The 144,179-nt window shown below is 42.4% G+C and overlaps 1 protein-coding gene across 2 annotated transcripts; it reads left to right on the top strand.

Moving 5' to 3' along the window:
- Nucleotides 1–74,241: 74,241 nt before the first annotated feature.
- Nucleotides 74,242–124,315, top strand: Pja2 (praja ring finger ubiquitin ligase 2). 2 transcript variants are annotated; one of them, XM_051190881.1, is made up of 10 exons: nucleotides 74,243–74,410; nucleotides 96,394–96,515; nucleotides 97,599–97,799; nucleotides 99,086–100,139; nucleotides 109,340–109,525; nucleotides 114,031–114,216; nucleotides 117,233–117,344; nucleotides 118,017–118,131; nucleotides 118,476–118,597; nucleotides 122,149–124,315. In XM_051190881.1, the coding sequence occupies exons 2-10, from the start codon at nucleotides 96,485–96,487 to the stop codon at nucleotides 122,272–122,274; spliced, it is 2,133 nt and encodes a 710-aa protein (XP_051046838.1). In that variant the 5' UTR covers nucleotides 74,243–74,410; nucleotides 96,394–96,484; the 3' UTR covers nucleotides 122,275–124,315. The 2 variants fall into 2 exon arrangements, with proteins under 2 accessions (XP_051046839.1, XP_051046838.1); XM_051190882.1 differs by lacking the exon at nucleotides 109,340–109,525 and having other exon boundaries at nucleotides 74,242–74,410.
- The last annotated feature ends 19,864 nt before the right edge of the window (nucleotides 124,316–144,179 follow it).

Here is a 144,179-nt window from a genome sequence, read left to right as displayed (position 1 = left end):
TGGCCACTAGGCGGACTGACCATCCAAGCAGGCTGTCAGTGGTGGGTAGCATGGGGACTGTAGAGGGAGCTCAGAGGAGTTACCTACCACCCAGGGATTAACAAGCCTTAATTAACAGAAGCAGCAGGACTTGATGGGTCCCTAAGCAGGGCCACTGGAGAAGCCTGGATGTGAGAGAGACCAAAGCAAAGCGAAGAGATAAAGCAGGTGGGATGGCGTGGGTTTCTGTCTTTTTACAAGAGAGAACTCTCAGAAGGAAAAAAATGTCAGGAAAATAAAGACCATTCCCCCCATCCAGAGTACACAGTTTTCCTGACAGTAGGATTCTATGACAGCATTACACAGAAAATAATTGCATATAATTGAGTTAGCTTTGAGTTAAGAATCAGGGAATTTGGGGGAGGGGATTAAATCCAAGGTGTGCGTTGCCTGTGTGTGTGTGTGTGTGCGCGCGCGCGCGCGCGCGCGCGTGCCTGCACCTGCACCTGCACCTGCGCGCGCCTCCCTGTCTGAGTACTGTGAGTACTGAGCAAGCATCATGTGACCTGAAGCTACTGGGCTGACTTGCTGGGAGACACATCAAGCAACACATTAGGTAGTTGCATAGATCCGGGCTACTCAGAACACTCCTCAGGGGGAAACCTCAGACGTCAGGAACCCCGAGCAGGACGATTACCGGTGTCCGCTACCCTTCCTTCTGTTCGCACAGGCTTAGAACATGCAGACCTCTGTAGAGGATTCACCTGGGCCTCTACCTTGAAGTACTGGGCCACCTGTGGGAGGAGGAGGGACTGGGGGTGTAGGCCCTGTGGGGCAGGCATCTACTGGTATAAGAACTGAAGGATAAAAGTTACTATAAAATTATTAACGCATTGTTGTGAAAAATGTCTCTATAGGGTCGTGCGTTTGAACATTTGGTCCCTGGCTGGTGCCACTGTTTGGGGAAGTGACGGAACCTTGGAGGCTTAGCCTTGTTGGAGAAAGTGCATCGCTGGGGGAGGTTTTGAGGTTTCACAGCCCGGCCTTACCTCCTCTTCTCTCTTGCTTCTTTCTGTGCACAGATAAAATGCACTCATGCTATGTCTTGGCTGCCACGCCCACCTCACCCTCTAAACCATGCCTTGGGCTATGGTGGGCCACAGGAACTATAAGTCAAAGTAGCCGCCTTCCCTATAAGTTGCCTTTGGTTGGGGCATTCTATCACAACAACGGAAGAGTAGCTAGTGTGCACGATTGTTCAACTAGTGTTGACTCATGTGTCACCGGTTTCATAAGCGTTGGTCATGAGCTGTCTGTCTGGTGCTTAGTTCTAGACATTAACCTGTTCACCAAGGCAACATCAGGTGCACGGACTTTTGGTTATACAATCCATACAAACATGTTTGTGCTACAAACTAGCCTCAGGTTTAAACTACTGGCTCAAAATTCTACCTTTAGTTTGGAGACCTGAGAATTCTTAAATGAAAATATTAAAAACATCACTGTGATTTTTAGATTAAAGAAAACATGAAAGCCTCTCTTATCACTGGCAACCCCCTTTTCTGCTTCTAGTTATCACTAGGAAAATGTGTCTTGCTAAGCTGCATGTACCAGCCTGCAGCTCATCAAAACTTCCTGTTGTTGTTGAGTGGAGGGATGGGTTAAAAAGAGGAGCCATCTTTTAAAATATTCGTGTGACGCTATATTTAAAAATATTCGTGTGACGCTATATTTCATCTTTTAAGAGCCATGCCCAAATTTTAATTAGGTCGTTTATTTCCTTGGTGCTTACTTTCTTTAGCCTGCCCTGCTAAGTTATCACCCAGCATGGTAGACCTCACTTCCAAGACCGGCTGAGCAATGCAAACTGAACCCTATGGGGAGAGAAGAGGGAGAAATCTCAAGCTGGGCGGGAAGGGATGGGAAGCTGGAGGGGTGGTAATTAGAGGAGTTAGGGAGCGTGAATATGCTTGGAAATTAATTTGGAATTCTCAAAGAATCAATAAAACAGTGTTGAAAGAAAAGAGAAGCCAGCTGAGAAATAAATCCAATCTTGGGACTTTGAGAAGTAGACCTGCAGATGGCTTTCCTTTGGACACCTATCCTTTCTTGTTCAGTCCTAAATAGTGAGGAAACCTACCAAACTAGGACTCATGGTAGGAGGCTAAAACCCAGCTACTCATGAAGAGAAATTAGTCAGCGTAAAGAAGCCACGAGGAAGAGGGTACTGTGATGGAATCCATCAACCATATTTATTAGATGAGTTTTAAAGGCTGTGATCTTTAAAATAAAAGATTGCATTTTATTATAGCAACTGGAAATGCCATCGACTTCACAAGTATTTAACTGCTTCTGGTCTCTGTGTTTCAGAATAGCTTTTACTTTCATTAAAAAGTAAAATTTTAAATCATTCTGGGCTGTATTTCCCCCCCCCCAAAAAAAACCATATTTCCACTGTTTGAGAAAGCATAAGGAAAAGAGGGAAGGCTGGCCCTTGCAGATTACACCACTGAGGATTTACTAGGGTAAGTGGCCACTGTCCCCAATCTGCAAGTGTTTCAGACCGAAGTACAAAAACCATGAAGAAAGCTGGTTGTTGCTATTTTGAAATTTAATCATTCATATGGAGTGACCGAAACGTGCACAATATTAGTTTACAGAGAAAGAGAGAAGGAAACCAGATGGAGAGCAGCAGCAACACACCTACTTAGCGTGTGAACAGAACAGAGGTAAGGTCAGTCCAGCAGGCGGGGTCAGGTCCAGGATTCCACTGAAAGATAGGAAGTAAGACTACGCTAGATTTGGTTTGTTTCCTCCCCCACCCCACAGGTTTTAATTCAGAGTTCTGTTTTTACCTCAACCCTCAAATGGACTCTTTAGCTTTTTGTCAATGGAAGCTTTTAGTTTTAAATCACAGATAACAACTGTACATATCCACAAGGTCTTATATCCACATGCATACAGCACCGGCTTATCAGATCAGGATTGGCATAGGTAAATTGTGTGTGTATTTATCCTTTATGTCAGGAGCATCCTAAACGTTTTCTGCTAGCTATTTTGAAATATTCAGTTTAATCAGTTGCTGTCAGATTGCTTCTATACTGTAACCCTTGTGCTGTCTGGACTTACATACTCCATCAAATCAAGCCAAGAAACTCTGATGGGGGAGGGGAGGGAGAATCTCTGCCTCCCATCGGCATCAGGGTGTGGAAGTATTTTTTGTCTTGGCTAGTTCTAAGTCACTTTATAAACCATTCACCGGGTGGAATGTATGGGAGAAGAAGTGAACTCCTGCCTGAATTTGCTGCTATTTATTTACAATTGCAGCATCTAGATTTATTCATCTTGCAGTTGCTGCCCGGGCTTTCTGCCATCCCTGTGGAAGCCCAGCCTTGGGTAAATCGCATCTTAGAGTCAGTCAGCTTGCATTGTTAAAACAGTGGTACATACCTAGCTTTATCTCTCCCTTGAGCTTATCACACCTGCTTTACTGTGTATGAAAATTTGGCTCTGCGGGGGGACGCCACGACAATTTGAGCTGCTGCTGGAAAGGAAAATCTGTAAAGGAGATAAGATCGCTGGGAAGATGTGTGTTGATTTGCTTTGAGGGATGTGTCTAATCCCTCCATGCATGGGCTTAATTGGATTCGAAAGTTGGCTCTCGCTAAAAAGCATAGCTAAGGAAAACTTTGGGATGTGGCATATGCTCTTGTTTCTGTTGCTAATAGATAACAGAAACGAAATGGCCCTATTATAGGTTGTCAAATTGTTTATGAATGTATTTCATTTATTATGGCACAGATGTCAAAGGCCACAAAATAGTCAACACCAGCAATGCTTCCGCAAACTTCTTAAGGACACTGGCATCATGAAGGATGATGTGATTGTGTGACTAGGAATGGGCCCCCATATGTGTTTAAATTCCTGTCCTATAGGGACTGGCACTATTAGGAGGTGTTGCCTTGTTGGAGTAGGTATGGCCTTATTGGAGGAAGTGTGTCACTGTGGATCAGGCTTTGGGGTCTCATATGCTCAAGCTACACCCAATGTGGTTCTCAGTCTCCTTCTGCTGCCTTTGGATGAAGATGTAGACCTCTCAGCTTCATCTCCAGCACCATGTCTGCCTGTACATTGCTGTGCCCTGCTGTGATGATAATGGACCAAACCTCTGAAACTGTAAGCTGCCCCAGTTAAATGTTTTCCTTTATAAGAGTTGTCATGGTTGTGGAACCCTAACTAAGAACTAGAAAACCTACTCAACCAATGTATAAGCCTCCATTTCCCAACTGTAACATGAAACTAACATCTGTCCTACAATTTTCAGGGACAGTGTGAAGTCCAAATGAAGCACAGCTTATTTGTACCCATATCTTTAGAGGTCTTTGAATTATTTAAGCATTGATGAAGAAAGGCTTCAAATTCCCTGTCCATGACTTTTGGATATTTTTTATCAAGGTTATTTCCACCCCCACCTAGATTCTCTGCGTATCTTAAGGTAGAATATGCAGTCTTTGCATTTGTGGAAAACCCTGAGAATACCTTCCTTAGTGTGTTGATAGCAACTGAGCTGCCTGCACATGTCTGATTGTGTGGTTTCCAGAATCATGCACTTTGATATTAATATTGTCATTTTAAGCCTTTGCTTGTATACTTATTCCAGGTGAAGAAAATAGCTCTTAGCTCTTTGACCACTGTTTTTGGGGTTTTGTGTGTGTGTGTGTGTGTGTGTTTTGTTTTTGTTTTGAATTATCTTTTTTTATTTTTAAAGCATGGCAAACATAAATTCCAATATCTGTTTTAACATGTGAAGTGTGCTTAGATGGAGAGCAAGTCTATACAAGGAGTAAGGAGAAGCTAAGGGATTCTGAGACAAGGTCTTTAAAATACGATGCTCTTGGTAGTCTAATGCTTGGTTCTTCTGGTTAAAACACATGTACGCTACTACTCATGACCATAACCGTGTAGAGCATATAGTAGAAACATTGCCATATTTGTCCCACTCCAGTACAAAGGTGAAACATGTTGCTTACAAGAACTGCTACAATATGTGTTAGGGATTAGGGATCCATGAAGCTGTAAACAGAAGGACCACATCTGGGTTTCCTTGGATTAGCTTATAAGAAGAGAACATATCTCTGCCTCACAGAAAGGACTCAGGACCTGGAGGTTGTAGGAAAGTAGAAAGGATGACTCTGGGATTCTTCCCTGGGGAAACTGCTTCACCTTCCCAACCCAGAGGACAGAAGAAGAACCCAAATAATTGACTGTGATAGCAACTAAACAGATAGCAAAGTCTGATGCAGAGAATTAGAGAGAGTTGGGAGCTCCCTTCCCACTCCTGGGCCACCCATGGGTTTGCAGAGGAATCAACAATAGGAATCAAAAATAGTGGATAAACTTAGAAATAAACTTAGCAATGAAAATGGGCAAAGGACATGAACAGAGACTTCGTAAGCCACACACAGATACTCCCACACACAAAGTAAATGGCTTCTAAGCACATGAAAACATGCCATAAGACTAAACCCTGAATGGCTCACCAGACAGAGGAGAGCAAACAAAAGTCAGCTGGTGAAGGCTGAAGTCTGCAAGTTTTGAAGTCTCCTTGGGACCCTATGCCAAAATTTAAAATGAACAACATCTGGATACATAGTGCATACATATCTCAAGTGCTTTTCTTACAGATCTCATCATTCTAATGTGCGTGATTATACCCATAATGGTATTTGTTATAGCTCCGAGTGCTTTTTGTAAGTGCAAAAGGCTGCAGGTAGGCTAAATGCCTGACAGGGTAGCGTGCTTAAAGAAACTGAAGTTTATACAGCACATTATGTAGTCACTAAATAAGTCTTTGCACACAGACGGCTGTGGCAAAGTACCTTCAGCTGGAGGTTTAGGCAGGGCTCAACAAATACGTACTTATTGAAGTTTAGAGGCTGGCGTCAACTTTAGCTTGCAGGATGGGGGGGGGGTTCTGATGGAAACCCTCATCTTGGCTTGTGGATGGCTGGTACGAGACTTTATCCATAACGTGGAGAAAGGAACATGTGTTGTCTCTTCATTAGCTAGGCCTATCATGAGCTGGGTGTGGCGGTACACACCTTGAACTCTAGCCTCATCTCTGACCACATCCTACTAGTCTCAACTGTGCTCTAGACCCAGGCTTTCCATTTTTGGTTATCTGTCTCTTCCACTTTGTTGCCCAGTTCTATTCGGGCAGAGACCCTGCTGCTTGCTGATATAGTCTTAGGATTTCCAGCACCAACACCAGTCCCCATTACTTTAGTGTAGTGATGGCTGTTGACTACGTGGATGAGCGAATGCTCTCATTCTGTTCCCCTTAGATTAGAAACAGCTTAACAGATACAAACGACTTAGAGTAAAAATCTACAGCAACAGATTTGTCTTCTACTTAATTCCCTTTCCTCTCATATTTCCTAGGGGTTTTCTTGAATAAAAGCAAGTCAAAACGTGCTGACGATGCTGCTTTCCTTTGAATAAGTATGATACGTAAGACAGAGATGCAAAGATGAAGATGCTTAGCAGTCTATATGGTTTTTACAGCAGTGGGATTTGTGCCCTTTAAAAATATGTAGAACAAGATGAAACAAATGTTTTCAGTAGACGTTCAGGTGCTCTCTTCTAAAAATAACACACTCAACCACAAATCAATGTGTAAAGCCATATGGCTAATGAGGACCAGCCAGGAAACTCCTATAATTCACAGTGATGAGTATGGTAATGAGCTCCCATTATAAACCGAACGGCTTCATGACACACTGTGTCTATTACAGATAATAGTGATTTGATTATTCCATGTTTTTCAAAGCTCCAGAGTTAATTTACTGGGAAAATATTAGAAAACCTGACTGATGGATGAGTTATCATACACGAAAAATCACTAGACGGTGGCCCAAATTTTATTAACAAGTTCTGCTTAACTATCAGATGCCACTAGAAATAAAAAATATTCAAACCCAAACGAAGACTCAGATCTTTTGAAACATAAAAGATGTCCTGTTTCTGTAGTTGAAACATGTTTTTCCTCTAGCTCTTTGGTGCCTTTGCTTTTCAAATAGCACTCAAGGAAAGGTCATGTCCTGTTGAATAGGATGCTTTGGAGACATCTCTGCTATACAAAAATGCCAGGGATTGAAGTTTATTTTTAGTATCAAAAGCAAATATTTATTTTTTGTCCTTATAGTCTACCTGTCTCAGACATATTGCCTGAAAAGGTGCTCCCAGCCGCCTATCATAATGTGGGGAGGAAGAAAGCACGTTTGCCAACCACCAAGTGTGGCTTCGTAGAGTCACTCTACTGTTAAGGGTGTGTCACTCATTTATTCCAGGGGGATGGGATTCTCTGAACTGAGGAGGGGCCAAGTGAGGCAAGTGAGCGTTCCCCTGCCCTTCATCACCTCTACTGGGCCGAATCTAAGCCACTGTAGTATTTATATTTATTTTTCATTTGTTTTATTTTATATTTGAGACAGGGTTTCTCTGTGTAGCCCTGGGCTATCCTAGAACTCACTATGTTGACCAGGCTGGCCTTGAACAAAGATATCTGCACACCTCTGCCTCCTAAGCGCTGTGATTAAAGGTGGGATTTTCTATATTTTTAAATTATCTTAATAAACTGCCCATTGCTTTGGGGAATTCTTAGGCAATCTCTCTCTCCCTCTCTCTCTTTCTCTCTCTCTCTCTCTCTCTCTCTCTCTCTCTCTCTCTCTCTCACACACACACACACACACACACACACACACACCCTCCCTCCCTCTCTCTTCCTCCCTTGTTTTTGAGAAACAGTCTTACGTGGTCCAGGCTGGCCTTAAACTTGCTTTGAAGCAGAAACTACCTTTGAACTTATGATTCTCATGCCTCTACCTTCCAAGTTTTTCTCCTGAAATGTACTAAGATTATAAATTTATAAAATTTCCAAACAGAACTCAGATGTCTTTGATGCATGGATGTGGGTCATTTGGGTATATGCCTAAGAGTGGAATTGCCAGGTCCTATGGTAGACTGATTCCCATTTTCCTGAGGAACCGCCATACTGATCTCCAAAATGGCTGTACTAGTTTGCACTCCCACCAGCAGTGGAGGAGTATTCCCCTTTCTCCACATCCTCTCCAGCATAAGTTGTCATTGGTGTTTCTGATTTTAGCCATTCTGACAGGAGTAAGATGGTATCTCAGAGTTGTTTTGATTTGCATTTCCCTGATGGCTAAGGATGTTGAGCACTTTCTTAAGTGTCTTTCAGCCATTTTAGATTCCTCAATTGAGAATTCTTTCTTCAGTTTTGTACCCCACTTTTTAATCGGATTATTTGGTGTTTTGTTGACTAGTTTCTTGAGTTCTTTGTATATTTTCGAGATCAGCCCTCTGTCAGATGTGTGGTTGGTGAAAATCTTTTCCCAGTCTGTGGGCTGCATTTGGTCTTGTCGACTGTGTCCTTTGCCTTACAGAAGCTTCAGTTTGAGGAGAATCCATTTATTAGTTGTCGATCTCATAACTAGAGTTATGTTCAGGAAGTGATCTCCTATACCAATTTGTTCAAGGGTACTTCCCACTTTCTCTTCTAAGAGGTTCAATGTGGCTGGATTTATGTTGTGGTCTTTGATTCATTTGCACTTAAGTTTTGTGCATGGTGATAGACATGGTCTATCTGCAGCCTCTGATCCACATCCATGCAACAAGAACATCTGTTCAACTATGTTCATAGCAGCATTATTTGTAATACCAAGAACCTGGAAGCAACCTAGATGTCCCTCAACTGAAGAATGAATAAAGAAGATGTGGCACATTTACACAATGGAATACTACTCTGCAGAAAAAACAAAAGCAATGGAATCTTGAAATTCACAGACAAGTGGATGGCACTTGAAGAAACCATCCTGAATGAGGTAACCCAGTCACAAAAAGAGGAACATGGTATGTACTCACTCATATATGGATTTTAGACATAGAGCAAAGGATCACCAGCCTACAATTCACACTGCCAGAGAAGCTAGGAAACAAGGAGGATTCTAAGAGATTCATATAAGATCCCTCACAGAAGGGGAAAGGAACAAGATCTCCTGAGCATATTGAGGGGGGGCACAGGAAATGGAGAGGAGTTAGGAGAAAGAGAAGGGGAGGAGAGGAGAACATGTGGGACCGGGAAGATATAGTCGGGGAACGAATAGATGAGAGGTTTGAAGAGGAAGCTGACTCTAGAGAAATGTCCAGAGACCTACAAGGATGACCCCCAACTAACAATCTGAGCAACAGTGGAGAGGCTGCCTTAGATGCCCTTCCCTGATAATGAGATTGATGACTACCTTATGTGCCATCATAGAGCCCTCATCTAGTAGCTGATGGAAACAGAAGCAGACACCCACAGCTAAACACTGAACTGAACTCCTGGAATCCAGTTACAGAGAGGGAGGAGTGATAAGAAAAGGGGTCAAGACCAGGTTGCAGAAACCCACAGAGACAGCTGACCTGAACAAGGGGGAGCTCATGGACCCCCAGACTGATAGCTGGGAAACCAGGTTTGGACCGACCCAGACCCCCTGAACGTGGGTCTCAGTTAGAAGGTCCTGGGCAGTCTAAGGGACCTCTGACAGTGGAACCAGTATGTATCCCTGGTGCACAAAAGGACTTTGGGAGCACATTCCCCATGGAGGGATACTCCCTTAGCCTAGAGGCAGGAGGGAGGGCCTAGCCCCCACTCCAAATGACTTGGCAGATTTTGATGATTCCTCTTGGAAGACATTACCCTCCCTGTGGAGTGGGAGGGGATGGGATGGGAGGGGGTTTGAGGGGTCTGGGGGAAGGGAGAGGGAACTGGGACCAATATGTAAAATAAGAAAAATTAGTAAATATATAAAAAATAGAAAAGAAAAACAGAACCCAGTAATACTTACAGGAAATTAGAGGTTCATTTTCTGAAGTGTTTGAAACAAACTATCTGGTCCAAGAGAAAAGAGGTAAAGTTGAAAGTGTGGAACTATGCTGAAAACTGGCAAGGGAAGGGAACTTAGCTCTTTTCCTAGTCGCCTGTACACTGCTAGCAGGCCTTTGCTATTCAGGAATGACGTCTCTGGAAAGACGGAATGAGTCAAGAGTGATATTCTAAAGATGCCTACCTACATCAGGACTTTCTTAAGTAAATATCCCAACCTGACCTAGAGTTAACAACCCACACACCTGTTCATGATCTCAGTGGCCTGTGAGCAACAAAATAAAATGTGAGCAGACATTCGAGAAGACAGGAGTATATGCATAAAAGTATATGCATAAAGAGCTATGCCATATAAAATACAACAGGACAAGCTTGAGTTGTTAGACAGTTGAAGCTAGCATAGAATTTGAAGGATAAAGACCCCAAAAATAGATTCAAAGCAACCTGAAGGAAACAAGTACCAAAGATGGAAAAGAAGGCCTAAAGGTAGAAGACACATAACCATCAGCATCTTCAGAGAGCTAAGAGAAAACCACACATTCCAAAACAAGAACAGGATGCCACTCAGGCAAAAAAAAAAAAAAAAAAAAAAACCTTTACAAATGAAAAGCCCTGTAAATAAAAACCACAGAGAGATACAGAATATTGGAAAAGGGGAAATTTAGTAGTGACTTAACATGCTTACAAAAGTTAAAACAAAAATAAAATTAACTCTAAGGACAAATAAAATATTGCACAAGAAAAAGTACTGGCCATATGTCACTGCATGTCTTCATTATTAGCAGAGTTCAGTCGTCATAGTAATTATTGCTATGGAATATCATTCAGTCAAAATTACAGCACAGCTCCACTAGAGGACCCATGGATTAGGAAAGGAGACGGAGGAGAAGATAACAAGGTCTGCGTGGGCTCACCTTCCAAATTCAGAAGGCAGGGGGAGCATTGCAGACAACAGAGAAGGAAAACCAAAGTGATGAGTGAGCTGGCCACGTCTCCTAGTGGGCAGGGGGAAGTCTGCAAGGCCTCAGCCCTACACATAGATCTACAGGCAACCAAGGGATGCTGAGAGCCAGAGAAATAGTCTCCCCAGGGAAGAGCACACCAACTGCTTATCCAATAGCAAATGGTCAGCCCTGGAAACATACATAAAATTAAACATTATAAAGACCGAGCAGGTAGTACTTAGGGCACGCATGCACAGGCATATGCATGCATGTAACTGCACTTAATGAAAAAAGAAGAAGCCATGGATTTGAGTGAGAGCATAGAGCGTATACGGGAGGGTTAGAAAGGCTGAACAACAACGACAAAGGTCTTAAATTCTCCATGGATTGTTCTTCTTTGTGTCAAGTTTCATTGTTCTACAAAATTCTACTACAGAAATTCAGTCGTCTTAACATAATTGTCAGAGAGAGAGAAACCTTTCTGGTTGTTTTGCGATGTGAATTCTGTAATAAATCATATCCGCGGAATACAAAGAAGTAGATAAAAGTTGCTACTTGGAATCATGAAGCTAAACGACAACATAATCAGATAAAAGCATCGAGAAGACTATTGCCAGGGAGGTCTGTGATAAAAGTTGGGCATCTGCCGGGACAGAAATGTCACAAGGTAACCCAGTATTTGCTGATACAAAGGTGTCTAAAAGTGTTTCGTGGCAAAGCTTGTAAAGCACTGTAGTATTTACACGTGTGGACGCACTGTAATAAAAGCAAAATCCCATTGAAAAAGCGGAGGCAGAGATGGAGGTGACGATAAGCCACTAAACAGTCCAGACGGGAGGGGCTGGGGATGTCAGCGAAGCTGCTTGTGTCTCTGGGACTGATGGGTGAGCAGAAGAGGGGAGGCCAGGCCGACGCCCACATATGGAGCAGTATACAAAGCAGGGCTAGTCAGGAGCAGGATCCACGGGTCCTTGACCCCAGTGTGTCTCCTTTGTTAATCCTGAATGTCCTGGTTGAGTCTCCTGATCTACCCATTCCTTACTCATCTGTCATTCCCTGTGGTCCATAGCCATCATCTTCAATTTTTTTTCCATTTTTTTATTTAAATTAGAAACAATCTTATTTTACATATCAATCCCAGTTTCCTCTCTCTCCTTTCCTCCCCTGTCCCTTACCGATACCCCCCAACCCATCCCCCTTCTGCTCCCCAGGGAGGGTGAGGCCTTCCATGGGGGATGTTCAAAGTCTGTCCTGTCATTTGGAGCAGAGCCTAGGCCCTTCCCATGTGTCTAGGCTGAAAGAACATCCCTCTGTGTGGAGTGGATCCCAAAGTCCATTTGTACACTAGGGATAAATACTGACCCACTACCAGAGGCCCCATAGCCTGCCCAGTCCTCCCACGCTCATGGGGTCTGGGTCGGTCCTATGCTGGTTCCCAGCTATCAGTCTGGGGTCCACGAGCTCCCCCTTGTTCAGGTCAGCTGTTTCTGTGGGTTTCTCCAGCCTGGTCTTGACCCCTTTGCTCATCACTCCTCCCTCTCTGCAACTGGATTCCAGGATCAGCTCAGTGCTTATCTGTGGGTGTCTGCTTCTGCTTCCATCAGCTACTGGATGAAGGCTCTAGAATGGCATATAAGGTAGTCATCCCTCTCATTATCAGGGAAGGGCACTTAAGGTAGCTTCTCCACTATTGCTTAGATTGTTAGTTGGGGTCAGCCTTGTAGATCTCTGGACATTTCCCCAGTGCCAGAATTCTCTTTAAACCTATAATGGCTCCCTCTATTATGGCATCTCTTTTCTTGCTCTCCTCTATTCTTCCCCTGACTTAATCTTCCTGATCCCTCATGTCCTCCTCCCCCCTCCTCTCCCTTTCTCTTTCTCCTAACTCCCTCTCCCCTCCCTCCATGCTCCCAATTTGCTCAGGAGATCTTGCCCCTTTCCCCTTCTCCAGGGGGCCATGGTGTCTCTCTTAGGGTCCTCCTTGGGAAACTTCTTTGCTTTAATCGCTGTCCTAATTGGTGTTCTATTGCTGTGAAGAAACATGGTGACCAAGGCAACTCTTAAAACAAAGCATTTAATTGGAGGCTTGCTTACAGCTTCAGAGCGTGAGCCCATCACCATGGGAGAAGCAGACAGGCAAGGCATTGGAGCAGAAGCCAAGAGCTTTACATCCTGATCCCCAGGCAGCAGGAGGCTATGGGACACTAGGCCTGACATGAGCTACTGAAACCTCCAAGTCGATCCCCAGTGATCTCTCTTCCAACAAGGCTCCACCTGCTAATCCTCCAATGGAGTTCTACCAATTGGAGATGGACCAAGCATTTAAATGTGGGAGCCTATAGGGGTCATTCTTATTCAAAACACCACAATAACCTTCAAAAGTCAACATTCAGGGACTCAAAAGGTGTCTCGGCATGTGAGAGCACTTGCTGCTCTTCCAGAGGATCAGGGTTCAATTCCCAGCACTCACATCATGTAGTTTATAACCACCACCCATAACTCCAGCTCCAGGAGATTGCCCTCTTCTGGCCTATGTGGACACCCAATGCTATGTGTACATGTTTATACGCACACACACACACACACACACACACACACACACACTCCTCCTCCTCCTCATCATCATCATCATCATGAAGTCTTTAAATACAGAGTATGATATTAGGAAGGGACATGGGCATCCAGTTGGGAGTAGAGGAGAAACATGACATTGGTATGATTTGAAAAATGCAGTGTTATACATTTGTGTAATTCTCAAAGAAGAAATAGTTTTTAAATAGAATAATTAGATTTAACTTAAGAAGGCAGAAGGGGCCCTTGTTAGGAGAGGGGCGAAGAAGAGTGGAGGGATAGTTGGGTGTGAGTATGAGCCAGACGTATTTTACACAGATGGAATTATCGAGAGAAAAAAATAATGGTAAAGCCCAAACACTAAACATTCTTGACTGAATTACAAAATTACAAATTACAAAAACACACATTTATTATAAAAAAGACTGGAAATACAGACATGCATGGAGGATAGATGCTCATGTCAGCAAACAGGACTAATGAGAAGGTGGATACACATCCTCGTTTCAGAATCTGCTTACACACATACACTTTTTAAGTAACTCTGGAAATGTACTGCACATGTCTTACTGCCTAATTTTTAAATTGGCGTGTTATGAATATTTCCCTTTTAGTAAATAGTTATTCTCACTACCATTTTATTAACTTTATGGTAGTCAACCGATGTCTGATAATGTATTGCTGGGTACAGCTAATATTTTCCACACCGTGCTTTTATAAATGGCACCATGATGAGTAACCTTGTACACGTCCATTTATTTTCGGTGGATGTAATTCCTAGAAATAGAATTTCTGGAAGAGGATGTATATTTTTAAAAACTCTTGACACTTAGCTACCAAAATATGTCTCCAGTTGACACAGCCTGCCTCTCATACTCTTCTGAATGAACAAATAACAATTGTAGTATTTATGGTATTCAATATGGTGCATAGATTATTAATTAATATTAATTATACATGTGTGCATTATGAAATAATTAAATGGAGCTGATCAGCATATCTTTACCTCTCTCTGTGGTGAGAATGCTCAAAATCCACTTAGCCAATTTGAAATACAATATTGTTGACTATGATTATAGGATTTGAAAATAGTTAAACTCATATTTTTAAATATCCTCAAGAATGACAAATGCTCATTAAGTTTAGAAACAATTCAAATCCTATAGCCTATATAGTAAAAAACTCCAAGAGCTCAGGGACCACTTGCTTAAAATGTATTTTTCCTACTCACTCAAATGCATTTAATAGAATGTATTCATTAAGACCATCAGTCCATTTAGATGGTGGCCATTCAGGATAAATAGTAAACAAGAGCTCTGGAACATCGTCACAGACAATGAGGACATGGTCCACGAGGACAAGCGAAGGGTGTCTGGGACTTACCTGCTCCTTTTGTAACACCTTCAAGGTGATGGATATGTTTCCGGGCTACAGGTGTACTATTCACTCAGAGAAATCGCAAAGGCATAGATCATGCAGGTGTTGATAGAAGGACGTTCTGATTTTGTTTTGCACAACAGGGAAAAACTGAAGAGCAGAAGGTTCCTACTCATCTGAGAGTGAAATGGACCTCAGTGGAAAGCATTGGGGGTGGGGATAAACGTTGATTTTCTTATCATTTTCAATTGTCTGAGCAAAGGAGAGGGAGGGAAGAAAGAGGAAGAGGCGAGGAGGAGGAACCCGAGTGCCTTCTCGATGTCACTGAAGACACCACCTGCAGTCGAGGAATGCTGTTTGGAGCGGAGATGGCTGCTCATAGTGTCTGCACCAAGACCACATAAATTAGACTCCCAAGCTGCTCTTCCCCAAGCCAGGAAAGGGGCAGTTAGATTAGGATCCAGCTGATGGAGAAGGTCTGCTCCACTCAGCACCCTGACCCTAAGGTCTTCCCTACACTGTTCTGTTCAGTGCCCTATAGTTTCCCCTTGCCTGGCCTCTGCAGCTGAGGCCACTGTTAGTGTCCCACCTGAGGCCCCTTCCTTGGAATTACATAGTGACACATCTAATCCCTTCTGTCATAGTCACCCTGTTCCTTTATTCCAATATGGCTGCTCTCTAGAGCAAGCTTGTGAGAGCTCTGTTGGAAGACATGAAATCTGTCTTTGTTGAAATGGAGATGGAGTCTTGCTGTAGCCTTCTGCTCTGAGCCACAGCAGGTGCACCAGAGCTCAGTCTGAATCATACAAACGAGCCGAGATCCGCTTGAATGATGCCTCAGCATGGTACATAGCCATCTGTGGATGCTGCTGAGGTTTCTTGGTTAGTAAAATTTGGTTTTATAGTTAACATTGTGGAAGGGACAAAGTTTGTTTAGTATCTGTTAAAAAACAGAGCGGTAGGCACCCTTTAGCACATGGTTCATCTCAGGCACCAGCCTAGCATTTACTAGATAAACACAGCAGGAGGTGAACTAACGGTATCCACTTCCACAGAGGCAGAGACAGCTAAAAGATAGGCCATGTGCCCAGCTAATAAATGGCAAGGCCAAAACTATAACCTACGATTACTAATTATGAAATCTTTCCTAATATACGTTATCCATCTTTTATTTGCTAATTGTTACCTAGAGTTCTAGCTTTCATCCTGGCGTTGTAATTAAACAAACAAACAAACCCACTAGTGAAAATCTGTCTAGGGAAGGAAAGGGCCCTCATAATTTAGTTAGCACTTAAGACAGTTCCAGTCTTGTCTTGGTAATCCTTCAATTGACACCTCCTTCTCAAGGGACTTTTGACTGTGTCTAACTGATACTCAAAGCTAAGTAGGACACACTTTTTAATGACTTTTCCTACTTGAAATTTGACTTCCAGCCAGCTACCATATTGAGAGAGATCTAGTAATATAATTCAATATTATTACCACCTTAAAGATTCTGGTTGCATTTGAAACAACCGCGGGATTAAATTCTAATGATGAAATGTCGTCTGTGTTTTGCTGTGTTGTGTGTGCATTGCGTGTGTATGTACACCTGCACACGTGTGTGCGTGACGCAGGTTGAAGTCGGGTGTCCCCCTCTCCACCTCGGTTTCTGAGACAGTCTCTCCCTGAACCTGGAGCTCCTCTCTCCACCCCCAAGCACTGGGCCGGCAGGGGCACACCAACATACCCGGCTTGTTCCTAGTGCACTGGAGTGAAAACTCGGGTTTTCATGATTGTATGGCAGGCTTTGTACCCACTGAGCTGAGTCTACTTAATAAGAGATATTTCCAAAGTATTATCTCAGAAAGGAGGGCAATGTTTTCTAGTGTGAAATCTCACATAGTCTCAGTTTTAGAAACTGAGTGAGGAGTCATGTGACTGCCCATTTTTGCTAAGTGGACAGAGTACACTTGGAAAACAACCAAACTGACAATGACTCAATGCAAAACCAAGAAGTCTCCAGACCTATGGAGTTCTCAAGAAGCAAATCGTACGTAAAGAAGCATTGTGTTCCTAACTACAGGTCACACATTAGAGGAGCACAGAGTGTCATGTCAAGTGATGGCCCCAGGCGGCTGTGTTGGTCTGTGACTCCGTGATGCTTACTTTTTCTTGCTTCTCAACAGTCATCTGTCATATTCTTTCCTTTTACTCTTTATTTCCTATCACAGGAAATAAAAAACTGACTTTCACCATAATGACTGTGGAACAACACACTTCTTTTTTAAAGGCAGTTCTAGTTTAAGGTGATGAGATGTTTATAAAAGAGTTTTTAAGACAGTGAAGAGAGACCCCGGCAGTCTTCCGTTGGTTTCTCCCAGAGTCAGTATCTTACATAAGCAAAGCAATTATCTCTAGCCTAAGAAAATGCCTTTTGTAATAAAGCTACAGGCCCCCATTAATGGCCTTCTTAAAAACAGTTAGCATCCGATGAGGATTTCATATTACGTTAGTAGATTCTGATCTAACTTGGTGATTCAATCTCTAGTACTTTCTTTCTTTTGCTATTTTCATATCCCAGGGCTTGTGCAGGACACTGGTCAGTGGTTTTGTGGATGACGATACCGCTGCCTGGGTTTGCTTAGCATTTTCTCATGCTCAGTCTGTGATTATGCATTACTAACGAAGATACCCAGAAGTGATTTATTCCCCAATGCTGTATCAGATCAGGGTGCGTGGTATGGATATATCTTGTTCTTGGTGACACTACTTTTTGTAAAAGCTATCTGTCAATTTTCCTCCTCTGCAAACTTACTTCTCTTCCCTTGTAATTAATAAGTATCCTTTGATATTATATGAATGTTCTATTTCTCTTGAAATTCATCCACTCAGCTCAATTTCTGTCTTTTCTTTCTTTCTTTCTTCCTTTGGGAGGGGGATAGATTTTGTTTTTGTTTTTTGTTGTGTTTTGTTTTGTTTGAGATTGAGAGTCATGCAGCCCAGGCTAGGCTTGAACTTGTCATGAAGCTAAACATGGCATTGGCCTTCTGATCTTTTTGCCTCTACCTCCCCAGTATCATGATTACAAGCATGTTCACCATACCTGGCTTTATGTGGTTCTGGGGGTTGGACCTGGGTTTCAGGCATGCTAGGCAAGCACTCTACCCTGGCCAAGCATTTCCCAATAAAGAAAACCCAACACATTGATAGGAAAAAAAATCTATCAGTAACACCAAAGCCGGGAGTAAGTGGTGGTAGTTAAAATAAGCCAAAAGAGGAGACTGTTAGAATTGCCAACGGCAGGGTACGTCAAATCAAAACACCCTCAAAAGGGCACGATTTGACATTCATAGCAAGAAACCCTCTCCCTTCAGTAGCTTGAGTGCAGAGCTGAAATAGATGGGTAAGATCCAGAGAGGCAGACGGGACTCCAGACGGACCCACACTTATCAGAGCGACATTATCATTTGTATTTCTTAACTTATTTCTGTATCAGTGAGTTATATGGTTCACAGATGGCTTAGAATCATATTTTCAGTGTTCCTCGGATCAAGTACATAAAGAACTATATAGGCTTTGGGGTTTTTGAGTCATTAAATTTTGGCAGGCAACTGAATGCCAATTATTTTGATTGGTTTAATAATTTTCCCTAAACCTTGAATTATAAGGTAAAATCTGCATTCGATTTACACGGTAAGACATGCTATGCCTTTGGGAGTGTTCACATATTATTCTCCATAGCCACGGAGCCAATATATCCAGAAACACCAGCCTTTGGGGATTTGAGGCTCATTTTTGTTTATTGGGAGAAGAGCCCCTGTGTATCTCTCAATAAGCTCTTGCTATAAAACCCTTGAATGCATGGAGACCCTGTTGCCTCTGCCTTCTGACCACTGCCCTTGCCAGCATGTGCTACCATGCATGTTTCATGAACCCAGTATTTAGAGAATTTATTTAACTCTCCAAAAAAATGCCAACTGAACTGACAAGGTGGATATTTGAAAGAATACCACTGTTAAATGATCACTTGAAAAGTAGCCAATCTAAACAATCTAAAGTTAGTGCATGTCAAATGCCAAAATACTGTGTTAATAATAATAATAAGTATCGCAAACCAATTTGGGACACCAATAGTATCAACAGCTCCCACGCAACCAGTGTATTCAATGGGCTAGTCACTAAGTTGTGTGACATTTAGTTGCTGCAGCCATATGACGTAGCAGAGATTGTGGCAAGTCTAATGTTTTGCCCTACTTGCAAATTAACCAATTAGCCTTCATCTTTTATGGATGCTAGTAGAACACAAGAGAGTCTTGGGTCCAAGAGAAGGGACATTATTCTCACAGAAATAGAAATAACCAGAGAGCAAGTGGTTTCTTAAACTACTTCTCCAAGCTTCAGTTACCACAGTGAATCCAAGGAGAGATGCAATGTGCATACAAATGGTGGGTTACATTACAGGCAGGAGACTCTCTCAAATTCAGGAGAGCTGGGTCCTGTAAAATGGATAGTAAGCATCCTCCTTCTTCCCCATAGGGAGACACGTCACTGCCCTCCAAGACTACTTACCACACAGCGCAGAGGCAATCTGGCCTATGTTGTCCTGACACACAGGAAGGTGAGACATCCATGAAGAATGACCACCTGATGTAATCAGGTACTGGAATCGTTTCCCTCACAAATGGGGAACTTTAGGCTTGGAGAAAATTACTTAATTTAAGAAGACTTTCAGTGAAGCCATAGGCATTTGCTTTCCCATGGAAGGTTTTAGTATTCATTTTATTTCATTTATTACATGAAGCATGAGCCCTGTGAGGTAGAGGTTTCAACCTGTGGGTCACGATCCCCTCAGGGGTCGCGGTACCCACAGGGGCCGCTTCTCAAATGTCCTGCAGATCACGTGTTTACATTACAATTCATAACCGTGGCAAAATTAAAGTCATGGAGTATCAACAAAAATAATTTTGTGGGTGGGGGTTACCACAACATGAGGAACTCTACTAAAGGGTCTCAGTATTGGGAAGGTTGAGAGCCTCTGCTATAAGGTGTTGTGAGTGGAGTCACAAACTGTAAGAGGTTTGGGCATAAAGGGCATACACCCTAAGATACGCTTTGTAGCGGGTATCTTGAAAAATATGTTGTGGTTTCATCTCTGGGATATCAATCTAAAGTGTGACTATAAACCTCCTTCAATGGTTTCTCATCTACTACACCCAAGGGGGAGGCATGTTGCAGTAGGAAAAACATAATAAGCCTCTGATACGGGGTGGCGCCAAGTCATGATTCTGGGCTGTGCAGCTAACTTTTCTGGGGTGTTTCCCCATGTATGAGCTAGGGGGCCCCCTGCAGGCGAGCCCCCAGAACAGCACTCAGACACACAGCAAGCCTCCACAGGAGAAAAAGCAGTACTAAGCTGGAAGGTGATATTGCCTTAATGTATTTGGGAAATTCAAGAACAAAATCAGAAAGAAATTTTAGTGCCCCCCTCTACCCCCACATAAAAGTCTTCAGGCATTGAGGATGTGTCACGCTGAATTCAACCCTTTTCATTCAGATTAATTTTAAACAGGGAGCAAAAAGCGTTTCAAGCTGTCAAAGCATTAGCTGTTAGCATCAGAATGGATGTTGTTCTTGTAAAAGGTCTCCTAATCCTTCTCTTAATGACTTGTGGCAGGGGAGCATATGTGGTAGAGACGGGTGTCTGGTGGAGGTCAGCCACCTCCACGTGCCCTGATGGAAAGCCTTGTGACTGCACAGGGTCTGTGCTATGCTTGCAGATGGCTTCGTTGATTTTTTTCCAGTGAGTCATATAGGAAAGTGTGGAAGATGAAACTGTTTGTTACATTCACTTAAAAGTTACACCACAAGCTGGGCGTTGGTGGCGCACGCCTTTAATCCCAGCACTCGGGAGGCTGAGACAGAGGGATCTCTGTGAGTTCAAGGCCAGCCTGGTCTACAGAGTGAGTTCCAGGACAGGCTCCAAAGCTACACAGAGAAACCCTGTCTTGGAAAACAAAAACCAACAAACAAACAAAAGTTATACCACACACAGTCACTTGAGACAAAGCAAGAATTGCCTACTCGGCGGGCACACTTGGCGGGCAGGCACACTCGGCAAACAGATGTGTGACTGGCAGCTGTGGACCCCTGCATCCGATGGTGGGACATGTAAGCTTTAGCGACTTGCCCTCCTCACAGATGGCTGAACCAATTCTTGTCCACGGTTGCTTGATGCTGACTTGCTTCGAAAGTCTCTCAACTTTAACTAATAGTTGTGATTCAAGTTAACAATAACCAGAGAAGTACGGGAATGATGGGTGCACTCTGGTAATTCACTCCAAACCAAGCTTGTTAGCTGCATGAAGTACAACTGTGGCTCTGTGAATAATTCTCAAAAATGTTGAATTTAAAATGAGCACTGGGTAGGATAAACAGTAGTTGGATAATACTTAAACTCCACCATCTGGCATTCTAGTATTTTAATGTGTGCTGGATTTCTTTTATTAGGTGCCGATTTGTGATTCTTTCTGTGTAGATTTTTTTTTTTTTCCTGCAGAAGGAGCTGAGTAAAATAAAGTGGTGTAAGAGTTACGATTCAGGACCATTTTCTTTTATAGAAAAGTTCTTAAAGGGAGGCCCGGGCAGTGAGAACTCAGCCGCTTTCCCTAGGGGGCAACTAAAGAATTCCTGACCAAGTTTCTCCTAATTCAGAGCATTTATTTGTGAGAGTCCGTATGGTTGATGCATGTGAAAGGAAGGAGGGATGTAGGGAGGTCCCAGAGACAGGAAAGAAATAGAAATGGCAGCCAGTACACACGCATGGCCTTTAGGGGAAAAAAATGGGAAAGTAAATATAGAATTTTGGAGAAAAGGAAATGGTATTATAAAAGGATCATCATGCTTGTAAAAATAATAGTTAATGTTGGGGCTGGAGAGCGGGCTCTGAGGTTAAGATCCAGATTTGCTCTTCCAGAGGACCTGAGTTCAGTTCCCAGCACCACGGCTACCTATAGTTCCAGTTGCAGTGGTCTAAAGCCTATGGCCTCTGTGGGCACCTGTGCACACACACAAACCCACACACATTTATACATAGTTTCAAACGAAGTGTTGCGAGTGGACGCTGTTTTCTGAGAGTCTTACACCGAGCCAGCCACTCCTGTGATTCAACATGGCATTTGCATGAGAGATCCTTTCTTCCTGGACACCGAGGGGGCACGTGACAACGGTAATGAGGTATGCATAGCTCCCTGACAAAAATATTTCCACACGCCTTATCCCGTTAGGGTGACACAGCACGGTGGAGCAGCTCTTTCCAATTCTTCATCCCAACAACAAGGTCGGCTGCTGAACGACAGACCCTTGAGGTCCTTTCAAAATTTCAGCTCTAATTATTATATTTCAAATTATCACTAACCAAAGTGCAAGGATGCACTGCCTGTGATGTAAGAAAAGCCGAGATCTGCCCGGAAAGTGTCTTCTGACACTCGGTTACATCCCAGCTGCATGTGGAAATCTGATTCTGGCGCCAACTGAAAACACAGAACCTGTAATCCCTGTAAACTGGCAGCAGCACTGTCCCATTGCTGAACACAACACACAGCTCACCGAGTGAGCACGGAGAGGCCGAGCTGGTGTCTGCATAGGGCCCTCACGCCTGTGTTCTTGGTACAGGAAGGAACTCTGCAGCCCCCAAACCTCTGGTCTATACCCTGTCCCGCCCACAAGACACGCTTGTGCAACTGTACCACAAAGGTTGTGGGTGTAGCCAATCAGGATCTGACTTAACCTGAGGCCCACCCCACAAGATGAAACGCATATCCGACACTGCGAAGGCAACCGAGAACCTAGTCTGGGGACCTAGAATAAAACCAAATATCACTGTTCTTAATAATAATAACGTTTAAAGTAGCAATAAATGACTCCTAGTGACACTCTGCATGCTCATAGATCAGTGTCATGAGAGAAGCTTCCTGCTGTAGCAGATGTGGGCAAATACAGAGACCCATGCCAGACGTTATGCAGAGTGTGAGAGACCTTAGAACACTCAGCCCTAAATGGGATGCCTCCATCAAATTCCTCCCCCAGATCTTTGGGGATCGCAGAAGAGGAGGCAGAGAGTGTAAGGCCCGGGAATTCATGGAGGACCCCGAGAAAACCAGACAGGGGTTCCTGAATGAACACAAAAAGAACAGTTAAAGCTGTACAGAACATCTTTTAATCCATCACCTCATTTAATATTCAGAGACGCTGTCAAAATATTTTAACTCAAAAATGGAAAGCCGTTTTCCCAAGATTCTATTCACAATAGATGTGGAGTCCAGACTCCCCCTAAGGCCTCTAACCCATATGAAATCTGGGTTGCGTTAGAAGTTTTCTAGATCTTTTTCAGTTCTCTCTACCCTAATATCAAGGATGATTAGAAGAATCTGTTGTTTATGTATCAGTCATATTACACTGGCTAATAGTGTTTAGAGAAAATGATTTTAATAAATAGTTATTAAAGCACTTCACCATACATGATTTTTACAGGAAATTGTGCCAAATATAGTAGGGAGAGAGAAACATGAACCAAGAACTGTCTCCTCTCAACATGTATTTGCTATAGTTTGGGGCACATTCGCTGCCAAAGGACCCCTAGACACAGGATGCTCCGGGAGCTGAGACAGGAGGTAACCTTAAGCCTTAAACTGCAAGATGGGTTCAGAACACAGAACTTGGAACAGAGAACCAAGGTTTCATATGCCACCAGTTATTAGACTATCACCTTCCCACCAAAACCTAAATGACAGTGAGATTTTTCTGTGGGTGATAATGGCATTATGATCATCTGTTGTAATGTGGTCATAGCAACTATCCTAGGAAAGTAAAGTAGGCAACTCGTGCTCAACACTTGGAGGTTAATTAACATAAGTACACAAACCCATACTGTAAGCCCCTTGAGCCATATGAGTGGTCAGGCCCCTCCCCCTCAGACCTCCAACTGACAGGTTCCACCCATAGTAATATACTCTAACTGCACTAACTGCTGGACTCTACCCACCCACCCACCCACTCTACACAGAGTAAAAAGCCTAATCTCCAGACATGAAATCCAAGCAAAGTTCACCCTGGAAAGTTCCACCCCCTTCTCAAGAAACTCTATATAAGCCCTGCATCCTGTTCAGTTTGCTGCTGTTTCTCACCCAACCCCGCACCTGGATTTTTCCCCTCCCAATACATCTCTTATGTGAGGTTTGTTGTGTGGTGTGGCTTTGTGGTGTTCCTTGGCTCCTGGCTGCCAGGATATCTGCAATGCGTACATATAACATGCCCAAAATTCAGCTACCATTGCCAGCCTTGTCTGCAAAGTAGAATTTCTTTTTCTGCCTTGTTACATCTCCAACAAGATCTACTACCAAAGATCACCCAAACAGCCACTTCAATCTTTTTCTTTCCCTTGGTATTCAGAAGTATTAAAGGGATCCAGAACAAATAAGCAGCAGAAGAGCAGAATGGACAGACAGCAGAGTGCATTACCAAACCAAACCGACAAACAGAGATCCATAACTGCAGCTCTGCACCCTGTGATACCAGCCTAACAGCCAAAGAGCTTCCTGCTCACACAGTGCAGATCTTCCCCCATGAAACGAGGAAGACGTATGTCAGAGCAGGCCGTGGAATATATTGAAAACAGAATTCAACAGTGGATTGCTCCACGAGCGGACTCAATAAGTAATACATGAGCATCAAGTCTGATACTCTTTCCATTTAAATTTCAGCACTGCATCAAACATCATGCAACCGTCTAAGACATAGGACCGAAGCAAGGAGGAAATTATGATAATGTAGCTTGCAATATAACGTGATCTCAAATAACATCTTTCATATGAACCGGTACCTAAAGTGCTTTATGAAATAAAACAGCGTATGAAAGTGGACAGCATGTGGCATAAATAACATAAAACGGAGGAGCCACTGGGCTCCGTGTGGAGCAAATTAAAGCATTCCATCATACAGCCGGGTGCAGTGGGAAAGGATTCGCGGGGGATCACGTGGACAATCTTAGATGAGATACAACAGACTTGGGTACTGTCGAGAAAGCCGTGTGTATCCATGGGTTTACTTTTTAATGAAATAGTCACTATTTTCTTTTAGTAGAGTACTTGAGTGGGATATATGGGAAAACTGAATTTTTGGACTCTTTAGCTTGAGTACCGGAGTCAGCCACAGAGGATTGGGAGTTCTGTGCGAATAAGCACACACCTCTACCTCCAAATGGGCTGACTGCTAAAACTGACAAGCTGCCAGGTTGCAATATTGTCTTGGGATCACCGCGTAGTTTAGAGGCCTGGCGTTGCCACTGGCCTGGCCAACTCATGCCTTGGCCTTGTCGTTTAAGAGACACATGGCCCATGATGTGAGCAGGTCACGCCCCTGTGTGCTCATCTTTAGCATAAAAGTGATAGTAATGCCAGCCGAGGAGGTAATATACACAGCAAGAATTCATAGAAAACAGCACAAGGTCACTGGTATAGCCATTGGAAATGTTAGCTGCACTGCCTGAGGAAGCAGACACAGAGTCCCACCCCTCCCCCAAGAAGCTACCGGCTACTGAAAGCTGCTGGTGAAGGGAAAAGCAGTTTTGTCCATTGGACTTTCCCTGAGTGTATCAACCACACTCCTGGAGAGGCGGGGCCCCAAGAGCTGCTGGTAAACCCAAAGTGGACTCCAGAGGGGTTTCTAGGACTCTTTGTTTCATTTGCTTTGTTCTGACATTTTTTGTCTTATTAGTCATTTGCTTCTATGTTTCAGTTTGTGTTTTATGGGTTTTTATGTTTCTTGGGTTTTTTGTTCTGATTGATTGATTGATTGATTGATTGATTGATTGATTGATTGATTTGAAAGAAAGAGAAAAAGAACAAAGTTGAGTGGGCAGGGAGGTAGGGAAGATCTGGGAGGAATTGGACCAAAAAATACTGTATGAACATTTTATAAAATAAAGAAACATTATACCATTGTGAGGGGGAACTCCAGAACCACCTTAAGTCTGTCAAAAACCCATATCGTCCCTATAAAGACATCCAGTCTCACCTCAGAGCACTTGCCCATTCACACCCCTTCTACCTTGGGCAGTACAGAGGGATCTAGGACTTCAGTGGTAGACTTCTGACATACCATGGCTTTCCATCTGAAATCAAAAGTCTGAATCAACAGAAAATGGACACAACTTAGATGTTCTTAGAATCCAAAGTGAGCTTCTGTTGAGATTTCAGAAGGACAGATATATAACCTCTGTGACCCTTAACCTCATCTCTGTCCTGGATGACTTCCGTGAATGTTTCTTCCATGGAACCTATAGCGTCTACCATTTCTTCAGGATTGGTTATACAGATTGCTGGATACCCCCAAATTCAGACAACAAATGCTCATCGCTGCACCATTTCTGAGGGCCAACAATGCAAGCTTGATGGTTCTTTCTCGAGATTTCTCATGAGATCTCTGCAAAGTCAGGCTGCCCGTCAGGGCCTCTGGGACCATTTCCGTGAGCATTCATGTGGCGGTTGGCAGGAAATCTTTAGTTTTCCACTGTGCACATCACTTCATAGGACAAATCATGATCTACCAAGGAACTAAGGAACCGAGGGAACAAAACCTGACACAGTGTCTCCCCCTCTCAGTCTGTTTCCCCCCCCCTCTCTCTCTCTTCCCCCTTTCCTTTCTCCTCTCTCCTGCTGCTCCTGTCTCCAGAGGCCACCCCCTTTTCCCCTTTTCATGATCCCTTTCCCTAATTAAAAAAACAAAGATACCTCGTGACAGGAACTCTGCTTTTGAACCCTGTCACAAGGTATCTCACTAGGTATCTTTTTCTTTCTCTCCTCAAATCACACAGCATAAGCATCTCCTCAGTGAGTCACTCCCCTGTCCTCATTTGGGGAAACCCCCACCCGGAACCACCATCATCCCCGCCTGTCTTCCCTGAGCTGTATTTACCCTCCCTTTGTGTCTCTCCTTTCCTATCATTCACTCTTTAGAAAGTGAAAAAAGGACTCAATCCAAACCTGCCCCTGGAGGCGCATGAGGACCTGCCCCTTGCCCTGGGGGTAATGGAGGAAGTACTGACCCCATTTCCTCCGCCTTTCTTGATGTGCACTTCCCAGGGATGGAAATCCTGACTGTCTTATCCTATGCATGTGTTAGCACATCTCTCCTTTTAATGCAGAAAGCGAAGAGTTCCTTTTCAGAGTATACCTGGGTCCGGGAGGGTTCCCACCTTCTGCTAATGTCTGTGTTTCCTAACTTGTTTTGCTTGTCTCGTCAAAATGATTGCAGATACGTACGTGTGCACATATACCCCACCCCCATCTCCTCCCTCCAACATTCTTCCTCCCAGTCAACTGGTTGTCTTAGATTCTTAGACACAAAAGCAAGAAGGGTGTGAAGTTCTTTTCCAAGCTTTTTGTCGGTACACACATGATGAGCATTGTGGTGTATGTGCCATACTTTATTCTTCTGACTCTTGATACAAAACTGTTATTGAGATGACTCATGGCCTTCATAATTCACCGAAAGGATCTTTGTGTTTCACCCAGCATCAGGCCCCACCTCTGTGATTTAGTAGCTGTACTTCTTTGGACAATTAACTAACCTCCCTGGGAATCACTTCACCTCTAAGTACAGTTGACAGTATCTGCTCCATGCTGTCAAGAGCAATTAATGAGGACAGGACACAAAGTCTCAATACTGGCATACAGCAACTGTCCAATAAATTTTACATAAAAAAATAATAGCCTTCTTAAAATACAAATGTTTATGGTGGCAGAGCAATCTACCGGGTGAAAAAAAATAAAAGTTATTTTTGGGATATAGCCAGTCTGATATGTCATACAGTGTTTATTATTGTAATCACAATCTCTTCAAATTCCAACTTCAGCCATTCCAGCCTGACGCTTCTCTGTTGTCCCTGAGAGCAGAGATGTGTCTGGTTCTCACATCTTTCATCATGAACAGGCACGTGTCAGAGAATACTCCCTTGCTGGTGTTGCTGTTGAGGATAACCTCTGGCTACAGTCAACCCTGCATGCAGCATGAGGCAGGCATTCAGGACAGTTCCACGTAGGGGGAGTAAGTGGCTAAGAACCCAGTAAATGGTGTCAAGTTCTGCCAAGACCAAATGTGTTAACGAGGGAAGCCACCCATTCCAAGGTTCTGTCTGAATCCTCCAGTTGTTTGTGAAACCAAGGAGGCAGGAAGAATGAATTTTGCTGGTAACTGCAGCGGGGAGGAATTCTCTGTCTGGAAAGTTCTTTTCCTTTTGATTACCGAAGCTCTGAAAATGAACACACCATACTGTTTCACATGACATTTCCCCTTCCATGTCTGTAAACAGGATTGTTGCTGTCAAACCCACTGAGGTTAGGTTCTGTTTTGTTCTAAAGAGGAAGAGCTCTTATCGTATTGATTGGACTTCTTAATTCTAACTACAGAATACTTTCTGTAAATCTGAAGGGGAATGGAACCGATGAAGACTATTAGATGTTTTACAGACTATCTGGTAGGGCCAGGGCACAAACCTGAGCATCATCGCCGAGAATACCCAACCACCTCTGTAACAGAAACTCTGTGGATGTTAGTTTGTGGTATTAAAGCACCTGAAACTAGATGGCAGAAGCATTATCACCCTATCCATCAGGAAATGACTCTTTGAATACCTGGCTCATCAAAAGATTGACATGCTTAGGTGTATTGCCTCCTGATGTGGTCCCCCTAAACCTATCTCCCAAAGACAGTGTGGTTAGAGGAAGTGGAGTCTCATTCCTGCATCTTAATGTAGAAAGTCTGGGGATGCAAATTACCTGGTTTGCACTTTGGTAAGGAAGGGCATATAATTATAAGTATATGATCATCACAATGTAGGGAGCAGGTAGTTTGAGCAATGAACAGACATTATTGGGTCAGACAGACATCTTGACTGTTCAGTCCTGTCCCTGAGGAGAAGATGTCCTGCCTCCCATGCTTCTCAGCCTGCTGGTGACAGCCCTGACGCCACAGTGAAACATTCCTTATCTCAGCAGCATGCCTGTGGGGATGTTGAGACGATGGAACTAAAACTGACAAAGCGCGTGCGTGTGTTTGTGCACACAAGCATGTGTTATGTGTTAACCATCATGTAATGTCCTGATGTAGAACCTCACCTTTGACATAGGCAGTTATGTTACAATAGGAAAGGTAGTGTTTGCTTAAAGTTGCTTCTTAGCTTAGAAATTTCAACAACAACAAAAAAAAAAAAAAAAAACTAGAAAACATAATTATAAAATGTCTTGGGTGAGAAAATAACAATTTCATCACAATTATACATGCAATTCTAAGACAGAATACTAATTATCCACTATAACTGAACATATAACAAGATAGTCAATGTTTCCAAATAGTAATTACAGTCAAGTGGGGGGGGAAGCAGACCTTCCTGTCAGTGTTATCTTAGAAGCCTAATCAATCGTAGTTTCCACACTAAGAAGTATTAGATTTACCTTGCTAAACTTGACTGTAGGTCAAATGCCTCGTGAATGGAGAAAATGAACAAAGATATGTTGAGGTAGCTATAGGCAGGATTTACATGACTGCTGTAATTAACGCTGAGTTTCCTACAGAATCATCCATATGCCGGAGAGCTTTCTGATATCTTAACAGTAGATCTTCAAACAGCCTTTCGTTTTCTAAATGCAATATGTCTATCACAGAAAATTTAGAGACCATGATAAGCAAGTCAGTGTTGCTTCATTTGTATTCATTTGTTTAGGGATCTGTGACATAACACCACAGACTGAGTCTCTTACCAGTGGTCGTGGCTGTTCTTTCTTTCACAGTTGTAGAACCAGGAATCCCTCATCAAGGTGCCAGCCAGCCAGGACAGTGTGTGTGTGTGTGTGTGTGTGTGTGTGTGAGAGAGAGAGAGAGAGAGAGAGAGAGAGAGAGAGAGAGAGAGAGAGAGAAGGACATACAGAAAGAGTCCTCTCTAGTACTCTTCTTAAAAGCATTAAGCCCTCTGTAAAGACCCCGCTTTCATGACGACTTCTGCTAACCCTAGTCACCTACCTGCAGCCTCACTTCTGGATGCCATCGTACTGGGAGCTAGAACTTCAACCTATGAATGTGGGGTGCAGTCTTCAGCCTGTATCATGATCGTAAGAAAAACAATCCTAGGCAAGTGTTTTCCTTTTGCACAAAATCAAAACTAAATTGTGTAACTTATAACAATTTACAATTTGCTTTCTGGCCTTTATACTATTCTGAGACTTTTTCCTTAGTTGTGGTATTGCATTAAATAACTGGATATATTACAAGGATTTTTTAAATTAACCAAAAAGACTAACTAGGCCCAAAGTCTACACATTTTGATGAACAGCTATTCAGTTAGGATAGGCATTCTGAAGCAATGAAGCTTAACTTGAATTTGGGTGTAAGATGTTTTTTATTTCCAAGAGTTTTATAATAAGGTTAATAAAATGTTTAAACAAAGTGTTTAAAGATCTTCAAATATTCTGTAGATCAGTATTAATGGTGGCACAAAATTCTATAAATGTATGTTATATTAGGTTTCAGTTTGCTTATCAACAGAGAGACATTTACATTTTTGTTAATTTTTAAATATTTTAAATACTATTGTTGTCATTGCACTCCTATAGTTCCTTATGTAGTAGAATTTCTGGGGACACACATACATGAGAGAGAGAGGGAGGGAGAGAGAAAGAGTTTATTCCAAATATATTTGCAAGCATCACTACAGACTACCTATTATTGACATCTTTGTTCATAATTACACTGAAGGAAGGCATTATCATTTTAAAATGTTTGCCAAAACATGACACTATCCTTTCAGTTGACTTTTTAAAGTTCTATGGAGATGTTTAGTCAGCCTTTACCCTTAGAGTTTCTGTTGATCATTTGAAAGAGTTTCCCACCCAAAAGATGAAAAAGCTCCCCACATGTATTTTACATTTTAAAGGGAGCACGGATACATTTTAAAGGGCGCATGGAGAGATCTGAAGAGGTGGCTAAACGGTTAAGAGCATTTGCTGCTCTTGCAGAGGAAGCAGGCTCTGCATGCTAGCTCACAACCATGTGGGACTCCAGTTCCAGGAGATCCAGCACCCTCTTCTGGCCCCTGCAGGCACCAGGCATACATAGCGCACAGACATGCATGCAAGCAAGACACTTACAACATAAATATAAAACTTCTAATATTTATATTAATAATCCACCTTGAGCATATTTTAGACTTAATATTTCTTTCAAATTATTAAAAAAGATGTTCCAACATGGGTCCTTTTGAAATTGAGTTGAAATATATACAAGATGTCATGTCTTCCACAAAGAAATAGCTCTAGTAAGATATAAAATAGGCCTGAGTCCAAGGGTCCGTAGGCATACAACAGTCCTTCCGGTGTAGACTCGGAACCACATTATTGTAGAAGTCACATAGACTGGCTCAAGCCAGTTGCTAATAACCTTGGCTTTTGAAACAGCTGGGCCTGTTATGACTCCCTGGGTAACAATCTTGAAAATTAAATTTCCTCATATACAGTTTGGTTCCAGCATGGGAGGTTGTACATTGGTCCTATAAGGATAACCTCATTAGAATTCTGAAGCTAAAAGAATAAAAGCCAAAGAGATAATTAATTTTGAAGTCTCAGATTAATCCTTGATCTGTCTCGGCATTTACAACACCAACATTGATTGCTGTTTTCATTTTTTTAAAGTAAATAGCTTTAAACCCCCACTAGATGAGGTCATTAAGTCTTCACCCAATGAGGGTCCAATATGTTATGACCTTAAAATAAAAGAACAACTTACAAGTTAGCACTGCTACGTAATGAATTATTAATGTGTGTTTATATCGAGACAGACAAGACATTATTGGAATTTGAGTCAGTGACATGACTGTTTTTTAATTAAAATGTGTGCCATTAAATATTGTAAATTGATAGTAGTAAGCAAACAAAATCAATAACATTTTTCTCTAGACATCCACAATAACCAACTGGAAAACATAATTTAGGACATAGTGCCATTATAATATTTGAAAACTACCCAGGCATAATTCTAACAAAAGATGTGCATGGCTTATATAGAAAATTGCTAAGAATTATTAATTAGTTTTAAAGTCCTAAAAGATAAAGAGGTACACAATGTTCATGAATAAAAACTAAATCGTGTATTAGTCTCTAGTAATCAGATCAGTTTCAGCTAAAATGCTGCCAATACAATTCTTTGTACAAATAAATATGATGATACAAAGTTAATACATAATAACTCAAGGTTTATAATAGTCTTCAATTACTTTATAAAAATTAAACAATATTCTATAAATCCAAAAGAAACAGTTAAATAGAAAAGAAACAGACAATTGTTTATTTGTGTGGACATAAGAAATCTAATTCCATTAAATTTTTATATCAGTTGAATCAGAAGCATATTCCAAGACAACTAAAATCTTTGATATTTGAAACCATTCAAAGCTAAGGGAAGAAAATGGAAAGTTTTTTGTTTTTTTTTTGTTTTTTTTTTTTTTTTTTTGTCTTGTTTTTGTTTTTGTTTTGTTTTATTTTGTTTTTCATTCCAGGATAGGAAGAAATGTTCTAGAAACAAGGAAACACATGAAAAATTATAATTTTCCGTTGTTAAAATTTAAAACTTCTATGCATCAAAAAAAGAAACCACAAATAGGAAACATGAAAGTTTGAACTGTGACGGAATTATTGGGAACTATAATAGCAAATCCATGGCAGTGGGTAATTTCTCAGGGACGTGACACAAAGCAGGGGAGTGTCTCCTTTTTAACAGAACATGTAAAATGGAGAGTCAAACATGCACTGTACTAGGATTGGAAACCCTGAATGGCAGGTGCGGGTGATGGCTCCATGTTTGAAACACCACCACGTGAAGGAAAGAATGTGCTCTAACCTTCAGGGTTTATTTGTAAAGACACAAGCATAACCCACTGCAACAGCTCTGCTATCCCTAATAATCTCAGAGTTTGTGTCCTTTCTTTGCTGTTCTAACAGTGCTACATTAGGTATGGATTTAGAAAGAAATAGATCTAGAAAATAGCAAATAGGCTATAGTTTGGGAGGGAATGTTTTACTTTGGGTTTGGCGACTCTTGTTTTTTAATTTCTAGAATTTTTTTTTCCAGGAACTAGAATTATCATTCTGTTCCAGAAACAGTGACCCCTCCAGACACATGCAGACTGCGAGAACTGTGTTTCCAAAGTCCTATACACTTGGTAGGAATTTTATAAATACCTACTTCCTACCATCTGTCTGATTATCAGCCCCATTCATCTTTAGCAATCCTATGCAAGGCAAAACCAGAACGCATCATTGTATGCTTTGCACGGCAATGCTCAGGCTCTGCCAACCACTTGCCTCCATGGCATGATCCCGATCCCTCTTTCACAACATTGCCTGCCATTTTTATGTACACGTTTAAGCCTCTAGTATGTAAATAATCATAGTAAACCCTGTACTGAGCAGAGAAGGCAAAAAGTCATAACCATAACACCACCGGAACCTGAGTCCAATTGTTAGAGTTACTTTTCTCGGGCTGTTACCAGTCTTCAACAAGCCAAGTTGGCTTTTAGTTTCTTTTTATCCCCCAAGGGATAAAAAAAAAAAAAAAACTTATTCGGAGGTTATGAATGCGTACTGCTCTTGCCAAGAACCTGAGTTAGTTTTCCAGTATTTGCAGAGTGGCTCACTTTGCTGGGGCTGGAATTTGGCCCCTTCCTCCAAACACATTTGCACCAGCCTCTTGTTGTTGATGTTTCCCTTGACTGGTCAAGCTTTTCCTTACTTCCTCTTCGCCAGTCGGAAGCTCAGCCCGGTGGAATCTTGCCCCAGGGTCATCCCCCCCTTCACTCCATTCTTTCAGCTTTTGTATTTTGAACATAGTACTCAGCTCCATTAACTTTCCTGTGTTTCCTTTCTCCTCAGAAAGATTATAAGAACAAAGAACAAAGAAGGACGTCCTCAGGAGTGTGTGTGAACGTCTTCTTCCCTAAACCCCCTCAGATAGAAAAGTCTTAGTTTATGCAGACTCTGTGGATCCCTCCCAAAGCCCTGTGCTGCTGGAGCTGGAGACAGCCCTCCCCGCTCCCAGTCAATACTAGTCTCTGCTGCTAAAGCCATTAATCCAAAACTCTTCAATTTAGCCTCAGGCAGAATGTTTTCAGACAAGGGCAGAAAGCAGCCATGTTCTTCACCAAAATACCACAAGAATGGTCTCTAGGCCACTTACTAATATTCTTCTCCTCTCAAAACTCTTGAGCCAGAAACCCACAGCCCAAATCACCCTCAGAACTGTCTTCCATGCCTCTTCTAGGATGGCCCATTTAGCACCATTTAAAGCACACCTAGGCTTTTCTCGTCCAAAGTTCCAAAGTCTTCCATATCCCTCCGGCAAACATGGTCAGGCCCATGAGAGCAGTACCCCACTCCCTCCTAGTTGGTGGTCTACTGCTGCGAAGAGACAGACACCATGACGAGAGAAATGGGGGAGGCTCGCAGTTCATAGATTTAGTCCATTATCATCATGGCGGGCAGCATGGCGCCCTTCAGGCTTGCACTGGAGCAGTAATCAGAGTTGCATCGTGATCCACAGGCAGAAGGAGAGAGACTGCGCCTGCGATGGGCTTTTGAAATTTCGAAGCCCACCTCCAGTGACACGCTTCCTCCAATGAGGCCACACCTCCTGCTCCTTCTAATCCTTTCGAATAGTGTCAGTCGTTTGTGACTAAGCTTTCAAACATATGAGCCTAAGGGGCCACGAGGCCATTTCTGTTTAAATCACCACAGTTTTCTTGCTTATTTTTTTGTTTTGTTTTGTTCTAGTTTGGTTTCTGCTGTGCTTTCAACTTCTCATAAATCACGTTCATATATTCCAGCTACCTACTGTAACTGAAATAAGCTTTGGCAACTCATCTCATGTTATGAGATGCAAGACTGGCATTTTTATCTCTTTAGATATATTAGCCTTATCCAGCATCAGCTATCTGGTGTAAAAATGTTCTTGAAAACTGTAGAATTCACATACCGTTTGACCTGATCAGGGAAGAATTTTCAAAGCATCAATACCAAGCTTGTTTCTTATCTTAGAAATTTGCAAGAAAATACAGTAAGAATGAAAATTGAGAAGGTTGAAGATGCTATGTAAGAAGGCAGTACCTGTTCCTTCAAGATTTAATTTGGAGATTATTTACTGGCTGGGATTGTTCAACTAGGAGAGCACAATGGGATGGGTTCTTTCCTGCCTTCTGGGTTATATGGTACACCACATTGTGATTAATAACCAACCCAATTTGTCACCGGGATGTACTCAAAGGATTGCCTGTGAAATTGTTTATATGTAACCTTTTCCTGACTGGCAGAGAACATTTGAAAAATACAGCTAAATGCTTTCACTTAGCATTGTATTGTAAACATAAAACATAAGTAGGTGTTTAGAAGTTTTCAAACCTTAAGGTTTATCAAAGTGGAAATGAATTTTTTTATAAATAAATGAACATGTTCTAGTCATGATTTACTATTTACTGAAATAATTGACTACATGATCATCAACCAGAAAATTATGTACTCAACTCATACTAAAAGTATATCTAAAAAAGTCACTTATGCCAGGCAGCTCTGGTGCACACCTTTAATCCCAGCAGAGACAGGCATATCTCTGAGTTCGAGACCAGCCTGGTCTATAGAGGGAGTTCCAGTACAGGCTCCAAAGCTACAGAGAAACCCTATCTCAAAACAAAATAAATAAATAAATAAATAAATAAATAAATAAATAAATAAAAATCATTCCTTTCAAAAATCCTCTATTTATAGCATTTTAAAGTATTTGGTTTGTTTTAATGTGTGTCATTTATTGAGAATTCATTCCAAACCAAACTGTACTGGCTCTTTTTGTCCTCTTTGATTCTTTTTGTGACATGATTGAGGAAAACAGTTTGTTACCTATAGAGCCATGAGCAGGCATGAATCAGAGAACGGCAGTCTAAATCCCGTTCAGTGCCCTTTCTACTAATTGCATTGGAAACGTCATTCATCTTGCCCCAAGAGCTGTTGTTTGGTTGAATTAAGGGCGCATTTCAGCATTCAGTCAGATTCTGGCTTGTGTTATTCCCACTTCCTGGAACAGTAAGGCAGTGCTCACAGAACATTCCTGTTTACCACACTATGAAGGGATTTGTGGTGGCAAAGACCACTTCCTCCTCATCCCAAAATGCAGGTCACAGCTGCAGCTTACAATCTAAGTATTCAAAAACAAATAAATTGTGACTAATTCCACTTAAACTGCCATAAAAAATGAAGGCTCAACAGTGATCTTTTCCCATAATAATTTTAATCAGTGAAAACCCTACTCCATACGTTATAAAAATGGGGAGGCTTCCAACATGGGTGATGAAATGGGCAAATGCATGAAATCAGCTTAAAACATGTACATGTCAATTTAATAAACTCGATATATTAATTTTCTTTTAGAGTTTTAGAATTCCAAATAGAGGCTAGTTGGGGTTTGTTGCTCCAGATCTAATAAATGAGTAAATAAATATAAAACATCACATCTCCGGTTATGACGACTTTTCTTCTTTAGATTCCAGTGGGCAGTCATTGTGTACAGCTGTTTCCAGGAGAACCAGGGGAAGATGATGGTGTTGGCAGGGTCCTTTCAGGGAGCATCTAGTCCCCCATATGACTCAAAGCTGCCTTGGTGGCGTCACAGGGCTTTGCCCTCTCCATCTGACCCACAGGCGAAGTCCGTGCTCTGTTTCTGTGCCTCACAAGAGAACTGGGAGTATAGACGCATACGGAGAATATTTTAGAGATGTTGTAGTTGACCTGGTAAGATTTGAATACACCGGGCATGGCAGATAATGATAATTTGCCTCTCAAATGATCTTGAAGGTGATGGTCCTTAGATCCATGAGGGCATACACTTGGAAGTGACCATAGAGCCCTTGCCTCCTGGTCCACCATGTCAATATGTGATCTCTTCTTCTCACGGGCACTCGTGACATGGGCAACCACCATGAGATGACGAGGCCAAGGGGACCCTAGTCACAGTCTGGGTATTACCATTAGACTTTCAGACCCTAAACCTGTGAGCTAAATGGCTTATTTTGGCTACTTCATTTAGCCTGTGACACTCAGCTTCTGCGCTTTGAAAGAAAGCACATGGAAAGATCTTCATAGGAAGAACTGAGGTCTCCAGCTGACAGGCCAGTTAAGTAACCATCCAAGAGCCAGTAGCATCTAGACAAAAACACTAAACCATTTTGAGTTACACTGGCTGACCCCATGTGGGACAACGTAAAGCTGTCCCTGTTGCATCTTCTTCCAACTGAAGATTTGTGAGCAATTAAGGAAAGATTTATGCTGTGGACTATTCCCTTGCAAGTATGGATGCGTCACTGACTGGTTTAATGAAAAGCTGGATGGCCAATAGCTATGCAGGATCTCTGGGCAGAGAGGATGCTGGGAAGTAGGCAGCAGAGCAAGCAGAAAGTAAATTAATGGAATGGGTTGATTTAAGCGATGAGAGCTGGTTAGGAACAAGCCTACACTATTAACTGGGCTTTCATAATTAATGGTGAGTCTCCACGTCATTAACAGGGGGCTGACGGTCCAGGGAGAAAGTCTGACCACAGTGGTTACGCTGACCTAACAGGTGCTGGGTGGTTGTTACATAGAAACAGATAATTGCAAAGAAGAGAAGGGTAGAGGAGGAAGGCAAACAACATCTCAAGTTTGAATAAACAGCGATGACACGTTTTGTAGAAAAGAAAGCAAAAGAGAGTGAGAAGACAGAATATTCTGTGGGGCTAGTATGGGGAAGTGGGCAGATGAAGAGTATGTCTGGAAAACAATAAAACGGCAATTTGTGTTTAGTCCAAATGATTGATCCACTTATTAGACATGGCGTCACATCTACTTCTATAAAAATCTAAAATCCAATTAAATCTACCATTAATTGCAATTTCATTTGAGAGTACACATAGCAGATAGTGTGAGCTTTTATGCTGAGAAAATATTAGACTCGCTATTAAATTACTTGGATAGTATATTGTAATGACTGTCATAAAAACATGAGTTATGCAAAACTTATTGAAGGTCACCTTTGGTCTCTTTATCTTCCCCAGGAAGTAAATTACCTTAAAATGTATGAAACAGCAACACCAAAACTACCTGGACTTGCTCCTTGCTTGTGAGTTTAATATGGCTTCGGATTCTATTTGGCAAGTTCCAACAGAGGTCACAGCTGTGAACAGGTATGATCCCATCAAGGAAGACGGAGCAGAAAGACGACATAAGCCAGAGGTAATGGATGTTGACAGCAAAATAGTATTTGCCAGAAACAACAGGGCTATCACACAGGCGCACATGGTAGCTGTGGTCGTGTGCACAAGACCTGTACAAGATCACTCCAGCCAGAATTATAGTGTGGGCAATAGGAGGAGCTCATAGAGCCCCACCAAGCAGCTAAGGAGCAATTGGCAGCTGATGGCGGGAGAGTTAGTTTTCTTCCGAGATACAGCTCCTGAGAGGCAAAGGATGCTCCATTGCATTGCCTTACACTTATGCACTTACAGGCAGCATTTGTTGGACTCAGTGGGTTTTAAAAAAAAAAAGTGTACATGTAGTTGGGTACAAAAAAAGTGGTAGGGAGAATTGGGGAGGAATTGGAGAAGAGGGTGTGGAGGGTAGATTTGATCAAGATACATTATATGCGTGTGTGAAATTTTCAAATAACTAAAAAGGTAAAAGATACCATCCCAAATAAGTCAGGTTTAAGTAAGAATAATTATATTTAAATTCATAGAAATAAACTTGTGCGTGTGCGTGTGTGTGTGTGTGTGTGTGTGTGTGTGCGCGCGCGCATATAACAGTGATACACCTACTAAAGGGTGTCCACTGAAATTAGGCACACATGCAAATTTAATTTAAATGTTCACTGTGTCATACAAGGTAGTCACAACCCAGGCTTCATTGGTCTCTTCCCGCCCCACCCCCCCAAACAAGCAAACCTCCCAAGTGATTTGTGACTTTAACCAATAATCTTAAAGAAAACTGGCACTGGAATGACTGGATGTTCCTGTTTGTTTGTAGATCCCTAAATGTCTTTACTGAGGCCCCTACTGCCAGATCGTGTGCAGTAAATGCCTTCTGCCAGCCCGTTGATGTGGCGGTTTGCATTCTGCCCTCTCTCTGCTCTGCTAAGGAGAAGCATGACAACTGCTTTTAGTAAAAGCTTCAGTAAATAGACTCTGAAAGTTGAAATTGGAATTATTTAACTTCTTCCAGTGTGTCAAAAAGTTTTAAGGACATAACCCCTGACATCTCTCTGGTGAACCAAAAGTCAATATATTTTCACAGCACTTAGCTTTTCTCGGGATGGATTTCACCTTTTCCACAACAGGTCAACACAGAAAGCATATTTGAATCCCTTTCATCTGCTCTCCCATTAACGGAAAATACTCTTTGTATGTTCAATGCCTGGCACATCGGAAGACAGGGGGCAGAAATGATGGGAGGGGGCAGGAAAAGGAGAGAATCGGTAGGCGTTCCCTCAGAAAGCTACTGTTGATCCACCCTGAGAATTAAACTAACACCTGAGCTCAGTCTCTGTGATTTGCAGCCTCGGAACAAAATACCACACAAATATATGTGTGCGCCTCGAGGGGCTTTATTTCACAAATTGGGAACATGAAATTTGTACAGGGGAAACGTGATTTGAAATGTGAAGCCCATCTCTGCTCTCAGTACACTACTGTTGCCCCTGGTGGGGTTCACGATATCGCTTTCATCCGGGCCAGTCCTAGCAGGCTAAAAATGGAGGTGTTACTAGGTCCCACTGCTAAAGGTATGACAACCACCTGAACGCTCTTTCTCGACCTGCTGTGGTAATTAACAACCCTCAGGAGACGTTAGCTTTAATTTGCACTGAGCCCTGCTCCCTGTGCTACACAATGCCCCACAGTGGGTCTCAGGAGAGGCTGGGATACAGACCGCGATGACCACTGTGGTGACCTCGAGTCCCAGATACTCACAGAGCTTTCAGTGCACTTCATTTTTATGCTAGATATATCACACCAGGCTTGAGTGGCAGTGACACAGCTGTTTTCCAAAGAAGGAAGCAGATGTTAAGTAATTCTGCAAGGCGTCAATTCTGGCTTTCAGCTCCACACAGGCTTTCCATGGTGCCCGCTTGCATGCTTGTGCTGAAAAGCCTGCACCACACGGTGGCTGGTGAAGAGTACAGGAGGTCTCACGTTTCTTTAGACAAGCCGACCTTCACAATCCTCCTATGGAGGGTCTCTGTGGGGAGAGGCTGGAGATCAGGAGGAAGGGGAAGGGAGCAAGACGGGGTAGGAGGGTGAATACGATCGAGGTCTATTCCCTACGCGTGGGACAACATTTTGTATAAGTTTAAAACCTGGAACTCATGTGGTCTTTCTTTATTGAGGTCAATGTGGTGAGCCTTGTAAGTTGTGTAGAGCCACTCTAGAAATGCAAGAGTAAATATCTAATCACAGAATTGTGGGACAGGTTTAATTCTACACACTCACTATCAAATCTTGGGTTTGATGTAAGGGATATGTCAATCCCAACATGGAGTTTCCTGATCCCCACAAGGATAGAGTGATAACTCAGCATACTGTTGCCCGGAATGTACCATTGCCTGGAATGTACTGTCACCCCAAACGTCCCATTGCCCGGTAAAACAAACAGCAATAAAGCCACTGGGGCGAGGAAGGGCACAAACACCACCAATCACTTGGAGATTGCAAATTGCTAGGACTGAAAATGATTAAATTGGCAAATATTTAGTGAGTATTGGGCTAACTTCCAGCAGACAGAAATTCTGATCCATCCTAGGACAAGCAGGCTCCCTCTCTCAAAAATAACTGTCAAAATGATGTTCCGTTAGGCGTCCCCAAAGAGAAGCCGATGCACTTTAAATGCCATCAAAGGTCTAACATGGGGAAGGAATGCAGGAGACGCTTTGAACTTGCTCGGGTACTCTTGCATGCAGCTAAGGCATTTTAATTCCGCTTCCAAATGTTCTCGGTGTTGAGTAACAAGGAGAAACTATGATGAGGGTCAGTCGCCCGTGCTCTGCCAGGAGCAGCGAGGGAGTGGAGGCCTACGCCGTTGACTTTCTGATTTCACTTTCCATTCCTTCTTTGTGAGCTCTACTGTCATGGAACCACAAATACATCCTTCTACGTGGGCTTCCGTTCCTGAGCCTCCTCCATGGTAGGGAACTGGGATCCCTAGGGGAAAAACATTACTGACAATTACAAGTGAGGACAGTTCTCCGGCCTGGGGGCCGCCATCATGGTTGCTTCCACCAATCAGCCAGGAAAAGATGTTACATTGACATCTGTTAGGAAGTCATTTTCTGAGACTCATGTTTCAAAATGTAGAGAAGAAAAGCAGATGACACCCCATCCCTACCCCACCCCACCCCCGCCCTTTTGGCTTACACTGAGAAACTAGAAAATCACGCCAGATGTGCTGTGATGTTTGCTGAGGAATAACACACTCGGGGCAGAGGTCACAGAGGCACTCCTCAAAGCGTGCTTTGGGTTTTGGTTTTGGTTTTTTAATAAATAATAACTTCCTATTGTGGTTAAAATGCTTGCAAAGATCAATTGGGCAAAAATGACGGATTCAATGTTTTTGTAACTATTGTTACTTGTAAAAACTCAGTTCTCCATAGAACTAATTTGTGGGAGATTCAAATACAATTCCTAGGGGAGACACATCGCCACAAAACCTGAAACCAGCTGCATGAGTTGACCTTGGTGGATCTGACACATTTATCACAAGTTATTCATTCTCACATGGGAACTGGCTCAGGGAAACGCAAAGGACACTGTCATTTTACATTTGCTGGTTTTCATTCTCAGTATCCAGTCCCCTCCATCAGGCGGCATCCTGTGACTCTATGTGCACATATACAAGAGCACATACCCTTCCCTGCAAGATGGGCTTCAGAGGAGAGCGTGGGGAATTGTAAACTCATGGCTATGATGACTCGGTTACTAGGTTGAGGCCAGTCAGATGCATTCTTACATCTTCCTGTGAAAGTCTTCCCTTATTCCATCTAAAACTTTCAGGATGTAGCCATTGAGCTCTTGGCTGATGCCTTCTGCCTCCGTGAAGAAGGAAGGAGGCAATGGAGAATGAGTCAGCCCAGAGGAGGACAGGGACAGGGGAGAAAGTAAGAAGAGAGAATTCTGGGAACTTACTACTGTGGGGCTGAGTTAGTGAGCTTCAAAATTAGTTAAGCTAGGTTCCCCTCTTGTCTTACGTCTAGTTTCTGTTGCGTTTCATTCTGTTGCGATCAAGAAAGCTCGGTCCTTCCATGAGAAATCACCTTATGCTGAGAGCGTTGCAGAAGTCCCACGGGCGATGCTAATTCGGAGCAGAAGGAGATGTGGGCAGAGAGACGCTGATCATGTGGCCTTACAGCCCTGAACACTTACATGGGTTCAGGGGGAGCAGGAGAGTAGTCACGGGGTCTCTGAAGTTCAGGCTACACGGACGACGCCCCGGCCGGTCTGCCATCCCAGTTACTCCAGTCTGCTCCATTCCCCTCACAGTACCGCTTGACGGGGGCAGTCGGTGTCGACAGGTATGTTTCAGGTATCCTGACATACAGCCTGTGGACTCACACACAGACTGTGTGCCAGTGGAAACAGACATAGAGACACCAGCCTTTGAAGATGAGACTCTCACCCCATCTCAAAATCCTGGCCTGCATGTCTGTGTGTGTGTGTGTGTGTGTGTGTGTGTGTGTGTGTGCACGTGCGTGCATGTGTGTGTGTGTGTGTGTGCGCGCGCGCGCACGCGTGCATATGTGTGCATGCCACCAGAGGTCAGTGTGAAGTGTTTTCCTCAGTTGCTCTCTGCCTGTGTTTTGAGACAGGGTCTCTCACTAGAATTGGAGCTTGCAGCTTACAGATTCAACTAGACTAGCCGGTCAATAAGCCCCTGCAACTTTCCTGTTCCTGCCTCCCTGGCACTGGGATTAAAAACACGCAGGTCCCGCCTGGCTTTTTATACAGATGTTGGGGATCCACACTCATGGCCTCTCACTTGTACGGCAAGCCCTTCCTGGAGTGAACATCTTAGGTCCTCCGCATCTTTAAGCATAGTTAAAAGGACTTGTTATGTCAAAACACATGTTAAAAAATAATACAAGGTTTATACAGTGGCTTCCCCGTGTTTATCGTTTTACTTACGTTGTTAAATACGCCAATGCTTTGTGTTGTTTCTTGTGAATGCTGTGTAGACTGCTTTCCATTGTTTTCAGGGCCCACTTTGTGATCCAGCCCTTGAAAAACCACTGTCCTGACAGTGCTGGGCGTCTCCAGCAGATGTCACTGTGGGTGACCATGCCTGCCTAAAGGCCTCTGCAGCTGATGCTGGCAACAGTCACTCTCTGCTGAGAGCCACAGTCATGCCTTCGCTATGTGTATTTTAAAGGCCAGTTTCTTTTCAGAAGGCTGTACAGTTCAAAACTTAGAGGGGTGTGCAGTGAAATCTCCAGACTGCTGCAGCGAAAGCTCTTTCATCACAGGCAAGTCTGTTACTACTCTCCTGTACCTGGGCCGCAAGGAGGTCTTGCGCTTATGCAAATAACCACACACACTCACACACACCACACACACACACTCACACACACTCTCACACACACTCATTCACACTCACACACACTCACACACGCACACTCTCACACACTCACATACACACTCATTCACACACTCACACACTTTCTCTCACACACAAACTCACACACTCTCACATACATAATCATTCACACACACTCATACACTCACTCGCACACACTCACACACTCACACCACACACTCTCTCACACACACTCATATACACTCTCTCACACATACTCACACTCACACACACTCACATACACACTCATTCACACACTCTCACACACACTCACATACACTCTCTCACACACACACACTCACACACACAAACACACACTCTCTTTTTTTATTTTCAAAACTGTGTTTGCATTCTGCAAGCTTCTCTTTTCTTCATGTACTTTGGGGGTTGCAGAGGAGTAGAGTTCTTCCTGTCTGTGGCTTGATATTTAACAGTACACGGTGCCTTTGTTTAATTAGAGAACTACTCACTAAATATGCCAGTTGTTTGTGTTTGTCCCGGGTTTGTTTATGGAAATGATTTACGGTTGTACCACAGCTGCAGCCTTATTCACTATTAATCCCAATTTCCCTGGGAATTCTAGCTCTGCAGCCTTGAGTCATCAGACTGAAGACAGTACTCGCCCTGGCTGAATTCTCTTCCTTGGGTCACCATGCCCCTTTCCTGAATATTCCATATTGCCCACGCTTTGTACTGATGCTCTCGAGTCTCCCCTTTGCTTGGTATCTGGTTATGAAGTGTAGGATTTGACAACCCTGCAAACTGGACTGCTGTTTGTCACTCCAGCCATAGCTGGTCACTCCTGGTGGCTTTTGTTCTTCTGGACTTTTACCTGTCTCAGAACTCTGAAAAATAGTCAACCCAAAAGACATACATAACAATGAAGGTAAAACTGTTTTCACTTTTATTAAGTCTTTAATTTTTCATATATGTATTCAAGGTTACCACTCCTAGGACACACACACACACACACACACACAATTTTAACAAGTAAATAATACGTTTATCCAGGTCTCTAATCTCCAAAGGGACTGTAGACTCTGGCCACCAGCTTGAAGCTCTGTGACATTTCTAAGCTTCTCCCAAATCCGTCTTGTCACATTGTCCTTCTTGACTCCTACGGTTGCATTGACCTCAAGGGGCCCTGCTCCAACTTGACCCCTTCTATGGTGTTGAGAATATTCTGTGTCTAAACCGATTCTTTCTTGTTCTTCCAGTCATTAGATTTGTCAAGGTTTGGCCTATGCCTCAGGGCATTGCAGAGACCCATGCCTGCCGCTCACGTGGTTCTCAACCTGTGGGTCACAACCCCTTTGGGAGTCAAACAACCTTTTCATAGGGGTTGTATATCCTGCATATCAGCTATTTACGTGACAATTCATAACAGTAGCAAAATTACAGTTATGAGGTAGCAACGAAGCAATTTCATGGTTGGGGGTCAGCCCAGCATGAGGAACTGTGCAAAGGGTCACGGTGTTAGGGAATGTAAACCTTTTTTAGATGAATAGCTTGGAGCAGTGAGCAGCTTCGAGAGGACTCTGAGAACAGTGAGTATAATGGTCTGCTCTCACTTTTTAAAGTCTCGGTTCTCGGTTGACTGTTTCAGAACCATTAGGGACCAGAGTTCAAACTGTGCTTTTCTTCTTCCTGCTGCAGTAGAAGGGAACTAACCCAGATAGCCACAGCCGGACAGTGTGCAGAGGGTTGGGAACACTTAGCCCTAAATGGAATGTCTTCGTGGAATCCCTCCCTCAGGGCTCAGGGAACTATGTGGAAGAGGAGAGACTGGAAGAGCCAGAGGGCATGGATGATACCAAGGAAGCAGTGTCTTCCAGACACAGAAGGATTGGTGTTTATATGAACGCAAGGAGACTGTGGCAGCATGCACAGGGCCTATACAGGTTCAAGGGAGACTGTGTCCCAGCAGAGGGAGGGCAGGCAGATTTAGGCTCCTGTCCCTAATCGGAAATCTAGCTCTGGATGACAACCATGCACAAAAGAAAGTTAGTTTTCTCCATTGGAAACTCGGTGGGTATACAAACCACACTATAGGGCAGGTCCCATGCCAAGCAAGAGGAGGCCACCACAAAACGAGCTCAGTGGTGATTTTGGATATCTTTCTTTTTTTATTTGTTTTGTCTCATATTGCTTGCTTGAGCATTGTGTACCTTACTGGATTTTTGCTTGCATGCTACGGTTCCCGATTTTCCCTTTTTACGGTGTTTGTGAATTTGTGTTTGTATGTGGGTGTTACGTGTGTGTCTGTTCTTTTAATGCTTTTCCTTTTTAAAAAAATCTGGTTTGTTTGTGTGTTGTATTTGGGTATTTGTTTTCTAGAGAGAGAGAAAGAGAAAGCAAGCAAGCAGGGATGTGGTTGGATGGATGAGGAAGAGAGGAGGGGTCTGGGAGGGGCTAGGGGAGGTGACAAGTATTTTCTGTTTGGAAAAGTGTGCTTTTCTCATACTCTTGTTATTCATTCTTCTATCAATCATCAATGTTGTAAAAGAATGCGAGGCATATCTTCTGGCTTTTTAAAAACCTTTATCTGTTTGTTTGCCTGTTTACTTCTCGCTTTGACTAAAGCAAGACTTTGCATCCCTTCTACTTGTTACTCTCAGGATCTCACTCGCTGAGACTGTAGAGTCAGGGAGCAAAGCCGGAACCCATAAATATTGTACCAGTGCCAGACCTGCCAAGCCCGCTGCCATATATAACCCTTACGCTGTCCCCAGCAGGTCAACCCACAGACCTCCAATGACAGCTATACGGCTCCTTCCAAATGCTCTGCGTGCCAAGGAGAAGTCTGTGTGTTGGATATACAGCCACGGGTTCCCTGATGTACTCCCGCTGTTTACACATTCATAAGGCAAAGCAACAGCAAATAGTTCGGCCTTCTCCAACTGGACCTCAATGTTCAGAAAGAAACTCACTCCGGCGGCGTCCAAACCAGACTAACACTGTAGAGTGGGGGTTGGGGATTGGTCCTTATTTAGTTTAAAAATGCTTTCGGAAGAGATACATTTTTTATGTTATAAAAAATAACTCATTTATCTTTGTGACATTTATAGAGAACTTTGTAAAGATACAATTTAATTTTTTGTTAATGTAAGTTCTCAAGCCCATCAAATACTAATGGAGTGAAAGTTCTAAGACCATCATTACTACAGAAACTTGCAAACCATACTTGATGGTATAATATTTTCAAAAATCAAAACTGAAATCACAATGGAAACTTTCACAAAGCTACCCACGGATACATTCTTACACCTCTAGTCCTTCCTCATTTGCAATATCCAATCAAGGTAAAACAAATTGTAGGGTTAAATCTCCAAGGCAGAATATATGACTGGGCTATTCATAAATTATTCAAGGCAGTGTCCACTGATGTACAAGTGAATCCCAGGAAGACCCTGGAAGGATCATAGCTCAAGCTTGGGTCCAATCTCGAAGGTTGTACTTTACAAGTCTAGTTGGGACTAGAGAAAACACCTTCAAGGGATTTCACCTAAAGGTGGCCATAAGCAAGTGGGAAGCCAGCATTTCATGGCTCCCTTTGCAAATGGTTTAGGAGCAGGGAACTGATCTGGACGATGGTTACTCAGTTGCACTAAAGGGGGCCTATGCCACAACATGACCCAGCAAAACCTTAAGACAGGCTGCCCAGATCCCTGAGTCGCCAGATCAGAGAAGTCTTCTTGTATTAGAAGTTTTATGAACTCTGTTTTGCAGAGTCATAGGCACTTCTGAGTTACTTTATTACAGCAGGACAGCTTACCCTGACCAAATGCAGGCCAGAAACAAACCTTCAGTGCAGATCATGGAGACACATCATTGATCTGGTGTGTGCATGGGGAGATATCTTAAAAAGAAACATGAAGATGTTTCTCTTTAAAAATAAATAAATAAATGGTATGGTGTTCTCACAGTTGTTTGTGTGCTCATAATAGAGGCTGAGTCAAGTGAGGGGCTGTGGGCAAGCTTTCTTCCTAAAGAGTCTCACAGCCTAATGGGCTTCCCAGGGCTCTGCTGGAGAGGGAGCGCAGCTTCTCTTTGATCTTTGAAGTTATTAAACTGAAACATAATACTTGTCCTCTTTGCATTCCTTTTATGAGGCACAGCCACTGGCCATGCAGAGGACATCTCAACAGGCTAAAAGAGTCTGTGTTCTTAGAAAATCATTTTAGGAGGCTTAACTTATAAGACTATATAATATTTTATGTACTTCACAAAAAAGAATAGAGGCTATTATTGTAACCCCACTTTGGGGGTTCATTTCTAAAACCCTGTTTCCAGATTATTTTTTTTCTTTAAAAGTGAGATAGAATTTACTTCGGGCTGCTCAGATAAAAAGCAAACAAACAAGCAAAAAATTACCTCTCCTGGGACTGCAAACAGTCCCAAAAATGGAGGCTGTGCCGGGCTGGTTTCCACCCCAACACTGCTAGGGACTGAACTTCTCCAGTGAAGTTCTTTTATACAGGAGAGGATTTTCATAACTACAAGGCACGCCTGGGTTACATAGTGAGCACACACAACACGCACACAATCTCAAGAACACAAAGTAGTTTTAAATCACAGAAGTTATCAAATGTAACTCATACATTTGAAACAGTGTTTCATAGGTACTGCTAAGTATTCATATTGATAGACTATACCACATTTGGACTAAGAAAGACTGATAGAGGAGTTCGACAGAACCCTTAAGAAAGTAATATCTGAACTTATATTCTTTATAACCCCAAATAATTTTATCCTTTTTTAATTCTTTATTTCCACAAATAGAAAACTGTCTTTAAAATTTTTTAGGGAGTGTGTTTCAAGGCAGGGTTTCTCTATGTAACCCTGACTGTCCTGGAACTTGCTCAGTAGATTAGGCTGACCTCAAACTTACAGAGATTCACCTGCCTCGGTCTCCCAAGTCCTGGAATTAAAAGTGTGTGCCACCACCACCCAGCATTCTTATTCTTAAATACATTCTATTTATTTTGATTCCTCCTTACATCTATATCAATTTTAATTTTTAATACATTTTTACCTACTTAAAAAGTACTCCAAAAGCTTTGCAAAAAATCAAGAAAGTTTCACAGACTTTCAGGATATCTTGACTTTGTGACTAAGAGCAATAAACAGCTAACTATGAAAATAAAATATTTCCCAGTCCTAATGGATTAAAAAGGAGAATATCATTAATAAACACATTAATTGTTTTAACCAAAAACATACTGCATACATTTCATTCAAATGTTGATTTAGATCATTTGACTTGTTAAATACAATTTAAATCTCACATGAAGATGTGGGAAGAGCGTAAATATCAGTATATTGATGTTTTATGAGTTACTAGCTCCACTAGTTTCATGAAAATTCCTGAATATGTGATCCATTCAAACAGCTAACTCAGAGACTTTAGAATGCATGCAAAACATGCGGTCCACCTGGGGCACGTGCTGCTTCGTGCCTAAGGGCATACGCTGGTGACCGCTGTCACCAGCCTCCTCCAGCTCACTAGTGTCTCTCCATGTGCAGACACACCGCCAACATAAACACAAGCCCCTGACTAGTTTCCACTTCCCTTTTTTACAGCAAGGCCGAGGAGGTTCCCCAGGGCAAGCTGTTGGGTTTCCCTTGCCGGTCTGTGTTCCTTGCTAGTGAGCCATCTCCCCTTTTGTTACCACTATTATTGCTGTTCTAACCTTTGCTGAAGCCAGAACCCAGCTTCTTCTTCTTCTTCTTCTTCTTCTTCTTCTTCTTCTTCTTCTTCTTCTTCTTCTTCTTCTTCTTCTTCTTCTTCTTCTTCTTCTTTTAATTATTTTTTATTTTACATGTCGATCCCAGTTCCCTCTCCCTCCTTCCCTCTTACCCTCTCTGCCCCTTCAGATGCACCCTGACCACCCTCCCCTCCCATTCCTGCCCACCCCAATTCCACATGTAAGGCAATGCCATCCAGGTGGGGGTCATGTAAATCTGTCATTTGAAGTAGGGACTAGGACTTCTCTCCTGTCTCTAGGTTAAGGCAGTATCCCTCCATGGGGGATGTGTCTGCAAGGTCATTTTGTGCATCCTGGTTCCAGAATACATCCTGGTTCCACTGTCTGAGGTCCCTTAGACTGCCCAGTCCTTTTGGCTGAGACCCATATTCAGGGGGGTCTGAGTCAGCCCCATACTGGCTTCCCAGCTCTCAGTCTGGGGGCCCGTTAGCTCCTCCTTGTTCAGGTCAGCTGTCTCTATATGTGTTCTGCCACCTGGTCTTGTCCTCTCCATCTGCATCTGGATTCTAGTTCAACTCAGTGTTTAGTTGTGGGTCTTTGCTTCTGTTTCTAGATGAGGGCTCCATGATGGTGGATAAGTTAGTTGTTGATCTCACTATCCGGGAAGAGCATTTATGGTAGCCTTTCCACGGTTGCTCAAATTGTTAGTTGGCAGCAGTCTTGTAGGTCTCTAGACATTTCTTTAGGTTCAGTTTTCTCTTCAAACCAATAATGGCTCCCTCTTTTATGTTCTCTCTCTCTCTCTCTCTCTCTCTCTCTCTCTCTCTCTCTCTTTCTCTCTCTCTCTCTCGTCTTCTATTCCTACCCTGACTCAATCTTCCTAGACACACACGTTTTCCTCTCCTCCCCTTCTCTTTCTCCTACTTCTCTCTCCATTCACTGCCCCCCACTTCCCCTGAGCTCTGGGGGACTTGTCTTCCCCCTTCTGTGAGGGACCTTATATGAATCTCTTAGAATACACCTTGTATCCTAGTTCCTCTGGTGGTGTGAATTATAGGCTGATGATCCTTTGTTCTAGGTCTAAAATCCATATAGAGTGAGTACATACTGTGTTCCTCTTTTTGTGACTGGGTTACCTCATTCAGGATGGTTTCTTCAAGTGTCATCCACTTGCCTGCGAATTTCAAGATTCCATTATTTTTTTCTGCAGAGTAGTATTCCATTGTGTAAATGTGCCACATCTTCTTTATCCATTCTTCAGTTGAGGGGCATCTAGGTTGCTTCCAGGTTCTTGCTATTACAAATAATGCTGCTATGAACATAGTTGAGCACATGTCTTTGTTGCATGGATGTGGATCATTTGGGTATATGCCTAGGAGGGGGATTGCCACAGAACCCAGCTTCTTCAACCTTCCTCTGTGGACTGAAGACCAGTGGCCCTTCAGGAACCCTCCAGGTTTTCAGTGCCAGGTTGAGAGGACTGAGGCATGGTTCCCAGCCACGGACGGACAGACGGACGGATGGACGGATTACTCAGTACTACCTGTAAACCAGCCTAGTAAATCCCCCTTGTGGAAGAGCCCATTCATTCTGACAGCTGACCCTCTAGAGAACACTGACTAATACAGTCCTGAAATCCAATTCTTTGGCTTTTCACATCATGGACTTCCCAAGCTATCTTACCTGTTCTCATTGGTTATAAATAAAGGTATTGGCATTGATATCATCTGTGGGCTAAGTCTTTTCAGAAGAGGGAAGTTTGCAGGACAAAGAGAGATTTTTAAAAGGGACAGGAAGTTGTTCCTACAGCGTAGTCAAAGGGACAAACAGATGAAAAAGGAGCAAAATATTGTAAACCAAGTTGCTGGCTTGCTGTCTGAGAAACACCGGCAATGCCAGACTGTGAATGGTCAGTGATGCCAGATGTGCCTGACCACAAGGATTCGGTCTCCTCGAGAAGCCAGGCAGATTACAGATTCTGAATGCTGTGACTGAGACCTGGAGGCACTAAGTCTGTCAGCAATGCAGAGGACATAGCTCGAAGAAACATTTCGGGGGGGGGGGCTGCTACCAGTGGCCTATATCTGCTCAGGTGGCCTCTGGGGCAGGGAAGGTTGTCCCAGCAGCACTGAAGACTAGCCATCTGTGAGCTCTCTCTGCATCCAGTCAAGTCTCTGCAGCAGAAGCGGATGCTCGTTTTTTGCTCCATGGAAGACCTTCACTTTTTGTCTTGCTAGCTAGTGTGTTTAAACCCGTTGACCACAATAAAGACACGTTAGATGGGAACCGCTCCCAGCTCTAACCATGCGGTTAAGCTGCATGGAACTCATTAGCTTCCTTTGCAGATACAAGTCTAAGAAAAGCATTTTCATTTGCTTAGGTTCTAATTCTCCTAGCTGAGGATTACAGAGCCACTTCCACAAACAAAGATGAAAAGCAGCATATCTGAACTAAGGAACATGTTCCTGGGAGGACAGCGTGCTCATTGGATCACGTCATTTTCCTCCCTTATCAGAAGACTGTGAAACTTCGCATTCTTCCAAACGGATCCTATCTGTAAGATCCTGTAGTTTCTTCTACAACGGACTAAGAACTGCAGTGGTGCTTCCTCACCCAGACATGTAACCATTGACCTCGCTCCATCACTCATCGCTCTGTCCTCTCTTTGCTGGCCACACAGCTTGTAAGAGAAGCAAGGAGCAGTGTCTTGGCTGTGAATCTGTAACGGTGGCCACACCTGGGCGTGGCTTCAGGCGGAGGAAAGAGGGAAGCAGAAAGCATGGTCTTGCACTCACAGGTCTCTCTCTTGGGTCAGAACGGTCATCTATTTGCCCCCAGCTGCAGGGTTGAGGTCTCTAAGGTGGTGAGCAGAGAGTAGACGGCACAAAGTCTAACCATGGTTTTAAATCCAAGATTTCGTGGGAAATCCCTCTATAAATAGGATGCATCTCACCCCTGTTATTCTTACCCTAAGGCAAAGCCATGACCTCAGTAAGAAATACAATTATAGCTCCCTTGCGGGAGGTTTATAGATATTTCATACCCCACTAGGAGAGCGCAGATCTTTCAGAAAAGAGTGCAGTGACTCTGGCATGCTTTACTGGAGAATAATGGTTATGACTTAACAAACTCCTGTTCCCGTGAAAAGAAAACATCATTACCTGGAAATGCCAGGGTCTGTTGGAAGTTTCCAGGATGGCCTTCTCAAATGAGGTGCAGACTAGTGTGATGCTTTTATCAAAATAGCTGTCATCTGATTCTACCAGTAATGACTCAGAAGCCAGATGCTGGGGTGAAAACCCACTAGCTCAGAGAGGCAGAGAAAGCACCAGCTGACTTCCTAGGAAAGCACTTTCTCCTACCTAATTCAAACAAACAAGCAAACAAAAAACTCCTCCAACCGATGCCCCTCCCTTCTACTTCCTCCGCACCCCCCCCCCTCTGTTCCTCTCCCTCTCCGCCTCCCTCCCCCATCTCTCTCTTGCCTGTCCTCCTGACTTCCTACCTCTCTCTGGCTTTTGCCTGTCAGATGGGCAAAGTTGCCTCTTGACCTGTGTTTGATTTTATTTAATCCTGTTCACAGTATTCCAGTAGAAAGCGCTTGGATTAAAGGTGTGTGTTTAGGGCTGAACCATACCACAGCTAGAAGCAATCTTGGAGTTCACACTGTGATCCAATATCTCACAACACTAGTGTGGCTGGAGAAAAATCGCATCTCCTCTTCCTAAACGGAAGAGCTGAAGCCCGGTCTGTTTGCTGTTTTGTGAGTGTAACATCAGCGAGTTCCGACCCTCGTGAGCCCCACAGGTCCCTAAGTGCAGTTTCTCCCAGATCCCTTTCAGTTCTGCCAAACTGCTTCTTCTCACCCTGGCTTTCTGTGAACGCGTGAGCCCTGCCTGGCTTATTAGCATGGGGACTGTGGTTTGAGCCTCTCCATCTGCTTTGCGAACTTTTTAAAGAAATCTCCGCTGGTGCTGATGAAAGTCCATCACTATCTCTCCCTACCCACACATGGTAGAAGGATGCTATCTGCATATGGGCTAATTTTGTTCACTGCAGAACTGGACCACATGCAATGAACTCTGCCTTAATTTCCACCTCAGTATAAGAGGCATAATGAGGGTTGGAATGGGAGGAACGGTGATCGCCATAGCAAATAAACTGTCTGTTCCCATTCATAGAACTTTGTCTGCTCAAATGCTGTGTTTTTAAAAGAAGTTTTTAAAAAAAGATAGAGCAATGATGCGGTTGGAGGTTTGTAGTTGATAGAAGGAAAAGAGAAGAACAAAAAGCAAACACAAGAGCCAAAAATTGTTAGTTCAATTCATGACTGAGAAGTTTGATTATACGCACATTAATAAAATTAAAAGGTAAACATTAAAACTAACATAATAAAAGCCACTCGTAGTTCTCATCTCTTTATATGCTTTTATTCATGTATGTGAGGAAACACACATATAATGAAAATAGGAGCACAGCACCCACACTTGGTTCTACCTATTTCTCACCAACACTGTGCATTGAATATTAGCACATGTAACATCCATGTGGCTTCCCTCGTCTAAGAAGTCCATTCCAATCTAACTCCTAATAGATGTAGGACTTTTCCTGAGATGCCTGCCCCAGCCTGTGGGGTCAGCTGACGACGGGGACCCTGAGGGAGAGAGAATGAGGGGACAGGAGACTCGAGAGATGGAGACAAGACAGTGTTCTGATCAAGTCTCGTTTGATGAATCTAACCACAGGGTTTAAGTAGTGGAGAAATGAGGGAATGGGCCAAAGGGAGGATGTGAGGGAGGCAGAATGTCCTTCCAAGCAGGATGCAGGTGTCCTGCTATTAGATAACTTGCTATTTGATAAGCCTGTAGCTGGGACTCTTTCGGGGTCAGGCTGCATCATGTTTAACAAGAGAATAGTCATAGGAGAATGGAAAATTACCAATATGTCAGTATCTAAGAGATTAGTAGGGAAGATGTCTATTAAGATGCTAACTTTGCTCTGGGGTTCCCCACAGATGCCTAAGGGCCACTAGGGTTAGGAACACAGCTAAGTGGACAGAGATCTAACCTAACTCCACTCCAAACTCTCCCTAATAGAACCTTTAAAAGAAAAAAGTGAACCTTACACATAGTTAAAATTGCTGTCCTAAACAAAGGAAGACAGTCACATGTTTAACAATTCTAATGTTGAAACATGTATATATTTGGAATGACAGCTCCCTTTGGTATAGCAAGACAGGTGCCCTGGGTTTAAACCTGAGCTCTGTTGCTGTGTGACTGCTGTGGTTTTAAAATATACCCGCAGATTCTTTGTCTCACTTCCCATCAGGAGTGTGATCTAATTCCTTGTCCTGGAATGCCCGCCAACTTTGCTGCTTCACTCCTGACGGAGAGACTGCAAGAGCATTAGCTGGGCATGACCTGCAAGGCTTGGACCAGACAGTCTTTAGAACTGGGCGGGTAGGGGAGGGCTGGGGGGAGGGGCAGGACACAACAATTGTGGCAAGATCCTTCTCTTTGGCTTGATTTTCTTAGCAATGAGATGAAATATCAGCAATTTAAGATTTTAATATTAGTATGTGTAAGAAATCTCATCACAGTTGACTTGAAGGTTCTATAGAACCATGATCTAATATGATTACTAAGTGGTATTTCACTATTTTTGGAATTCCTACCAATACATGGTCACCATTCATATGTGGTCAAACCTTTGCAAGCAACTATAATTATTTCCTTAAAATTGTTTGGACATGAACCTGCTGAGTCAAAATATGTTAATTCATCTAAGGAGAAAAATTTATAGTGAGAAGTTCTGTCCTATATGATTATAAAAAGCACATGGCATCACTGAGTCCTAATTATATCTGCAGGCACTCGCGTCTCTTTTAAACCACACTTTATTTTTAAATCAAAATGAAAGAAATAACAAACAAGCATCCCTGAAGTGGCAAATAATTCTGTAAACCTCTATGTCTTCTGCTACGAAGCTAATAGAGGAGAAATGCTGGCTAGTCTGTGTGTCTGAGTAGGGACATAGTAATGATATGATGTGGAAGGGTGTTGTGACAATCGAATGTATATCCTAGCACACGCATCTATGTTCTATAGAGAAGTTATTAATCAAAGCACCTCCCATTGCACAGGTATCACAATCCTAACTAATGGGGGAACGGCCTCTGACTACTCATATTGTCTCACAAATGGCAGTGTCTAACTCTCATTTTGGGGGGGGGGACGAAAACCAAAAAAAAAAACTACTTTCAAGTCAGTCCCTCTGAAATTTCAGGCCTGCCAGCTCTCTAACATTACAGTGAGAGCTCCTACTTGTTACTGAGAATCATTTTTAAAAGAGTTACAAAAGACAACTTTGTAGGCTACAGTATTGTTAAGAAACCTAGAGAATCTTGCCTGTGGCCAAGTGTCCAACAAGAATGTTCCATAGAAATGATAAACAATGTTACCACCAACAAGGAAGCCTTTGTGCCTCTAGAGTCTGCTGAAACCCGGCTGGTACCAAGGCCACTCCAGGGCCCAGAACTTAACCCCACAAAACATTGCCACACTGGAAGCTAAAAGTTTTCTCCTCTGTCCTTAGTGACAGTGGCTGCCCCTCCCCCACCTTGTGAATTTCCCAGAGGTGCAGAGGGTTGAGTGACTGCTCACATCATCTGGTTCACACAGGTCCTCTGGTGGGGACTGTGAGTCATCCCTGCTCACCTTGCTGAGTTGGAAAGAAATTCTTTGAAGCATCAGAATTTTCCTAGACTTGCTGGGCAGGAAATGTGGTATGCTTCTAGAAAGGGAGCTTGCAGGGAGTTTTTCTATAGCCCTGCATAAGCCGGAAAACTAATTTCCATGATGCTGGCTGAGGTCACATATTGCCACTGTCCTGATTTGAGAATTGCTAATGTGTTACAGACTCACTTCCTGGAGTTTAAAGCTGTAGGCAGTCCCATGTGAACCATGCGAACTTTTTTTTGTTTTGGTTTTGTTTTTCAAGACAGGGTTTCTCTGTCTAACAGCCCTGGCTGGTGGAACTCTGTAAACCAGGTTGGCCTCGAACTCACAGAAATCTGCCTGCCTCTGCCTCTGCCTCCCAAGTGCTGGGATTAAAGTTGGTGTACCACTACTGCCCACCCCAAGTGAACTCCTTTTTCTTTTTCTTTCTTTCTTTTTTTTTTTTTTTTTTTTTTTTTTTTTTTTTTTTGGTTTGTTTTTTTTTTTGCGAGAGAGGGACAACCTTGGCTGTCTTGGAACTAACTGGCTGTTGTAGAACAGCATGGCTTTGAACTCACAGAGATCCATCTGCCGCTGTCTTGAGCCATCACAGCCTAGCCCATGTGAACTCTTAATTAAGAAAACTGGAACAAAATCACCCAAGTTCCACATAGAGCCCCACATAGGCCTCATACAGCCTTCAATTCCAGCCCACCTCCCCGGTTATCATTGAACTGCAAGGCACGGTTTGCCGTTGCACTCAAGTCCACCCTAAGACTTCCAGGAGCCAAGAAAAGCATGGGTTTGCATTGTTGGTTTGGAAAACAAAAGGCAGAAAGGTAAGACAAGAGAAGGGAATTCCTTTGGAGCAGTTATGTGAGCACTGAAGAAAAATAGAGACAGGAAAAAGAACAGTTTTAGTTGGCCTATTCTAGATTTGCTCACATATTAACATGCTTTAATCAAAGAGTAAGAAACAAACGTGGATGGAAGCCAAAGGTACAGTTTTGAGAGCTAAACTCAGAGCGCTTCCTAGAGACAAGTTTGGTGTGTTTGTGTGTTTGTGTGTTTGTGTGTGTGTGTGTGTGTGTGTGTGTGTGTGTGTGTGTGTGTGTCAGGGGAGGGTTTTAAAGTCGAGTTTTTGTAAACACTTTAAAAATTATGTATTGATCCAGCCAGAAATAAATATGAGAAGGAGAACACACTTACCTTCACTGACATATGAAAATGTTTGGCCTTCCCTAGCGTACCCTGAGAGTTTAAAACTGAAAAATAGGTTGATTTTTGTTTGTTTGTTTTCTTATTTTACATATCGATCCCAGGTCCCTCTCCCTCCCTCCCATGCCCCCCCACCCCATCCTACCGCACTCCACAGGGAGTGTGATGCCTTTCATGAGGGATCATCAAAATCTGTCCAGTCATTTGGAGTAGGGACTAGCCCCCCCCTCCAGGTTAAGGGAGTATCCTTCCATGGGGGATGTGCTCCCAAAGTCCTTGCGTGCACCAGGGATACATCCTGGTTCTACTGTCCGAGGTCCCTTAAACTGCTTAGGCTTTCTAACTGAGACCCATGGTCAGGGGGTCTGGGTCGGTCCAATGCTGGATTCCCAACTATCAGTCTGGGGGTACATTTGCTCCCCCTTGTTCATGTTTCTGTGGGTTTCTGTAGCCTGGTTTTGATCCCTTTGCTCATCACTCCTCCCTCTCTGCAACTGGATTCCAGGAGTTCAGCTCAGTATTGAGCTATGGGCATCTGTTTCTGTTTCTATCATAGATGAGGGCTCTATGATGGCATATAAGATAGTTATCAATCTCATTATTAGGGAAGGGCATTTAAGATAGGCTCTCCACTGTTGCTCAGAGAGCCATTAGAGGTTTGAAGAGAAAACTGACTCTAGAGACATGTCCAGAGACCTACAAGGGTGACCCCAACTAACAATCCGAAAAATAGGTTTTATAAGGTTTTATCTTGCTGAATCCAAGAACATGCATGTCATATGCTGTTGTACTGTTTTAGCTTAATTTTTCCCTTTAAAGAAATCTATGATTTTAATTATTCCTTTGATCTAAGAATTAGTTAATGAAGTCTAATGGTTAAAAATGAAAGGCTTGGATGTGGCTCAGTGGTAGAGTGTTCGCATGCACGTGACCCCTGGTTCAGACCTCAGGACTAGAAGGGAAGCATACATATGGGGTGGGCCTTTAAAAGGTCCTTATTAACTTCTAACGCTTGCTTGTGTTTACAAAGGGCTGTATATGCTGTTTCCTTCCTCTGGATGGCTGGAGTGTGTGTGGTCAAGTTTTCATGACTATGTGGTGGGTATCTGATATATGATGCACATCTTATAAGACATTTTCCCTACCGTACCATTCAATGTATTTGTAGGGCATACCTTATTGGTTGCAATCGCATAACTTAAATATTCTTTTAAAACTTTACATTGATTTATCTGGGAGGAGGAGCGCAGGCTTCGCAGTGAGCATGCAGAGGTCAGAGGGAATCTTGTGTAAGTCACTTCTCTCCCTCTGCTTTGTGGCACCCAGGCTTTGAACTCAGGCCATCAAGTTTAGCAGCAGGCACCTCCACCCTGAGCCGTCTCATTAGCCTACAACACTCTTGTTCTATTTTTGTCCATTTCCTCTGTACCAGATTGAGGTAAGGACTTCTGGTTTGGGTATACTTCCACCCATTTCTTGTATTTCCTACATTTTGTTGTTTTTGTTTTGTTTTTGTTAGATGCTTTTAAGAAAAGCACTGAGAGATAAATGTGGCAGGAAAAAGAATCATAAAAAATATTTTGAGCTGTAAGTGAAGGTGTGCGGAGGTTCGACCTTCCTTTCCTCTGATTGGAGAGAGAGTGTGCTTTATAAGTTTAGCTCTTAGTGGCATCAACAGGAAGTGACTCCTTCACTCGGGGCTACCCAGAGTTACTAAGAGTAAACACGAAGCCAGTCCCTATCATCCACACCCAGAGCCTGGTTTTCACTCTAGCCTAGGTTCTCTTCCAGAGTCAGAAGAAGAAGAAAGCAAAAGAAATCATCTTTCTCTGCAGAGACCTGTAGCAGCCTAACCATTCCATACAGCCAGCACCTGTGAGCAGTAAAGAACTTGGATAAGATAATGGCTGTGTGAGAATAGAGTTAATGTGGCAAATGGTCCAAATGTAAACTTTCAATGAATTGATGACATTTTACAATTTTAAATTGTACCGACTTGAGACATAATTGAGACGTGTCAACACTTCTTATAGGAAAAGTTCAATAGAGGAATAAGATGTGTCAGACATTAGTCTCTGGACCAGTCTTAGCTGGTAATGATATGACTCTTCCGGCACCACTGATATTTGGGGTTTCCTCTCAGATACAGCTCTGAGCATCACAAACGGGATTAGACTATGAGCTATTTACCCTCAAATAAATTCATCCTCATCCAGTACAGATCATCACTGCACAGATCAAGTCTTAAAAATCTACCAAATCACAGTTTTAGACCTACAGAAAAGCTTTGCTAGCCCAGCATTCCTATTATGATAACATTACTTGTTATCACTAGAAGTCCATGTGATACATGAATAATGTCTGTAGTTCGTGCAGATTTCCTTGTCTTTACCTGATTTTCTTCCTGTACTAAGATGACAAACCAGGAAACAACAAACTCTCCCTGCTGTGCCTCTGTGGCTCCGCCTGACTGCAGTTTCTCGGACTGCCTGCTCTTGAGGCCCCCTCCGCCGTTGGCATTTACCTGAGGTATCTCCACACTGTAAGAGTGAGGTGACCGGCCTGGAGGAGGACAGCCACATAATGCATTACATCAAGTGAGCATCCCCCCAACAAATGACTCACCAGTATCGATGGTGTCCTTGAACACATGGCTAATGTGGTGTTTGTCATATGTCTCTACTACAAAAATCACGATACTTTCCAAACCTATGTTAATCCACATTTATGAGCTGGGAATTAAGCTCTGTACCCTTGAAGAAGGAGTAGTTGCATAAACTGTTTGAAATTTGTCTACAAAACGTATCTCTTCTCTCCCAGTTGTCATATTCAGTCATTTATTCATATCAGTATAGACTCATGGGTATTTATCTTATACTTTTGACAATGAAGCAACGATAATTAGTTTTTGCTCAAATGCTTGCAACAGCAGGTATTAAGAGCTCCTTTGTGTTGGCTCCTGTATTCATTGACACACCCTCATCAAGGGTTCTGAGTATGTGTGCCAGCATTTCCTTACTTTTTGGCATTACTGGTGGTCTAAAGATATCTTGTTCCTTCCCTTCCCAAGCTGTAGAATTAGCCATTTCCAATCAATTAAAAAAAAAGAGAGAGAGAGAAACATGGTAAGCACAAAATATATGAGGCTGTTATCAACATTATCCAGTGGACTGTTTCACAGTAGGTATTTCATAAATGGAAGGCACAGCCTCTCAAACAGACATTGGAAATACGGTAACTAGAAACACCTGTTCTGTACTGTGAATCATTATGTGTGCTAGTTCCCTCAGACAATGGGCAGAACAGTTGGCACAGACAACACCGTCAACATTTGCCTTGGGCAAAGACTTGTGCTAGGACTTTACTATAGCTACACTATTCCTAGACTAGAGGAATTAATGGTTTCATTGTAATTGTATGGATCCAGTGCCATGTATATGGTCCATACTTGACCAAAATGTCATTGAAGTTATACCTCACCTTGTGGTTTTCAGACACTTTTACATTTCACCTAAGTCAGTTAATTCATTAAATGAAATTTTTATAAGGATTGCTGTCTTCATAAGGTGTGAAGGGTCTATGGTGATGTCCCCTCTTGAGCCCCTGATACTGGAACTACCTTTTCCTCTGCATATTATTCTTGTCACTCTAACTGTCCTTTACAAAACAGCTTTTTAAAAATTGATCTTATTTATGTCTTTTATGCTTTCAGTTTATGTACTTTGTAAATCTTAAATTTCTTTGCTCTTGCCCTCTATTTTTATTTCTTGAGTGGAAGCTTGGGATTTTGTTCTTTAACTTAACGTTTTTATAGGTTTATTATATTATTTATTATTTATATGTGCTTTTGTATGCGTGCGTGTGTGTGTGTGTGTGTGTGTGTGTGTGTGTGTGTGAGTACCCATATATGGTGGGAGATGTCATTCTGTAAATATGTTTCTCTTATTGGTTAATGAATAAAGCCCTGTTGATCAATAGGAAAACAAGATAGGCGGAACTAGGAGACAAGGAGGCTTCTGGGAGATGTAGTAGGAGAGGCAAGATGTAGGGACTTGGGAAGAAGGTCCCAATCCTTTCTCTGGTAAGATAAAACCACCTGGAAACACTTAGATTGATAGAAATGAGTTAGTATTTATGACAAAGCTAGCCAATAAGCATCGCTAGTAACAGGCCAACAGCATTATATCTAATACAGCATCTCTCTGTGTTATTTGGGGCTGACACAGCTCTGGGACCAGGCTGGCGGGAAAACTGCTTGTAACACACATAGGCCAAAAGAGTGTACTGGATCCCCTGGAATTGGACTCAGAGGCAGTTGTGAGTCGCCCAATGTGGGTGCTTGGACTCGAACTCTGTCCACGGAAACAGCAGAAGTGCTCTGAAATGCTGAGCTGTCTGTTCAGCCTCACTTGATACTTCCTTCCTCATGTAAATATTTAAAACTATAAATTTTCATTCCGATTGCTTTATCTGTGTCTCAAAGCTCTTGGTAACTTACATGTCCACTTTCATACAGATCAATATCCTTATTCACCTTAAACATTATTCATTGACTGGTAGATTATTTCCAAGCATTTTATAAATTCCAAATGTTTGAATATGAACCTGATTCTTTTTTTTTTTTTTTTTTTTTTTTTTTTTTTTTTTTCTCTTACTGGTCTCTAGCTTAATTCTCTTAAGGTCAGAAAATGTGTTTTTCCATTATTTCAATTCTTGTACCTTGTTAAAGTTGTTGCATGATTCAGAATCTGGTCTATCTGAGTAAGTGCTTGTGCATATCAAACAAACATGTTCTGACAACGCTAAGTGGAATGCTTGGTAAATCTCAACCAGAATCAGTAGGTCTGTGATATTCAGATCTTCTCTGTCCTTGTTGTATTTCTGACCATGGTGCCTCTTCTCCTGAGACCGAAGTACTGAGGCTTTCTCTCAACCTTCTAGTCCTCACTGGTCATTCTGCTGCCTTGCTGGAGATCATAGGCTCTAGCTTCTTTGAAGCTGCCGTGATTTAGTGATTAAGTTTGGCAGTGATATGGGAACTGAAGCGATCTTTGTCCAATGGTGCCAGTAAAGGATGGGATTATGTTTTTCCTACCCTTTCCTGGCCATGCTGGGGAATAAATGGAAGACATGGGATGGAGCTATGGTTCAGTGATAGGTTTTGCCCAGTGTGTACAGGGAACTGGGTTCAGTCCCCAGTACCGTGGAGGTAGAGAAAGCTTTTCTGTGGCTTCACCTCTATTCACAGTCTCTGTGTAACCTCACATAATGACAACTGCAATCAAACACACAAAAGTGTCCCTACCCAACTCCTTTTCTTTGTGACTGCTAGATGGAATGGTTTTCTCTCCTTCCTACCCAGCATTTTCCTCAGTTCTTCAGTGAAGGAATTATGTATTCAACCAAACAGAACCCTTCACTAAAATATACTCCACATAAAACTGCTAGGTGATTGTCAAGGCAAGTAACAAAAAAGCAACGCGCACAAAGGGTAATCTGTAGGGTTCCCTAGGAGAAACTACTAACATAAGTCATCTGAAGGTTAAAAATATTTACAACTTAAATACACACAACAAAGATAAAAAGAATTCCTGGTCAGAACTGCTCCTCGGGAATCCTGGAGGCAACTTGAAACCCAAGCTGAGACTCTTGAAAAGGAATGCGAAGTATTAACAAGTGCGAGCTGTGTACCGTAAACACTGCCTAGAAATATTTCCCCCTGCTTCTGAAACATCGTCCTCTTTATCTGCTTTATAACAGTACCTCTTCTCTCTCACTTGTTTTGCTGGCCAGTGGAACAGATGAGTCATTTTACCATCTGGGCTAAAGGAAAGAGAGATGTATGGCTGAATAAAGCTGAATATTATCTGCATAATGATGGCCCCACAGTCCAAAATATCCCTTTTTTCAGAGTGTCCTCATCTACACTTGCATCTCTCCGAAGCAAAATTAAAGGGTATTTCACAAAAGCAATTTGTGGCTACTTATTCCTGTGTCTAAGTTGACATTTCCAAACTTTTGGCAGTCTAGACCAGAGGCGACACTGGGTTCTCAACAATCTGGGAAAGTTGGATTAAAATAATTTAGCAAAAATATGTAGTGCCCTGTTTTGCTTTGTAATTGTCATTCAAAATCCTCAACAGCACCAATCCCTCAAACCAAAGTTAAGAACTGACAAAGGCATGATGTTGGTGGCACATGCCCTCAATCCCAGCACTCGGGAGGCAGAGGCAGGCACAGAAGCTCTGTGAGTTTGAGGCCAGCCTGGTCTATAAGAGCTAGTTCCAGGACAGCTTCCAAAGCCACAGAGAAAACCTGTCCTGTCTCAAAAACAGCAACAAAAAAAAAAAAGAACTGAAAAAAATAAAGCTGTTATTTGTTTGTAGGTAGAATCAGAGCTGTTCAAAGATTGCAAAATTTCAAATTGTGTGCATGTAAACGCTGATAAATGTCAAGTCAAGAAAGTAGACATATTTCTTACTTTCATGAAATATATAGATGAACAAGATAAAAATTATTATTTTTGTCCTCTAGGAATATGAGACTGTTACTCAAAATATCGTAGTAGATAATTCTTGATTATCTAAAATTTGAGTTATTTCTTTCATAAATAATTAATGAAGATTATAAGGTATGTGTATTATATTATAGATTTACATATACCTTTATATATCTTTAATTTTTTTCAAATATGAGTAAGAGTTTTAGTTCCTTAAAGAAATAAGTTTACTAATACTAGCCTAAGTACTATATCCTAACAGTATCATTGATAAGCATTTCTGAAGAAGAGGACAAAATCTATGAGTCTTGGGATCAAATGATACAATATTGCAATATAATACATAATATAATTTAATTTTTCCCTCAGTTTTTAGTCACACGGGTCCTAAAATCCTTGTTATTTTCTAAGTTACAGTGTTGAGCAGATTTTTTTATTTTGCTATTTGGTCTTTAGCCATGGTTCCCGACTCAAAGTTCATTTCCTCGATGCCAGGGATTTCTCTTGCTCTAATGCGATGCTCTCCATGAGTCCTGGATAGTTTCAGGATAGGGGCTGGTCCAGAAAGACCAATCATGATTGGCAGTTTGGAATCTTCAGCCCCCCCCTCCACCACCCCCTAAGGAAGAGGAGAGAGCCTGAGTATTAAGAGTGATCATGTTGATACCTCCTGAAGCCAGAATGGAATCCCAGAGTCAGATGTTCAACTGTTTTCACTGAGTGAATATATGCACACATTGGGCAGGGGCCGCCCAGTATCTTCACAGGTAGCTCTGTGTTCAGGCTGCTCCCAAACCTTTTGAAGTACTTGATCACATAGCTTTTATCTGCATCCTTCACCATAGTCCCTCTAACACACTGTGAATATGCTTCTCCGAGTTCTATCCCCCATCTTAGTTGTCAAAATCCTGATTTATAATCAAGTAGCAAGAGGTGTAGTGACTTGGCAACTCACCTGGTGTGATTGACATCTCAATCTTGGGGCAGTCTTCAGGGCTGGGAGCTCTTAGGTTACTAATGTCAGGTAGATAATACCAGGGTTGAATTGTAAAATACTGAGCCAGTATTGGAAATAAGCCAGTGTAAGGAAAGACAAAGCAAACAGACAAATAACAAACAAAAAACCCCATACATTTGGTCATAAAGGTATTGAATAAGTATAATGGAAGAAAAAATGTGTTTTCATTCAGTTTCCTATATCATTTATATAAAGAATAGCCAAGGGAAGCATAATATTCAGTATGAAAAACAGATGGTACAAGTGTATATAGATCTTGGAATTTTGAGCCATCAGATCTACAACTCATGGGCTATGTTGTGAGACAGAATCTTATCTAAGGAAAAACTTTCTAACATTTCACTTTCAACAATTTACAGTTAGAATGAAACTATTTCAATGAACTCCACAAATATTCTTAAATGTTAAACAATCTTGGAGAAGGACTTCCTGCTGAATAACAAAAGAATCGATATCAATGTCTTGGCTAGTTTTATGTCAACTTGACACAAGCTAGAATTACCTGAAAGGAGGGAACCCAACTGAGAAAATGTCCCCATAAGATCTAGCTGTAGGACCTTTTTTTAGTGATTGATGGGGGAGGGCCCAGCCCAGGGTGGGTGTTTCCATCCCTGGGCTTCTGGTCCTGAGTTCTATAAAAAGTGAGCTGAGCAAACCATGAGGAACAAGCCAGTAAGCAGCTCCCCTCTGCAGCCTCTGCATCAGCTCCTGCCTCCAGGTTCCTGCCCTGCTTGAGCTCCTGCCCTGACTTCTCTCCATGATGAACAGTGATAGGAAAGTATAAGCCAAATAAACCCTTCCTTCCTGAGTTTTGGTCACGGTGTTTCATTGCAGCAACAGAAACGTTAAGATGGCCAATTCAGTTTTTAGATCTTATTTTTTTCACTACTCAGTTCTTAAAGTGTCATGGATCCCATAGCTTATTTGTGTCTGTGTTTTGCAATTACTGTGATTTAAATGTATACGGTAAGTGTCTGAAACATCCACGTATTAAAAAGTTAATGCTAAATGCCGATCTGTTATTGGCTAGGTGCCCTGCAATGGGTGTTTTTCATTTCCTTTGGGCTCTGAGCGTCTTTCCTATTTAAAGAATTTCCTACCTTATAATTTTTATACAGAGGCAGATCTTCCTATTACAGCATCAGAAAGTATCAACTACCACTGTCCCTCTCTCTGCTGGCTCTGGTAACCAGATATCCCTTCCTGGGACTTTGGTTCAGGAACAGGTGATATAAAAAAGCATGGTCAGCGAAGGATTTGTTTTGGCAGAGCAGCATCCAGCTCTGAGCAGCCTAGTAGTTGGGATGGGAGCCTGTACCAGAGCTGGCCATGTCATCCCATGCCCGGTGGAGTGGCTGCAGCGCGTCCTTGCTGGTTTGGCTATGCTGCGAGCCTCAAGCTCTGAAGCTACACATTCAAGTTCCGTTCACTCCTGCCAGTTTCTGCCAGTCTTCTGGGAACTATCTTTTAGAAAATAAGCCTTTCAATGATGTCTTCTGTCCTTTAGCCAGCCAGTTTCTATTACAGCCCTGTTACTGATCTCAACATAAGGAAATACAAGTGGTCACTTCCAGATTGGCATCTTCCCCTGAAAAGTATGAGGTTCATTATGAGTCAAAAGAATTGGTACCGTATACGTGCTCTATTCCCGCCAGTGCCCAACACACACACGGGCTTATAACCCGGAGTGTGCCTGCCAGGCTTGAATAATCTATTTGCCTGTGTGTGTGTGTGTGTGTGTGTGTGTGTGTGTGTGTGTGTGCGCGCGCGCCCTAAAAGACATGTTGTCTCTTATCCCTCCTGAGTACATTAGAATAACATTAGAGAATTTTCTAAACACAAATCAAGAGTCATGAAGGTAATGGAACAGGGGACATCAGTACAGAGATAGCAACACATTTTTAGAAACCAGTTCTGAGAATTACTGATGGATCCAGACGTGAATGCTACAACCCAAAGCTCAGCAGGGCTAGCAGTGGAAGTGGAGAACAGGGATCTCTAAGCTGATCCCCAGGCTGTTTAGGGTTTTAGAATGCTGAGTTTTTTTCTGCATCGGTCGGTAGTAAGAAAGACCTGGATCGAAAAACAGGTCCATTGGACGGATTGGATCACATACATCGTTTTTAGTTCTCCAGTAGCCCAACTTAAAGAGTAAAAAGGAAGGTAAAGTTAAATCTAAAACCTAACATAGAAATTGTTAATGAGATATATACTTGGGGGTATTAAATCTCTAAGCAGTTGTTTTGTGTTTCATATTTCCGTGTACCTTAGTAGGATGTGCCATATCTAACGTGAACCACAACAGTATGAGTTGGCATGCTGGGCAAGAGAGGACCACACGATGCTATATGTAAAAACATTTAAAAAGCAAATACCTTTTCTCTCAGACAGACAAAGGAACAAAAACAAACAACAACAACAACAAAAAACTTCCCCTTTAAGTTTAATGTCCCAATTCACATTTTTGGCATTATGATATTTGGGGTTTTATGAGTAAAACAGGTAGCTACTCTTAAAGTAAGGGCAGCCCACAGTCACAGAATTTCCAATAAACGTCTTATTTCCAGACAAGTGTCATAATGCACACGAAGAAAGAGGAATGCTAAAAAAGAAAGAAGCTATCAGTGGCACTAAAGTAAATGAACTCATTCTAGAGAAAGGAATAACCCCCCCCAAAGAAAAAGGAATCTTTAAGTTGAATCTTTGGAGAAATTAAAAATAATATTATGTTAACAAGGAGCTGTGTGTTATGAAAAGAAATCATGGAAATGAGAAATAAGGTGATTGAAATAACAAGTTAAAAGAAGCAATTAAAGACGGAGTGTGTAGGAACACCCAGAAAGATAGAGATGAAGACAAAGGAATGGCTTTAAAGAAGGGTCTGGAAGAGGCTACTCTAGGAAATTTCCCTCTTGACCTAAAAGTCTTTACATGGAAGGATTTACCCAGTGCCCAGCAAGAAAACCAAAAATGATCCACATTCAGAATAAATCATGAAATTTTAGTTCTTATACATAATGACACTGTATGCAGTGTCTCCAAAGGAAAAACTGGTCACTCGCAATCCATTTAGAGTCATTCTAGCAAGTTTAGGCAAGGTGCACACTATGTTAGGGAAGGCTGGTAGAATAGACTCAAATGTAAGCATCTATTAAATTACATATAAGTAATGCGTGTGTGTGTGTGTGTGTGTGTGTGTGTGTGTAAGCATAATGTTACGTCAAAGTCACACTGGGCTACCAAGAGAACTTCTATCCTCCCCACAAGAATAAGACAAAACAAAACAAAATGAAAACCAAGAGTACCCAGCGGGTGTTAATCCAGAGAAATTTAATCCAAAGCCCAACTTGTGCAAACACTCTGAGCCACACCAACAGAGTTGCAGTCTCTACCCCAATTCTGCACTTTCATAGAGCTCCGTACCAGACAGTAGGCTGGCTCTCCACCACAGCTCCTGGAGGCGATTGCTGGCTTTGACTTGTCACATCCTTGCACAGCCTGGGGACTGTCCTGGCTGGGGCTGCAGGGGAATCAAGAGAGGACAGACACAAGGACTCAGAAAAGCTGGGGTTCAGTGGTCCAGGCTGTCTGCTATAGAAGTTGCAGCATCCCAGAAGTTCAGTGTGTTTATTATACGATGTGAACAGGTAGACAGGGTTATTACACACAGATAAACTAGGAGGTGGGGTTAGGTACTTTCATAGGAGCAGTCTCTATAGGACAGCATTCTGCAGGCACTAAAAAATGGGCTGAGGGAAGGGATACCTGGATGTTTTCTGTATATACTGTTAGCGTCAGCATGTACTCTCGGAGCCAAGGAAGGCCATGCCACTCTTCTGAACCCATTCAGGGAAGACTGTGCCACTCCCATGGGACAGAAGCATTGGTCCTTGACGTGGCTGTACTCATGTCCACAACACCCATATTCATTGAGGACTTCACATGCTCCCCATGTTGACTTATGATATTCTCGTTTCCCTTCCAAATCTTGTGTGAATGCCTCTAATTGGCTGGACCTACAGTAGATGTGGAAGTCTGGAAGGAAAGAATCTAAGTGGATTTCTCAGCTTTTCAATGACTGCAGAATAGAAAAATATGTTAGGAGGCTGTATCAAAGACAGCAAGCAGATCTGTATGGTCTAACACACACACACACCACACAGAGAGAGAGAGACCTTTTTTTTTTTTTTTTTTTTTACCATGTTTAAACTTATACACAATAGTTGCCATGTAACTGTGCTTACATTCTATAAAAGAGGAGAGTCAAAATCTTACTTTTGTAAATCTCAGCCTAATGCTGATTCTCAGTATAACTCGGCATTTCTCAGAAGCTACCCTGCCTTAGAGTCGCCCATGGAACTCATTACAGATAAAATCTACAGCACAAATGATGCCAAAAGATGTAATTGATACAGTGTTTCTAGTTTATCTTTAAAAACTATTTCCTGGGCCCTCAAACACCACTCAGATGGCCACATAGGGTGTTTGAAATTTAGTATAAATTTCTACACTCTCCTGCCTCCAGGTCAACTCCATGAGTTCAATGGGGTTAAACAATACCATTTTAGTCTTGAAATGCTGTTAGCTGGAGTACTTAATTACAAGACTGTTTCTTAGAAGGAACAGGTGTTCAGAGGCTGGCATGCAACTGATATCAGATGAAGAAACAGTAGCTAAAATGGACTGGAGAGATAGCTCAAGGGTTAAGAGCACTTGTTGGTCTTTTAGAGGGCCTGGCTTCAGTTCTTAGCATCCACCTGGGTAGCCCACAACTATCCATAATGTCAGTTCCAGGGTATCTTACATCCTCTCCTGACCTCCATAGATACCAAGCACATGGGTGGTACATACATACATACATACATACATACATACATACATACATACATGCAGATGAAACACAAATACACCTGAAGTAAATGAACTGAATTAAAACAAAACAACCCTAGCTAACACTGGAGGCAGACACAGCACCTGTGGAATCTGTAGCTCTAGGGGCAGATATTACTGGGGTTCTAGCAAAGATGAATCAGATGGTCAAGAAGTGGCTACTTTGTTTTTGTTTTTCCAGACAGGGTTCCTCTGTAGCGTTGGAGCCTGTCCTAGAACTCACTCTATAAACCAGGCTGGCCTCGAACTCACAGACTTACACCTGCCTCTGCCTCCCGAGTGCTGGGATTAAAGATGTATGCCTACCACTGCCCAGGCAAGAATAGTAATTAAACAAATTCCAGAAAGTTTGAACTACAAATGAGCAGAAACATGAACCTCCAAACTGTAAGGTAGAAAGATGAGGGGAGCTTTTGATCAACAAAGGCTAACCAAAGTCAGGCCTACCCTTCCCAACCAAGTAGTCACTGTTAAACTCAAAGACAGGCAAGGAAGCAAAGAATTAAGCAGGATGAGAATTAAGTCTGGGAGAAAAAAAAAACTAATGTGGCTAATGACTCACAAAACTACCTGGAAGGGAGGGAATGCATCAGACCAAGATGTAGGAATTCTAATGTTGAGGAACTACATGTGTGTTTCCCTGATAGAACTTCAAACGCCTGCCTGCTTGGAAGGCTCCTGGTTGCAGCTGCCACTGATAACTTCTTTCAGATTAACCTTCCTGCTGAAAGCAAAGCCAGGAGCAGGGAAACTCTGTGACAGTGCCTGTTTGCTTAGGCCATGACTGTGAAAACACGTGAGCTAAGCTTCCCATTCATCCTGGCCAAAACACGCTGTCAAAGGGAAGTCCAAGCAGAAGGTGACATCCACAATGCCCTTATTACCCACAAGACAAAGATTAGGGTTCAACATTGCCCAAGAGAATTTTTTTAAAAACCCTCGTTGGATGCTACAAAGAAGGAACCTAAGAACCTCTGTAGAAATCCCCTCAAATCACCCGCTGAGTCAGTTAAGACACGTGCAAAGACCAAGTGGCAGAAGAGGACAGCCAGGGGAATGTGGCACGGCTACCCTACCCATCCCTATGTGTGTGGTGTTACAGGCCGTCGTGAGGAACGGTCCTTTTGAATGTTGTAGGCTGTTGCTTCCTTCTTTCTTTCTTTCTTTCTTCCTTCTTCCTTTCTTTTTTTGTGTTTTTGTTTTTGGTTTTGTTTTGTTTTGTTTTTTGAGACAAGGTTTCTCTGTGGCTTTGGAGGCTGTCCTGGAAATAGTTCTTGTAGATCAGGTTGGTTTTGAACTCACAGAGATCTACCTGCCCCTGCCTCCCGAGTGCTGTGCACCACCACCACCACCTGGCTGCCTGGTGACCTCCATTTTCATTGCTGTAACTTTATTACTGTTATGAATTGTAATGTAAATATCTGGTATGAAGGGTACCTGACATACAACTCCGTGAACCAGCTGTTTGATTCCCAAAGGGGTTGTGACCCACAGGTTGAGAAACACTGGCTTGTATAGAAAAGAGCATTTCCAGAGGTCTTTATACTTCCATATTTGTTGACGTCACTCTAAGATAATGATTAGAACCCAGGTCCTCTCTTGGCTGGTAGGTTCTTTGGCTTATGCCCACAGCTATTAATGTACATATGTGTCAGGATTGCCTGGAAGGTTTGTTATATACAGCTGGATCTCCACAGGAGTTTCTGATTCAGGCCTGAGGTTGTACCTGGAAACTTGCACCTTCAAAGAGTTCTCAGGTGAAACAGATGCTGTTGCTCTGGTGAGCATTCTCTAAGAATACACACACACACACACACACACACACACACACACACACACACACGCACGCACTATACCATGCTGTGGTTGCTGCTTAAGGGAGTGCTTGCCAACTAGGCAATCAACAATACATTTACATTAATACATACTATTATCTCACATGCATACAATAATTAGTTCATAAACTTACCCACTGTTATTCTAGGCATGACTTTTGCATGTAATGGGTTGTTTAATCTGTACCAACAATGCATAAATGGGTATCATTACTATCACATATTAAAGTGGTAAGTCCAGGCTATAGAGGTAAATAGATTACTCAGAAGCACAGTTACAAATGCAGGAGCTAGTGTGAGAATACATCTGTCTGGGTTTAGAATTCATGCTTTAAGGCCCTTCCCCAGCACTTCTCAAACTGTAACATAAATCACTTGTGATGTCTTGGATGACTGTACTAAGAACATGCTTGCAAGATTAAGAACAATGACTCACATAGTGAGAAAGTGATTGCTATTTTGGGTCTATTTTTCTATCCTCTGATGACGTTGCAATAAAAATGTCATTCAAGTGCTGTGTCTTTATAATATGTCTAATATTTGATAATGTACCCTTTCAGGAAAGAACCTTTAGTTGGTGTATTAGTCAGGGTTCTCTAGAGTCACAGGACATATATATATATATATATATATATATATATATATATATATATAGAATTCCAGAGGATTCCATATGTATGTAATTCATTGGAATGATTTACAGGCTGCAGTCAAACTGACCCACCAGTGGCTAGCTCAGAACACAAAGTCCAAGAATCTAGTAGTTGCTCAGCCCCATAGGCTGGGCTTCAGCACATGTTGGAATCCCAAAGAAGCAGGCTGTAACACCAGTGAAGGAATGATGTGCTAGCAAGTCCAGACACGGGTTAAGAGCACAAGCTTCCTTCTTCCATGTCTTTGTATAGGCTTCAAGAAGATGGCGTGTCTTCCTACCTCAAGATCAGAGGTGAGTATTCCAGCCTCAAAGATTCAGGCTACAAGTGGATTCGCCCACTTCAAACCAAGCAGAAAATCTCTTACAGGTGTGCCCTGTATTTCTGGATTGTAGTTCATTCCAGATATAGTCAAGTTGACAACCAAGAGTAGCCATCACAGTTGGCAAACAGATTGGAAAGCTATTATTATTGTTGTTGTTGTTAGTTTGCATTCACTTTTCTAAGTTACCCTCAACTTAGTTGGGAGGTGATTCTGTTTTCCACTTACAGTACTTTCATAATCCTCTCTTTAGAAAATGAAAAATACAGTAATACGAGAAAAATAATACTGCAAGCAGTATACACAGATATGGTATGGAGATGAGTGAAATTTGAGAGACCCTGTGCTTGCCAACAGGTTAGTATTGCATTGAACCAATCAGCAAGAATCTAAAGGGGGAAATTAGAGGAATGCAATTAAAATATCAATTCTCTTTCAAGAAAGCAAGGACTTGGAAACACGTAAAAGAGAGTAATATCATTTTTTAAAATAAAGTATATGCTACTGCGGTAGTCTGGAAATTAAACTTGGTTTCAAAAAATGTATAGCAAATTCTCGTAGCCTAGGATTCTATGGGAGATTTCGGATAAATTGTTTACATCAATGGCGGGGAAATATATATATAGTTCCAGTTCCCTGGCGGATTTTACAGTTAAAGGACATCGCAAGAAGTGGGGCTCTTAATTTAGGGGGGAGGCGACGTGGTAAATATATCCCAGGCTTTGGACGCCTGGCGCTGGAGGTGGGGGTGGGGAGTAAGAAAAGAAAGCTGGACTGTAATCAGAGAAGCGGACAGGCCTCGGGATGAGGAAAGAGGACATGTGCCTCACTGACATAATGAACCTAAACTGTGACTGGGTTCCAGTTGCTGTGTTTATTTTGGTTACATGTGACAGGAGCTGTCACCTCCCAGCCTGACAACCGATTTAGCTTAGCAAAGTCAGCGGCTAAACTCCGGTCAGGCCAAATCTACATGTGGCCTATACCTGCCCTGTGGGAACAGAATCAGAGAGCAGGGCTGGGGTCTGGTAGTGGCGTTTTGATGCGGAGAACCGCCCGTGCATTCCCCCCCCCCCGCTGCTATCGGAACTGCAGTTGCCTGGGGCGGCGGGGGGGGGTGGGAATTAGGTGGGGGGACATCTTGTGTTTAAACTGCAAATCCTGCGCATCTTGTACGTAAACTGCAAATCCTGCGCATCTTGTACGTAAACTGCAAATCCTGCGCATCTTGTGCTCAAACTGCAAAATTGGGCATCGTGTACGTAAACTGCACATACTGGGCATCTTGTGCTTCATCTGAAAATCCTGCGCACTTTGTACTTAAGCTGCAGACCCTGGGCTTCTGGTGGCGCGGGGTCGAATGCAGCACCTCCATCTTGCCTGAGGCTGCGGGAAGGCTGAGAAAGAAGTGTAACTGCGCCAGTCCTCTCCGCCCTGCTCTGCACACCCCCTCCCCGACAGGAGACCCCGCCCTTTTCTCCCAGCCCAAACCACAAAAGGCCGAAACCGCCTCGGCGAGCCGCGGCGCCCCGCCCCCGCCCCAAACGTCGCAGTGCAGCAGGGGCAGGCGCAGGGCCAGAACGGGGGGCGGGGCCGAGCGCGTCTCCCCGCTCGTCGGCCAATCGGCGACGGCCCTCGGAGAGCGGGGCGTGGCGACAGCGCGAGTTATTTTCCCTTTCTCTGCCACGTCCAACCATGACGTCAGCCCACTTCCCTGGCTCCGATTGGGCGTGCGCGTCAACCCCCGCAGAGAGCCGTGGAGCCTATTGGCCGCGCCCCGGGGCGGGCGGGACTAAGGCGCCCACTTCCTCCGCCTCCTTCGCGGCGCAAGGGGCGGGGCGCGCCGCCGCCGCCGCCGCCTCTGCTTCCGCCGCCGCCGCCGCCGCCGCCACCGCCGCCGCCGCCGCCGCCGCTGCAGCCGCTGCGCGTTCGGCGGGGGAGGAGCCGGAGGCGGAGAAGAAGGCGGTGGTGGCGGGTGGAGGATCGAGCGCTGTCCTCGCTCTGGAGCCGCTGCACGTTTCGGTGAGGGGGACTTTTCGTTGTTTTTCATGTCCGATCTGCCTGGTGGGGTCCGAGCGGGTCCGGGCGAGCGAGGGGGCGGCTGCGGCGGCGGGCGCCTCGGCTTCGGGGGCCGCCGCGGGCCGGGCCGGGCCGGGCCGGCCATGGTGGGTGCGGTCGGCGGCCGACGGCGAGGCCTCTCGCCTCCCGGGCCTCGTCCGCCCGCTCGGGGCCGCGCTCCAGCCCGCCCGCCGCCCGCCCCGCCGGCCTTGCTGCCCCGGCCGAGGGCCCGGCGCCTCCCCCCTCGCGGCCCCGCAGCGCCGCCCGCCCTCGGGCCGCCGCGGCGGGCGCACCATGGCGCCGCAGGCCTGCGCCCCGCACGCCTTCCTCCCCGGGCCCTCGCGTCTGCGTCTCGTCTTCCCCGGTTGTCGCCGCGGCCCGGGCACCCCGACGCCGGTGCCAGGGGCCTAGCGCCGTCCCGGGCCGCAGCAGCCTGAGGCCCCGGCGGGCGCGCCTGTCACTGGCACCGTCAGGGCCGCCCCCGCCCCCGCCCCCCACGGTTAATCATCTCCTTTTATTTTATTCTCTTGCGCACATACAAAACGGTGAGTTGAAAGCTGCCCAGATCGAGCCGAAGAAAACGGGAGAAGGTAAAAACCGGATTTTAGTTTTTTATTTTATTTTATTTTTTTGCTGGAAAGAAGAATCCGGGAAGGTTTCCCTCATCGGGCATTAAAAAAAAAATGTCTACCTAAGACAACTGCTTTGAGTCATCTCGTTCTGTCAAGTGTACGATTCTTCCTTAAAGAGGCCTTGGTGGTTCTATTTTTATCACGCAATATTTGCTCATTTTTTTTGTTTTGTTTTGTTTTTAAGATGGCAGTCATCGTTGCTGAAGACTTAACAGGTCATTTGAAGAGTATGTAAATAAACGTGAAAAAAATGACAAATAAAGGTTAACAATTTTTGTGATTTGTCTTCTGGATTTCATGTCTTTTTTTTTTTTCTTTATGAAATAACTTTAATCTTTTATTACAGACGTGCAACCTTGGTGTAAAATTCAACAGTATAAAGAAAGGAGTATTAGGTAAAATGTGAATGTTTTCACCCTCTGGTGCCCTTCAGTACCTGGATTTGGTGGTCATCTTCCAGGGTGCTTTCACAGCTGCACCTTTAAAGACACACACATGCAGAGTTGTCTTTTGCAGGGGTGGGGGTGAGGGTTATCCTGAGCACACTGTGTAAAAGCTTGCTTCCTCCCCTGATTACGTTAACTTGGACATAGTCCCTTGTTTGATGTAGGCCTCTCTACTACTTTTCTAAGAGGACATATTTCATTAATTTGATAAGACGTTCCTATTGAAAGCCACAAAGTTAAGGTTTCTACTAAAGGTAGATGGTAGTAAGCCTTAAATCCTTGATTTTAGAACACATCACACTGTGGAAGAGGGATTGTATGTAAAAAGCAACTCCCGGTTTCCCTTCCAGATTACCTCCATCCTGTGATTCACCCGTTGTTAATAATTGAAAAACTGTTGTGATCATTTCTGAAGCACAGATCCATACACGGAATTGCAAAGGCAAAGGGTTTGAGTATTTAAATTAGATAGTCATCTAACCCTCATTATTACTCTGAAACAAAGTTATTTTGACTATTTCTTGAGTATTTCTTCTAGGTGGTCTTTAGACCACTTATGATTTAAATTTTAAAAACCCTGATTTGAGTAAGGTTATATATAAATTCTTAGAATTGTTCTATGGTTTTAAGCCCCCTCCAAGTTTGTTCTCACCTTTTTATCCACACCCTGCCTTACAGTCAAGCTCTAGTTGCTCCCCACTTGAATTAGACATTCCTTTTCCGCATTTCCAGTTCCTTTATGCTTTGGTTGCTGTTGTAGATGGAAGCTTTAAGGTAACTTTATTTCCTGTTTCTGGCAATATAAAAGGTTTGCTAATATTTTCAATTATTTCTAATTATTTGAAAATAGTTTTGTGGTTTCCTTTCTAGTTTTTATAATGTTCAATTGCCTAGTAGATACTACATATTAATGAGTTGTAGAGTTAATATTTAAAATGTTATTTCTTACTTTAAGGTGAATGCTAGCATTAAATATGATATTTCACAAAGCTTCCTAATAAGCCAATATTAAGTTAAAACATGCCCTTCTATTTTTAGTTTGCAAAGATAATGTTTTTATTTTTAAACACAGCATGGGAGTGTGGGTGTGTTTGTACATGTGTGTTATATGGCATGCATGTGGAGGTCAGAGGACAGCTTGTGGGAGTTGGTTCTTTCCCTCTCTCCCAGGCTTATGGAGATTGATGCATCTTGTTAGGCCATGTAGCAAGCACCCTTACCTACTGAGCCATCTCATTGGCTGTTATTTCATTCTTGTTAAAATTGTTTAAAATCCTTAAATAGTGGGTGTTAGGTTTCTTTCTTTTTTGTTTTCTTTCTATTTTTCTGACATCTTCTCAATTATATATGAGGTCTATTTGGTATTACCAGTGGTTCTCATACACTAGTTCCCTGAAAGAGTATCTTTTCAAACAGTCAACTTTATGGAGAATAAATTAGAAATAATGAAATGTACTTATTTAAAATATACAGCTCCTTATGCCATTCCACAAGAATAGAGTGTGTAACACAATAAGGGTAGTATTCTCATCTGAAAACTTCCCTTCCACCCTTTTGTAGTCAACCACACTTTGACCCAGACACCCAGGAACCACTTAACCTTTCTCTCACTCCACACTGGTTTCATTTGGTCTGCTACTTCATATAAATGACATTTTTTCTTGTGTATGGGCCATTTCCCAGTATCATGGTTTTGAAGATCAGTGTGTGAGTGTGAAAGTGAGATATTTAACTGGTTCACTTCTTTTTTGTGAAGTAGTTCATGATAGTTGATTTCCTGCTGTTTTAGTCATTCCATCTATTTATGGATATTAGGGTTGTTGCTGATTTAGGATTGTTATTAATAAAGGTGCTGTGAACACTCATTTTGAGTTCTTGTGTGAATCAAAAATATTTCTTACCTGCAAGGAAAAAAAAAATCTTTAGAAGAGGTATGTATGGGCTTGTATGGAAAGTGAATGTTTAATCATCACGTTCTGCTTGCCTGACATTGACGTAACAATTTGCTTTATCACCATTCTCACCCTGACTTTATTATTTTGTTCACTTGTTTATTACCTTAGTCTTTTTGAAAAATCATGCTTTGTTACTGAGGCTCTCTGGAAGTCTCTATGTAGCCCAAACTTGCCTGGAATTCTGAATCCTGCCTCGGGCTTCTGGCTACTGGGTTTATAGGCATTCTATTATTCCTCATTACAGTGAATTTTACCTTGTATTTACTGGATAATTAATGATGTTAATAAGCTGTACTGTATATGTTGTCATTTGTAAAGGTTTCCTTCAGATTGTTCAGCCATTTTAAAAATCAGCTTATCTCAATGAATTTTACAGCTTTTTTTAAAAAATGTTCTTTATACAACAGCATTGACAGACATGAAAACACACATTTCAATATGAAGAGTTTTTTGTTGTTTTTTTCCCCCAAACTACCCATGAAAGGAGGAGATGGGCAATGGCTCTGTATTTAAGAGCACTTTCTGCTTTTCCAGAGGATGCAGCTTCAGCTCTCAGCACCCATGTTGGTCTGGTCACAAAAGCCTGTAATTCCAGCTCCAATGAACCTAATATCTTCTGGCCACCACAGGCACCTTCACTCATATGGAACACTTTTTTAAAAATCTCTTTAAAAGGGCTTTTAATTAGAATGAATTTGGCTGATAAGTCTATTTATGACTTTGGCTTCCATGTCCTGAGAATTCTCTGCCAGTTACAAAGATGTACAAGTTTTCTCATGTTTTTGGCTGAATATTTAGCATTTTTGGTGTTGGTTTTGTTTGTTTGTTTGTTTGTTTGTTTGGTTTGGGGGGTTGTTTTGTTTTATTTTCCCCAAGAAGACGGTTTCTCTATATAACAATCCTGGCTGTCTTAGAACTCACTTTGTAGACCAGGTTGTTCTCAGACTCACAGAGATCCTCTTGCCTCTGCTTCCTGAATGCTGGGATTAAAGGCGTGACCATACCTGGCAATAATTTTGGATTTTATATCAAGATACATTAAAAATTTTGAGTAAGTCTGTTGAGAACATTCCTTTTCTTTTTAATTTAGTTGAAAATCAGTAGGCCACAAATGTGACCCACTTCTGGACTGATCTCTGCCTGTAATTTTGAAAATACTATGTCATGGCATTTTTACTTGGCAATAAGTCTTGAAATCTGGAAATGTAAATTCTTGAGCTCTTCTTTTTAAATACCACTTTGGCTGGGACTGGGCAAGATGGCTTGGTAGGTAAAGTGCTTGCTTCTTAAGCAAGAGGGTTGAGTTCACATCCCTGGCACCCACTTTAAAAACGCTTAATATGGCCATGTGCTGTGACTGCAGCACTGAGGGTAGAGACAGGTGGGTCACAGGCAGATGACTGTGCAGAGCTCGCTGACCAGCTGGTCTGCCCAATCACAGGCAGATGGCAGGGCTGGCCAGCCATCTGGTCTACCCAGTCAGTGAACCTGAGGTTCAGGGGAGAGACATTGTAGACACACAGACACACACACACACACAGACACACACACACAGAGAGAGAGAGAGAGAGAGAGAGAGAGAGAGAGAGAAGAGCAGTAGAGTTACTTGGCCCAATACTTTGACCTCTGACCTCCAGATCTTCATGACAGATGGACACAACCTACATACAAACATGGACACATGTATAATACTGGTAGTTTGAATTAGAAATTATCTCCATTGCTCATGCATTTGAACAGTTGGCCCCTAGATGATGGCACTGTTTGGGGAAGCTGAGGTGGCACAATCTTGCTGGAGGATGTATGTCACCGAGGACACCTCTGAGATCAAAAAGAACCTTGCCTACTTCAAATTTTCTCAGTCTTTGTTTCATGGCATCAAGTGAGATGTGAGCTCCCTCATTCCTGCATCTGTTTCACCATGCCAGCTGCTTCCTGCCCTGTCTGCTCCATCATGAACTCACACCCCACGGGCCAGGATCCTCTCCTCCCTGATGTCTTTGGTCATGGACTCATAGCAACAGAATAGCGCTCTCTTCGCACGCTCTCTCTCTCTCTCATTCATTAATATATATATATATATATATATATGTATATATATATATATATATATATATTATGCATATATACTGTTTTAGTTCCTTGTAGAACTTCAGAAGCATTTTCTTTCTACAAAAAAAGCCCGGAAGGATTAATTTTGAATGTGTTAAACCATAGATCAACTTGAAAATAATTAGTATTTAATTGAATATCCTAGTTTGCAAACAACCCATTTCCGGTTATCTAGGTCCTTTTGGTCATCTTTTTGTAAGTATGCTACGGTTTCAACATTCAGATATTATCACCAATTTTGTTGTGTTTATATTCGTAATTTTGATGCTTATTTATAAGTATCTTCTGAGATTTGTTTCTACTTTACTGCTATTGTATAGAAATGCAGTTTTTGCTAATTGATACTGAAATCTGAAGCCTTCTAACTTCTTGTGTTAACTTATTTCGTAGATTTTTTTTTCATTCTTTTATCATTGTGGTTAGGAACATTTTCTTTTTTTAATCCCTATGTTGCCCTTCTCCTCTCCCTGCACTGGTGGGACTTGTCAGGGTGATGAATAGAATGGCAATAGCAGGTGCCCTTGTCCTTTCTGATTCCAGTCTTGCTTTACTATTAATTGTGATAGAGTGTTGGCTATAGGCCAAGTGCTCATGTCCTTCTCAAAGTTCATGAGTTGAATATTATTCCCATTATGGAAATGTTTGAGAGGACTGGAGTTTGGGAATGTGTGATGTTGACCCTCATGGTTAGATTATTGCCTTTTGAGAAGAGCCCCCAGGCCACCTCACCCCCAAATGAAGACATAGTGAAGAATGCAGCCTCTGAACTGGAAAGCAGCCCTTTGCCAGATCATACCTGATCTGAGTTGGGTCTTAAAGTATCTAGAGAAAGGACTGTGAGAAATTAATTTCTGCTGGGTAAAAACACCCAGTCTGCTAAGAGGCCTTAGTAGAACAAGGCCACCGGCCTTTGTCATGGTAAGTTCATTCCTATTCTGTTAGAGACAGTGAGTTTTAACTGTATAAGTATAGAGTCTATTCAAAAGAAAAGTTTTTGTGTTTTGCTATATTAAGGGAGTTATTTTCTATAATTTATAATTGTAACAACTTTATTTTCAAATTTGTCACCTTGCATTCTGTGGTTAAACCTTAATTAGTAAGAGTTTTTGTTTTGTTTTGTTTTTCCTCCCATCTGTCCATAAGGATACCTTTTCATTTAATGTTTTGCATTGGAAATACATTTAAAAAATGTACAATTAGTGTTTAGTGTTCTCCATTTTATAAATGGTTACAGGAGTTTTCAAGCTAAACTTTTTTTTTTGGTAGTTTTTTGAGGAAGGCTTTTTTTTGTGTGTGTGTAACAGCTCTGGCTGTCCTGGAATTCAAACTCACAGTACTTGCCTCCCAAGTAAACTTTCATTTTTATTATTATTATTATTCTCTTATTGTTTGGTATTTTTTTTTCTGATTTTTGTCTGTCTTTTTTGTTTATAAGAGGTTGGTTTGGTTTTAGTTTTACCTTCTTTAGTTGTGTTGCTCTTTGCAAAGAACCAACTGTTACTTTTCTATTCTGTTTTCAGTTTGGTGGTTTCTATTCATGCTGTTTCTATATGCCTTCTTTTCAAAGCACCTTGTTGATTTCTCAAGGTGTAAACTTACCTTGAAGACATGACACCTTCTTTCTAACTACTGTGTTCAGTGCTACATAAATGTGAAAGTTAATATTTTCTAATTTTTTGCATGATTTCCATCCGGATCATGGTGATTGAAAAGTGTGTGGTTTCCAAGTGTTTGGTGATTTTATTTTAGTTAGATTTTTTCCCCCAGTGGGGGGGGGGGTAGAGAGGCTTCAATTTGGTCATCTTGGCTTATGCTTCATGTATTCTTCAAAACTGCTATTTTGAATAGGGTGGACTCTAAAGCATCAAGGGCAAGTTGGCTGACTTCCTTTATCTTCATGAGTTGGGGGGTACGGGTTGGTGGGTTTTGTGGGGGTTGGATTGGCCTTTGTTTTTTCGTAGTTATTCTGTTAATCACTTAGAGAAGACTTGATGTCTGCAAGTATAATTGGGAATATGTCTTGTTTCCTGTCTATTTTTACTTACTGTATTTTAAACCTGTCAGTATACATGGAAGTATGCATCATGATGTATAGGCCCCATTGTTATTAACTGATGCTCCTCATCTCTGAAGTCTATTTTAATATTGATACAGATTCTCTAGCACTCTTTTGATCAGTGCTTGTGTGATAAATCTCTTCTATCCTTTAATTTTCATTTTTTGTTATTGTATTTAAAGTGTGTTTGATTTAAGCAGCTTGCTTTTAAAGAAGTATTTGTATGTGCTGTGCCTGACTGCCTAGGTGTGCACTATGTGTGTGCAGGAGCTCCACGTCAGAAGTGTTGGTCATCAGGAACTGGAGTTAGAGTTTAGAAACGGTATGTGGAAGCTTGGAATTGAGCTTCATTCCTCTGAAAAGCAATAAGTGCTCTAACAACTACATAGCCATCTCCAACCCTGCAACTCACTCTTACTAACAATTTATCTTTTCATTGAGATGTTTAAGTCATTTACATTTAATGTGGTTATTGGTAGATATGATGGCTGTCTTAGGGTAATTATTGCTGTGAAGAGCTGTCACCACCACGGCAACTCTTCTAAAGGAATCATTTAATTGGGATGGCTGGCTTATAGTTTCAGGGATTCAGTCCATTATCATCATGGCAGGGAGCATGGCTCTCCTAATAGTGCCACTCCCATTGGGGGCCATTTTCTTTTAAGTTACCACATTCCACTCCCTGACCCCCAAAGGCTTATAGTCATTAAAAAAAAAAAAAAAAAAAAAAAAAAGTCCCCATAGGCTATCAAGATGTTTAAAAGTCCAAAGTCTCTTCTGAGACGAGTGGCAATCATACTATAAGCCCCCAGTAAAATTCAAATTCAAAAAGCAGATCATATACTTCCAACATATGATGGCACAGGATATACATTACCATTCCAAGTCACAGGGAAGGTAGCGTCGTGAGGAGATACTGGAAAGGCAAGACCAGAAACCAGCTGGGCAAACTCCAAACTCTGCGTCTCCATGTCCGATGTCAAAACGCTCTCCACATCTCCCAATTCTGTTCAGCTCTGTTGACTGCAGCACACCTCTCTCTCTTGGGCTGGTCCCACTCCCTATTAGCAGCTCTCCTCTGGCATCTCTAACATCCAGGCTGTAACTTCACAGCTTCACACACTGGCCTCTCTACCAGGCCTCCATTCAGGAGCTCCCCTGACACATGCCTGGCTTCCGCGACTGTCCTTAGGCTCAAAGGCAACTTCGTTAGTTCCTTTCTTCCATCCTAAAACCAGAACCACGTGGCCGAAGCTGCCAAGCTCTGCTGCTTACTGGGACTTGTCTATCTTGTTTAATTATATCTTCACCAGCTTTCTGTTTTCCTTTACTATCTAAGCTTGGCTGCCCTTTAGACCAGGCTGGCCTGGAACTCAGAGCTCCTCCTGCCTCTGCCTTCCCAGTGCTGGGATTAAAGGAGGGAGTGCCACCACGCCTGCCTGTAAACTTTTCTCTAGTTCCTCTCCACAAGTTTGAAACTTAGCTGGGTGGGATTTTGCTTTGAGGTTACGACTCCCTTTATTCTACCTGTTTGTCTCCCTGAACAGAATGCAGCTCCATTCTACTGTCTGGTACCTTTTTCTCAAGTATCTCTAACCTCCTTTGCTGGCAACAATCTTGTTTAAGGCATACAAGTCCAGGAATTTTCTCTCCACCATAGGGATCTTCAGCTTGGATCCTTGAAGTTCCCAAAACTTTGCCGGTTGATCCAAGGAGTCCAATCTTACTCTAGTCCTTTCCTATGCTAGGCTGTTTTGAGATTTCTTCTGCCAACAGAATTAATCCAAAACTCTTTAGCCTCAGGCAGACTCTTCAAAGGTAAAAAGTGGCCACTTCCTTCACCAAAATATCACAAGAATGATATCTAGGCAACATTAAATATGCTTCTCTGAAACCTCTTGAGCCGGCACCCTAAATTTCAAATCATCAGCAACATTGTTTTCCATGTTCCTCCTAGCACGGCCCATTAAGCACTGCTTAAGTCATCCCGCTGCTTTCCTAATACAAAGTACCAGAGTCCCTCTTCCTGCAAACACAAGCATGGTCAGGCCTATCACAGCAATACCTCATCCCCTGCTACCAAATCCTGTCCTGGTTAGGCTTTTCATAGCTGTGAAGAGACACCATGACCGCAGAAACTCTTATAAAGAAGATGGCTCACTTTCAGTTTCAGAGGTTCAGTCCATTATGATCATGAAGGGGAGCGTGGCGGCGTTCAGGCAGACATGCTGGAGCTGAGTGTGCTCCATCTTTCAGGCAGCAGGAAGTCAAAGCCAGCCCCCACAGTGACACACTTCTCCCAACAAGGCCACACCTCCTAATTTCACTAATCCCTTTCTCCCTTTGGAGGCCATTTTCTTTCAAAACATCACAATGGCTATATTTGGTGTCTGCTATATTTGGAATGAACTACAATCCAGAATCAGAGGGCACACATGTAAGAGATGTTCTGCTTGAAGTGGGCCACTCCACTTCTAGTGGACCTTTGAGGCTGGAAGACATACCTTTAATCAAGATCTTGATGTGGGAAGACACACTTTAATCTGGACCATGCATTCTGCTGGAAGCCTATATAAAGACTGAAGAAGGAAGGGTTTGTTCTTCTGCTTGTCCTCACCTTGCCAGAACATCCATTCCTTCACTGGCATTGGAGCCCACTTCCTCAGGCTTAGCATATACTGAAGACTAGCTTAGATACCCAGCCTCGTGGAACTGAGCAACTACCAGATTCTTGCACTTTCCATTCACGGTTAACCATTGTTGGACTTCAGGCTGTAAGTGTGTGTGTGTGCGCGCGTGCGTCTAGAGAACCCTGACTAATATAGTGAGGTTAGATTTAAATTCCTTAGTTTACAAGTTGCTTTCTGTTTAGCTTATCTGCTCTTTGTTTTGCTGTCAATTCTTTGGGCCCAAATGATCTTCCTTTCTTACCCTTGAAATAGCTGGGATTGTCTCAATTCATTATACATGTAAAGTATAATGTAATACATGTAAAGGCTTAAAACCTTCACTACCATCCCTTCTCCCAGGAGTGTTGAAGATCATCCATGTAGTAGGCAAATGTTTTACATCAGAGCCATGCTCCCACCCATCTACTACCCAATTTTAGCTCATCTTCTTAGCAGATATAATTTATACCTATGTTTTCTCTCTATAAAACATGAGTTAAGTTTTGTTATGGTTGGATGTGACCTGTTACCTCCAAGCTCATGCCTTTGAGTACTTGGTCTTCGGCTAGTGATTCTGGTTTTGGAGGTTGTGGAACTTACTTGTGTATTTGTTTGTTTGTTTTGGTTTTATGAAACAGGGTAGCTTTGGAGCCCATGCTGGAACTGACTCTGTAGACCAGGCTGGCCTGGAACTAGCAGAGACCCACCTGCTTCTGCTTTCTGAATGCTGGGATTAAAGGCGTGCCCAGCAGGAGATTATGGAACTTTTAATTCCTTCTTGTCAGGTAATTTTTGGTCACAGCAATAAGAAAATTAATAATAGAATTTCTCTATGATTTATGTTTCTAATTGCAGACTATATTCAAGCAATAATAAGAGGTTATTCCTTCTTCCTGCTGTAGTTTATGTCCTTGTACATTTTGTTTTACGTATGCTATAAATTCACAATTCCTTCTTAAAATTGTATTTTGACATCTGTAGGGCTTACTTCTTAGGACCCACTGTGGATACTGACACTTGGGGTATTAATCCTTTACATAAAATGACATGTCAATCTGTCTACATTCTTGCACATAATTGAAATAGTTATTATGAGTAGATGTTAGGAGTAGTTGTCACCATGCATTGTTTGAATAATCAAGACTATTAATGTTGAGTGTTGGTGCATTTTTTTTTCCTTGAGTTTTTTCCATCTGAGTTTTGTAAGGTAGTCACTGTTTAAATTTGAGTTTGTAGTAGTTACTATGTGGAGCAGGAGCAGTAGCCACTCTTGGGGAGTTGCAGTCATTTGCAGTGTTACTAAGTTATCTTGTTTGTTTCAGATTTTTTTTTTCTTCAGGTTACTTTTTGACTTTAAAAATAGAGTTTTCAACTTCCTAAAATTTCTTCTTTCATGTTTTTTTGTATAAAATATCCTTCCAGTTCCCACTCTTACTTTTTCTTGCCTTCAGCTAGAACTTTGTATATTTTTAATTATAAATGGAGATTGAGCCAAGTATTGGTGGCACATGCCTTTAATCCCAGCTTTTGGGAGGCAGAGAGTAGTGGAGTTCTTGGTCTACAAAGTAAGTTCTAGGAAAGCCAGGGCTACACAGAGAAACCGTCAGAAAACAAAATAAAAAAAAAAAAAAAAACAAAAACAAAAACAAAAAAACACCCCCCCCAAAAAAAAACACCCAAACAAAAAAGGAAATGAAGGTTGGGTATTTTAAAAAATAGTAATTTTTTAAATTACATTTAATGCCTGTAGATTTGTTTGTTTGTTTGTTTGTTTGTTGAGTGTAACAGCCCTGGCTGTCCTGGAACTTGCTCTGTAGACCAGGCTAGCTTCAAACTCACAGAGATCCCCCTGCCTCTGCAGTGCTGGGATTAAAGGCGTGGGCTACCACTGCTCTGCTGCTTGTAGCTTGTTGATTGATAAACTTTGTCTTGAGAAATTGATGTTAATTTTTAAAGTATTCTTAATGAAAATCAATTTTCCCCCAAAAGCGTTCTCTGCTTCCAACAGAGATGACAGCAAATGATGATATAATTAATTACATCTAATGATGACTGTTTTGGAAGAAACTCACTTTATACCATTTCATATAATTATTTGGCTATTTGGCCTTTTATGTTGTTTAAATTTCTTTGCATCATTGTTACTGGAGTGGTTCTGTATTTTTTTTTTTTTTTTTTTTTTTTTTTTTGTAATTTTGGTTGTTGATTTTGAAACATTTTTTTAATTTAATAAGTGTGTTTTGAAATAGAATCTCATGTAGCTCAGGTCAGCTTCAGCTGGCTGTGTAGCCCAGTTTAGCCTTGAGCTCTTGATCTTCCTGACTTGACCTCCCAGGTGCTGGGATTACAGCATGTCCCCTTCAATGCACTACACTGCACATCTCCAGCTCAGCTCCTGAGTGGAGTGTAACAGAATCATCTCCCTTGGATGTATGGGAGAAATTTTTATTAAGTCCTGTGGGACCAATTTTCTCCATATAGGAAGACTTTGCTGTCTGACGCTTGTTTTTATAATTACATTATTTATTTGTGTACAGGGTGGGAGTACACACATAATCACAGTGCCTTTGTGGGTGTCAGAGGATGACCTTTGGGGGCTGGTTTCTTCTTCTGTCATGTGGGCTCTAGGACTCAAACTCAGGTTTCCAGGCATGATGTCAAGGCCATCATCACTGAGCTACCTCTCTATAACCTGTCTGAATTTTTAAGTGAGGGAGAATATCATTTTAAAGGGTAAGACTTAAATTTTATTATTCGTGTCCACAGACATCAGAATAGGAGTTACAGGTGGCTATGATCTGCTGAGGTCCATGACATCACTAGCTCTAGATATTGGCTTGGTTTTCACTACCAGAAGTGGTAGAGAAGTGTTGGTTAAGCCAAGGTCACACTATTCCTAATGTACCTTTGACTCATCCTTCCATTGTTCAATGCTGGTTATTGTGGTTCAAAGATTTCAGAGCTGGTTAGGGCTGTTGTTTGCTTCTCTCCTCTGGAAATTTGTATAGTACCTTGTTTAGTGATCTGTTAAAGCTTGCCTGAGGATTCAGAAAGCAAAGCCAGCCACAAGCCATAGAAGCCAGGCACACACCTTTAATAATCCCAGCAGCCAGAAGCTAGGAGGTGGTGGTACTCACTTTTAATCCTAGGACTCGGGATTAAGAGGCAGATGGATCTCTGTGAATTCAAGGCCACCAAGATCTACACGAGTGACACAGTCCAAAAGAGAATTATAGCTCACACCTTTAATCCCAGCACTAGAAGGATGTAAAAGACTGGAACAAGGAGTCAGTAGGAATCATTGATTCTCCAGCCGGGCTGAGGAGAGGCAGCAGTCTGAGGGCTGGTGAGAGCTTGTGGAGACAGGGTCAGCACCCTCAGCCTGAGGTAGAGGGGAGAGCTAGTGGGCAGGTGCTTTGCTTTTCTGATACTCAGATTGAAGTTTGAACCCCAAGATCAGTCTCTGGGCCTTTTATTTGTCGTGTTACAACCTTTTACCATGAATTCTAGTCCTCACAGAAGAGGCTTTCATTTAAGTCAGATCCAGCCCAGGAGCCTTTGGGCCCCATGTCCAAAATGTATGGTGTCTTTAGCAGTAGGACTTAGCAAACACACACACACACACACACACACGTGTGTAATATATGTGTGTGTGTATATAAACCTTTGGTGAGGTAGAGTTTTAACAGTTAGAATCAGAGGTAACTTTTTTTTTTATACAACTTAGATAAGATTTTTGGTTGACCTAAAGATGCCACTATTTAAATATTAAATATACAGTGTTACTGGGTTATGTTTTAATGCAAATTTTTCTGTATGGTTTCTAAGCTTGTTTCTCTTTAGCAGTGTACAGAAATGTTCTTAGACAATAGTATTTAAACTGTTTAACCTTTTCTGCTTAGCATGGGTTATAGTGGGCCTAGCACAGGTTACTTTTTGATGTCCCTGTGAATTGCAAATCTGATTAATCTCAGAAGTTTGAACAGTTATACTTTTCAAAAGGTTTATTATTACTTCTTATATGTGTGTATGTGTATATGTAAATCTGTGTCACATGTGTGCATGCCTAAGGAAGCCAGAAGAGGGTGTTTGATGCTGAAGCTGGAGTTATAGGTTGTGGGTGCCGGGGACTGAATTCAGGTCCTCTGGACCCGTAGCACACACTCCTGACTGCTGACCTCAGTCTCAATCGCCTCTACAGTTGTTCCTTTGTTATCGAGTGAGTTAGAGGAATATCACCTATCCTTTTTTATTGTACATCTACCACTTAGAAAACAGATGAACAGCAATTTTTCATTTGTATTATAAGCAAACAAATGTGCTTCTGGGTAGAGGGTAGAAGAGATAACTGTACACAGATAAGGTGAAAGGTGCAAGGTGTGACATTACTCAGAATTTTTCACATATTAATCTCTTGAAATATGTGCTTTGCCTTAGCTGAAAATAAGATAACTATGTAAACTAAATTACAGTTTAGTTGATTCTAAGATTTGTCAAACAAAAGTTAGAAACATTTGTTGTAAACTCATTTTACCAGTCTTATTCTTAATTTGTAGCTCTGGTGTGACCATTGGTGTACAAATTTTGAAATTCCTTGTTCCTAAGTAATTACTTTTTATATAAGTAATACAGGTTAGATAGTCAAAAAGAAAATTTCAAATGCATTGTAGGGTACAATGCAAATGTATAATGATTAAATCCTGCAGTAGAATTGGAAGAGTAAGGAAAGGCTGACTTTAATAAGAATCAGGATATATTTGTTTCTCCAGAGGAAACACTAGGCTATTTTCATAAGGACATGGGCCCAAGCTGTCAATTAAAACATGCATCAGTCCAGCTAATTTCACCCTTTCTCTGCTAAAATGACATGCCGTCAATTAATTCTAAACAGGAGCCGTTGCTTCATTAAAAGATTGTGTACCTTTTAGGGGATAGTGGGTTGTGGATACTAAGCAGCAGTTCTGAAATTGCAAAAAAGCAAAAGACCAGTATGTTTAGGATTGACCCGCCCATCCTCACTTCTGCTCTCTTTCAAAATAAAGAATGTATTTTCATGAGATGGTGTATAGAAAACGTTTCCCTAGTAAGTGAAAATATAAGGAAATTCAGTATTTGAGCACTTTCTATATTACTTACATATGTTATCTGTTGAAGAGTGACTAGTAATGTGTTAACCTTCAGTAAACTTAGCAGCGTAGACCTGTGTTGTCTTACAGTTTCTGTGGGCCAGAGACTGAAGAGCAGTCTGTCTGTGTGTTTTTGTTTAAGCTCTCCTGAAGTTACAGGCATAGAGAGCAGTCATATGAGGGCTTGACTAGGCAGGACCTCAGTGACTCCTGGCAGGAAAAGGTCGATTGGTGTTTCACCATGTGGCTCTTTGCACTGGGCTAGTTGAGTCATCTCCTAATGGGGCACCTGCTTCCCACAGAGTGACCTGAGAGAGCACAGGGAGAAACTAGACAGTTACTTCTTTAGAGACCAGTCACTAAGTGGGGGGAGGGGGTCTACTATTGAGAGCATCAGAGTTTGACCCAGTGTATTTCCTGGTTCCTAGCCTTCTTTCTGTTACCATATTTCCATTTGTGCAGTTACTGTTTAAGTATTATACATATTCATTTTATTATTTAGGGTTCTCTAGAGGAACATAACTTAAACAATCATATATCTATGATTAGCGGCTTACAGGCTGTGGTCTAGCTAGTCCATTAATAGATATCTACCAACAAAAGGTCCAAGAATCCTGAAGTTATTAAGTTGCACAAGACTGGATGTCTCAGCACACACCAGAACCCTAAAGCAGTAGGCTCTGATGCCAGTGGAGGAATGGGCTTGTCAGTGAGAGCAAGGATGAGCAGGCCAAGAGAGCAAGCTTCCTTTTCCATGCCCACTACAGGCTGCCAGCAGAAGGCATGGCCCTGATTTTGAGGTGTATCTGCCTACCTCAAAAGATCCATATTAGAAACGGGTCTTGCCACTTCAAATGATTTAAAAACTGGGTACAGTTGTACCCAGCCACTTGTGTTTAGTTAATTCCTGATGTAGTCAAGTTGACAAGCAAGAATAGTCATCACAGTCAGACAGTGTAACAGACGTAACAGACACAGTGTTTTCAAATAAAACAACCAGGCTATTGTAAATTCAGTAGTTTACTGTTGGCAATTTTGTACCATGTACACATTTGTCTTTCTGTTTATTTTTAAAGTTTGTATAGGTTCTCTGATGCTAGTGTCATAATGGTATCTCAGCTACCAATGGGGAGGGTTCAAACTAATGCTTCCTTGATTCTCTTCATAACAGCGCGCGCGCACACACACACACACAATTAGAACCATATAAAAAAAAGTCTCACAGCATGTGAAATAAATAGTTACCAAAAATAGAACACAGTTATACTAATTCTGGAGAAAAAAAAATCTATTTGGAAATATTCAGAGACTAAATACTCCCTGTTTACTTCGGAACAAACCCACAACTGGTGAATGAATCATTTAATCTTGACCCATGACTATCATCATTCTATGTCCCTTCTCCCTGTTCCAGTTTTCATACTCCAGAGGGGTATGGAAATAGATACCATTGTCAGCGAGAGTTGATTACAGTGGCGTCAGATAAAATAGAGAAAATCATTATTCAGAGACATTACAGTATGTACAACACATGAACCATTATTATTTATTATTATTATTTTGGTTTTTTTGAGCCAGGGTTTCCTCTGTGTAGCAGCCCTAGCTCTGCAGACTAGGCTGGCCTTGAACTCAAAGAGATCCACCTGCCTCTGCCTCCTAAGTGCTGGGACTAAAGGTGGGAGCCACCATACCTGGCAAGAACCATTATTGAAAATAATAAAGAAAAGGGGAAAAAGGGATAAAAACAATTGTGAATTGTAAATAGGAAAGTGATTTAAATCTTAGTTCATAGAATGAAAATATGGAAGAAAGCTTAAAAACAGAAGATTAATCCATGATCCATGTTGGTCAAATATAGAGATAATAGGAAAGAAAAAAGATATCTTTGTGACACTGATAGAAGCCTCTTAACTAAAATGGTCCAGGTGTTACTATGAAGGAGAAAATTGTAATAGCCTGGCACTAAATACATCGCTTTTAAATTACAGGATATCAGCTTATTAAGACAAGATCCCAAATAGTGCACAAAGGAAAAAATGTAGTTTTCCTACTGAAGTTGTAGTACATTTGTTTGATAATTTCATAACAGTAATAAGTGCATTAGGAATCAGTACCTTGTGGGTTTACAGAAGTGATTTTTGGTTTTAACTATACTAAATTGTGATAGAATAATGAGAATATTTTGTAACATGCAGAAAAGTTAGTTTTCCTTTTCCATAAATTCTCTGAAATAATTATTTGAGGCTCTTTTACTATAGGGGAAAAAGGGGTGGGAGACAGGGAGGAAAAATGATTCAGAGCAATCTCCTTCCTCACTTGAGTATGCAGGCAGAAGATGCCACAGTAGTAGTTGGTGATAGGCCTTGAAAATACATGCATTTAGATCAAGATGGTGAAAGTCATCCATGAGGTTTGTTTGTTTGTTATAGACAGTGTCTCACCATGTAGTTCTTGCTGGCCTTGGTACTGGATGTGTAGACCAGGCTGGTACCACACTCACGGTGATCTGCCTGGGATTTAAAGTGTACTTTTCATGATCCCTGTTCTGTTTCTAATTCCTTTCTTCTCATCCACATTCCTGTCAGGCTTTTGAAGACACAATTCTACTAGTGGTGCTTTAATAGTATTTCTAGGGGTTTCCTTCTGACCATCTACCAGTTAATTTTAGGTCACATCATACTTACCTTTGGCACATATTTACCACTCTAGAGGGGGTGGGTCCGGGAGGATGGAGCCAATAACGAGGTAGACTTTTTATACTCTGAGGGTTAAGAGGAGTCATGTAAGTACAGTGTACAATCACAAGGGCAAGCAGCTGCACTTGGTGGGTAAGTTTCACATGGAGGGTAAACCACAGATGGCAAAAACATGGTTTTCCTCAGAGGACTATGAACACATGAAAACAGCCAGCTGTAATGAATAATTTGAAATGAACTCACAAGCACTCAAAACTCTCCTCATATGTCTCCTTTCTTGGACCATGTACCCTCATCTCCCCTCCCCCTTTTTAAATGCAGAACATCCAGAGTGGTTTTGATTTGAGATGTTGTAGATAAATGAATTTGTCATTTGTGTACATGAGTATCCTACAAGGAAGCAAATTATAAATATAATAAATACTAGAAAAGTGAAAGCATTGCATATAATATTCTGCTAACAAGAACAAGGATCCAAATTATTTACATTATTAATAAGAAAAATCTAGAAAATATCTTGAAAAGAGACCCACGTGTAGTACATAAGCTCACATTTGCCCTTTAATAGGAATATAAAGGATATGATGACCTATATAAATAGGAAATGATTTAAATCCCAAGTAAAAGTTAAACACTATCGCTTCAGATTAATGAATGAGTCTATTACTCTCTCAAGATCCAGTCATAAACACAGTTATTAGTAAAGATAGCAGGAGCTGGCCGTCCCGTCTGCATGTTGAGGCGGAGGATGAGGGACATATGACCAATACAAGCACTCTGAGGCTCTCCCATAGGTGAACAGGTCAAAGCCACTAGCATCACCAGAGAGATTCTCAGGTGAGGAGGCTCTGTGCGCTCCATAGCACAATTTCTCCCTTGACGCATAGGGCCTCACGCCATGCTTCAGGGTCGTCGTCTTCAAACAGCGGAGCAAAGGGGACTCCAGTACGGGGGCTGAGGGAGTCATGACTGGCAACGTTACTGGTGACACGCTTTTGCTGTCAATTGGGACATTGCCTTTGCCTCTTTTTCTCTTAATCAATTTTAAGTTTTAATCATCCAGTTTATGCTCATTCAAGGATTAGTCATCTCTTTCTCATGATTAATAACCTTACATAGTATTTTGATTTTAAAAAAAAATCAGAATGCCCAAGTGACCCGAAATTGAACAGCAGTCTTTCCCCCTTGTTTGTATGCATTTTCAGTGTTCTTTTGGACTCTGATCTATACTTCTTCATCCAAAGTTCCTTCTTCTTGCAACTAGGAATTATAGTCATAAACAGCCTGCAAATAATCTAATAGTTGTGATTTTGATATTTGTTTTCCTTAAAAACAACACAACAGTGCAGAAGATCCGCGTAAGGCAAAGGCTTCCCTGGCCTCTGCTCCGTTCTTTTCACTCACCTTCTGCTGTGGGAGTCCCCGCTCCCACCGCACAGCTGACCTCAGGTCCCTGAGCCATGGTGCCGCTTGTTCCCTATTCTTGTGGGCAGCGGGATCTGGGAGAACGGAGGCAGTAAATAAATGGAGGTGGACCAGAGTCTCACGTCAGAACGAGCTTTATTCAGAGCATCAGACTGTTTATACTCTGAGGGCTAGGAGGAGTCACATGAGTAAAGTGTACCATCACCAGGGTGAGCAGCACTTGGAGCCACAAAACCATGTTTCCATACAGGCAGACTAACAAAATGACAAGGTAGCCAGACTGAACCAGAAGAGGGATGGAGTGTCTTTATTGCTCAGGTTGCTCAGGATTGTCGGTTCTCCATCTCAGAATGAAAGTGTGTACTTCTCACATGTGCTGTAAAGGTGGGTGTCATCTGGCTCTCTCCCCCCATTTTCTGATTATTACTTTTTGCTTGTTGTAGACCATTGCTCGAGTCTTGGGATTCTCTTCTTACACCTGCAGTGTGCTTCCCTGTGTTTCCCTCTTACGTGTTTGCTTCAGTGACTCCCTCTCAGTAAAATTGCTCCTGCTAGTTAGTAACTCTCTGTTCTCTTCTTTAACCTAGGACAAAAGTCTATGGCATACATTTATTCCTTATTTTACTCTGGACTATCATTTTAGGTCAGCTGATATATCCATTCATTTTATAATACATTATTATAATCCCAGCTCTGAAAATAGTGCTTGGGACATGTACAAATGTAGCCCAATCTAAGAAACCTGGATAACTTGTGATGTGAATTTAAATCTGTGATAATTCCTAAAGATTGCCATGTACAATACAGTGAGCTGTGAAGTCTGGTTATTTCAGACTTTGTTAAGAAAGCAATGTGAGCTTCTACTACTTCAGGAAAACACCAAATGGCGGATGACGCCGGTGCAGCGGGAGGGCCCGGAGGACCCGGGGCCCAGGATTAGGAGGCCGCGGCGTCTTCCGCGGAGGCTTCGGCAGCGGTCTCAGGGGCCGCGGTCGTGGTCGAGGCCGTGGCCGTGGTCGAGGCCGTGGGGTTCGTGGAGGTAAAGCCGAAGACAAGGAGTGGGTCCCTGTCACCAAGCTGGGCTGCCTGGTTAAGGACATGAAGATCAAGTCCCTGGAGGAGATCTACCTTTTCTCTCTGCCCATTAAGGAATCCGAGATTATTGACTTTTTCTTGGGGGCATCTCTTAAGGATGAGGTTCTAAAGGTCATGCCAGTACAGAAACAGACAAGGGCTGGCCAGCAGACCAGGTTCAAGGCCAGGTTCAAGGCTTTTGTCGCTATTGGGGACTACAACGGTCATGTTGGTCTTGGTGTTAAGTGCTCCAAGGAGGTAGCCACAGCTATCCGAGGGGCCAAGCTTTCCATTGTCCCTGTGAGGAGAGGCTACTGGGGGAACAAGATTGGCAAGCCCCACACTGTTCCATGCAAAGTGACAGGCCGCTGTGGCTCTGTGTTGGTGGTCTCATCCCTGCCCCCAGAGGCACTGGCATCGTCTCTGCTCCTGTGCCCAAGAAGTTACTGATGATGGCCGGTATTGATGACTGCTACACATCATCCAGGGGCTGCACTGCCACCCTGGGCAACTTTGCCAAGGCCACCTTTGATGCCATCTCTAAGACCTACAGCTACCTGACCCCTGACCTCTGGAAAGAGACTGTTCACCAAGTCTCCTTATCAGGAATTCACTGACCATCTTGTGAAAGCCCATATCAGAGTCTCTGTTCAGAGGACCCAGGCTCCAGCTGTTGCCACCACATAAGGGGTTTTATACAAGAAAAATAAAGTGAATTAAGTCTGTTTAAAAAAAAAAAAAAGAAAGAAAGAAAGCAATGTGAATGAGAACCTGTTGTTGGTTTTTTGTTTGTTTGTTTTGGGGTTTTTTGGTTTTTGGTTTTTTTTTGTTTGTTTGTTTGTTTTGTTTTTTTGACAGCATAGCAAAATTAAGAATTTCATACATTCCTTTGATTTGGTCCAGATACATTAGAAGATGGAATGTTCCTCAAATTTGTTATTTTTATAAATGAATGTAGATATATTTGTAATTTTTAAAAAAGCTGCATGAGAGAGAAAGACACCATGGGATAGGGTTCAAGCAGGGTTCCAACATCAATCATTGATCAAGGTAATTCTCCTAGAAGTGCCCATAGGCCCATGCATTGTAGAGTAATTCTCCTAGAAGTGCCCATAGGCCCATGCATTGTAGAGTAATTCTCCTAGAAGTGCCCATAGGCCCATGCATTGTAGAGTAATTCTCCTAGAAGTGCCCATAGGCCCATGCATTGTAGAGTAATTCTCCTAGATGTGCCCATAGGCCCATGCATTGTAGAGTAATTCTCCTAGATGTGCCCATAGGCCCATGCATTGTAGAGTAATTCTCCTAGAAGTGCCCATAGGCCCATGCATTGTAGGCAATTCTGTAGTTAAATGCTTTTTGCCTCCCTCTCCTTTAAAGGGGTCATGTTGGCAAACAAGAAGCTTTGCTTCTATCAAGCCAGATAGCCCAAGGTCACGGGCAGGGCAAATACCCACTTCACTATTCCTCAATTGAATTCCTTTTTCTCAGATACATCTAGGTGTGTGTCTAGTCACCCACAAACTAACCAGCAGTGACACATTTTACAGTCAGTCCTTCAACAATGTATTTGGTTATTTACTTACAAGTTTTTTATATATGATTGACTCAGGTGGGGTTTTTGTTTTTGTTAGATCAAGTTATATTTCTCTAAGTAAATAAAAATCCAACAATCTTTACTAGTATTACCAATTTTGGCATTTTATTTTATTCTTTTTATTACTAATATTTTGTTCAATGCATTGTTTCTTTGTAGGAATCATTTGCAGCTTATTCACTGGAAAAGTAAAAACCAGATCACATCCACAGTCCTACTGAAGTGGAGCACAGACACAGAGCGGCCATATATGTCACAGTACCCTGAAAAGGAACTATCAGGTAAATGAGGCAGGCGCTCACTCTTCCACAGTGAGGACTTCTTTATTTCTTGGGTGCTTTGAATAGAACACGTGAAGCTAGGCACAGTGGCTCACACCTTTAATCCCAGCACTTGGGAAGCACGGGCAGGTGGACCCCTGTGAGTTCAAGGCCAGCTGGGGCTACATAGAGAGACCTTGTTTCCAAAAGCAAAAAGGCGTATTAAATATGACATGTGACACCCTCTGATAGGTGGTCTTATGTAAGGACTCATTTTAAGTCACCTGTAGCTGTTGAGTATTCGTAAAGATTAATGTCTTTCTTAATTTAAAACACCCCCTCATTTCTATCATGCATTCCATTTTGGAGACTGTTTTTTGGAAGAATAGTTGGTTCTTACATTATTGTGGCAAAATGTCCCTGTGTAGCTCAGTCTGTCCTTCAGTTTACTATCTCTTTGCCTTAGTGCTGGGGTTACAGGTGCATGTCTTCATGCCTGACTTTTTAACGTTTATTTTGATTTTTAAAATAGTGGTTAACATCTCAAGGTTGTTGAAGGGTTTAAATAAAAACAGTATAACATTTGATAGCATTTGAGAAATAGAAGTCTGTCATTTGTACTTGGAAGTAATTGTTTTACTGTAATGCAAAACAAAAATAGAAAACTTTCATTTATTGATTATACTATGTACTGTGAGGAAACACCCTATTCTTACATAGACTATATAATAAGTAATTGACTAAGCAGGTTTAATATATTTTGTATAATACTATACTATTTAGTGAAAGGTGAATTATTATTCCAGTTGTTTAAAAGTTGGTGGTTTTTCTTAGCTTAATGTCTACCCTCCATTTGTACTTTTGAGGATGGTAGCATTTCTTCTGTGTTTGATTCCTTCTGTGATTATTTCCTTTTAGAGAATTTTCTCTGACTGGCTTCAGGGCATAGCTGTTTCCTTGTCATCCATACACCATTTCAACAAGACACCTATTCAGTGATATTAGTTTAGTAAATCATAGCATATCTGTTGAAACATCCCCCACCAACTTATTGCAATAGTAAAAGTCATTGCTGACCTTCTTTAATTTGATTTATATTTTCAGTAATGGATCAAGAATCCAATAAGACAGCTTGGCCTAAGCCAGCAGGAGGGTATCAGACTATTACAGGCAGGAGATATGGAAGAAGACACGCATATGTCAGTTTTAAGCCATGTATGACCAGGCATGAAAGAAGTTTAGGTCGGGCTGGTGATGACTATGAAGTATTGGAGCTAGATGACGTTCCAAAGGAAAGTACCTCAGGTATGTAGCATGCACTCACTTAAAGGCTGCCATTTTAAATACATATTTTTAGTATAAACATGAATTATTTGAGTGAATATATGAATTTGAGTATAAATGTGACTTTTCTTTATATTTAGAAACTTTTATTGACTTTAACAGCAGTACCATATACATTAAATATAGAAAATTCAATATGGCCAATCACCAAGATGTAACTAATTGTTGTGGCAGTGGTCACACGGCCATGTCCAGTAGCTGACTCCTCTCCCAGCCTTTGTCTGAAATCTCCTCTGTATTTTCCTTTACAGCAGAAGTGAGTGTGTATCAATTTTCCCCTCAAGCCTTGCTGACTCACTCACTCAGAAACATAGACTATGCCAAGTCTTTAATGTGAACCGAGAGTGGTTTTCCCTGCGTGTTTATTTAAATAACTTTTAACTTCCTCTAAATAATTTAGCTTAGCTTATTTATTTTGTCATTATTTTGTAAAATATAAACACCGAGATATCTGGTAATAGTTATTCAATTAAGAGTCTTTTTTGTTATGATTAAATTTCAGTTATTTTATGATTTACGCACTTGGTTACAACAGATCTCAATATTTTTGTGAAATTAATAATAATAAAAGATGGTTTAAAATAATTATAGATCTGATTTTTCTTCAAGTATCAGAATTCTGACAAAGTATGGCAAATTGAGTCAGTGTACTCACTTATTTTCCAGTTGTATCTCTAATACATTTTGGGCATAGAAATCTGAGGAATGTCTAAAAACTTAGTTGGAACTTCTTAATACCAAAATACAATTAAAATCTCATTTCTCATAGACCTATTACCTGGGCATAAAATTATATCCATCATATCCATCATAGATGTTTTAGATGGGTTTTTTTTTTTTTTTTTGACAGTTTTTTAAAATTTTGTGATTAAAAGGTAGTTTTGGAGAGTAGTTGGAGAATAGATTATTCTAACAGCCTCATTTCCTATCAGGTTTTCTTTCTTTCTTTCTTTTCTTTTCTTTTTTTTTTTTTTTTTTTTTTTTTTTTGTCATAGAGAAGATTTTCAATATTGGGGTTTAAGTTAAAAAAAAAAAATGTGTGAAGGAAACACAAGGGAGGGTAATGGGAGGCTGCTGTCCAGGGCAGAGCTGCGTTCTCCGTGTAGCCAGTCTGACTGCAGTAAAGTGGGGAGTATGGAAGCACTTGGGATATTGTCAGATAGATAATGCTTTCCATGGAGCTGATGTATAAAGTTCTATCTGAATTAATCCCTCCAAATTGTTTTCTTCTGTTCTTTTTTGTGAAGGTTCCAGTTCATTGGATCAAACCCATTCTTCTGTTCCCAATGAACCTACATTTGAAAAAAGTGAAACAGAAATTCCCACTTGTGGTCCAGCACTCTCGCAAACCACTAAGAGCAGCCCATCCATTGCCACAGTTTGCCAAAGTGAGGGAGTCAGGGAGGCCTTAGAGAGCAGTACGGATCTCCAGCATCATGCCGAGACAGCGTATACTCCAGCAGTTTGTAATGTCTCAGGCGTCCAAAATGGAATTGTGTTGGTTCATACTGACTCTGATGATCCAGACAGCAGACATGATGAGAATAACGACTCTCTTCAGCTTTCTGCAGAAGCTGTGGGAGGTGACAGATGTCAGGAAGTGTTAGGAAATACAGTGTTTGAGCTGGAAAATGGAGAGTTGGAGATGTACACTGACCTTTCACCATCCGTTCCCTCTCTCAACTGTGAGATGAGTGATGAGTTTGAAGAGCTAGATTCAGCACCTTTAGAGAAAAATCCTGCTGCTGATGCTGAGCTTGTCCATCAGAATGGACAGGAATTTCAGAGGGCTTCTGAGGATGGCATTGTTAGGAAGAGGCAACAAGATAATACTGATCAGGAAAGACAGACAGAAAGATCAACTGAAGGGGCAGACTGTGTTCCAGGGCGTATTTGTAGTGAACAAAATACTAGTGATAGAGCCAACCACCATGGAAGCTCTCCCGAGCAGGTAGTAAGGCCCAAAGTTAGGAAAGTGGTAAGGTCAAGCCAGGTGGACCAAGAAATCGGTTTTAATAGGCATGAGGCCAAACAAAGAAGTGTTCAGCGGTGGAGAGAGGCTTTAGAAGTTGAGGAATGCAGTTCTGATGACCCCATAATAAAGTGTGACGACTATGATGGAGAACATGAGTGTGTGTTCTTGACTCCACCTTACTCAAGAATGGCACACAGGGAAACAGAACGTAGTCGTGCAACCTCAGAAAATGGAGCTACAGCTTCGGGAAGGCAAGACGCTCGGGATAATTCCTTTTGGAATGGCTGTGGAGATTATTACCAACTCTATGACAAGGATGAAGACAGGTAAGCTCCATGCAGTTTTAGGTTGGCATGCGAATTGTATATTCATTATACCAAGAATAGCGTTCTCAAGTGCACACCTTGTACTCTGCCGTCCTGTCCCGCCTCCCTGGCCGGCTTTCTCTTCTCAGACATCAGACAGCCCCCCTCCACTGCCATGTCCACACCATGCCCAAGAGAAGGTGTACAGTTGTCTTCCGGGTCGACATGACAATCCCCACTTCTATCCAGTCCTCTCTGCGTCCTCTCCCCAGAATTCGCCTCCTCTGGTAGCCCCTACCTATCTTCCGTGTCTTACTCATCAGACAATAAGAAAAACATACATACAGAAGGACACCCCATCATCATACACTGCTCTTTATGAGTGAACAAAACTACATTGTATATGCACATCACATTTTCTTTATCCGTTCGTAAGCTGGTGGACATTTGGTCTGATTCCTCAATTTGGCTATTGTGAATACTGTTGAGATGGAGCCATTGAGATGGCTCAGTGGGTAAAGGTGCTGACTGTCGAGCCGAACCTGGTGACCTGAGTTCAATCCCCGCGCTTCACAGGGTGGGAGGAGGGAACTGATTCCCAACAGTGTGTCTCTGACCCCCACATATGAACTGTGGCACACGTACATGTACATACCTACATGTGCACATGTCAAATAAATGTGATTTTTAAACTTTAGTGCTGAAATAAACATGTGCAGGTTGTCTGTGATATGCTGACTTAGATCCCTTTGTATGTTTATACCCAGGGTGTTATACTTGGTGATACTATAGTTGTATTTTCAATCTGTGGGATCTCATTCCCATTAACAGTGTATATGGATCCCTCCATTTGTACATGCTCGCTGGCATCGGCTGTTTGTTTTCTCGCTTATGGTCATTCTGACTAGGGTGAAGTAGATGCTCAGTGAAGTTTTGTGTTCCCTGGGTAGCTAAGGATGCTGAACCTTTTGTAATGTTTTTTGGCTGTTTGTACTTTTGAAAACAGTCTGTTGAATTCATTTGGCCATTTGTTGATTATATTAGCATTATTGTTTCTTTGTACTTGCTTTTCAGCATTAATCCCCTGTTGGATGTATAGCTGGTAAATTTTTTTTCTCATTTTTTAGACTCTTTACTCTGTTAAATGTTTTATTGTGGAGTCCTACTCATCAGAAAATCCTTGCCTGTTCTTCCTAACCCTTAAAGTGATTTCCATCTTCTTTTTTGAGACAGGGTTTCTCTGTTTTTGTAAAGGGGTGTGGGGGTTAAGAATCAACTTTGGCTGCTCTTCAGGTAGATCTTCAGTTTCTCCAGCTTTTGCTTCTTTGTCAAAATCAGGTGGCCATAGCTGATGGTTTGTCTCTGGGCTCCTTGTTCTAATTCTATTTGTCTGTCTGTTAACAAAGTGCTTTGTTGCTAAGAAGATGGGTTATCTTATGTGATAGAAACTAGACATCTTGATGATCAGATATTCTGAGTACATACCATGCTCAGTATTTTGCTTTCTTTAATGGTTTATGGACAATAGACTATCAGATACTTAATGACTATTACAAAGAGTATAGATGCAGATTATTTTAATTCATGGTATTTCTGTGAATAAAATGCAAAGTATAAATTTATTGCATTTTTAAAAACCTGTATTAGCATGGTCTGTTTAAACAGTGAGTAAGGTCACTGTTGATTGGCAGTACATTACCTTTGTTAATAGTTAATGTCTGCCATTTCTTTATGGGGTCCTTGCTCTCTCTTCCTATCACTAGATTTCTTACTTTTTTAAAATTTTTTAAAACTTTTAAAATTTTTGAGTTTGTTAGTATAATATAATCCCACCTTTCATGATTTTGAGGTACAAATATCATGAATTCAAGATTAGTCTGGCCTACCTACATAGGGAGACCATATTTTAAGCACAAATTCTCATTAGCAATTTGATATAGTAGGTACTATTTTTCCCTCTGTCATAGATAAGGAAGCAGGTACAGAGAATTAACTAATTGGCATGTCATAAGTATATAAGCATTATAGCTGGAATTTGATGCTATGAACTCCAAGAGGCTATGTTCTTATTGTACTGTTATTGTCAAGACTTTCTAATTCCTTTTCAAACAGAGATTTTCTTTCCCTTTCTCCAAACCATAAAACAGCTGGTGTGTGTGTGTGTGTGTGTGTGTGTGTGTGTGTGTGTGTGTGTGTGTGTTGTGGGGGGAGTTATACAGCTGCTCTGTTTTTATTGCCAGAGTTCAGATTTTTGTATACCTTTTTGAGCTAGTTGGAACTCCAACAGTGCCCAATTATACACCTGTTTTGTGAACTATTAAAAGAGATTACTTTAACTAGAAAATAGTATAGAGAATTTACTAATTTGGAACTACTGTTTTTTTGGGGGTTTTTTTGGGTTTTTTTTTTTTTAAATCGAGAGTTTTTTTTTTTTTTTTTTTTTTATTTTACTCTCAGAGTTCAGTACATAACTTAACAAAAAAAGATCAGATAAAACCACACAGAAAGGAAATAATGTGGAAAACAACAACTGTCAAACTGTCATATCACTGAAAAATATGTTTTGAATTTGATCAAGAAAATGGAAAATGTACAAACTCAGTATCAACTTCTAACTCGGAACTAATCCAGAGATAATTCCTCTAGTATTTTATATAGACCTTCATTAAGCCATTCTACTATGGTGTATTTGACAGCTATTTCATATCAAAATGTAGCATTAATTAGGATGGTACCTATATATTTAATTCAGCAAAAATATTAAATGTTTAGTCAGATGACATTGTTATAAATAGCTATTAAAAAAATAACTGGGGTTAGTTCCTAGTCTCTAAGAGTTAGGAATTGCTAGAAGACATACAGCACACAGAAATGTAGTAAGTAAATCCACACTGCTCTGACTAAGCTCTAGATAAACAAATTTCTTAGGAGAGTACCTACTGTTGTTTAAGTTGAGAGTAAAGTTATTTCCCAATTTATATGTGCTGTAATCCATGGTCTTTTATTAAAACTTCACAAAGTTTCAAAATCATAAATTGGCCATAAAACTTGACCTGAGATTAACTTCTTTGATAAATGAGACACTTTCAAGCAATCATATTTTGCTCAGGAAAAAATCTGTATGTTTGATAACTATTTTCTGGCCTGGATTCTATTGGGTGATGTTAATCATTGCCTATAAACTTGGGAGAAAAGATTTAAATTCTAAAACATTCAGCTCCAAGACCTTTTGATTTGATTGAGTCTCTATCTACTTCTAGATTACTATTAAAAAGAAAATTGACAGTGTAAGGTTGGTACAGTTTTTTCCAATTTTACATTTCTTGAAAATTATTTAACTTGTCTGTAGCTTCACTATTGTGGACCCACCAAAACGAAACAAAATAAAGACCCTTAAATTTTACATGCTTTTTCAAATGAAACTTTTCAAACCTTTTTTTTTTTTTTTCCTTTTTCTTTTTTGTAAAATCAGCTGTAAAACAAAATAAAGTTGTCTTTATGGGTTCTGCTTTTTAAAAATGGTTGGATTTTTTTCCTCCCAGTTGTAGGACATGTATTTGTCTAGGGAAGTTTTAAATGGTTTTATGGTTATAACATGTTTTCGTAGTATATTTATTAGTAATGCCAATATTATGAACAGTGTTAGATTTTTGTAAATGCAGTGGACAGCAGGAGAAACATTTAGTGTTAATAAAACCTTACCTTTCAACTCTGTTCAGTGTATTGACTGGTCAAACTTGTAGTTGGATGTGCCAGGATGATGGGAGTTAAAACACCCTGAAATGCTAGAATGGGTTTGTGTTGTTTATTTAAGAGTTGCAGAAGTGGGGCATAGAGCACACACCTGTAATCCCAGCACTTGGAAGGTTGAGGTAGGAGATCAGGAGTTTATGATTTTCTATGGCTATGTAATAAGTTCAAGGACAGCCTCCTGTCTTAAACAAAAACAAAAAACAATTAAAGAATAAATTCTGAGAAGTAATGAGTCTACTTTAGACTCCAGTTGTATTTTGTAAAATTTAAAATGTATTATAGGATTGAACTAATTCAGTTCTATCTCCTGCTCTTATCTGACTGCTAAGTATTCCTGCTAAGGATGCCTTTTAATCTGGTACTAGCCTAATACGAAAATGGAGTAGCCACAGACTCTAGCTTAATCTAACCCTCACTCATCTACATGTTAATTTTCTGTGAAGCTCTAATAGCAGTACACTGGAGAAAAGGGGAAATGGTGAGCACTTTTCTGTCTAAAAATGTTTTCATAATTAATTCTCTCTATTGTAAAATTTATCACTAATATATTTGAAGATATTTTTGTTATGTTTGTATTATAAAAAGGTAACAGAACATTTATTAAGAATACAACTAAAATTTATTTGGACACTATTAGATATTTTAATCTGGCTACTTTAAAATAATAGATGGCTCTCCGGGTAAGAACATTTATTGCTCTTGCAGATAACCCAGACTCAGTTCCCAGTTATCACATAGTGTCTCACAACCATCTATAACTACCAATTCTAGGGGATCTGACACCCTTTTCTGACCTGTAGGAACCAGACGTACAGATAGATACCAGGTAAAAACTAAATACACATAATAAATTTAAAAACTTTTAGTAATGAATATTCTAAGCAAGAAAGGATTTGACTAATGCATGGTCACTATCTTCCTTGAAAAAAATCTTAAGTGATAGCATAATCAAACTAGAACCTTGCCGTCTGTAGGATAAATATTTCTGCCAGTAGCATCATTCTGGGCTGTTTTACAGAAAATAAATACTCCATTATTGAATTAGACCTGCAAGGGGAATTTTAACAGGCAGTGTATAATGACCAGACCAGGACTCAGACCAAAGGACTAAGGTTAACACTTACTCATTTGAAATATACCCTGAGAACTGCGGTAACTGAGGACAGAGTTAAATTAGGGAGAGGGAAGGAACCCGGAGAAGGCTAGCTTGCTTTCAGTAATACTATCGTATTTTAGAGAGATGCTGTTTACTGACCATTTCTTACAGCACTTGAGGCTTCTTTCAGACATTTTCCTGTCACTGGGACTTAATCTTGCTTAAAAGTTTAAGCAAAGCAAAACAAAAAAACCTTAACATAGAGGAAAACCTTCCGAGAAAAATCATTTTAAGTTGGGCCTGGAGTCCCAGGTGTGCAGGATTGAAACCTGCCTGGGATACAGAGTAAGTTCCAGATGGGCTACTTGGCAGGACCCTAACCTCAACATACACAATGGAAGTAGCATGGAGATACAGCACAGTGGGGGAGTTTTGCTTTGTGTGTGTGAGGCCCTAGGTTTAATCTCTATAACGATACAATTGCAAACCAAAAACCTAGATTTTTTGATAGTGTTGGGAGAGTAAAGTGCAGATTAGCGTTCTGAGTTTAGTTTGCTCTATTAAAAGGTACCAGGCTCTGTTACAGGTCCTTTATAAATACATAACAATGCTCTCCATTCCTATGGTGACCACCGCCTTACAAAGGAAGGATCAGAGTACCCAAGTTCATTCTGTAGGCTGGGATCAACTCTTTTCCTATTCTGTGTTGGTTGTCTGAATCTCACACACAAAGAGCTTCTCTTTGCCTGCAGGTACCACAGCCAAGAATACATCAGACATCCACCAGCAACCAGAACAACTTCTAAATCTAAATCACATGATCAAACATTTTTACAGGCGTTCCTGACTTGTTTTCAAAAGTAATTTAGTAATCCGAGAATTTGGGAGGCAAAAAGAAAAAAGGGGAATTTAGGAGCAAAGTAAAAATTACATATCTCCCTAATCTTCATGCGGTTTGTCATTAGCGTTGTTCCTAGGTAGCACTAACGTTGCATTCAAAAATCAACTTAAATGTTACCCGCTTTATACATTCAGTTGACAACCAAAGTTTTTTAGATATTTTTTAATAATGAGACTGTTATACAATGTATTTGGTGATAATCGCTTCCAACTGCTCCCAAATCTACCCGCTTCCTACCTCACCTTTAGTTCTATAACCTCTCCTACGTCTTCTTTCATTATAAATCAGCCAAATGAAATACTTCAGATGTTAAATGTCAGGAGAGAGTGAGATCCAAAAAAAAGTACCATCCAAAAGCAACATCCCATTCCCTGACTCCCCAGGATGTGGTTGGTTTGTCTTTCTAGGCTTATGTATGCACACACACATGGCATTCAGGGTAGACCCACATCAGTGTGGTGGTAGCCTTTGTCTGAACCTCAGCACTGAAGACAGTTTTTAAAGGATCACTATAGAGTGAATATTTTTGAATTTGTGAACAAAAAAAGAGGAAAATGATCTAATTTGAAATAGATAGAATTACGTAGATTCTAACCTTTTAAAATTGGAAAAAAAATGTCTTAATTTCTGTGTCATGAAGAAACAAGTGACCTAGTTTGGGTAATGGTCTAGTTTGCTGGTCATTAGTGTAAAAAAAAAAAAAAAAAAAAAAAAGACTAAAGTTGGGTTTCCCAGGAAGCTGATATAGCCAAGACAAATGAGCGGTGTAAAGTAGCTTTTCTTCGGCACAGAAAAGAGGGAGACAGTGTGAGTTAGTGAGCAACCTCCTTGAGACAGCTACAGACCCTGCTTTCAAAGAAGTTAATGAAGTTAATGGTTGCCTTTGAAAACTATACACCACCGTCCAAAATTACACTACACATTTTGTTTCCAGATTTTTAAGCTAAGCATCATTGTAAGCTTAAAACTTGAATATTATTAATGCCACTTTATAGATGAGGAAATTAAACATACAGAAATTATTCTGGATTCTAAGCCATATTCTGCTTGTTCATAGGAGTTGGGTAACACCAATAGTATTTGTATCTTCAGTAAAGAAATTGGCTATGGCAGTAGTAGGAAGTTTCCATGTTCTCTGACCTTCTGAGCCAGTTTAGGCTTTTAGAGTTACATATTAGTAATAAAATTATATTGTCATAATTAATAATATTCACATTGAAATAGTATGAAATATATTAATTTATTTCTGTTATCCATCACAAATATACATATACTTTTGGAACATTCTTATAAATGCCTACTGCTGGCCTTTTCCAAATCATATAGTACCAATAAAATTTTATATTTGAAGCTGTGCTGTATGATTAAATAGTCTTTAGTACCTACTAGGAGCTTGTAAACATTTAGCTCTTCTGTCTTCTTAAAATATGCTGGTAAGTTATTAGGAAACTGATTCTATGTTTATATAACTAGGAAAATACATTAAATCCATTAAATTGTTTGTCCATTAAAAATTTTGTTCTAGTAAAACAAGACATAAATAATAAATGAATTGGGCATCTCCCAGAACTAGAGCAGGATGAAAAAGTTACTCTAGAAACCCATTAGAGAAAATTTGGTAGGTGGCTGTGAAACATAGGAAACAACTTACTGCACACATCTGAGTTCATCAGTTACAGGTTAGCTCATTGGCTAGAAGGCCATCTCTTGCCAACCAGAGCTTGGTGGGACTAAGCTGTAGGTTGTTGTGATTTGTTAAGCCATCAGCTTAAACGCTTGAGAAAAATAAAATGCAGAGTCAGAGAAGTGGCTGCAGTGCAATGATTTGGACGGAATAAGCCAGATACCCAGTCCATGGATAATTGCCCCCTGTCAAAGGCAATTTTATCTAGAAGTATGTAGGAAGAAATGAAGTCTGGTCTAGTCCTGATGGGTGAGAGGCACCAAGCGGCTGGAAATCATTTTGATGAAGAGAGAAAGTGCTGGAGTAAAACGCCATGTGTAAGGAAAGAAGAGCTTGGTATACGGAAGAAGTGGAGTGTGTTGTTGTGAATTGCAAGTGTTATTCAAAGAAGTTTAGTGCTTTCTTTGTAAGCCAGCATTTCCAAAGTAAATTCGCCAAGTCAAGTGGCACACAGGTTAAGGGTTATGATTTTAATCAGTACTTATTTGAGTGAGAGTTTACACACTGGCTGGTACATCGCACATGGGATTTCATAGATACAGCTTATGCTGTAAGTAAATGTATTTGATTTAAAAAATAGGTTATTAAGGACATGGTTTTGCTGGCAGTTATTCGTGTCTTTCTCTTTTGTGACTTGCTCGTCTCTCAGGTAAGCTCAATAGCTGTTAGGTACTATTAGGTAGTTGTATTCACCTAATACGTGAGGAGTCAAAGGCACACCACAGTCTTCACAGCTGGCAATGGGGGGTTAAACCCAGGAAAACTAACTTAAGGACCTGTGTGGCCATCTTCTGTGCTTCAGTCAACACCGCAAACCCTGACTGGTAGAAAAACTGTGAGAGTGGCAGATATTCAGCTTCAGGCTGTGAAATACTGATTCCGGGGGAAAAGGGAAGGCTGTGAGCAGTTTCTGGGACACTACTCTGAAGGTGCCAGTCAATGTGAACCTTGAAATGATGGTATATTCAGAATGTATTTTTAAGAGAGTTGAGGAAGTGGACTGAATTCAGGGACCCAGTTAATAGGTTCTGTAGTTATAGGCCTGTAGAAAATCACTTGGATGCTTTTTGCTGTTGGTTGCTGCTGGCATTATATTTGTGAAGGAAAAGGTTTGGGGATGTAAGAGGCAGATACAAAATAGAATGAAAAATAAAGGATTTGAACAAAGAAAATTGGGAAAAAGTTAAAAATAAGTAGCTTCCAAAATAAAAGCATAGTGATACTCCATTTAATAGAAAGTAAGATAAGGGACTCACCTGGCAGATGGATTTCTATAGTAAAAATACAATTTGAAAGGAATGAAAATGCTCAGTGTCTAGTTAGTATAAGAGCTTAGTAAAGTGATCATCACTGGCTAGGATTATACTTTTGAAGTTTCTCCTTAATAGAGGGTTACTCTGAGTATTAATATAGGCCCAGAGTCTGTAAGCACTTTAAAAAAGAGGTCAGTATGTAATTAGAAAATTGTTTCATTTTGATCCGGTGAATAAGACATATACTATTCATTCCAGATACTGTTTTTGATTCCCAAATTACATTTAAATTTTTATGTACAAATATGTCAGAACTCTTACATATGTCATGATCATTTGAAAGGGTCATTTTGTTAGGTCTGTTTTTTCTGTTGTTGTTGTTGTTGCTTGGTTTTAAGTTTTGAAAAAGAATGAGCATCTGAGAAAGCAAGGGCATCCATCAGTAGTCCTAGCTATCCCATAATGCCCGGTAGCTGTCCACCTGATGAGAGTAACTGAGTAGTGACAGCAGTCTCTTTCTGTTCTGGTTTGCAGTTCAGAGTGCAGTGATGGGGAATGGTCGGCTTCTCTGCCTCACCGATTTTCTGGCACAGAAAAAGATCAGTCCTCAAGTGACGAGAGCTGGGAGACTCTGCCAGGGAAGGATGAGAATGAACCCGAGCTGCAGAGTGATAGTAGTGGCCCTGACGAGGAAAACCAGGAGTTGTCTCTTCAGGAGGGGTATGTTTACCAGTGAGATTCGATCTTCAAGTGTGCATTCTACCAGAGTGAGGCACATCACATTCAGATGCTGTGTGAACATTAGTCACATTTATAAGCCCATGTTGAACAAATAACTTGGCCTCACATGGTGCTTTGGTATTTTGTAGGGAACAATTTTAAATGCTAGCAACTTCAGTGTTTTTATGAAGATACAATGTGTGTTTTCATATTGCTTTATAAAGGAAGTTTGAGCATATAAAACAGTAGTTCTCTGACTTCCTAGTGCTGTGACCCTTTAATACAGTTCCTCAAGTTGTGACCCAACCGTAAGATTTTTTTGGTACTTGATAACTGTAATTTTGCTACTGTTAGGAGTTGTAATGTAAATATTTTTAGAGATAGGGGTCACAACCTACAGGTTGACAGCTGCTGATTTAAAAGTTCATTTTTGCTAAGTTAGGAATAACTGAATTAATATTGCCCATTGTGATACAATGAAGAGACTTGGGAGAACAATCTGCCTTGTATAGTACATTACATTTAGCGTGTCATGGTAGTTTAAGTGATTCATTCACAGAAATGGAGGCAATTAGTTGCAAATAAAGATGTATTATATTTTTATCTAGCTCGATTGGATAGTATTCAGAACATCATTCAGATACCATTCAGAGGGATGTGGTAAACATCTCTGATGTTATAACTTGAATGGAAATATTCCTATGTTAGGCGTTCTCCAATTTAAGTGGGGAAACGCCAGAAAGGCGCTGTTGTTTTGTGTGCCTGTCTCTGTTGCACTCATCTGTTTTGTTGTAGCACATGAATTGGTATGGCTGGGTTTCCAAGAAACAGAACAAACAATTCCCAAAAGTAAAGGCAGGTTAGAAAGGGCCTGTGGCTCTCAGCGTAGCGACCCTTACCAACCCTAGTATTTCACCAGTGAAAAAGGGTGAGACCTTTCCTCTCCCTATCCCTACCCATCTCTGTTTCTCTGTGTCTTATTTGAGAAGCTGTTGTGAATGTAATTTTCCCCTAAATTTATTTCTCAGCGAGTTCATTTATTGCTATATAGAAACTACTCTCTTTTGTGTTTATGTTTTCTGTCCTTCTACTTTGTTTAAAGTGTTTACTGAGTCTGCGGGCTTCCTGGGAGGATGTCTAGGGCCTTTTCAGAGTGGAAACACTCTGCCTGCAAACAGGGTGATTTGACTTCTTTCCTACTTGTATCCCTTTCATTCCTTCCTCTGGTTTTATTGATCTAGGCAAGACATGAATAGGAGCAGAGTAGACACCCTCATCCCTAATTTCAGAAGGAAACATTTTTAAATCACACTATGTAATAACAACTTTTTAATCTACTTTATGGGATTCTACCAAGAATATTGGATTTTAAGTCTTTTCAATGTAAAAATTAAAACACAATAATTTTGGGCTGTCAATCATAGGATTTTTTTTTTTTTTTTGTAGATTTCTTGGCTATTTCTCCATCCTTTTTAAAAGTAAATCAAACATGATCATGTAATCATAATTTAATGATAGATTATTTGCTCTTATTTTGCATAGGATATAACTGTTGAGATCTTTAAGCATAATTTCTAAATTTTGATTTCAGTACCAGTTTGATATTTATTTTCCTTTAAAAAATGTTTTGTTTTTTTCTGTACTCTGCCTCTGTGTTAAAATGTTATTCATCTGGCAAATGTTAGCTTTGGGTGATGAAACACCAAATAGCTATTTTATTATAAAGGAATATCTTTGATTATTTAAATTTTTATGATGACAACTAAATTGTTTCATTTTTAGTTTCTCGTAGGATATGTTTTCATAAGTTATATATTTCTTGGGCTAATATTGGCATTTGTACTTCTTGGACTGTATAAAGTATATAAAAATTAATTAGGTATTAATTATATAAAAGAATTTAGGTAGGAAAAGTTTAGAATTAAAAAAATTAACCAGGCATTGGTGGTGCACGTCTTTAATCCCAGTACTCAGGATGCAGGGGCAGGTGGATCTCTGTGAGTTCAAGGCCAGCTTAGAGAGCTAATTCCAGGGAAACACTGTCTCGAGAAACCAAAAGAAAAAGACAAGGAAGGAAGAAAGCCATTAATTACAGACTGGTGTTTCCTACAGAGAGAGGAAGGTAGTAATGTGACAAATGGCATCTAATAGAAAACATTAGTTAGAGTGGTTGGGGGGGGGGTCTCAAAAATTGACAGGCTCCTCACCCCCGAGACGGAGTCCTGGCTGTCCTAAAACTAGACCAGTGCTGGGATTAAAGGTGTGTGACATCACTGCTTCAGAAATGGACTTTTCTGTTGAGATCGAAAGGATGAAAATTGGGTGGGCAAAATGATTCATTTGGTAAAGGTACCTGCCATGATGCCTGAGTTTGATGCTGGGGCGGGGGGTTCAAATCCCTTTGCTAGTTGTCCTCTGATTGCTACAAAAATGTGGTGGCATGTATGTACCTCTACCCCCCCCCACACACACACAACAAATAAGTAAATAAGAATTTTGAAAGGATTCGTTAAGATAACGGATAAATTTAATGGTTAGTGTGGGGCTGTTTAGGCAGGAGAGTAAGTACTGAAAAAGAAGGGTTAGCTGAAGGTGGTGATGGTGGTGTAGCTGATGGAAGTAGGCAGGAACCAGACTCGCAACTTCTGAAGTTTATTCAGAGAGTAGTGAGGTTTTCTTTCTTGGTGGGGGGGGCAGGTAGGGTAGTTAAGTCGGGTTTCTCTGTGTAGCCCTGGCTGTCCTGGAACTCACTCTGTAGAGTAGGCTAACCACCAACTCAGAGAGATCCTCCTGCCTCTGCCTCCTCAGTGCTGGGGTTAAAGGTGCACACCTCCACCTCAGCCAGCAGAGCAGCTGAGATTTCTAGTGAAGAATGAATTGATCCAATAGGCAGTCAAAGAGACTGGAAATGGACTAAAGTTTTAAAGAAGTGAATTATTCTGATGAGTGGATACCTGTGAGTTTTAGAACTGTGATAGAGTACTTGCTGATATCCATAAAAGCCTGGGTTTGATTATCCGCTCAGGCCCTCTCCCTCCAAGGGGGTGGGGGATTGATTATTTTGAAGCTTCAAATAAAAAAATAGATTATTGGATGCGGGGAAATGAGAAACAACTATGACTTAAGTTTTCACTTTGATCACTAAATAGATGGACAACTCTAGGAAGAGGGCTAGGAAATAGGAGCTTACTTGCAAGGGTTAATTGTCACTTAGGCACTGTAGATAACAGGATATAGTTTTAAGTTTAAGAGGATGTTTTTGCTTGAAGTTGAATACCAAGATACCTAAGGATGAATAATGTACATTTGGGGTATTAGCTGTTTTCATAAACATCATTCTTTAACGCAATGTGATGTATCTGATAATTTGTTTTGCTCCACGTGTGGTGGTAGGTCTAGGACTCCGCATTGGCCACCATTAGTTTTCAATGGCTGGGAGAAGTCTACAGTATTAGCTAGCTTTAGGTTGTGTGTGTTTAGTAATATTCCAAGGGTAACTGCTACAGTGAGGAAAATGAAAGCATATGTATGCACAAGATACTGGCTAGGTTTTATCCCCAGTACAGGGCAGGGGAGGAGGAGTTGAAGCGTGAAAAAGAACATTAAAATCCACCCAAAAAGAAAAAGACAGAAAGGGGGGAAAGAGTGAAAAGATAAGCTATAGAAATAGTTCTTATAATCATTAGTTAGTCTCTCTCATAAGGGAAAGCTTGTCAGAATTTTAAAACCTAAAAAGGGACATTTAAAGTATAAAAATATAGAGAGATTAAAAGGGAAATACAGTATTTTAGGCAAACACTAAACTGGAAAGAACTAGAACAGTTACATTAATATTTGCAAAATAAACTTAAAGATTAAAGAAAGTATAATTAGAGACTGGAGAGATGACTGCATAGTTATTATCACCTGCTGAACAGTCTGGGGGTCAGAGTTCAGATCCCTGCACCCAGGTCAAGTCAGGCAGCTGGCTCATGCCTGTGATCCCAGCTCAAAGGAGCGCTTGCTGGCTTACAGAGAAAATGCAAGTCCTGGGTTCAAGAAGAGACCCTGCCTCAAAGGAATTGATGGGGCACTACAGAGGAGGATACTTAATTCCTTTTGTTTTGTTTTTTGCTTCTGAGTTGTGTATATAGGCATGCATAATCTGCACATTCACATGCATACACACAAATCTTTTAAAAGGGGTGTGTGTACGTGTGTGTGTGTGTGTGTGTGTGTGTGTGTGTGTGTGTACTGGTTGTCTTCTGTCTGTGGGGACTGGGGCTTGAACTCAAAGTCCTTAGGTATGGTGACAGGAGCATTGACCCACTGTGTCATCTCACCAGCCCATTTATTTTCTATTGAAATGCTTTTGCAGGTGAGAAAAACCATTGTCCAGAATCTTAACACTACAAAAATGCAAGTTACGTGTGAAAGTAGAATGCGTATAAAATTCAGTATGGTGTGTCTGAAAACAACGTGTTTTGTTTTGCTTTGTTTTGCTTTCTCTTACATGTTTATATTAGGGAGCAGACATCCTTGGAAGAAGGGGAGATTCCCTGGTTACAGTACAATGAAGTCAACGAGAGCAGCAGTGACGAAGGGAACGAGCCTGCCAATGAGTTTGCGCAGCCTGAAGCGTTCATGCTGGACGGCAACAACAACCTAGAGGACGACTCCAGTGTGAGTGAGGACCTGGACGTGGACTGGAGGTGCGTCAGCGGCCGCGCTGCCCGCGTGCTCAGTGACCCGTCCATTGCGGGTAGCATGGGGGGCGCCAGACGCCCCTCTCTCTCTCTCTCTCTCTCTCTCTCTCTCTCTCTCCCTCTCCCTCTCCCTCTCCCTCTCTCTCTTTCTCTCTCTGTCCTCTCATCTGTCCCTTCCCTGACTCAGTCTTCACGTGCTTTCCTCTCCTCCCTTCTTTCTCCTAGCTCCCTCTCCACTCACTGCCCCCCCCCATGTGCTCTGGAGATCTTGTCCCTTCCCCCTTCGTGAGGGATTTTATATGAATCTCTTAGAATACACCTTGTATCCTAGTTCCTCTGGTGGTGTGAATTATAGGCTGGTGATCCTTTGCTCTATGTCTAAAATCCATATATGAGTGAGTACATACCATGTTCCTCTTTTTGTGACCTCATTCAGGATGGTTTCTTCAAGTGCCATCCTCTTGCCTGCCAATTTCAAGACGCCATTATTTTTTTCTGCAGAGTAGTACTCCATTGTGTAGATGTGCCACATCTTCATTAACCATTCTTCAGTTGAGGGGCATCTAGGTTGCTTCCAGGTTCTTGCTATTTATTACAAATTATGCTGCTATGAACATAGTTGAACAGATGTCTTTGTTGCATGGATGTGAATCCTTTGGGTATATGCCTAAGAGGGGGATTGCCGGGTTCTGTGGTAAACTAATTCCCATTTTCCTGAGGAACCGCCATACTGATTTCCAAAGTGGCTGTAAGAGTTTGCACTCCCACCAGCAGTGGAGGAGTGTTCCCCTCTCTGCACATCCTCTCCAACATAAGTTATCACTGGTGTTTCTAATTTTAGCCATTCTGGCAGGAGTAAGATGGTATCTCAAAGTTGTTTTGATTTGCATTTCCCTGATAGCTAAGGATATTGAGCACTTTCTTGAGTGTCTTTCAGCCTTTTTGATTTCCTCTATTGAGAGTTCTCTATTAGTTCTGTACGCCACTTTTTAATAGGGCTATTTGGTGTTTTGGTGACTAGTTTATTGAGTTCTTTGTATATTTTGGAGATCAGCTCTTTGTCAGATGTAGGATAAGTGAAGATCTTTTCCCAGTCTGTGGGCTGCCGTTTGGTCTTGTCAACTGTGTCCTTTGTCTTACAGAAGCTAAAAATGGCAATCTTGCCAAAAGCAGTCTACAAATTCAGTGCAATCCCCATTAAAATCCCAGCACAATTCTTCACTGACCTTGAAAGGATAATAATCAACTTTATATGGAAAAACAAAAGACCCAGGATAGCCAAAACTACCCTGTACAATAAAAGAACTTCAGGAGGCATCACCATCCCCGACTTTAAACTCTACTACAGAGCTGTAGTCCTGAAAACAGCCTGGTTTTGGCACAAAAATAGACCAATGGAATCGAATTGAAAATCCTGATATTAACCCACACACCTACAACCACCTGATTTTTTGACAAAACAGGTAAAAGTATACAATGGGAGGGGGACAGCATCTTCAGCAAATGGTGCTGGCACAATTGGATGATGGTGTGTAGAAGACTGCAGATAGACCCAAGTCTTCGCCATGCACAAAACTCAAGTCCAAATGGATCAAAGACCTCAACATAAATCCAGCCACACTGAACCTCTTAGACGAGACAGTGGGAGGTACCCTTGAACAAATTGGTACAGGAGACCACTTCTTGAACATAACTCCAGTAGCACAGACACTGGGATTTACAATTAATAAATGGGACATTCTCAAACTTAGAAGCCTTTCAGATTCTTATACTGTCCAATTACCATTTCCCCATTTTATGGCTATTTTGAGCCATAAATATAAATAACCTGTTTATTCTCCAACTTCCATCTGTGAGGATTAACATCTATTAGTAATTCTTATCTGAAACATGAATTTTTAACCAGGAATCTTCATTGGTGGCCCAATTACAACTATCTATCAGGTCCTGAGTGTCTAGGTTTGTTTATGCTACTGAGGAAGAGAACGATTGGATTGGCATTTACTTCAGTCATTTAAGGGGATTTTGTATAGGAAGTGGACGTGTTTGTTTTATTTCAGTAGACAGATATAGGAAGAGGTGAAAATTTGAAGTAGAAATTTCAGTTTTAATTTGACCTATTGAAAAGCAGTGTGCTTGGAAGGACTATTTCTTTAGTGTTGTATGTGCCCTCCCATGCCTGGATTTTCTAATTTGAAAATTTTAGTAATTTGAGAGCCAAGGGAAAAGGTAGGAACGTGACTTGTGGATAAAGGATGTGGCTTTAACACGAGAGACAAATGCATTTTTCGTGAAGGGCTCATAGTCCTTTGGAATCAGAAGTCATAAAAATGAACAGTTTGGCTGGGCAGTGGTAGCAAATGCTTTTCGGTCCCAGCACTAGGGAAACAGAGGCAGGTCAAGGTCAGCAGCCGGTCTCCAGCCTGGTGTACAGAGTGAGTACCAGAACAGTTATATGGGTACACAGAGAAACGCTGTCTGGAAAAACAAGAAATGAGCGGTTTGGAAAAAAATAATTTTCTAGCTCTTAGTAAGTGAAGGAGGCCTGATTCTTAGCCTAGGGGGAGCGAGTGAGAAAATAAAATCTTGCAAGCCCAAAGTGATTAAGCAATTCAAAGTGGCGGGGGGCGGGGGGGGGGGGAGTCTTCACCAGCAATAGAATTTAAATACAATAATTTCCTTTCTTATACTTTCACCTTCACCCAGACTGGAAACTAAAATTAACAGAAAGAAAACTATAGGAGGATTATATGCATAAAAATAATAGCACTCAGCAGGCTTTTGAGTCTGAGACACAAAGGGAGAATTTCTGCATGTGTAGTGAGGTGGCAGACGAGCAAATGGTGTTATTTTAATTCTTTATATTTAACTCTTAGTTTTTTTGTTGTTCTTTCTGTTATTCAGCTCACACAGTTTTAGTTTTCTCCTTGCAGAACTTGTACAGCCAATCAATATGGTAATATATAATTTTCCTTGACTGTATGATTTCTGACATCATAGCTATGGATCTTGTTTATTTCAGCCTGTTTGATGGTTTCGCGGATGGGCTGGGAGTCGCTGAAGCTATTTCTTATGTGGACCCACAGTTCCTCACCTACATGGCACTAGAGGAGCGCTTAGCCCAGGCCATGGAGGTATGTTCATAACTGACAAATTCATGGAAAATAATTTTAAAGCTTGAATGGTTTCCTTCCTTTCACTTTGCTGGAGAGACAGTGAATAGTTTGCTCAGCAATTTCATAGCTGCTGAGTAGCCATTGTGTTTAGTATATGAAGTCACTGGCTGTCATGACAGTTCACTTCAGATTGCAGTAGTAGTTATTATCTCATGAAGTGAGCCTTTCTGAAGGGTGTCTTTTCTGATGTTATTGATCTCATAAGAGCTCTCAAGTTGGAATTATGACCACTCATCTGAAAAGTTCAGTTATAGTGAGCAAGTAGATGCTTTACTGAAACAAGACATAGCTTTACTTGTGATAGGTTGAGCATTCTACAGATGTAGGGGCGGGGGATGCGCTCGAGGTGCCTGCCTGCCTGCCTGCCTGCCTGCCTGCCTGCCTGCCTGCCTGCCTGCCGCCTGCCTGCCTGCTGCCTGCCTGCCTGCCTGCCTGCCTGCCTGCCTGCCTGCCTGCCTGCCGTGACTTAGTGGTTGTGGTGGGTCTTTCAGAAGGGAGCTAAAGGGGTAAAGGTGGAACAAAAAGAATATGAGAGCATGATGAATATAATTTGATGAGACATCCTAAAAATAGTTCCCATTACTGTTTTAAAGAGTCTCCTAACAAAGAACTATACTTTTTGTTTTTCAGACTGCACTGGCACACTTAGAATCTCTCGCAGTGGATGTTGAGGTGGCTAATCCACCAGCTAGTAAGGAAAGCATCGATGGGCTTCCAGAAACGCTTGTTCTAGAAGATCATACTGGTAAGGAAGGTCAACATTCTCAAGTCTGGGATGCCATGTTATATGTTTTGCTGTATTATTGGGGCACCTAGGAGAAGTATTGATCATTATATTTTTATAAGCCAGAAGCAGACAAACTTTCACTTAGTAGCAAATGCTTAATAAAATAGTAAAGACCAAATCTTTATCTGGTCAACTTTTTAAAGAAGGAATGTTTATGAAATTCCAAATTAGCATGCTAGAATCACGCTTGTCAGTTACTTGATAAAACTGCCTCTGCCGTCTCCCATAGCCATCACGGTGATTAGTTTTGCTAACCCTGAGCTTCTGCTGTGGCTTGATGGGTGTGCGTTGTGTGTCCTCAGCTATTGGCCAGGAGCAGTGCTGCCCAATCTGCTGCAGCGAGTACATTAAGGACGACATCGCGACAGAGCTGCCCTGCCATCATTTCTTCCACAAGCCTTGCGTCTCAATCTGGCTGCAGAAGGTGAGCTTTGCATGCACGTCCTTAGAAGTCACACTTGCATCGCTTCTCCCACAGGCAGTAATTGTACTGACCTGTAAGCCAGTTTTATCTAAGCATATATTCATAGTGTTTCACATTAACAACTGGCTTCCTTTTGTAGAAATTTAGACAGCAGTAACTAATACATTTTTGTTCATTGCCCTGAAACTGTTTTCAGAAATATCTCAAAAGATTCTTCTACACCCTCAAAGTATACTGTAATTTAAAAAAAAAAAAAATGTTCTGCTAGCGTGCACGGATGTTGCTGAAGTTGTGTGGGAAAAGTATAACAAAGCAAACCGTGGCCTAGTTTCTCTGTGCCTACCTTAAAGACTTACGATAATTTCAAGTACATTTGAGTTACTTTGGAAATAGAGTTTACTTACGTCCCATGTCTCTGTTGTCACATGAGGATGCCCACCCTCCAGCTTAGTAGAGACCCTCAAGCTCCTTTCTTGGCATTTTTCTTGTGGTTACAGCTGCCTCTTCCCTACAAACACTCCTCCCGTCCTTCTCTCTTCTGCTTCACTCTTCACTGTCAGTTTGTCTCCTTAAAACTGCATTTAAAATCTCCGAGCTCCTTTACAAAATCTGAGGGGCCATTGATGCTGCAGCCTCCCGTGTTGTGGTTAGGTGTTTGCTCACTTTGTACTTTCTCATTTGCTGAAGTCTTTACTCTCCCCGGAGTCCCTCAGCAGCTGCTCGGCCACACCTCCAGTAACCAGTATTCCTACCCACCGGCCACACCTCCAGTAACCACTATTCCTACCCACCGGCCACACCTCCAGTAACCAGTATTCCTACCCACCGGCCACACCTCCAGTAACCAGTATTCCTACCCACCGGCCACACCTCCAGTAACCAGTATTCCTACCCACCGGCCACACCTCCAGTAACCAGTATTCCTACCCACCGGCCACACCTCCAGTAACCAGTATTCCTACCCACCGGCCACACCTCCAGTAACCAGTATTCCTACCCACCGGCGGGCGTGTTTCCATGTTCCCCAATTGTCGACGTCTGTGGGATTGGATTTGTTTTTATTTTCCCACGAAAGGGTTGTACAGTTGTTTAATATATAATTTGAAATTTATTCCTTAGTACTTTTTCCTCTGACCAAACTTTAAAAACGTTTTATTATTTGCTTTTCTCCCCCTAAATTGTTTTCGAATTTATTGTGGTGATGATATTAAATATATACATTCTGTTGTCGACTTGCTCTGAAATACTTTTAGACTTAGATTAATGGAACACAATAATACCCGTGAAACGCAGTGTCCTTTTGAATTGAAGTCGGAAGTTATATGCCTGATTACTGCTGGCTTTTAAAAACATCCGTTGTTATGGTGATGTGCATATCACACAATGTTATGAGAACTAGTATGACATACTAGGAGGCAATCAGTGCCTAGTGAATGTTAAAACATAAACTATATCAATCCTATTAGTAAAAAATAGAGATGGCTTGTTAATAATAAAATGGCAAAAAGAAGCTTAATTTATGGTACAAATTGCAAAGACCTGTCAGTGGACTTCAGTGAACTGCATATTAACAAAATGATTGCTAATCAGTTAGATAATGATGTTTCAAGTCTTGTGAGGTTTCTGGCATTCCAGGTGATTTTTTTTTTCTTTAACTGCTCATTCTGCATTGTGTTGATTATAGTGTAGATGCCTATATCAAATGATGTACCTGTCTATTTTGAATTTTATATGAAGTTGAAATAGATAACATATTACCTATAAACAAATAACTAGTATGGTAAGTTAGCAGAAATTAAGGAGAGAATTAAGTGGGAAAGAAGTTATAATTCCTGTGCAACGTGTGTACCCAAGCTTGTGGTTTATGCCCACTCCTGAGCATCAGCCTGCCAGCTGTCACTTCTTTACCCGTGGTAGTTGCCTACTTAATTGCACATCTGCATTACAGGTGTTATCTAAGCTGTAGCTCCGCTCATGTTACTTTGCTTGCCCTGCACTGGAGAGATTGAGGTTGGTTTTCTCTCACTTGCAGAGTAGTAGAACAGTAGATTTCTGTCTTGGCTTTCACGGCTTTCTGTGCAATAGCACAGATTTGTTACATTCTGTAAATGTAGCCATGGGTCTGTACATTTGTCCCCGGAGGCTGGTTCCCCTCCCTCCCGTCTGAGGGATGAAGTGGTCTAGGTAGATAACAAGCTTTCTTCACACTCTCAGTTACAGAGACTTGAGAAGGACGCAGTATTGCGTACAATCAGTTCAGAAACCACTAGATGATTTCCCTGTGTTTGCCCACTTCATCCACACAAAGGACTGGAAAATGTTCTGATGTTCTGTTCCCTATCCCGGTGATTGTCACTGGGCTAAGACGGTATAGCTGGTACTGTCTAGGCGAGAACTGCACTCTTTTTACGATGCTGCCGTTAGAGTCCATTCATTGTGTCAAGTACATAGTCAGAGTGCTTGACTTTGCTGTCCCTGAGGAAAGAACTTAGTACAAAGCCTCCCCTGAGGAAAAGGTCTCTAAGATAAAATTCTTTGTCACCTTCAACAGTGTGATAGCTTCACTGCCCTTCTATGGGAGAGATGTATTTGGGAAAAGATCAGATCTGCAAGGGCATGATCTGTCTCATCTGTTAGAAGGCACATAATTTGTCTCTTTTTAGAAAGGGATTACCTGGCTAATAAAGTAAGGTCTGAAGTCAATCTGTTTGATCACATCTGCCTACACTAAAGTGAGGCTGTATCTCACTTTACATGTATCATACATGTAGATAACAAGGATGGGCCTGGCGGGGCTGTAATTTGGTGAGCCAATTAGGTGGAGTTTCTTCGTATGTGCCTAATAGATAAATGACTGGATTCAGGTCATTACTAAGCGTATCTGACTTCTATGAGACAGTATACTGATTGTGCTCAGCTTTGAGCACAGTATCCATGCCAAGCATGGAAGGTCTAAATAAAAGTTCAGTGAGTAAAAGGTGAGTTGAATCCAAGGTATGGAAATGATCATAATATGCTGTTTTATATAAAAGAAATTGGATCTGGGTGGTGGTGGCATACACCTTTAATCCCAGCACTCTGGGACTCAGAATGGGGGAGGGGTGTCTGGCGTTAGAATTTTGAGATGGCATTAAATAAAAGGCTTTAAAATTCTGTCTCTATGCTATGTGGGTGTGTGTGCAGCGTATTTTTTGTTTTGAAGTACTTGATTTGGGAGCTGGACAGATGACTCAGCAGTTAACAGTGCACATGCCTCTTACAGAGGAGCTGAGTGTAGTTCACATCCATGTCAGGTGGATCACAGTTGTTATCCCTCCAGCTCTGGAGGAGTCTAGCGCTGCCTGCTGGTGGTGCAGGTACCTGCACCCATGTGCATAGACACACACACACACACACACACACACACAATGAGAGACAGTACATTTTTTTAATGATACTTGGATTTGTTTGCAGGATAATGATGCTATGATTTTTCTATAAAGTGAGTGCTACTAGTCTGTTTCTTCTGTTGTCTGTTAATTGTTTTGTTGGTTTGTTTGTTTTCCCTCCAGTCGGGAACATGCCCTGTGTGCCGCCGTCATTTCCCTCCTGCAGTCATTGACGCGTCTGCGGCTGCTTCCTCTGACCCTGATCCTGATGCCCCACCTGCCAATGACAGTACTGCAGAAGCCCCATAAAGAGTGACATGGGAATGAGACCTCAATTCTATCACAGTAAATCTGCAAATTTCTTCTAAATCTGATGTGCAAATAATTATATATAAATATATTTAAAATGCTATATATAGTATATGCTGTAGTTTAGAAAGAGAATATTAACCTTTCTAAACTGAATTTAGGTTTGCAGAACATACTAAATATTTCCAAGCTGAATGTTGAAGCAGTGCATCCATTTTCTTTAGTTGAATACATCATAGATGTAAACCTCCTGAGATGGTTAGGTAATAAAATATTCAGTGAACATTGGATGCATTTAAAGAAAGGCTAGTAAAGCCTGTGAATGTTCTGGTGTGCTCAGTGCTCAGCACTGTTACACGTGTTTGCCCTTATGAAACACTAACCCTTATCCAGTCTGCTTCTTGTGAAATACTTGAAGGCCCAGAGCACTCTTGACACACTTGTTTAAGAAGTTGGATATAGTTACTTTAAGGGAGTTTGGCTTCAGACTTGCCGTGGCCATGTTTGTAACTGTATCACCCAAATAAAAGTTGCACAGCCTTCGGGTGACCACATGCATAGGGAAGTCTCTACAGACTCGAGTGTAATAGGTGGACAAGAGTGGCTTAGAAGGGGCGACGCGAGAGCACACAGGGAGAGCACACCCCGCCTGGTCCACCCCCAGGCAGCTTCAGGAATATCTAAATAGCTTCTAAAATGCACAGTTTCATCTAAGTTGTGTAATATCTGAGTATTTATATTCTTTCTTTTTTCTCCATTCTTAAAAATAAATGAATTTTCACTGTTGGCACATTTGAGGCTTAAATATAAGAAACATAACACTTGCATTCTGATTTTTGCATATATTGTAAATGTGGCTGGTATTTACAGCAAAATACTGTGTATCCTTTTATGGGTAAAACAAAAGTGAACATTGCATGCAAGTAATGTGGTGAACTTGTAATTTAGGGGTTCTGGGGCTTCTGTGACTTTGGATGCTTACATTCAGGCCTTAATGTTGCTCTAGCTAGCATGCTTCCTTCTGATGTATATAGTCAGCGTTGTACAAACTAATCTTGGCTTGTTTTCTACTCTGTGGTCTTTCCATACCATATTTCATTGATGATCAGTTAGTGTCAAGAAGTCATACCAGATTAACATTAGTTCTCATGTGTGTACTGTGGAGATTTGTGGATTGTGTGGTTTATTTGTTTGTTTTCTTTTATGTACTGTTGATTAGTTGTGGCATTTGCTGATTAAACTTACATTGCTGCAGATTGCTTTGTAACAAGCCACATGTTATGTTAGTCAGTATTAAGGGACCTTGATTTTATTCTCCTAGATAGCAGCTGTCCCAAAGAAAATATTTCTTCTTTGCCTATTAAGATTTAGCTATTATCTGCCAGTTGTTAAGAGGTTTGGTTCCAAACTCAACCAGAGAGTTGAACGTAAGATAGCTGTTGTCCTTTTTGCTCTCCATCTGTTACCGTTCTTCATTGTTGGCTCCTAACTACGTATACACACAGCTGCTGTGAAGAAGAAAGCTGAATAAGACTTGCTTTCAATGTTTTAAAAAGAAAAATGAAGTTTTAGAACTTTGATGGTAACAAGCCAGTATAAGCTGAGGCTGACAAGTTCAGACCCTAATATATTATTTGATCCTTTTGAACAGTTAAGAATATATGAAGGTAAATTAGAAATAGTAAAAATATTGATAAAATGTCATTTATCTTATTTCTCTATTTTTTGTTGTGACTTGGCCTAATAATTTTAATTTTTTGAACGTTTTATTTCTTGTAATATGAATGCTGATATTTAAGGTTACACTCATGTGGGGTTTCTTTTATTTCTTAGTTGTTTATCTCTAAGCTAACTAACTTCTAAGATTATTTGTGATATGGATTTATATATAAGCTGTTAAATATATATGAGCTGTTAAAATGGAATGCAAGGTTTTCAAAAGCCCAGGTCTAACTGTAATGATTGGTTTATTGTTATACGATCCCAGCCCGCCATTTTCCGTGTAAATCATAAACAATAAACAGGATATACTCGGTGGTCATTTCTAATATTTAATTGTGTAATCCTATCACTTCTATAGCATAATCCTTAAAGGATTTAGAGTCAGTAACAAAGAACCCAACTTGTAAGAACTCTAGCCTGAATAGATAGGGTCTTTGTTTTTCTAAGAAGTCTAGGGGGCTGCACATGTCACTGGGAGAGGAAGCTGGTGGGCTTGTGCTGTTGTGGAGGTTCTGAAGGAAGAGCGGCTGCCCTTTCCTGCCTGACGTTCACAGCAATTCCACCATTTTCTGCAGAACCTGGCTTCTGGGCTGACCCAGACCGGAAACCTTGAGTTTTGCGGTGCTGTCTCCAAACCCAGTGCAAGACTGCTGTCAGATATGCCCACTGAGGATGACCTTAAGGCCCATAAAGGGCGCAGGGGCTTATTTCTGAGTCAGTTGGATAGGGAATTATGTCCACGTTAGTAAATTAACAAAAATTATTTTGAATTCTATTGTCCTGATAAGCATGTTAGGATAGCAGTGGTATGCATATGTCCCTGTGGAAGTACAGAGGCACTAATAAAATGGCATCCTTTTGGTCCAGCCATTGCTAGTGCTGCCATTTGTACCCCTGCAAAGGCAGGATTTCTCTATAAAAACAGCGTCATTGAGATTTCTATAGGTAGCATACATCTCTTTGTGTCCACCTCTTCATATCCTCCCTCAGGCTTCACTATTTTAAATGTTCCACGAGATCTCATCCAGACCAGTCTAAGGCTGACTTTTTGATCATTCATGTTTTGCTCACAAAGTAAACAGTTCTTCTGTAATATAACTAAAATGTATGGTTCAGAGAAATTTTTGCCAGCTTCAAAATTATTGTGAAGGCGTAGGTGCAGTTAGTTGCTTGCTATCTCCTTTCGTAGGCAAGCATGTTGTGTGGCTGAAGAGCTCCTGTGTCTGCTCCTAACTTAGTGTCTTCATACCTAACCGAAGGGCACCACTCCCCTGGCCACTGTAAACAGTGTCTCGATGCCCCTGTCAGCCCCAGTCTTGATGAAGCGTACCTTCCATCATGTCTGGGGCTCCGCGTTTGATGAGTGTTGAAGATTGACTACAAAGCCACAGTAGCACTGGGGAAGCCCTCTAGGTTGGCACTGGTAGTTCTCGAAACTACCAGTTACCCACCTTTTTTTCCTGGAAAAGACACCATAGAATTTTTGCCATGTTTCAAAGATGTGCCTTTGAAAATAGTTGAGTCTGCTAGTGTACTAAATTAAGAAAGGAAAGGAAGTCAGCTGGAAATGCCTCCTTAACAAAGCTGCAAACTCTGTTTCCTGTTGCTCATGTGCCATCTGTTCAGTAGGCTGTTCTAGAATTGATAAGTCTTCAGTGTCAACTTAATCTCTTAATTTCTGGAACCTACCTTTTGATGCTCAGAAATTATCTTTGAAATAATGTGACACTGACAAATCGTATAATTTTGCTATAAAGTGATAAATCTAATTAAGTTCTGTACTGTTGTTCATGAGTAAAAGTTTGAAACAATTTTTGTTTATATACTGTCCTGACGGGAATATTAAGTGCTTGGTTTCCACCATTGCTTTTAGCAATGCCTTTGGAGTTTGAACATTGCACATATGGAATTGTAAATGTGTCATAATTACCCCAGAGATTTTGACAGGAAATCTTGAATAAGTAAAATGAAATTTGGGCCCCAAGATATGACTCAGCAATTAAGAGCATTTACTGCTCTTCCAGAGGACCAGCATCCATGTCAGATCTCACATTGGCCTGGAAATCCAGCTCCAGGGTATCCACCGCCCTTTCCTGGCTTCTGCAGGCACCTTCACACACATGCAATCACATGGTCACATTCATATAAATAAAAATATTTTTTTTTAACTTAAAGGCCTGGAATAATGCACTAAAAATAATAAAAATTTGATCACTTGTATACAGTCTCATAGTCAGTTATAGTTTTTATAGTGAAAACTGGTGAAAAGGGAAACCTTTTATTTTTACAAGGAAACTACTCTTAAATTCCTTGTCAGCAAGAGACATTTTGCCAGCCATTATGATTTCTTTCTTTTTATTTAACAGCATTTATTTATAAGATTCATTTTTAAGCCCAGTTTTACATCATAAGAGCTCCTATTTACAAAGTACTTAACTGAGTGTTAGTAAAGCTCCCTGTTGTTAGTGATCTTCATGATAAATCCAAAGGTCACAATCTTAACAGCAAGTCCCAGAGAGGTCTAAGAGCCCTAGTTTTCTGCCTCACACCACCTCCCTGGTCAGCGTTGTTTACTTAATAGTGTGAGATGGGATCTGATTTTTTTTTTTTAATGAAATGTTCTTAAAAGGAGGTATGTTTACTGAGCATATATATAGGCTTGCTTTCTGAAGTTACACTGTAGTAGGTATTATAAGTAACGTAGAGGTGATTGGTGATACATGTAAATCATATACAGATGCTCTACTGTGTTTTATGCAGCAGTTGAGCAGCTGAAGATTTTGGTACCCACAGGTGTCCTGGAACCTGTCTTCCATAGATGAAGAGGGATGACTACATTACGCTGATGCCATAGCAATTTTTATATTGCTAACCAGAATGTTAGTGATGTTCTGGTTATGAACCACATTTCTTAATCACTTAAGTACTGGTGAGAACTTCCTGCCTTTGTCTGATGACTGCGATTTATATTTATTCCTAGGAGACTGTCTCTGCCTTGAGATCTGTAGCATTCTGTTGTCTGGTTAGTCAACCTAGACCTGACTGAAAAAGAACACAGTAAACCTCCTTACCCCACTCCCCACCCCGAGTTGACCCTAAAAGGTAGTAAGCATGGCGATACATACTATAAATACTATAAATGTAGTGTGACAACTGTCTGTGTGACTAGGGATTTTTTAAATTTCCCCCATTCTCATATATGTGGAGTATGTGTGGGGGTGCATTGTCTAACTGCACGTGAACATGCAGCCCTCAGGCTCTTGCATAGTATCCGCTGAGGCGAGGACTCTGTGAAATGCAGAGCTTTCTCAGTGGGCAGCCGTATTGTTGAGGTGGCCCCAGGCCCCCAGCCGGCCCTTTTACTATGGTAGCTTTGGTTTTCCTGAGTTTCAGGTTTGTTTAGTTTAAATTCACACTTAAAGCAGGTAACTTTGGGAGAGGGATGCTTTGAGCGCCGGCCTTGTCTGAGAGATGAGTATTGTCTCGGCTTTGACCCTGTTGAAGAATAGCAAACGTGGGACTTGGTTGCAACCCACATCTGAATGGGTAAATAGCTCCTGGAGCAGCGTGAGAGGATGTCAACTGTCTTGTTACTCGAATCTGTCCACAAACATCACCAAAGCCAACAAATTATCATTTGCATAACCTGACCTGAGTCATTTACTGAACATTTACTCAATGTGCCTAGCCCACTGCAGGGGCAAGACTACATGTAGCCTCAGCTCTTGGCCCCGTGTAGCAGGGTATCATCTGTAAATTCCATCTTAGGGGGCTGGAGAGATGGCCCAGCAGTTAGGAGCACCGAATGCTCTTCCAGAGAACCCAAGTTCTATTCCCAGTACCCACATGACAGCTCACAAGGGTCTGTAACTCCAGGATCCTCACACAGATACACATATAGGCAAAATACCAATGCACATAAAAACAAATGACCAATTCTGTCTTAGTACCCTGTAGTCGGGCCCTTAGAGGAAGTTATGTGGTTACCCAAGCTAGAAACAACCAAAGTAGGGAATGTTAGCTACCAGAACATACCAGAAGCTAAAGGACCCATTGCTAGGCAGGAGACCTCTAGGGAGATTCCCCACATACCCTCCAGGAGCCATGTCGTCTCAGCCACACACATAAAAAGAATTTCTTTTTTGGCAATGCATCTGGGTATGATGGAGAGAAGCCAGGAGTTTGTTTTATCTGATTGTTTACCTTTCCCTTTGCTCTAAGACGTTTTCTCATAACCCTCCACTAAGGTCTTACCTCAGAAGGGATCATAAGCTAGACAGCTCTGCAACCCTGCTGGCAGAGTACTCCTCGCCTGGGGAGTGGCTACGTTTTGGTGACCACAAATGCAGCGGTTCCCAGACTGCCTCACCTAAAGGCTTCCTTCACAAGGAGTAAAGAACTCTGGAACCGTGGGACTTCCTCCACTGTGGCCCTCCCAGCTGCTAAGAAGCTGTGTGTTCACACTGAGCCCCAGAGGGGCCAAGTGCCGGCCGGTGCACTCATGTTAGGCAGCCGGTGCCGGCTGGCGCCACCAGTGTGTCAGGCACTGCTGTACTGGCTGGTCCTGTCGGCAGCGCTCTACAAAACCAGGGCTCCAGCACAGTCCAACACAACCCTTGGACTCAGCAAGGGCCGCGGCACCGCTCGCTGACGCACTGACGGCCCTGCGTTCCAGCAGGCTATGTGACAACAGTCAGCCACTGGTGGCGGCTGACTTCTAGCCTCACTGCTGGAACTCCCATCAGTTGCTTTTACTGCATCTGAGCTCAAGGATGATGCTGATGCGAAGGCTGCTGACAGCAGGTGCTGTGCAGTCTAGTTCCTGTCACAACCGAGGAAATAGCTTAGGGGGCCCCATTGTCCTGAGGTAGCTACTGACATAGAGCACGGCATAGCCCTCTTCTAGAGCAGGGGACAGATCTGTCCTCTGACCTGAGGGGAATAACGCGCGCCTCTAACACTGCTTCCGCAAAGGTGTCTTTGAAAAGACAGGGCGCAAGACAGCCACCCATGTTGCACAGAAGACATCCAGAAACAAATCCCTGGCCAGTGTGTCCCCCATCACCCAACTCTGCTAACGCAGCAAAGGTCACAAAGCCCACTGTGCAAGGGTGCTTTTAAAAGCCAGCAGTAATGAGAGAGAAGGAAGGTGAGCTGTGTGTGCGTGCGTGCGTGCGTGTGTGTGTGTGTGTGTGTGTGTGTGTGTGTGTGTGTGTGTGTAGGGGGATTACTAAACAAAAATGAAATGTGTCCTTATTGGACACATTAAGCCCTACCAGAAAGGATGGCTGAGCCTCTCTTGCCTATTTGATTGTAAAGAACAGGAAAATTGGGGAAATTGATATAAACATTTATTGGGCGCATACACTGAGAACATTTTGGAGTCCTTTTTACATGTATCATCTTAGTCACTCCTACCAAAGAATTTTAGATGTAGACAATCAGATGACCTCCAAAAGGAACCAACAGATTAAACTAGTAGCCAGTCATCTATGCAGCCCTTTAAGAAGGGCCATCCAGTGCTCGTAGCTTCTGCTGCCTCCTGCCTAGGAAATCAACTGTTCTTGTCTTGCCCTGCACTAATTGGTCTCTCTGCCAGGCAGCTTATCCCTTGGTTAATGGATACCCAGAGCCGCCTCATCTCCAATAACAGACACCAGGGGAGCCTGTGAGTGAGCGCATTGCCCAAGCAACTTGGCAGAAGGTATTGGTCTATCCCGGACTGTTTTGCACTTAGAACCAGTGAAGAATTAAGGACATAAGTCAGTGCTTTATTAGCTCCTTTGTGACGGCAACAGTGGCTTTCCTAAAAAAATCACAGCCACCGAGAATTCTGGGTCTGGGACTTGAGGCTGCAGCCTCCGACTGACGATTTTTCCCACTTTGTCAAAAGTCCTCTTTGTAGCCATTGTCATCCTCTGATGAGGTTTGATGAGAGAAGGGCTATGAGAAAGTTGTAGGACAAACAGGCTGTACATGCTGGAACCCCACTGGAGGAACCCTGCTGAGGTTTTTTAAGAGACAGGATCAGGAGCTCTTTGCCTTGTAAATTGAGTAGCTGCATTCTCTGGCATCCTACTAATGCCAAGGATGATTGATGTCCACAAGACGATTAGCTTCACCTGCCCAGTGAGAATTTTTATCTTTAAGTAGAAATGCAAACAGGGTTGTTCTGCAGGTCTGGGTTACAGGGGAAGGGGTTAAAGGATCCAGCCACAGGCATTAGCTGTTGGCTTCTTCTTCTTCCTCTCCCCTCCCCTTCCCTGCCCTCTCCTGCCCTTCGCCAGCTGGCCATGCTGAGCCTGAATCCTAGCTAACCCTCTACCCAGTCTCCTGGGCAACAGAAGGGATGTGAGTTTCAAGGTTGAGAGGTCTGAGTCAATGTGGATGGTATTCTTAGAGTCGGCAACGTGGGAAGCCTTCTCTGCCCCTTAGGGTCCCTTCCACGAGTCAGGCACTCCTCTGCTGGAACACTTGGCCTGGAAGAACCAATGCTCTTAACCTCCGAGCCATCACTCCAGCCCCCAGAATAAATGCCTCAAGGCAGCAATTCCAGGCCCCAAGGACTCTGTGGCTAGGGTGGAAACGGGGTGGAAACATGGAGCTCCAGCATTAGCCTGCCAGGCTGAACTGAAAGGCACAGGCAACTTGCTCACTCTCCAGAGAGAGGGACAGGAGGACCCGGGACAAGCATGGCAGTGTGTGCCAAAGTCAGCCACTTCCCAGAAGAGGAGGGGTTGTCCCTGTTGTCCTGGGGAGGCAACAGGGGCAGGAGACTGGGTAGAGGTCAGTTCCCAGCAAACGCATGGTGGCTCACAACACTCTGTAATGGCATCTGGTGCCCTCTTCTGGTGTGCAGGCTGACATGCAGGCAGAACACTGTATACATAATAATTGTTTTTGGAAAGTTTAGAACTTTAAAAAAAAGATATTTAGTGTCTGTCCAGAGCCAGGGACCCATTGGGATGTCTGGGTGACAGCTAGAATAGGCGCATGGTCTGTCGGTCTCCCTTCCGGGTGTCCTTGCTGTCTCTCCACAAATCCGTTCCCCAGGCTTTGATCTAGAGAGTGAATTACACTGCTAACTAGCAACATATTTCTGTAAATGACAACAAGATCCAGAATCACACTGAGTCAGAGTGACTCTCATGTCAGACACAAGGCAGTGTCAGGGCTCAGCTTGAGCTGCGTGTAGGCCCGTGCCACCCAAGTCCCACCTCAAAAGGCAGAAAGGTCCTTTCAGTGTCTGTTACCGCTCCCCACGCTGCCGCTGAGGCTCTCACCCACCCTGTAACTGGTCCTGCCTCGTCCAAGGCTACAGAAACCCATCACTCCCCATCTGTGTCCTCTCCTACCCCCTGATGGTCTTAGTTAAAGTGGATGAGCAGTTAAACATCAAGGATGGCTCCCATTTACTGCAGCCCCGCACCGTGCTGATGGCACCTGTGTGGAAGCCAGGGGCAGCCCCCCATGGGGAAGAGGTTGGAAGCAAGGCTGTCTTGTTTGTGCCGGGAGATTCAGACCCGCACATTTAGCAAGTGTAGCCTATGAATGGTGGCTCACATTCCCTGTGTAGTCTGGGTGAGACTCAAGAGGCGGCCATCAGTGAAGCACAGTGCACCTTTGATAGAGCCGTGGAAGTCATTACTCAGAGGTAACAGGACGACTTAGGCCTGGGGGTGACGATATAATTGTCACACAGCGACAGTGGCAAGGAGGCTTACGGTATTCCAATTTCTAAATTCATTGTGGAGAAATAGGAAATTAGCCAGGAACTGTGCACATAATTAATCAATCAAGCAATCAATAAATAACGTGAGTGAGTGGTGTCACGTGGCCAGCGTGAGTGCCTGCCTGCCTGCCTGCCGTGTGCTGAGTCCATGCAGACACCCACACTTCTCTATCTTTGCTCCAGGCCTCCATTAGAAAGGCATTAGCGCCTCACATACCCATGAGTTCTGCAGGTCAAGTGGATCGTGTTGGTAGAAGGCCAACAGAAAATCGTGGCCTAAGGAAGTCCCAGAGGAGACCATGTACCACTGTGGGAATGGCTAACACGTGGCCTGAAAACACAGGTGGACTGGAAACACCTGCGGGCTGTCAGGGTCCCCGCCCCGAGCTTCTGATAGCAGATCTGTGCCCCGGCCTCCATTGCTGTCCTACCCTCCGAGGCTGCAGGGGAACTGACCTGCGCATGAAATCCCCATCCCCAAAGTTCCTTTCCAGGCTGTGAAACCCCAGCCCTCGATCCACGTGCGCACAGCTCCACTCCCGAGGCGTCCTCCAGCTGTTCTGACTCTGAGAGCAATTCAGCTTCTGGAGTCACCTGTCTGCTGTCCTTTACTTCCACGTCACCTCCACCAAGGCTAATCTCACACCGTTAGCATTGGTCAGCAACAAGGCTGCTGTTGGCCATGTCTGCTGCTCTGTTTGTGTCCTGTCTGAAGGGGACAGAGGTGCTACTTATTCCTCAGATTCAACAGAAAGCACTTGGTAAAGGTAAGTACTGTCATTTTTCTGGGTGTCGCCTGAGGATATTTTATTTTAGGTCTTTTCCTTCAACACTCCTTGGAGCTTACTTCCTTTAACTTCATAAGCCCTGCCCAGAGCTCAGAAAGATTCTTGTTTGTTTTTCACAACAGTCTTACACAAACATGGCCACTTAACACACACACACACAGAGAGAGAGAGAGAGAGAGAGAGAGAGAGAGAGAGAGAGAGACAGTCCCCTTAGCATCCATCAGTATTTGGATGGAATGAAATCCACTGCCTGCCTACCTGTAGTGACATCTTGTTCTGCCAGTAGTTTTGGGGTACCGGCCTCGGGGTGTGTCTTTAGTGTGCAGACATGACCCCTTATAAGGAAGAAGAGAGGTGGTGGTCTGGGCATCCTGCATGGCAGCATCCTGTGCCTCCATGGGCAGGACTGGGGGCTATTTACCTTCATCATGTGAGTGTTCCATAAATAAGTATGCTACTCTTATCATCCGTGGACTTCCATAACCCGCCTTCACCCAGCCTTACGAGCTCTACTCTTGAGGCTGATGCACTGCGCTAGAGAGTAGCACACTCGTAGGTCAAACAGATCTTCTGGGGGTACATAGCAAAGTCAGAAGCCAAATGATGATGATGAAGTGAACGAAACCAAACAAGATGAAGCTTCTCACAGGTGTCTAGGAAGACCAGGGAGCTACAAAGAGCAGAACATGTGGGTTGCCCTGAGGAGAGGAGCAGGCGCATAAGAAACATAGGTCCTCCAATTACAGCTCGTATAATTGAACGTCTCAGCAAGAGGTGGGGATAAGACTTCTGCACTTAAGAGCAGGCTGGGATTATGGCATTTGCTGGTGTAACATCGTTCTGTAGGTGTTTATCCTTGCAGAAGAAGCATGGCCTGCCCTTAGGCAGGCATCGGGTTCACCCGGCTGGCAAAGCAGCTCTGGCCTCTTTAGCGCTGTCTTCCCCAGAACATGTTCAGTGGGCATTTGGACCAGTCTCTAGGAACGGGGCTCAGCAGTCTGCGTTCTGGGCGGGCTCCTTGGAGATTCTAGTACACACTACAGTTTGGAGGAGAAATGCTTACCTTCTCTACCAGAGTCATTAGGAAGCCACAGGGGGATTTGTCGGACTCCTTTCTAGAAGCAAAATCAATCTACTGCAATTGTGCCTTGTGTGTTTATGTTCCAAAGACTCTCAACACAATGGACTTTTTATTTTTTTATGTCTGGAAAAATTCACTCATAGATTGCTAACATATTTATAAGACTCCCTCATAGGTACAAGTTGCCCTGTGAGGATTCCTAGTCCCCCTGCCCACTTTGAACTCTGCCATATTCAGGGTTGCTAGGCTTGAAAAGTCACTTTTACTCCTTTGACCAGGATGAAACAAACTGCAGTGCTGGGCCTGTGTAAAGGGTTTGTTTCCTAAATCCTCTGTTATTTCAATGCCCAGAAACTCCCAGTTATGGTGTCAAACTAACAGGAGGACCCTAGACTTGTCCAGTCCAGTTAGGGCTACAGGAGAGTTGCCCTAGAGGGCCGGGCACTAGAGAGGCAGGCCTCCAGAACTCCGGGAAACGCCCTGCCCTCCAGAGTTTCACTCAGGGCAGAAATGAGGGCTCGAACTTTCGAACACCTGTTTAGGTGGAAAGCCCCACCTCTGTCCCACATGCCCCCAAAAGGTTGGGATGTTGGGGATCTCCAGCTAGGGCCCTATTCCAGGCTCTGGTCTTGGTCCCACACCAAACTCCGCCCCCAAGAAAGCAGGGCCAAAGTCAGCCCCTCCCTGGGGCTGCTCAGGACCTCGCCTTCAGGCTCTGTAAGACCTGGTGGCCATGTTTGCCATGAGATTCCTCCCCTGCCTTACCAAGGGTCACACTGGAGTTGCTTTGCTCTGTTCATCAACCCTGGATGTATTCATTTGGTTTGTTTTGGTTTATTACATCAGTGCCAGAGAAACCCAGCAACTGGGGATCTAATACCTATCAGGTTTCAAGACCTGTCTTTTAGAAGTCAAGAAATGCCCTGCTAAAATGTAGCTCACAGCCCACTAACATAAGCTTCTTTCACTTCCGAAGCCTTGTGAGTAAACATACTGTTTTAAAACTCATGTTTTCCTTTATACTCATTTGAAATTTCTGCCCAGGATAAAATCATCACCCAGATTCTCACAGAACTCATGAATAGTATTTAAATCCACTCTCCTCAGCATCAGGGCCTGTATTTAAATAGAGCTCGAAACACAAGCACAAATTTATTTTCAAAGCTCTGAAAATAAATGGAGAAGCCGCCTACCAGGTTATCTTTATGCGGCAGAGGAGAAATATCTTTGAGGGTCGAGTTGCTGAGGCTGTGGAGAGTCAGGTTCTTGCACCAGAGGACCATGGGGCACCCTGAAGCTGTATGCAGCGTCTCTGTGGGACTATGCAATTGCTTTCAGTTGTGCCTAGGCTAAGCCAATACAAGTCCTCCCTCTGACTATTGATTCCCCCGCAGGTTAAGGAGTCACTTCTGCTAGACTGCAGTCTACTTTAAGGCGTACACAATCCCTTAATCCCTTGCCCAGAGCCAGGAGCACAAAAAGAGCACAGGACCATTGACCAGAAAGCCCCTCTGTCCTTCTCAGTCTTTACAGAGAGTGTGACTTGTATGCAGCTCCAAGTCTTTAACAATCTTTCCTTCCCCAACAGCTCAGTGCCAAAATGAATCCACCAAGCAGGGCTGCAAGGTAGCATTGCAAACCAGCGTGAGCAGTTGGCGCCTGCACCCAGGCAAGGGGAGAGGGCCCTCAGGAGATGAGGAGCACAACATTCCCGCCCCACAGAGAGCAGCCCACCACGCCTGCCTGAGCCATAGGGGCTGAGAGAGGCATCTTCATCCCCGGGACAGCCTGGTGCAAAGGGCCACAGCTGGATTGGAGGGGCAGGGAGTGCTGGGAGTAGCAGAGGTGTGGGGGGGGGCAGTGCAGGGGATTCCATGAATGAATGAAGGCATTAATGATGGAGAATAGCTATTTCCTTGTTTGCATGACCAGTCCCAGGAATTGCAGGTGTGGAGAGGGAGAAAATTGGAATAAGCCTGGGGGTGTTGAGGTGGAAGTGAACCGGTGTGAATTCGTGATTTCCAGTAATATATATGCAGATACAGATTGCGTATGCACCACCCTGCACACTTACACACACGTAGTGTCTGCCTGTGCTCACTGAGCTGCCTGCAGGCTGTGACAATTAGAGCCTCTTAGAACCGTCTCCTGCCAAAGGGAAGGGACCATATGTGATTACAGAGCTGGGCCAAGAGAGCAAAAACCTCATGCTGGGCCAGAAGAGGAAATGACCAAAGAACGATCTATCCATCATGCCCCGATGATAGCAAAACTGGGGACAGTTTGTAGGTCAAGCTAAATAGTAACAATAAACCATTACAACACAATAGCAGTCTATTCAGACATAAATGAAAAGTGGAAAAATTAAGCTTAATGAATGAGATATTAATATAATTTTTAAAATGTCCCCATTTCTGCTTACCAACTTCTCAAGCATGGAGATGAACATTACAATGAGGATGCCAGGCAGACGCCCCCGTTTGAATGAGAACAGCTCCCCTAAGTGATTATGTTTGAATGCTTGTCCTGGAAGGATCAAGATGTGTGACGTGTCACTACGGGTGAGCTTTCATGTTTCCAAATCCCACACCATTCCCAGTTAGCTCTCTCTGCTTCCCAGTTACAAGTCAGACATGAGTTCTCGGCTGCTGTGCCTGCCTGCCCGCCCGCCCGCCCTGGGCTGTTCTCCTTGCTGTGGTGGTCAGAGACTCACCCCTGATGCTGTAAGCAAACCTCCAATGAACTGCTTTCTTTTATAAGTTGCCTTGGTCACCTTGTCACTGCATGGCAATAGAAACGTAAGACAGCCCACTCCCATGGTCCCAGCGAAGAAGCATGACAATGAACCATGCAGAAATCGAGCCACGTGGTAGGCAGCACGTACAAGAACTCTTGACACTTCCTGCTTAACACACATCACCAGGGTGTAACCTGGAATGACAAGCTGTCTCAGACAAAAGGGACCTGAGCGACTGGAACCCCAGTGCGTGGTTTGGAGCTGGGTCCTTTGGCTGTGAAACCCCAGTTAGGAGAACCGGTACTCAGAGACCCGAGTGTTCAATGCTTTCCTGATTTCTGCTGGTTTCCCATTGCTGATGCTCGTACTGTGGTTGTATCGGAGAATGCCCCATCTGTCTGGAAATATATACATAAAAGCATCCAGGGGAGATAGTCGGGCTGGAAGTTTAGATATTAACATAAAAATGTTTTTTATCTGTTCCCACCTTATTTAAAACCTGGAGAGGAAATGTCACGTGATTATGGAAGTCATTTGCCATCATATACTTACTATTGAATAACATTCAATTAAAGGACCAGGATATAGCTCAGTGCTAGTGGATTTGCCTAGTATCTGTGAAGTCCTGGGTTAGATTCCCATAACCACAAAAGGTTAAAAAAAAATGTAAAGTTGGGTTAATAAACTGGGAAGAGTACCATAGCCATGCTTTCCACGATCCTACCTATCCAAACTCTTGGCTGAAATACAGGGTGCACACACCATGTAAAAGCAAAATGGAGGTAGGAGGCTGCAGAGATTCCCTAAGGAGAAGACCAGAGTTCGGTTCCCAGCACAGGCATTAGGAACTCACACCCACCTGATGCTCCACTTCCGTGGGATCCGTTTTAGCTTTCACCAGCACCCACGTGAGCATAAAGCCACCCCTTCCTGTCATACACAAATGTAAAATGTCAGAAAACATGGTTTACACAGGAGTTCAAGGGATACTTTTTAATCAGGGTGTTTAGTAGGCACCTTCATTTCCTGTGAGTGTGTGTGCTGTGAGTGTGTGTGCTGTGAGTGTGTGTGCTGTGAGTGTGTGTGCTGAGTGTGTGTGCTGTGAGTGTGTGTGCTGTGAGTGTGTGTGCTGTGAGTGTGTGTGCTGTGAGTGTGTGTGCTGTGAGTGTGTGTGCTGTGAGTGTGTGTGCTGTGAGTGTGTGTGATCCTCCTGAGTGGCTTCCTCACCACCTCCCTATCTCCCCATAAACTCTGGAAATGGAGACCAAAAGGAAGGCTCTTATGTAAATAGGAATGCAAGCCACCCCTGCAGGCCCACTCCCCCATTCCCACCTCTGCAGGCCCACCCCTGCATGCCACCCCTGCATTCCCACCCCACCCCTGCAAGCCACCCCTGCATTCCCACCCCACCCCTGCAAGCCACCCCTGCATTCCCACCCCTGCAAGCCACCCCTGCATTCCCACCCCTGCAGGCCACCTCTGCATTCCCACCCCTGCAAGCCACCCCTGCATTCCCAGCCCTGCAAGCCACCCCTGCATTCCCACCCCTGCAAGCCACCCCTGCATGCCCACCTCTGCAAGCCACCCCTGCATTCCCACCCCTGCAGGCCACCTCTGCATTCCCACCCCTGCAAGCCACCCCTGCATTCCCACCCCTGCATTCCCAGCCCTGCAAGCCACCCCTGCATTCCCACCCCTGCAGGCCACCTCTGCTGGCATTGCACAAAAGTCAACGCAAATGTGTTCCTTTGAAAGATGAGACTTTGAACTTTGTTAGGTGAGTATCATAAATTTGTTTAATATAGCTGCTGCCTCAGCATCTATTTTTAAACTTGACAGGAGTTATTTGAAACCCAGCCACACCTGGCCCCCTTGGCCCCCTGAAAACACCCTCTCCCTGAATGCAGATTTGGAATGCAGCCTGTTTGCATCTCAGCCCCAAGCCAGCACAAACCACAGCTGTGGACCATGACGGGTCTAATGGCAGCACCAGAGTCCTATTAAACAGTTCCCCCTGCCTCGTGTGCTCCGTCCTAGCCAATTTGCAAGCCGGGAAGCCCGAGGAGGAGTGGAGCCCACGGCTGGCTGCAAGGACAGGGACAGACATGGTCTCAGGGACCCTTGTACACTCCCTGCCCACTGTGCGAGCGCCTCGTTCCCAGACTTCTCATCAGCCACAGGGGCACTCTGCTTCTGCGCCCGTAAGTGATAAAACTCTTGTTATTTTGTGTATTTTGTTGTGATCGCCTGCCTGTGTGGCAAAACACACCGGAATCAAGTTCTCCTGGCCACTGGGCTCCTAGAGGAGCCAGTTTGGTATTGGAACTGGTCAGACAAGATCTGCAGAGGTGCGTTACACTGTAAGTGTAAGCAAGCTGTGTGAAGCTCAGTAACGCTCTGTGATGATCCAGGGCTCGCCCCTGGATCGCAGCTCTGGCTTCACCCCCAGCTTCAGAGAGGATGGTGTGTGTCCCACACCAGGTTCAGCTAGCCTACGGAACTGTCCCGTGGGAAGCACACATGACCAGAAGCGTTTCCTACCGGTGGGCTACTGACAGTAAGGCCACTGTTTAGTGACAGACGTCAAGACCAGACGAGAGAAAAATCACAATGAAAAACAGATATGACTGCGCTGAAAGTGGAGAGCGAGCCTACTGGAGGAGGAAGCGGAGATGGGTTAACCCTCAGTTATCTGTGCCCCCAGTGGAAGCTCATCCAAAGCAAGGCAAACACTGGCTTGGGGTTCAGGACAGGGGTCAAAACCAATCATTGGTTTTGGTGGGGATTTTTTCCCCCTACACTATCACTGAATTGACCTTCAGCTGTGGAGATTCTTTTGTTGCCTCTAGTATCCACTCAGCGTGTGTGTGTGTGTGTGTGTGTGTGTGTGTGAGAGAGAGAGAGAGAGAGAGAGAGAGAGAGAGAGAGAGAGAGAGAGAGAGGTGGGTTTAGCCACTTGTGTGTGTGTTATGTGCTAGTGTTTATGGATGTGTGTGGAAACATGATGTCAACATTGGATGTCTTTCCTTAGAGGTCATCATCTTGTGTCTTTGAGACAGGGTCTGTTGATGGGACCACAGATTAGGTAGGCTAGCTAGTGAGTGCCAAAGGCTGTCATTCAGGTCCCTGCCTCCCCAGTGCTGGAATCCTAAGCCCCAGTGTCGTATGTGGGTGCTGGGAATACACGGGCCCTCTCACTTGCGTGAAAAGCATTTTACCAACCGAGCCACCTCTGCGGCCATTGTCACTTCCCGTGGACAGAGCTTCACTTTGAGCGGTGGTACCGCATCTGGTCTTGTTGCCTCTAAGGCTGTCACAAGATCTGAACAAGCGCCCACTAGCGCAAGCCATTAAAGTTACAGTCCAGGCGGCGCCATACCACGTGTGGTCACCTTCGGATTGATCTACAACACAATATGGAATGTCTCCATGTGGTAGGAGCAAAGATTCGACACGTTATTTACCTCCTTGGCCCAGTCTAACATTCCCCAAAGAGGAACGATTTTGCCCCTATCGCGTAAATAAGGATCAGGATAAACAAATAGGCCGAATAGATGTTTATTCAGGGAGAAATAACTTACAACCTAGACAGATGAACACCAGGAAATTCAACCCGATCCTCTCCTGTCCGAGTCACGCCAGAAAGAGAGCCTTTCCTGGCCCCCTCCGACCTCCTTCCACAGGTCACTTCCGCCCATGGCTCCACCCCCAATGGGCGTGGTCAGTGACACAGAACTATCTCACTACATGCCCCTAACCCTCCTCCTCCCTGTCATGAACTTCACATCCAATTAAAGGAGCTGGCGGAATCACCTCCAGGTGTGGCTAATAACTCACTGGGGTCTTAGTGCTCAGGGATCCAAGTGAGTCTAATGGAAATTAGGTTTTACTTTGAGGCAGGTGTATGGGAGAAGTTAGAAGTCCGAAAGTTCTAGAAGCCCCTCTCCAGATCTGGTCATCACTGTGGCCTCCCAGACTCCCAGACATCCCTGAGGAAGTGGACAGTGCAGCAAGTTTTCCCAGTTTACCAACGAGGAACAACTTGGTGAGACGCTAAGTAATCTCTTAGAAGTAAGCGTGGTTGTCAACGTCTACATCTTCAGCACTGTATAAAACCAAGCTCCCCTCCGTGTAACCAAAGTAGTGGACCACTGGTCTAAAATCCCAGTTTGTAATAGATTTAATGAAAATGCCTCACAACTCTATAAAGCCACAAGTAAAGCTTTCCTGCAAGCCTCTGGTCCACTTTGACTGGAAATGCTGACCTCAATGAGATCTTTTTCAGTCAACCCCATCTAAGTCCAATCCCAGGATGGATTTGCTGGTAGAGTTCACAGCTAACATCCACAGTGTCTCTGGAAATGTCCTCTTCCCGAATCTCCCTGCCCGGAATTAGATCCCAGAGAACAAGGATATACACTCTTCAGTAAAATCCAAGGGCAGCAACTCATTGCTCAGAAGTCTCAGAGTGGAGAGGCCATGTGATTGATTCAGCTGTGCAGGAGGTTGTTAGGCTCATCTGGGGTTTCTTGTTTTACTTGTGAAATTGAACAAAGAGCATGGTTCCTGGACTCGCCAGGGTTATTTAGCTCCCAGTGCTAGAATGACGCCACCAAGCTGGCCGTTAGCAGGACATGTATAGGCTTACGTAGCTGGCTGGCCTGGGACCAGCTTGCTCCAGGAATAGCTGAGGCTGAGGCTTACTGAAGTCTCCAGGACTCAATTTCTCTTCAGTTTCCAGCTGTGCTGCTTCTTTTGAATGTCAACTTATGTGTTCTCAGGATGTCATCTACAGCTCCATCCCCACCACCCTTGTGGGTTGAAATTTAAAAAGGAGTTGGCATCTTCACCTCAGTCATTTGGATCACTGCCCGCTTTGGTCACATTTATTCTTCTCCTAGTCCTAATGACCCATCTCCAAGCTCACCCAAACTCAGGACTTGAAACACTGCTAATCCCCACCCTGGAAAACCATGCCCCTAAGAAATCCTACATGAGCCTGTTCAGATCTCTACTGTTTTTTACCCCAAGCAGGGGCAGCCACCACACTCTTGTGTCTCTGTCTTTGTGCAGTGCGACTTTGTGGTATTGCTCTGCTCCTGGTCGGCAGGATACCTTCCCCTCAGACATAGTGCTCACACCGAGTGTGAATGAATGGTACGCTTGCCTGCGAATGTACCACATGAGTTGGTTCCATGGAACCGGGGTTATGGATAGTTGTGAGCCACCACGCAGGTGCTGGGAGTTGAACCTGGGCCTTCTTAAGAACAAGTACTCTTTACTGTTGAGCCAACTCTCCAGCCCCCATTATGATATAATTTTTAGAAACATATTTCAGTAAGTTCAGTTCAGCTAGAGGAAGTAATTCCTTCTTAATGTTAGTTGTCAATATTTATATTTAATTTCCACCTGAAGAAGGTAGACATGTACTCAGCCTAGTAGACAAAGCTTTGTTTACCCATATACACCCCACAATGCTGCCTGGAGCTCACATCTGTCAGGAAGTGTGGTCTGATCATAGTCCAACATGTTTGGTCTCTCGGGGCTCTTTAAAATTCTCAGTTTTGCTGAGTGTGGTGGTGCATGCCCTTAATTCCAGTGCTCATGGCGCAGAGATTGGCAGATCTCTGAGTTTGAGGCTAGCCTGGTCTAGAGAGTTCCAGGAGAGTTCCAAGGTGGCATAATGAGACCTCATCACCAAAACAAAAACGACAACAACCAACATCCTTAATTTCAATGGTTTGTACAGCAACTCAGTAGATGGCTTGAATATGTTCCCATGCCCTTGATACTACTAAAATTAGCATCTATAGCAACTTGTATTACAATTTCCATTAGATTCTCAAAGTTCATGCCAAATTATAAATATATAATTTTTTTCTTAAGTTGCCTTACCGTGCATTACTAAATATTGTTTAAGGTTTGCAAGTTTAGCATAGCATTGCACATCTATAATGCCAGCACTCAGGAGGCTGAGATATTAGGATCATGAGTTCAAGGCTAGCCTGAGCTACATAATAAAGTCCTGTCTCAAATCCCTCCTCACAACAGTGTCATCTTAGGAGTCATGGCTCCTTAGTGCAGGCAGGGCTGTTGTGTGGATTTCCCACTGTCCTATTTCTGATGAATACATGAGTTTGAGACCTTTTGAATGTATCAGATTCTAAAGTCCTAGAAAGATGGACAGGATCCATCCAAACAGTTTTTTTTTTTTTTCTCCTTTTTTCTTTTCATGTATTTGCCATTATAAGAATGTCACATGGAGATGCCTTGGAGCTATTTCAGTAGTCAGTGTGTAATGCCGCTGCAGCCATGGTGATTTCAAGGTTCAGAAATCAATGGATCTGCTCTTCACAGGAAGCCAACTTGGTCTGTGCATCACAGATGCTGCGTCCTGTCTTTCCACCCTGATATTTGCCAAGGTTCTATCACAGTCCACTGCTAATACAGCATCGGTAATTTAGCTGTGCTTCAAAGCCTTGGGGATAGATCCTACTGTGTGGTCAGTATCTCAGTCACAATTCACAGCTGTAGGCATCATTAGGTCTTCAGTACAGCTTTTGTCTCTCCTGAAGTGGTAAACTAAAACAAAACAATACAAAAAAAAAAAAAAAAGCCTTTTGGTTTTTCCCAAAATAAGTTTTGAGGAGCTTCTGGGAAGTAGGCTGCCTGATAGAACACATGTAATTATTGATCCTTTAGCACTGGTTAGAAGTAATAGTTTGTAATCATTTCCCTTCAGTCTGATCCGGTCTTCCACTTTATTCCCAGTAAGAAACATGGTTGTGAACACTAGACGCAACATTGGAAACCTTGTGAGATACTGCAGATCTGAACTCCTGGGAATCCTAGAAAACACATGGCTGTTGTCCCTAAAAATGTAGGCTTGGAAAGTGTGCACGGAATGCTTTGGCTCCCTGATAGTTTTCTTCGGTTTGTAGGTCTTCAACCATGAAGATCATTGGACAATTGTGGAGTTGTAAGTCAGTTTTGGAGTAAGCTAAGCACTCCAAAAGAACTCTTAGGCGTCAGAGTTTGAAGAAAATTCCTCAGGAGGGCCCATGACGTGCCGACAGATTTTCTGCTGAACACAATGCTCGTATGAAAATCATGTACCACCTTACATATGTCAGATACACAGTTATTACCAAAGGAACCCATGCTACTCAGGGGCCATTATCTGTGGTCTTACCACTGTCCTTCTTGACATAGGGGATTGCTAAAAGAAAGATACTATTTAATGGGCCAATCATAAAAGTATTCTCCAATAACTTTGCATTTATTGGTGTTGATTTTCACAAATTAAATGAATGGCTTTGTTTAGACTCTTAGGAGTCGTTAAAAATATGCACATGATAATGGCTGGCAAGTGAAAACATAAATTGGGTGACACATGCAGGCTTCACAGGTTTGACGGAAGTGGTGTTGAGCCTTTGACAACCCTTCTGCTGGAGTCCACCCAGACAATGACTGGGGGATGGGACATGGAAACTACAAGCTAGATGCCCCACAAGAATATTAGGGAGGGCAAGGTTGAAGCAAATTCCTCAGGAAGGCCAAGAGGTAGGACAATTTCTCTAGACTTCGGTGTTCTCAGTGGTCATGTTGTGAAGTCAAATATCAAGTGATACACAGTTTTTGCTGAAATACAATTTTGTTTCTAAAGTGATACCAAAATCTGACTGAGTTTTAATTTCATTAAATCGTATCAAACTGTTTTGTTTTTACCATTTACTAAGAAATTATGGTTTCTGTTTTAAATACATTTAAGTAGCCTTTTTTCTTTTTTTCTTAGTGAATGTCTCTTCTTTCATTCTAACTTTAAGAAACAGCCAATTGTATTAT

This window comes from Phodopus roborovskii, unplaced genomic scaffold (assembly GCF_943737965.1).
Source record: "Phodopus roborovskii unplaced genomic scaffold, PHOROB, whole genome shotgun sequence".
NCBI classification, from domain to species: Eukaryota; Metazoa; Chordata; class Mammalia; order Rodentia; family Cricetidae; genus Phodopus; species Phodopus roborovskii.
The sequence above is the reverse complement of the archived record's forward strand: the minus strand, read 5'-3'. Positions and strand labels throughout refer to the sequence as shown.

What these genes read in the sequence shown, in the direction of transcription:
- Pja2 (XM_051190881.1), top strand. Translation starts at nt 96,485, where the DNA reads ATGTCACAGTACCCTGAAAAGGAACTATCAG. An exon ending in TATGACAAGGATGAAGACAG is followed by an intron (nt 100,140 to 109,339) that starts GTAAGCTCCATG and finishes TCTGGTTTGCAG; the next exon opens with TTCAGAGTGCAGTGATGGGG. An exon ending in TCTCAATCTGGCTGCAGAAG is followed by an intron (nt 118,598 to 122,148) that starts GTGAGCTTTGCA and finishes TTTTCCCTCCAG; the next exon opens with TCGGGAACATGCCCTGTGTG.